Source organism: Rhipicephalus microplus, chromosome 6 (genome assembly GCF_043290135.1).
Source record: "Rhipicephalus microplus isolate Deutch F79 chromosome 6, USDA_Rmic, whole genome shotgun sequence".
Classification (NCBI taxonomy): domain Eukaryota; kingdom Metazoa; phylum Arthropoda; class Arachnida; order Ixodida; family Ixodidae; genus Rhipicephalus; species Rhipicephalus microplus.
The window spans coordinates 100,354,310-100,469,079 of record NC_134705.1 but is presented as its reverse complement, the minus strand read 5'-3'; the positions used below and the strand labels follow the sequence as shown (position 1 = coordinate 100,469,079).

Genomic DNA, 114,770 nt, shown 5'->3' with positions numbered 1-114,770 from the left:
GAAAGAAGAGAAACATTTCAGAAGAATTACGCGACTTTCAAAATTACAATGGAGGCCCCTAGAAAAACGTCCTAGACAGCCCATCCAAATAGTTGCCTAAATGTGAATCTGTATGTATGCAGCGCTGCGAGAATGCCAAGTACAGCGACAAATCTGGGTGTTTGCTATGATAGTAATTGGCCGAACACCAGTTAAACACAGCCTTTCTAGTTAAGCTGCTGAAAAGCTGTAAGTGGGCTGAGTGGAGCAAATTGTAAGAGGTAACAATATTCCATGATTCTCCTCGCGGAACCTATTCATATTATCGGTAATAACACTTTCTTGTAGAAATGAGCCGCATTGCCGTGGACATCTTAATTAAAACTCTGAAATCGGGCAGGCGGCCGTGGCTACTAGATACGGTGTCCAACTGCTGACCTCAAATACACGAGTGCAATTCAGGCCAGTTTAGTAATTAATATTTAGGTGGACATGGAGTGCTAGTTGCCCGTGTAATTAGATTTAAACGAAGGTTAATCAACACTATTATGCAGGAAGTTTGATAGCCCTCTACTACGATATGCCTCATACTCACATCGTGAATTGGCCCGTCGAAACCGTGACATAAAAGACTAGAGCAAGCAGCCTGAAGAAAGTTTTTCGCTGAAATAGTTACGTGTGCAAAAGCACCATCGCACTGTACTACGCGTCTCTAACGATGCCGCAAGGATGACGGCTTATCTGTGCGAACTCCACATAGGAAGTTTCAGTAAGCAGTGCCGCTACACTACAACCACATTCTTCACATCGTTTTTACGAATAACTAGAGCCTTTACGTTCGGACTTCACATGAATAAATTATGGTTAAACCTTGCATTTGCAAACCAGAAGTTTTAAGCCGAAGACAATACACAATAAACATTGGGGTACCTCACCTCCACATACGAATGACGCATTGCATGGTTGTATATTTCAGGCATATCATTGCTATTTAATGTTGGCTACAATATATGCTATCTAGATGTGATGAACTCGGCAAGCAGTGGTAGAGTGCGCTCCCAACAGCTGAAGGGCATACTCCTGCAGCGCCACGGATGGTGGGTTACCTTTATGTCATGATGCCTTGATTCGTAGAAGCGGAATAATTCGTGGTAATTTCTATCGCTTGAGCAGTGATCTCGGCTTGTATTCTAATGAATCGGGCAAAAGCGTTATTATCAAGAAGTATCGACTGTAACCTTATTCTTCGTTACGCCTTTTCGCTACCGGTAAAAGGGAATAGTGTTTCACTTGCGAAAATGCAATTTTAAGGCACACCATTGTGGGGAACACTTGATTGATTTTGATTGCCTAGGGTCATTTAAAATGCCCCTAGCAAAGTACACGAATGGTCTTTGCATATCGCCCCTTCTAATATGTCTACCACGACCGGAAATCAAATTCACTTGTTGAAGCATAGAAGTGCGACTTCATAAGTATCACGTGAACGCGACTGATGCGACTGTGCACAATTCTTTATGCTTTATTATTAACTTTGAAAGCAACCACAGCCATATGGTAACCACGAACTGCACTGCTTACTACGGATATTATATATTTATGCAATCGTGTTTTCTGGCAGAGACACCATCAGTTCACAAGAAAAGTTCTCTGTGCTGATCTGTATGACCATTAGCATCATTGATGTCATCAGACGACACACTTCTACAGAAATTATCGCCATGATAATTTTACAGTTGTTTCAGTTTATGTTGTGTCAAAGATCTGTCAAATATCTACAAGAAAAATGGGAATTTTATTATTTATTTTGAATGCCTTAATTACTACTTGTATTGCAGATTTATAAGTAAAAGCCTTAAGGAGACTGGTCAACTTCCTACTTAAGTAGCTGTGTGGGAACTGTATCTAATGTTTAAGCGTACACAAGCGCCGGTGGTTTCACGTTGGTCTGCATTTGCAAAACTTTGCTGCAACTTTTCTAGTGCTCCCCAACAGCTACATGCGCGACATGTTCGGCGAATTTCTCTTGTTTCCCTATTTTGACAAGACATAGTGGTCTTGCGTGCTGCATACGTTGAGGCAACCTCTTTCGCTCAATCCTTCAAGAGACCTCCATGCAGCAACGGAACAACGTCAACTGATTTTTATCTGGTATGGGTATGTCGGCCTCGTTTCAGTGCCACCTGGTAAGGACAGGAAGGACTTCTACCTCTTGTAATTTCTACACTTTGCAATTTGGATTAGGCATTGAGGGAGCTTAAATATTGCCAGTTCGGGTTTTGCTGCCCACACAGCATCAACATGGACACAAATACGGAGGTTTCAGCCACGGAGAGGGCACAGCAGGGTGTAGGTGTATTCTTCCTCCACCCCTTTCCCACTGAAAACCACAGTTGTACGCAATGTTTTTATTGCGATAGCAATTACATGGACACTCTCGCCTGTATTTCACCGCCGGCATCGGCGTGGGCGCAAGCATTGATGTCATGCACCGTATATCTATATATATCTATATATTTGAAAACGCAACAAAGAAAACAATTCCCGAAAAAAACACTTCTGCACACGGAATCGAACGGGGGACCCCCGCATCGCGAATGCGAAGCGTTAACGTTTACACAGCAAGCTCTTTATATCTACCGTTTACCGCTGTTGACCGGCATCTCGGGGAATGGGGGAACTATCGTGTTTTCAGCCTTATCAGCAAGATGGCGCAGTGAGCACATGGCGGCTATCATCTGTCACGCGTACTTTGACCCGCGTAGAGAATAAGGAGGGGGGGGGGGGGACGCTTGCTCTCGCTTCCTTATCTTGCGATGGGAAGGATTGTACGTCCTGGCCAGACTTTGGGTTTCGCCGGAACGATTCTGTTGTAGTTGCCGGGCGCACAAAGGTCACTGCAATCGTTGCACAGCCTTCGTTTGCGAAAAGGGCGCACTTTTCAGACACAGCGAAGTTTTTTTTTTTTTCAGGCAGGGTTCCTACTTGATCTAAAGAGGAGGCCGGGAAGACGAACAGTTATTTTAGGCAAATGAAGAAGCAAATGGTCATGTATGGCGAAAAAAAAAAATTCGGAGGGGCTTAAGCCCAGAGTGCCACCCCCTGGCTACGCCACTGCCCAAGACCAAGCCCTGATTAGCAGTTGCACTTTACTCGAGCCACGCTGCATAATGCTCTAATAACACTCGAGTTCCAAATTTCGATCTCAACAACGTCACATTACTTTTGTGTGCCGCACTCTTGAAGCACAGTTAGTCCCACCTGATTCCCCCACCCTCCTTCTTTACACAGCAGGTGCCGGTTGTGTGGTTCGGCTTATCCTTACGCGAAAAATGCGACAAAGATATGCAAAAATTGGGGGAGCCTTAAGCTTCGCCTTTAAGAATTGAACGGGGTAGCGAAATCCGGCCCCTAGTACGCCCTTCAACAGCTATGTGCATACTTATTTATATGTTTTATTATACACACACACACACACATACACGTGCGCACACACACACGTGCACACGCACGCACACGTTAGATAGCACTAGCGCGCGCTAGTAGTACATACAAGTTTTTGATCTAAAGCAAGAGTCGCAAGACTTTCCAAGATACGCGCCGCGCGCTTGCCAAGTCGTAGGCCATAAAGAGTCTCACAATGCCTCAAATATGGCAGCACATTATCTAGCGTTTGCTGTTTGCTTGATCAACGGCTCCTGAAAGGCATGATATGTTTTTTGCTAGATGGACATAATTGTCAATTTTTGCTTCAAAGTTTCTGTGTGTTTTTAGCGGCGATGGCTGCACTATCCCGGCCTTTTTCGTCGTTGTTTGATGGCCTCCCAAATGCGCCTACATATCGCCGAATGGGCTCTTTTTCATCGTTACACCTGTGGAAAAAATGCGTTCAGGTGACTGCTTCCACAACATGGCATTTAGGCAGTGTGTTTTTTTTCTTTTTTTGTTCTCGAAGAAGCTGCAAGTGACTTAGTGTCTTTGTGGTTGGACACCTGCTTGCCCCGCGAACGGCCCGGCTTCGATGCTCAATGAGAACCGAAAATTTTATTCTTCATTTTATTTGCTTCTTTCTCGATTTCTTGCTCACAACCAATGGTCCCGACGCCGACGGCAAATTTTGTGCGACACGAGCTCTCTAACGCTATCGCGTTAAAACAGTAGCAGCAGGAAACAGTGCTTCATTAGAAACAATAGAAAACACGGCTAAACACGCACCTACAGATACAGGGATAAACAAACGCGCGCCTAAAAGGTATAAGGAAAGCAGCGCCATCTATTTCCAATGTAGTTAAAGGGGGTCAATGTACTTGCATCACCGCCGCTAGATGGCCACTCCGACGAACACTCTACGGCAAGTCTTGTTGCGGCCAGTCTCCATTGTGGGTGCCACTTGTACGTATGCACTGGCGGGCTCGCGAAATTCCTGCCGGTATTTCCTCGAGCAACGCGCATTCTCATTGTGCAACCGTGGCGAAATCACTTTTGCGAGGCGGCCGTGCGATGCACGGCGTAGAATGGGTGGCAAGAGCTCGAGGCGGCTGAGCAGTGGTACCGAACAGTCCGTGGAATTGAACATTTTAGAGGTCGTATTTCCACGTATTGTCGCCGTTGATAATCCGCGGCCCAGTCATTACAGAGTTCAAAATTAGAGAACGTGACAGGCTTCAGCTCGGCGGTCACGCACACGCAAGGTGCTTATGCTGCAACAGAGGTTTTGCAGACATCCGGTTCTTTTGTATTCTGGCTTCCTATAATGACATAACCTACAATTATCTGTTGGTAGAATGAATAATAATAATAATAATAATAATAATAATAATAATAATAATAATAATAATAATAATAATAAGTTACCGTACCTGGAACAACCATCAGGTGTTAGTGCAGGCGCACGCAAATATAAAACAATAAAGATGAACAAAGCAATACAGTCTACAGAAAAAGTCAAAGAATAATAGCCAGAGCGCACAAACAAACAAAAAAAAAACAGTGCGAAATGGGAAGAATAAAAGGCAAGCCGAAAATCATAAATTGGCAGTGAAAAATGAATGGCAATATGCAAAACAATGTGGAAAGTTTCTTGAAAAACGGAAAAGATAAGAATCTGTACATCATGAAAGACAATCATAAGATGGTAGAAAGCTGAGATAAAAACAATGACAGTGGACTGTAAAAAAAAAGATTGGTAGCATATCCACGGGGTGAATGATGGAGAGTTGGGCGAAACTTCCGTCCGTCCATTCGTTCTTGCTTCCGTCCGTCCATGCATCCGTCTGTGTGACCTTCCGTGCGTCCATCCACCCGGCCTTGCGTGCGTCTGTTCGTGCGTCCGCAAGTGCGTCCATGCGTTCGTCCCAGCGTACGTTCATGAGTCCATCCGTCCGTGCAGCCATGCGTGCGTCCATCCATGCATCTGTCTGTGTGTCCGTTCATTCATCTATTCAACACTCCAAGTACCACCATCTCGCATCTTTTCATCATATATTCCACATATAGAAGCACCACCATCCAGCGGACATTCCAAGGAATAAACGAGAGGTGGCACACGCACACCATCTTACGGCTTGCGCTTCGTGTCTACTATCCCTCTTCAACCACCTCGAGTTTATGGTATATGCTAGTTCACTGTATTCATGGCACTGCGTCCCAACGCTCGCTAAACCTTTCTAAAACGAAGGAGGTTACTCCCAGCGAGTATAACGTAGCAACCCTTTCTTGTCAGATAGTGCTCAATGTACATGTCAAAGGCTGCTAAGGGGGAATGAGGGACAGGAGAATTCGGCTTTTAGTTAACGCGCACGCTGCGAATATTATTGTTCAACAACGCCAGGAGAAATCTCCCACCAGCCCCACCTTGCAGGTCAAAACGTAAGGCTGGTTACGCACTACGACTACGACGAGGGATGAACGGGGGCCGCTTTGAGAAGCTTCGACCCTAAAAAAGATCATGAAAGAGACCGTTATGTAGACCTTGTATTCTATTGAGCAGTAGAACGCTGAGAGAAGTTGGCAGCTACATTAAACTGTCGATTCTCTTTGGTTAACTTACGCAGATTCCGAAAATTTACACAACTGAGAAGCAAGGAGCAGGATATAGCGTGGACTAGTTTGTAAATAGATAAGAGGTCTGCGTGATTTCGTCGGCAGTGAACTGATGAATGTTATACTAGTTTGGTAGTGTTAGAACAAGATCAGAGCAATTTCTACAAAACGATTGTTTTAACTACGTATGAACTTTTTTCTCAACTACCTTATTGACGTCACTATTAGATTTCGTGATGCCATTCTTGATCTCAGAAGCATATTCAAGTTGAAGAAGATATATGGTGGTGTACAATTTCTGGAAGGCTCTAGGAGAACAGAATTCTCGAGTGATCCCGCAAATAGAGCCCGAAAAAGGAAAGCCTCGCATGGTGTTACGTTTACTGTGAGAAGAAAAATTGAGCATGCTATCAAAAAGAACACCAAGATTACTGAACTCGTAAACCTTACATAACGACACAATATTGGCAGAGTATGGAAATGATGCGATAGATGCTTTGGGAGATATACTCATGAATTTGGTCTTTCAGGTATTCCGGGCACAGTTAATGTTGTCACACCACTCGAAGAAAGAACAGAAATGTGACTGCAACAGAGACAGTTCTTCAGTGAATGAATTGCCTTAAATATCTTCGAGTCCCTGGCATACGAGAGAAAAGAAGAAGAATGAATTGAAAAAGAAACGTCGTTAACGTACATTAAGAATAAGAGTGGGCTTAATACCGACCGTTGAGGGACTCACTAGTAACTATGTACAAGACGTTTAGTCACTTAGCAACAAAACATGGTCTGTTAAGCAGATAGATTAACAGATCAAGTCACAGAGTAGAGGTGGCTGCATACTACATACGGGGGAGAGAATAACCGACGGCGTCAGGAGCTTCGCCCCTAAAACAAGCCTATACATACAGCGCAAGCTGAACAACCTGAAGCTCCGACTCGAAACTACCGGTTTTCTAGAGTATACGACGTTGTCCGTACAATTCGCTGCCCTCCAAAGGAAACTGCTGGGTGCTCGTTTCTCTTTCATGGATTACTGTGCCGAACCCAGAGCTGTCTGAAATGCGGAGTGTGCCTGTCGACATGTCATTCGAAGCAGCTATATACTGCACCGCGTCGCCGCTGGTACGCGCGCACAAATATTGGGCCACGCGCAACGCCTGTCACATAAGGCACCGCGAATCTGGTTGACCGAGAAGTACCGGCATATTCTCGCCAGTTACAAGGCTCAGAGGACAGCTAGTGGCAGAATGAAAGCGCCTCAACGGTGCGAGTGACAAGGTGCTGTATTTGCCGGCCCTTAACGGGTGCGCAACATTTAAGGGTCCTCTGTTACAAGCATACGTACGAGTTTTAAAGAGTTTTTCGGAAACATCACAGCAGCCCAGTATGCAGCACATCGTCAAAATACGAACTATGCATCTTTAATAGTTCCTTCCAATTGTGGTCGTTTATTTTATTATTTCTTCAGAATACCTTTCTAGCCCAAGGCTCTGCGCTGAGAAGTAATTACCCATGTCCCGTCTCCCCCATTCAATTTACAGCGAAAGCTGTCATGAGATCACAACACTAGTCACGTGTGGTGCCATAGTTGTCCGCCGCCGCCACTGGTGTCCTCAACCAGTTTGGCATGAAATAAAAAAAAACTTACTAAATAAAGAACATTAGGGACACAATGGCATTTGAACCAGGATCTCTTGCGTACCAGCCCAATACTCTACCACTGAACCACGCCGGTGCTTGGCAATCGTTTTCAAACTGGCCTTAGGCAGGCTTAATGTCGGGAAAGGAATCGTTTTAATATGAGTTAAAATTGTTTACAATATCAAAGGAATAACCAGGCGTCACACAATACTGAGTAAGTAATGAGTGGGTCATCCAATGCTCCAACCCGTTACGTAATCTTGTTGTTAATCATTTATTAACTATGGCTTATACCAACTTCAGGCAGAAGTCTTCAGCGTCGCCAGCCACTGCATAAAAAATTGCACAAAATTCCTAGCAAGTATGTAGCAGATACCACGCATCTCCAAAATACGATGAAGGATAGCATAGTGAGTGCTGGTTTAGTATACAAAAGTTATGTATATTTATGGCGTAGTGGGTACCCAGCAACTGTCCTTGTAGCAGTTACTCTACGAGCGCTTAGAAATTTTTCTGAAAACCGTTTTCCCAGCTTTAAGAGTGACTGTGCTGCGCGTTCCGGGCGGGTTTTATGCCAATAACAAGTTTTATGCTGTTTTACATTGTACACTACAACAGGCCATGCGAAGGCGCAGCATTCATTCCAGCAATACTCATTGCTGACACCTCAACATATAAATGATTCATCCCGTCGTCAGAAAAGGGGAGCGCACATCAAGAACATAAATTTTTGTACACAGTCGGACAACTTTACAGTGGTGATTGCACGCGTGGAATTCACTTAGGTAGGATTTCAACACCCGGAGCCCAGTGCAACTAAGCTCAGAGAACAAGCATACGAAGATAAAAAAAAGAACATTACAGGGCTCTTTACTTTTGGATTTGGTTATTTGTTGCAATCACACAAGTTTGGTGGTGCTGCGCATGACCTGTTTTATAGGCTCAGTCGCGCGAATCCTCGGGATTCCAAGGGAGTAAGCAGTGCATCTTCAAGTGTAAGTGGTTCATGGCTATTACTTTACGCGCTCAATCATACGGGTACGCAGAGTTCGCTGTAAGGAGTCCAAAGTTACACCAAGCGCTCCGTGATGCACTACTTCCCCCCTTCCCGTCCTTGCTGATCGGGTCCAAGAAACAAACACGCATGCGAACGCACACATAAACCACGCACGGGCACATACACGTACAAAATGAGAGTTGTTCTTAACTAAACTCACTCATCGCATACTTTCCTAAAATTAACTAGAGGGGACTCTGGCGGTGTGATCGCTCGGCGACCGCGAGAATGCTGGGTAGTGCACGGATTTGCCTGGTCATCGTACTTGCGGGCCTCAAATCACACTTATGGCTTGGTTTATAGCTGTGTTTCGGTCTTGTTTTGAAAGAAAAAAAATGAACCCTTGTGAGCTTTGTGACCCGATTTGAAATGATAAGTCTAAAAGGTTAAGGTACAGAAGTGCAACTGCTGAACATCTGCTGATTTCCGTTTCGCAACAAAGCAGCTCCAAGCCACGCGAATTTAATCCGATACAAAAGTACAAAAATTGAAAAATTCGTGTAATTATCATCCTCATTGAAGCGCCGCGCGTTGCAGCTGCCATAGTCGCGAGCGCCAGAGTTTCATAGTGAGTGTATTCCAAACTCTATGGCTGATCGTACACTGCAACGAATGTTCCAGGTATATGCGTGAGTTGTACATCTGAGATTGCGTACATCATAAGAAAGAAATAGAGGTCCACTATGAAAGCTAAAGTCCAGCGACGTGCCATCGGTTTTCTTCTTTCCGCAGCTATAGTTGCGATGTAAACAGTTATGATTGTAACATTGGGTGCCCCTGGTCACCATCATCGTAGGAATACATGCGTAGCCGTAACTCTTCACATTGACAAAAAAATACGCAAAATGCACAACTACGTAAAAGTAGTGCGGAGAATCGGCTCCCTCATTTAGATGGCTAAAGACGTGGGGGAGGCATCCTCTGCACCCCCCTCCTCCCATGCAACGCTCAACAGTCGCAGCGCGAATAAAATGTCGTTATCTGAAACGCGTGAATTGTTTCTCATGGCTGCTGTGCAAAAAAAAATGTTTCTTTTTATTTTTCTGGTGAGCCAATATACAACTCTTTTCAATGGGCCTGAGAACACACAGACTAGGACGAAGGAGACGATTGAGAGGAAAAGACAAAGATTCCAAAGAAAGTATATATAGGGGGTAGTATTAGGAGTAATACTAAAGTACGTGTGCGGAATTAATTTTACAAAAGATAAGTTGCCGTTTAGGAACCTAACCGGCGACCTTCAAGTAACGCGTCCGATGCTCTACCACTGAGCTATAGGGCGGCGGTAATGCCCCGGTATACTGTATACGCATGCATTAAAACGTGGGAGCCTGGGAAGGTCGCACGTTCGATTCCCGCAAGGGGCAACGTTTCTTGCCCGCTTTTCTTCACATTTACAGTACTGTTACTGCGGATTATGTACCTTACACCTTCATTAGCATCATTGTCCGTTAGTTCTCAGAAATACCGTGTGTCTAACAAAGGAAGTGACCCCATAACTCTCAGACACTTATTTCCTTTTTTTTTTTCAATTGCACATATTTAATTTCTTCCGAAGAGCCGCACCAGCCAACACTCTTTGAAGAGAGTATAATAGTTTCTAATTTGAAGAGAGTATAATAGTTTCTAAAGAAAGTTGCCACGCCTCTTGACAGAAGGTTATACGAGACAATTCAGCACTCACCAAAACAAGCAAAACAAGCAAAACAACGCTTAATGTCAGGATGTCTTCGACTTGCACGCTTATCCTGAGGCCGAAGCCGCGTTCGGTAACCCCATGACTGGCGGTACGAGGCAGTGCTATCAAGTCATCGCTAGTTAAACTCGCTATCATTTTGTAACTCTTGTTCACGCTTTCATGTACCTCCTACTTGGCCTTGTCGCCTGCGTTGTAGGGAGGGATTCACCTCAAGGGTAACGAGTGGAGTCATCAGCAGTGGCTGGCTGGTACAGTGTCTATGTATACGGTATAGAATACGGTATACGTATGCGCAACAAGAAATAATCCAACAAGGAAATGCAGAATGACTATATATGTTTCCGCACGGGCAGGTGCGGGCTACCGGAAAGCGAAGCGCAAGCGATTGAGAACGCGCTTCTCTTGGCAGCCGGTATGGTCACTGCGGGCGTCGAAAGTGAATGCGGGATTCAGCCCTGTGAGAACCACCGTCAAAGGCTTCGCGTGCTGGAGACGCGGTGATGGCGTCGTGCTCTGTGAAGCGCGTCCGAGTCGCTTTACGCCACGTTATGCGGCGCGCCGTCTTGTCTATGCTCCAGCACTGTTTTCTCTTGCTGCGGCTGCCCGCCGTTGTGCAGCGTCCCGTCACGTCCTTTCTTGTGCAGCGGGCCGACGCGTTTGGATTGGGCGTCGGAGTCTTCCTACAGAGGTGATGGTCATTTTTAGAAGCATTTTTCCCGCTCGACGCTAGCGACAGACGAGCCTCGCAACGTGGAATTTCCGACCACCACGTGTCAGAGGCGCAGGCAAACGTGGGATAAAGCGTGTTCTTGAATAATGTATCGTAAAAGGGAAAAGACGAACCACTCCTTGCGTATTCATTTGAAATAACGCACGATGGCAGATGAAAAAAAAAAGCACCCTAGCCCCCATTTTCATCCTTCCGTATAGAGAGAGAGAGAAAAAGAGAAGCATGGAGAGGCAGGAGAGTTAACCAGCCACTCGTTAGGTTCACTACCCTTCACTGGATAAATTGATAAAGAGGCACAAAAAACACAGAAGCAAATATAGGGATAGACATAATAACAAGCGCATCCAATCGCATTTAATTCAGAGGCACTCACACGCATCTGTCGATTTTCGGTGTATTTCTGTGATATTTTAACAACCTGATCTTTCGAGCTCGTGGCTGCTTCGCACTCAAAACATTAGGTGCGATAAAATGCAAGCAGATGGCAATGAAGACGAAGGATCTCTATCGTTAACATAACCATTTTTTATAGCGCGCTCATCTGGTGGCCTTCATCGGCCGTATTTGTTACCGCCTCTTGTATGAAATGTTTCTTATTTTAGCTCAGTGTTGACTTTAATATTTCTCTTCTTATTGCGCGAAGAGACCATGAGAATGCAGGCTGCCAAAGAGACAGCTTCTAAGATAATGCACGATGAGCATCAGTAAATGTAATGCGTCAAAAAGAAATGAAACAGTCAGACCAAAAAGCAAACTGGTACAGAGACCAGATGCAATGACGCTGTTTAACTATTTGCAATTAGGTCCATATATTCCATACAAAGAGATATAGCACTTCGGGGCAGTGTTACGTGTCATCCTTACTTATAGATCATTTAGGTTTCCGTCGCTTTGAGGAATTTGAAACTCACTCGTTCACCCTTCAGCGTTTCACTTCGTGGCCATGAGCAACGAGTCCATAACCACTTCACAACAAGCTGGCAAATGAAGAACTCAAAATACTTCCGTACGGCAGACATCGGTCGTTAGATCGAAAAGCTATTTTCCTTCACTCTGTCGAACTGTCCTGTCAAATTGTTGTTTCTTCCGTCTTCATTTTACGTGCGCTTAAAAAGCATTCGCCTTGAACGTGAACTGTATGACACGGCTCTTACTCCATCTCTTCACCGTGTCAAACCTATAGCTTACCTTTTTCGAATAAACCCAATCGTCGCGTGCATGCTTCGTCCTTACGCGTAAAATTCAATCTGACAGGCAACGCGCATTTCGGTGATGCACGAAAGACAGCATGAAGCTATAAAATTTTCTCAGGGCGTGGTGGGAAAGGTCGAACAGTGCAACTTAACTGCAGGCTACTGATAACACAGACAAAATAGCAGGACTATTTACTATAGTGTATATTTACACACTATTAGAGTATAGTGTACAGCATGTAGACACGCAATACACGGTACCAATGCACGTAGCTTAGCATACTATACGTCACACTAGTATACCAAGGAAAGAAGATGTATAGTGCGCTTGTGGATACTATACTTTACTACTTCGCGGCATGTAAATATTCTCGTGGACTAGTATACAGCATGTGCGCATGGCCAATGTACTTCAATGATGTGTTGAAATAGGAAAGTTCAGGGCTAAGTAACGCGCATACGTTCGCTTCCACTCTATTTAGTACGTATCGAGGCAATCACTAAATTAACGCGTATATGAAAGCCAACAATATCTCCAGAGACCTTATTTGTCACGACGTGGAATCATTTTCTCGAGCAATTGCGCATATTAGTCGTTTAACTAAGAAAATTGATGTCACATTTGAATGATTAAGTATGGAACCTGTGCCGTCTTGCATAGTGCACAAGAATGCGCTTGACAGCGCCAGTACGTAGCACGTGCAGTGCACTATCTCACGCTAGTGATTAATTTGATTGATTGATATGTTGGGTTTAACGTCCCAAAACCACCATATGGTTAGTAAGACTCCGGAAATTTTGACCTTCTGGGGTTTATTAACGTGCCCCTGAGTCTAGGCACAAGGTCCTACAAAATTTCCTCCATCAAAAATGCAGCCGCCGAAGCCTTGATTTGATCCCTCTACCTGTGGGTCCGCAGCTGCGTACATTAGCCACTAGACCTCCAGTGTGCAGTACGTATGTAAATCTTTACCTTATGAGAACTCCTTCTGAATTTCTGTATTGATTCGAGCTACAAAGTGATGGCTGCCAGTTACCCGCTTGAAAGACGAAAACCGAAACGTGCTTCGTATGCTCAGTACAAGCACACACTGACGCCATGAAGTTGATGCTAAGCAGCCGGTACACTCGTCTACAATAGGTTTGGTGCACTGCATACTTGCAAGGTGTGTATTGACATGCCGACGTTTATTATCAGGGTTGCCTTTGGGTGGACTTGAAAAGGCGCTAGAACTCAAGCAAGTATAGGCAAAATGGCAATGTCATTTAATATTATTGCCAAATTCATAGACCAACAGAACAGGAATGGTTTAATGAACGCAAATAATATTGATGAATAAAAAAAAAATCTTGAACAAGTAAAACGAGAACCCTTGAATAAGACGAAAAATAGGCTTGGCGCCAACAGAAAATTATCGCTGTGAAACGAATAGAAAATAGAAAACCAGCCTAAAATTAGGCGCACAATAGCCACCAAAAAAGAACGCTGCATACTATGAACATTTATATGAGCGTGCTAGTGTACGTGATCGAAAGGAGAATGTACCGGTCTACATAACTCACAAAAGCCGGCAACCAATTGGTGTCAAGTGACTTGTTATGCACTGTAAACACCGTCACGTTCGTGCGTTGGCAACGAGGTCAGGTAAACTCGAGTGAGTAAGGATGTGCTGCAGCTTGATTGCGCTGAGGCATGCTCCAGGAAACAGGAAGGATAGAAGTAAACAACCACGTAAACAAGTAGCACTCACCTGAGCGAAGCGTCCTCATGGACACGGAAGGATGAATGTACTAGAAGAGGATGCACTGTTTTGAGGAGACAATAGAAAATCAGAGCAGTAAAATATGAAAAGAGGCGTGCACAGCGGGCGTACCGTTATTTCCGTGCTCCTGTTCGACTAAAGTTCGACCGAGGGCTAAAAAAATCCGTACTTTCTAATGTGATATGCTTCACAGAAGTAAATGATACCCGCAAAGATGGTCCAGTAACCGGTTGCGGGGCTCCACGGCTGATGTGACGATTGCGGTATTGAATTCCATTCGCGGCGGCTGTATTTTCATACAGATAAAGTACTGGAGGACTGTGTGCTTAGTTTGGGGACCCAGTCAAAGAGTCCGCAGGTAGTTGCAGTTTACGTATGGCATGCTTTACGTGTGTATGGAAACATTTATTTACAAAACTCCACAGGCTCCACACTTTCCGTGTCGTTATTTTTAATTTTTAGCATTCGATATTGCGTGGCTAAAGGGAGGAGTACATAGCCAGTGCCGACGTAAAGGTAGCAACCTTCTCGATTCCTTACTTTTGTTTACATATATTAAGATGCAAATGACTTCTGCGAAATTCTACAAGGTGGCCGAAGTGTTATGAAAGTATAATGCTCCATGTCCATGTACTTTCAATTGTTGGGTAACTAGGCCTTGCACTGCCAAGCTATTCTTCTTTCCGGAGTTCGTAGAGGGACGCTTTGGCGAAGCATTGGTCTCGAGCTTGATCCCGGACTGGGATGAATTTTGTTTTAAGAATCTCAATTTTATGAGAACTCCTTCAAGATTCTTCTGATGACTCGTTCTGCGAAAGGGTGGTTATAAGTCACTCACTTGAGAAGTAAAACGCAAGCATGCTTCATTTTGTGCACAGAATAATTCATCACACTTTTGGTATGTGAGAGAGACAGAGGCTCAAGGACTGATCGCTGCGTTTACTTTCAAGACTTCTTCAGCTCGGAACCGCGTGCTCTCTTCGTTTGCACGTGCACCTCGTCCGGATGGAAGGCCCTTAAATTACGGAGAGAGGCATCAGAGAGTGGGGTGCTCCGCTTTCCCTTACCTGGGGCGACTTTCACCGACGGCTACAACGGCGCGGCCAATGGCGGGTCCCTCACTGCCGTTACTCTCTCGATTTGCCGGCAGTGAGGTAGTGGCGAGTGAGAGGGCAAATGAGAGAGAGCGAGAGAGAGCAACCGGCGACTGATCTCGGTGCATGACCGGTGACCCGCGGAGAAGTGCACATCGCCGACGCAACGACGGTTGTTTTGTCAGGCTGTGGGGTGCTTTTTCGACACTCGAAATACCGTGCAGTCAACCACGCTTATTAGAAGGTGCCTCTGTTGGCTATACACAGTGCGAGTGAGGTTAGATTAGGATAAATTAGCAGCGAAAGAAGATGGAACTGGCAAGACGGAAAGGAAGTGGTTCTTGTTTCTCGGATGGTGTGCCACGCCGGTCATGACGACATCGAGCCAAGTCGCTCGGAGTGCACCATCATCGGCAGTGGCGTTGCAACCCTGCAGCGAAACACACTCGTCTTTCAAAGAGGAGTTCGTGTTTTAGTGGCCCTCGTACGCAATTCTCGCTTCCTCGTCACTCTCGCGTATTGACTCGGGAAAAAAAAATAGAAGGCATGGTTTATACGCTACTACGTGCGCGAATGGGATTGTGGCTCCTGCTGATGCTGGAAGGTAAGCAAATTTTGTACACGTGCAGTTTCATTCTTTTGCCGTGCTCAATAATTGTTTCTCCGTCAGAGGATAAGCTCGCAACTCTTGTGGTTGTCTGCATGGGACAGAGTTTATGATGTCCGAAACTAACTGTACCGGCCAAAGATAAGATGCGCCTGCCAAGGGGGTGCATAGGCTATAGAAAGCTCGGCTGTTGTTTCGAAGGTTGCGAGTGCGTTGCCCGCCACGCTAGTCACATTTCCATGGCGTCGAAATGGTAGAGGTCCATGTATCGTGCGATCCCAGTGGACCTTTAGGAACATAAACTTGTCAAACTTAGAGAGACCTCTTCTACGCCTTGCCACATAATCACATCACGCTTTTAGCACGCAAAATACAAGATATTAATATTGTTAATACCACTTGAAAGAACAAGTTTCTACGGTATTCTTGCAGCCATTGAATCTTCTGCGCACAACAAACGTGCCTTTGCAAGCGTGGGGGCATTGTATTTCAGAACACCCCTTTTTTTGCGATGGTGGGGGGGGGGGGGGGGTCGTTTCTGAGTGATAACAATCCCAATGGCAGGAATTCATTTGCCTTTGATATTGTTTTCAATGAAGGCTATATACATTTTGGCTAACGATTTACATCAACTTCGTTGAAGGAACCATGCTAAAATTCCCGCAAATAATGGGATGGGCCTGGACTTCATCTGAATTTGGCCAAATGTCAGCTGCTTCCTCGACTTGCTGAAAGGCCCAAGGTTTACGCTCCCGGTCCGAACTAAGCGACGCAGGTACCTAGCGTGCGCATAGGCTATTCGTGTATGAGGGCGCATCAATGTTATTCAGTATTTTAGTTTGACTTTTTGATATCGCATACTTTAGTAGGGCCTCTCGATTCACAATATCGGCCCTTGCATGACCTGTATAAATATGGACGCTAGTTTCCTTTGTCACAACCACACGCGGCTGCCAATGCTACTATATTTGTGACCAAACATTCTCGTTCCCTTTCCTCTTCCTTCGTTGGGACAACCTTGTTGTCTTCAGCATCACGTCCAGAGAACACCGCGATAGTAGCACACATGAATGCACGATGATTTCGCTGATAAGTAGACTGATATAAGAGAGACCAACATCTCCGAGGTAACTGACGTTTGCCAGAATAACCTTGCGGAAGGTTAATATTAAAATATCGGCAATTTACCGGACGTTACTTAGTATTTCGCAGATATTAAACTTTACCGCCTATAATTAGGCCCAAAGATTTATAGCCACCCTTGTATTTTCCCGTGTTATTCTTTCGTTGACGAGTGCGGGGAAAGTTTCAGACGCAAGGTCGGAATGTCCGCAACCTTTCCGAAAGTTCAAGTTCTCACTCAAGCACGCAAACTTGTTTTCTAGGGCTCAGTTGCCTTAGATCTGATTGCGCGTGTGCGCAGGCATCTTGTACGTGAGGCAAATTGTAAGACCACTTTTCACCTTAACTGGACAGATAGCAATAAATAACTGATTGAAATGAACACCACGTTTAAAACTTATAACCCTTTGTGGCAACAATACTTAAACTGTCATTGCAAATTTAGACTAACGATTGGCGGCACTGCTACGCTTCTCTTGTGTTCGTAGCGCGTCGCGAAAACTCCCTTCATGCCATCAGCACGTGCATTACGTGCGTATGCAAATAGTTTCCCATTACCGGACGTAGAACTGCGGGCACATCTGCGTACGTACATTTATTCGGGAATATATGCATTGAGAAATCCGCAAGAGCTCACTACTTATTGCATAAAAACAGTTTTTTTTTTTTGGCATGTTGCAAGCTGGCTTTCATAGCTGTTTTCGTTTATGGATGAATTTTATTTTTGCCCGCAGTCATGTCCTCAGGACTATGATATTTTTCTGCTTTTTAGAAGGTCGCCGCTTCGATTCCCGGTAGCGACGTCCACTGTTCAACTGGGGCGAAGGGCAAGACACCCGTGTGCTTTTATTTAAGTGCCTGGTTTAAGTTTTGAGGGATTTAAATACTCCGGAGCTCCAAGCTACACTCAAAACCACATTGCGCCCTTAAGTGTGTTTTCTGGTCTATAATTAACACCCTACAATAAAAGTGTTCTGGTTAGACAAAACAAACTTGACCTGAATGTTTCCAAGGTCTAAAACACCCGTGACGTGGGTGTTTCGCTTTGTTAGAACAACCTTGTCGTGTTTACATATACCCCATTAGGCGGGAAGTGGGATAGTCGCCCTGGTAGCTCAGTTGTTTCACCAGACCATCCGACGCGATATTCGAAATGTCACAGGCTTGTCTCAGCCCGCGGCAAGTTATCTTTTTTGTCAACTTTTCTTTATTAACATATCCATTACAATTACTTCCAATAACATTTCTTATAATGTCCATGGCATGACTGTCTGTTATATCTTACTAATATTTTTTTTCAAATAAATGTAACAAACGTTGGAATGTACACTTTCTCCAAGTCGTATGGTCTTATAGGCTCGGCAGCGCACCCTTAAGGGTGCAAACTTGTTTACAATGCAGCCAGATATTGTTCTCGACTGGGGAGAGTTCGATCACTCATGATGTGTGCTCTTGGGTGTGCGTGTATGCGAATATTCAAAAGCAACATTCGAGAATTGGAGATAGTGTTGAGTGTAACTCCCAGCCTTCCGTCGCAAATCTGGCTACGCAACACTTGTCTCATAATTTTATACTGATTGGCATATTTCTTTGTGATTCCCGCGTGTACTTTTGTATGTTATTTGACAGTAATTGTTAACAATTCACAAGGTGCACCTTTGTAATCACACAACTGCATTCCTGCTAATTTTTTCTGTTTTGTTTTCATTTTGTTTTTTACCATGCTTGTCAAACTTCCATGCCCACCTGCTATTGTCTTAGAAGAATACTGTCATATATATATATATATATATATATATATATATATATATCGAAGTTGAGGAGTCAATTTCACAAGATCGTTTCTGTCGAATAAACCCGAAAATATTCATTTTTATATAACTGCGCAATAACCTGAATGTGAACCTCTATTTTATCATGGTCATTTTCATCCCTCTAAATGCAAAGAAGACGGGTGCATTAGAAAACAGAAGCAAACGAGAACGATGACGCAGACTCACACTCACAACTGGAAGCTCAATGAAGAGGTCTTACATAGCTTACTCAATAAGCACATGGTACTTATGGCGTGTGTCGGCTGAAAAAAACTACGTATACAAATTGGCTTTCCACATTTCTCTTGCGGGGACGCTTATGTAACAGTGAAGCAGAAAGAAAATGATATCCGAAGGTGGGGAGGGGTGTGTGAAAAGATCAACACAAACGAGTTTGCGCAGCGGGATGATGAATTAAGAGTACTGTTTCTCTGATAGGGCGGTCGTTCGTTCTTTTGTCGCTGTTTTGTACGCTGCCTCCCGTAATTGCATTTATGATAAGTTGTTGTCAACTACACCAAAGAAATGTCTTGTGCTTCATTACACTCATGCACACGCGCACTTGCACCTTTTCTTTCTTTTTTTTTTTTTTTTTTGCTTTGCAGTTAACAAAACAAGCACCTCACCGTCATCCATGGGTAGAGAAAGCGGCTGCTCTATGACAGCAATCGAGAGCGATGACCTCTTTTTTTTCTTTCCGCCGAAAACGTGTTTGAATGACATTTCCTTTTTGAAAAAATGCTTGCGCACCTGGAATTCTTGTTAAACAATCACAGTCCAAGTGAAACCTGTTTTCATTGACGGCAAGTGTGTGTGTGCGTTTCGCATCAACAGGTTTTCACAATGGAAAGTACTACTGCTCTGTAGCAGTGTGTATCTCTTTATTGTTTGGGCAACAGAGATCGAAAACTGAGAGAGTTAAATTACTCGCCATAGTGTCGAAGCTGTTGCCTACACGGCACGAAGCATGCTGAACAGTGTAAACATGTAAACTTAAAGAGATATGCAAAATATAAAGGGTACTCTCGCCTCAATTTTGAACGAGATCTTGCAACTTCTACGCAACGCGCAATGGTACCCCAACCAAATGTGCGTTTCAGTTCGTAATGCGTGATATAATAGGTTTCATGTAAACATCTGTCGTCCTGATGCTTCCTTTTGTTTACAATGTGAATGGCGCGCATAGGTGCAGCGACTTGTGTAAAGCCAGATAAGTTAGCCTCTGCGACCAGTGTTCAGATCTGTGTAACAAAATTTAGAGCAAAGTATTGTCTGGTTAAACCGGAATGGAGGTAATCGAACTAGCAAATCCACTTCGCAGCCACTGAACTCCGAAGGTGTTAAGTCTCCCAAGACTCGGGGGACTTATGCAGTTATCAGGCCTAAAAAGGAAGTCTTTTTCTGTTCACAGAAACGAAAATCAGTATTCGAATGACTTGCTACACTGGTGTGTACGCAGAATATTTTTCAAGGGAATGTGGGGAGGCACCTTCTTGATTTTTGGGTAGGAACCCTCTTGAAATAGTCATTTTACAGCGAAAACTATTCTGACATCACAGCAGGGGTAGCGTGCACCGTAGATGTCCGCCTCCACCGCCGCCGCCACCGCTTGTGTCCGTAACTATTATCGCGCATAATAAGAAATAAAAAAAACATAACTAAGTAAAGACACCAACGACGCAATAGGATTCCGACTCGGATTCTCTGCGTGCAAGCTTAGTGTTCTAACACAGAGCCACGCCGGTGCTTGCAGCTCTGTTGCGAACAGGCCTTAGGCAGGCTTGATATCGGGGAATGATTCGCGTTGTTGTGGGAAGTAAATCATTTTAGAGACGTAGACTAACAACCAGCTGTCACAGAGTGCGAAGTGTTTAACAAGCAGTGGGTCGTACAATGCTCCAACTTATTACAAAAGTTTCAGGCATGATTCTTCATTGTCGTCAGCCACAGCATAAATAAACAGGACAAACTTCCTTACAAGTGTGTAGAGGTTACTACACTTTCATCAAGAATGACGAAGGATGGCAAAGCGAATGCCTCACATACTACGCAAAAAATATGATGAATAATGATGTAGTGGGCACCTTGCAAGTGGGCTCGTATCAGTTACCAAAGAGGGTTAAAAAAAGGTTCTGAAGAACCACTCTTCAAGCTTTCACTGTGACTGTGCTACACGTTCCGCGCCGGCCTGGCAGTTTATTTTTCTCTCTGTGCCATGGTGAAAAAAAATTTCGGGGAAAACCTGAGATTGATGATGCGACTATATCCATCGTTGCGATGCGGCCAAGTGCATGTTTTGTGAGAAGCCTGTTATAGAAGATGGCATTATTCGAACTAAGTCAGGACGACTGACTGCACTTTCACCCCAGTACATGTACCCTGAAAGAGAAATTTAAGTTGCGCAGTTGCACACGATGATGTGCAAGCGAAGTGACACTTGTCGGTTCAGTAGATGCATTTGTGTTGTTTATTGCGCAAAAGAAAACAGAATGACGTGCACTCCTAGCGTACACTACATAAGTGGAAGCATTTTCAAATACTATATCAGACATAAGCTAGTTTATACGATTTTCTCTAGATGACACCACTGAACAGAAAAGTAAAAAGCATTAACTTCGTGCTGGCTCAGCAAAAGTGCACCATTTAAGTCGTCGCATAAATACACCCGAAGGCCTTTGAGATGTACAGCTCACTCACGCAATTACCAAACGGTGCTAATAACTTGAACGAGGCAGTACTGCGTATGCGCTGCAATAGCCAAGCACTCAGGTCCGGAAACTCACGCAAAAGCAGGTACACGAACGCCGATTCACGAAACGCTTATGAATTCCTGTCCAATGAGTCTAGCGAGTCACCCGAACTGCGAGGGTGGTACTTCCTGTAATACTTCAGAAGGACAGGCATTTGGGTGAGCGATAAAATAGGCTGTCAAAATAACGTTTAACATTGTATACATATCCGCAAAGTGTGTCAAGTCGAGCGTCAACTGAAGTTCACTTAGTGGGCAGTGCAAACGTTTAGACGCGCGATTTGCACGCGTGTCAGGCGTGGCAAGTGGATTCGTCATCCTGCGCCTTCAGATCTCAGACTTTCCTTCAGTTGGCTCCTCTTACATAGGAGAAGAGCGCAAACGAAAGCTTAACGCACCCTGCGTTTCGTGCACATCGAATCGGACTCACACAAGGTATATGTTGTTAAAGGCGGAGGTGGCAAAGCATTCGCATCCTCCCTTCGTCTTCGTGCATGTCGATAATGAGGGGGGAAGGGTCGGTGGAACAGGATGGTCCGAGTACGGGTCATGCAGGAAGGGTGATGGGACGCGTTTAGGCAGCCTTTTCGGCGGCGACGGCACAGGTGTTTCGAATGCACGCAGCTGGCACCTAAAGAAGAAACTCGGGGTATTATACAGACGTCGATGATTCGTAGTCCCGAGCTTTATTTTTGGCAGCTGCCCCATTTACAGGACGGTGTTTCTACTCACGGTACTCGCAGTTACGAACGGAGATTGCGAGCACACGTGGCGCAAATTTCGCATAGCTTCGCTTTCTAGTTTTGTAGATTCTGACAAGTTGCTACAGGACGTTTTTGAGCGGTGACTCACATCTATACATAACTATCGCAAGCCTCGAATTGCTGAAGAGTCTACCGCAATAGCGGTACGAAAGCATGAGCGACGTGAATACGCTCGCATACGACAGTTCGTCATTATCGCGGCAGCTCATATGCGCCTTTGTTCTGACACACGCCTCTTGTTATTCGATATGAAAAGTTTTTCACTTAACGTAGACACGTTTATGAAGCCAGTTGTTCTGTTGCTGTATGAAGTGGCGTGTTGTTTTTGATATATTTTGATCTTTTGAAGGATTTCTGCTCTGAAACCGTATACAAGTCACCACTGTAATGTTTTTTAGGGTATAGAGTAGATGTTTTCAGTCCGTCACGTATGTGCAAATCTCCGAAGAGTGCGGTTGCCTGCTGCTGTAGAAAGCAGGTCTACACGCAAGAGTAGTTCCATCTCAAATCCCGGAGGTCAATAAAAAAGTCGCCTACGCGAATGCGCTAAAAGTGAAGGTGAAGTAGTCTTCATTGATCCACATAACTTGCCACGCTGATACAGATAAAACAAAAACAAGTTTCATCAAACTTATTGACAGCAAACAACCAGACGTGCCATTGCAACGTGAATCTGGTCCAAATACACAAAGATTTCATTTATATGCAGGCATTTTCATTCTTGAGCAGGCTTAAATGATTATATGTCCCCTATCTTGAGTGGCTGAAAATATATCCGACGAGAATTGTCAGGCTAAGTCGTTTTCCCGAGTACGGGCCATGATCAAGTTTAGGGCTTGCCATGAGTATTCGTAGTTCATTTTGAATTAGGAGCTACCCCCTGTTGTGAGTGAGTGAGTGAGAGAACAACCTTATTATGCATAATGAAATAATTGGAAGCGCGAACCAACGGGACACAAGAGAAGAGACAAACAGCGTTGTTTGTCTCTTGTGTCCCGTTGGCTTGCGCTTCTAATTATTTCATTATGAATTTGTACCAACTAGCCCACCTGTCAACCTTTCTGCAACATTATTATGGTCCAGTATAGACGCTGAGGTTGCCATGCCATCCGGCTACTTCCTCGTGGGGACCGGCATGTCTAGCCTGACAACCTTGTCGCACGCACACTGGACGGCCAGGGCTCGGTCCTGAAGTTCTGGGCTGCGCAGAAGCGCATCTTACTCGACTTTGCTATGAGTCAGTCCAAGCGACCCGCACTCTCAGAACATGTGTGCCAATGTAACGGTCTGCCCGCAAGCGGTGCAGGTGGCATCGGGAATTTATGGTTACTTTAGACGTTCAAAAATTTCATTAATACAACTCTCTTTGCGCAGCTCCGGCTTAAATCTAATAGCGATTTCTTTAAAGTTAAGTGAATAAAAGCCTTGAGAGGTTTTAACAGCCGGACAAGTCCTACTTCTCCGCTTGTGACATTCCCCGTAGTGCTATGTACAGTTCTTTTTATGACATGTCATATTTACAGATGCCGAGGCTTATCCTGCCTTTAGCATTCGCCGAACAGCTCACACTTGACGAACGATGTCATGCAGTAGTCCGTTCAGGAAGTCCGAGGAATCAGGAAATTTCCGGTTCCGGAAGCATAATTACCTTCGCGAAAAACCCAGGCGCAACTTCCGTGCCTGTGGTGCATGACTATTTGTGCCAACTCGGGCATATCGCGAATGGAAACTGCTTATATGATTCGAGTTACACGGGTAGTTAGCGCGTCACAGCTCGTGAGATCGTCGCGGTTCACAGTGGAGGCGTAACGAAATGCGCATGTTGTATGGAAACCTGCTCAGCGTGCCGTATGGCCTGAAATTTTACTTACGCGGAAAGCCACGGTTTACACGGTAAGCAATGGATGGAGATGGAAAACAAGTCAAAGGAGCATACTGCTGGAACATTGCCAGGATGTGCCTACATTTCGCTGATAAACTTAGCATATGTGCTGCTAATGTCACTATTTTTAATCGCGAGGCAACACTTAGTGATAATGGAATTAAGGTATGCGTGTTGGACTAGTTGATAGCTCTTCATCGTGAAATACCAGCTGTTCAACAGAGTTTGAATGCACACAGTAAAAGCACAGGAGATAGCGATGTGTTCTTTTGCAATATATCCCTTGCTCTGACTGTCCATGCTATAACTCTGTTCGTTTTCACTTATTTAACGGTGATAATGCTGTCACTTCTTTTAAGGGTGACAATCCATATATTGTAGCAACACTTTTATGGCTATCCCAGCGATCTGATACGAACGTCTTGCGCGTTGATGGTGCTATGAAAGAACATACATGGACAATATTCAAACAGGGTTTATTACTGAATCTATCCTATTGTTATTTGGAGTCTTGACCTGTTATGAGTTGTAATGCCCAGCTCTTGGCTACATAAATAGCAGTCAAGTATGTTAAGGGAGAAAGACGCCTAATATTATGACTGCTGATTTAAATAACTATGTTGATTTCATGACCTTTCCTAATTACATGCGTTAAATACTCTCACATAAGCACAATTACATTCATTTTATCGCAATTTGATCTTATTTGCTATATTATCTACTGGAAATGAGCGATTTGCAAGCTACTAGCCCTTGGCTAATGACTTCAGATGCACCGGTCCACACAACAATTTGTCGTCACAACTCACACCAGCCGCCATGTGGCATTCAGTATAATGTTATCTTCAAGCGCGTACGTGTGATCTCTTGCATCTTTATTATTTTCCTCTGAGCACAAGTGGTATGATGTACGCACATATCCACAAGTATAATTAACACTATTGATTTTTGTGCTTTGTTTGTACTAAGTTCATGCTTCGCACAAAAAATGTGATATTATTGTCGTGATAACTGGTGCCGACAAACAGGAGTCAATGTTAACCACGTGTAAAGTGTAATTACTGCATGTATGCCTATAGCAGTATTAAAATTGTCCCCTTTTAAATGCACCCATTTCAATCCGCCTACTTATATAAGAAAGTAAGCCACTATAACGCCAATAATAGAGGCACTTCACGGTGGACATTCAAACTGAACTGGTGATATAGAGGAAAAAAACGATAATTAGCTGAACGTTCAAAAGTTGAAATGAATGCACGTTGCATCTGCCTATTTAGCGCCACGACTACGTCTTAAGAAGAAAAAACGGAGTTCTCTTGAAACAATGAAGGGAGAAATAACTACACAGGGCGACAGGAACCTGCCTCGAAGCGATTCTTCAGATAGCACCGCTGAGCGAAAACAGTTTCAAACGCACGGACAGAAGCACGGACGCACGGATGGACGATCAGAAGCATGGACGGATTGACGTACGGAAGGGTTGAAACACTGACGGACGCTTCGCCCAACTCATCATCATTCACTCTGTGGATATGCTGTAAAAAGCACTAGCGTCATCGAGATATATTATTCCCTTGAATATATACACACAACGCCATCTAGTGCGCATTTCGTAAACGAGAGGTGGCTACATACACGTACACTATTGAGGAGGGAACGAGCCACACCCTAAGGAGCTTCGTCTCTAAAAAATTATTAGCAGCGAGTCTCTCTATGGCATACTTTATACTACACCGTTAGAAGGGAGGCCTTTCATAACTACGTAAGTCGATGTGTATAGAACTCGCATGCGTTCAGAACCCCGAAAGATGTACGCCAACGTTCCTAAAGAGAACCACAGATGTATTCATTTCCATACAACCATTCGACCGGCTTACGTAAAAAAGTGACTAGACAAGAGGGGAACGGAGGTGTCATTTATTCATTCAAGAAAAACGCGTGCGGAATCAAACTGGCATATGGCTGACTTGCTAAATACGTGTTATAACACCCTACACCAACAAAGCTGTCGTTTTATGAATACATGCATTATTTTTCCACGCGGGTGAGCATTCTGCAGTACACGTGGTTACGTGCCGGCAAGAGCAGGAACAAGAGCTGACTATGTTTGACGTCACACGAGGCAATTGTCTCGTAAGACGTCAAAAATGTCTGGGAAGACGTCAGAAATAGTCTCGTAAGACGTCGAAAAGAAGCCTAACGTAGACGACAATAATGTCGTCTACGTTGGGCTTCCTTTTGGCCTCGCTCGTAAAGTTAGCGACTGGAAAACCGGCGTGGAATGCTTCCGTAAAAAAAAAAAAATGAAACCGGCTTGGTGGTGAGGAAAAAGAGAGAGGCTTTTGACCTCCGGGTCATGAAGCCCAGCTGCTTATCTACCACGTGTCTTTTGACGGTTCCGCGCAGCGACGAAAACTTTTCACGGACACTCCATTTATTCTCAACACTGACCTCTGTATGTTGCCTTCGAACAAATCGACTCGCAGCGAGATCATAAAGAGCATGACCAGTCATCAGTTATCTGGTGGGGTGTCGACTGACGCGGGTAATTTAACCAGACTAAAGTGTTTTTCTTCGTGACTGTGTGCGTATGAGTTTCAAAACGCCCATATGTGTGTCGGGCCTTATAACTTATTCCCTTTTTTCCTCTTGCTTTGTCTATTCTTTCCTTTCCCTCAACTTTGCCCTCCCTTGCGTTTGGTAGCAAACCCAGTACAACCTTGTTAAAGTCCTGACTACAGGTACCCGTCGGAGCGCGTCAGCGCGCTGCTTTCTGATGCGGCGTCGCACCCTCTAGCTAAAGAGAGAGAGGGCATGTGGCTGCGTGAAGCAACGGGCCCATTCTCTCCATGGGAAGAGGGCGTGGCGCTGCGTCAAAATTTCACGCGATGACGCCCTTCATCGAGTACGTGTGGTCCGGCCTTAACCCCCCTTGCTTTTCCGGTCCCATTTTTTTCTCTTTTAATTTCTTCGGCATTTTACTTGGAATAATTCGTCGCTGTTAAAAACATGTCGATGTAAGCGTCTGTTTTGCAAGGCTCGTTTCATGTGATAAAATACAGGTGCGCACGAACGAAATGTTCTTCCGAAGAGTTTGCGTTGGAAAAATTGTCTGCTAAAGAAACGTCGCTCAAAATGGTTATGACAAACGTATTAACAGCGACTGCGGAAAAGCAATAGCACACGTGGAGGCGCTGAAGTAGGTGTTATAGCCAGTCTTAATTTTAATTAGTTGGTCGCGTTCTCATGTATCGGCTTACTTTCCTTATTATTTATGCATTTTTCTTTGGGGCCAGTTCACTGAGACATCTTTCTTCATTTAGATTTTTCCTCTATGTTTATATTTTTGGCTGTACTGTTCCTTCAAAACAGGGCTAAAAGGAATTTAATATTCAGGGGTAAGGCCAAGGGTTCGTGGTTAATCTCAGGTATACCTGTAGGTGCAAGTATACCTAAAGATGAAACAGAGGTTCAGGCGAGTATGGTAGCTTGCTGGCATCAAACAAACCCTGAACCAGGATTGTCGCACGAGACAAACCATCTAGAGTGGCATTCTCTGTTCAAGCATTTTTTATAGATACTATCGTGAACAATATCAGCTCGAACACACAAGCGCGTGACGAATAGCCAGCTCAATAGTAGTGGCAGCTACCGGTAACAAACTGAAAAGTGCGCTTCCACTAGTTGTTGACACTCCCGCCTTAATATTGTCACGACGTCAAAACAGAGGTCTTGCCGTAGAGACTGAGACACCAGAAGCACGTAGATCTTTTTAATTAGAACGCGCAAGCGAGTTCTTCTTCTTCGTCCATTTCGTAGTCCTGCGTGGCACATGGACAACTGTCATCGTCTTTCTTGGGCAAGCACTTGACATTTGCCTCCCTCCGAAAGAAGCATCGTCCCGATGCGCAACTTAGGTGCTCTACCAGGCGTATGAAGTGGTCGTACGAAAACGGTAACCGGGAGCTAATTAACTCGATAAATATGGTTTCATACGCACGACGTGCACGACTTCGGGCAAACGCTTTTGGGGCTTAGAACTACAATTAGTGTCGGGAACAACTTCGTAGTTCACGTCGTTTAAGCGTCGCGTGACGCTGTATGGACCAAAGTACCGTCTTAGCAGTTTCTCAGACAGTCCACGTCGACGTATCGGAATCCAGACCCACACTTTGTCGCCTGGTGAGTAGCTAACAAACTTGTGTCGGTTGTCGTAGCGTTGTGCATCTTGATGCTGCTGATGACAGATGCGCACGCGCGCGAGCTGTCTGGCTTCTTCGGCACGCTGAGTGAATTCTTCGGCGTCTACATGGATGTCGTCACACTCATGTGGCAACATGGCGTCCAATGTTGTCGTGACTTCGCGACCATAGATCAGACTGAACGGTGTCATTCCAGTGGTTTCTTGTCGAGCGGTGTTATAAGCAAAGGTCACGTACGGCAATATCTGATCCCAGTTTTTATGTTCTGTGTCAACGTACATACTGATCATGTCTGTGAGGGTCCTATTGAGGCGCTCCGTCAGTCCGTTTGTCTGCGGATGGTATGCAGTTGTTCTCCGGTGAGCTGTACCGCTGAGTCTGAGAACCCACTCCAAAAGCTCTGCGGTGAAGGCAGGTCCTCTATCTGTGATCACTGTTGTCGGAGCGCCATGCCGAAGGACGATGTTTTCGATGAAAAACTGAGCGGCTTCTGCTGCTGTGCCACGCTGCATAGCTTTAGTCTCTGCATAACGGGACAGGTAATCAGTGACCACAATAATCCATCTGTTCCCTGTTGTGGAAGTTGGAAAGGGACCCAGGAAATCGATTCCAATCTGGGTGAACGGCTTTTCTGGTGCTTCGACTGGATGTAAAAGACCGGCTGGCTTGCTGGGAGGTGCTTTGCGTCTTTGGCAGTCGGTGCACGTTCGCACGTGATGGTTAGCCGCCGCAGGTAACTTTGGCCAGTAGTACTCGCATCGTAGTCGGCACAATGTTCGGGTGTAGCCTAGATGACCAGAAGTTGCTTCATCATGGCACGCTTCCATAATTTCTTTTCGAACAGAGGCAGGCACGACGAGCAAGTGCGGGTTACCAGTTGGTGAGAAGTTTTTCTTATAGAGAACATCGTTTCGCAAGCAAAAAGATGGCAGTCCTCTAGCAAATAACCGCGGCACGTCTTTACGTCGTCCTTCTAAATATTCAATGAGTGGTAACAGCTGAGGGTCACTGCGCTGCTCTCGTGCAATAGTGGCTGTGTTGACAACTCCCAAGAATGCCGCGTCGATGTTTTCGTCATCAGGAGCGACAGTTTCCACTGGCGACCGTGAGAGACAGTCGGCGTCGGTGTGCCTCTTCCCAGATTTGTAGACGATGGTCATTTCAAACTCTTGAAGTCTTAGGCTCCAGCGCGCCAAACGACCAGATGGATCTTTAAGGTTGGTGAGCCAGCACAAAGAGTGATGGTCGCTAACAACCTTGAAGGAGCGGCCGTACAAATACGGACGAAATTTGATGACTGCCCACACCACGGCGAGACACTCCTTCTCGGTGGTCGAGTAGTTCTCCGTGCGAGAGAGAGTTCTGCTGGCGTAGGCTATTACTCTTTCACAGCCGTCTTGCCACTGCACCAGAACGTCACCTAGACCTACATTGCTGGCGTCAGTGTGAAGTACTGTAGGGGCGTCCTGGTCGAAGTGCGCAAGGACTGGAGGTGTTTGCAAGCGTTGTCGCAGCTCATTGAATGCCATTTGCTCCTGTTCACCCCAAAAGAAGGGGACGTCCTCACGTGTGAGTCGTGTCAATGGCGCCGCAATAGACGAAAAGTCCTCGATAAATCGCTGGTAATAGGCGCACAACCCCAAGAAGCGTCTCACAGCCTTTTTGTCACGGGGTGCAGGAAATTGCGCAACGGCGTCTATTTTGGCCGGGTCAGGTCGAACACCCTCGTGACTGACGACGAGGCCTAGGAAGCTGAGTTCGTTGAAACCAAAATGACATTTTTCTGGTTTTAAAGTCAGGCCGGCCGAGCGTATGGCTTGGAGTACGGTGGATAGACGGCTGAGATGTTCCTCGAATGATGCTGAGAATACAACAACATCGTCCAGATAGACCAAGCATGTTTGCCACTTCAGGCCCGATAGTACGGTGTCCATGAGACGCTGAAAAGTGGCTGGCGCCGAGCACAACCCAAAAGGAAGCACCTTAAATTCATAAAGGCCATCAGGCGTCACAAAGGCCGTTTTTTCACGATCTCTCTCGTCGACTTCTATCTGCCAGTAGCCGCTTCGGAGGTCCATTGAAGAGAAATAGCGCGCATGATGCAGCCGATCGAGTGAATCGTCTATGCGAGGCAATGGATAGACGTCTTTCTTCGTGACTTGGTTCAACTTGCGATAATCAATACAGAAACGCAAGCTGCCGTCTTTTTTCTTGACCAAAACCACGGGGGACGCCCAAGGACTTTTCGAAGGTTGTATGACGTCATCCACGAGCATCTTTTGTACTTGCTTCTGAATCTCCTCGCGTTCTTTCGGAGCCACACGGTAGGGGTTCTGCCGAATCGGTCGCGCGTTGTCTTCGGTGATGATGCGGTGCTTGGTCAATAGTGTCCGCTGGACCTTTGACGTACGCGAAAAGCAGTCTTCGAATTGGCGTATAAGTGCAAGCAGACGCTTCCTATCAGAGGACGGTAGCGTGGAGCAGATGTCCACCGACAAAGTTGTCGAGGCAGGGACTTTCGCGTCATCTGGTTGCAAAGCACAGCAATCCGCGGCTTGGTCTATATCGTCGAAGTAGGCAATTGCGGTACCCTTCTGGATTTGACGGCGCTCGTTGCTGAAGTTTGTAAGGAGCACTTCTGCCTGTCCACCAGTAAGCGTTAGGATGCCTCTCGCGATGGAAATGCCTTGAGTGAGCAAAAGAGCGACTATGTGCTCCACTATCATATCCTTATAGGAAGGCCACCCACTGGACACAGACACAAGGCAGCAGGATCTCGGTGGGAGCGTCACATCGTCGGCTATTCGCAAACTGCCGCGTAGTTCGTCGCTGCTGTCGTCGACATACGGATGTGTGCAAAACGTGACTATACGTTGAGGGATGTTGATAATAGCGCCATGATCTCGAAGAAAATCCATGCCCAAAATTAGCTCTTTACAGCAGTCTGGCAACAGGACGAAAGTGGCCACGAAGCTAGAATCCCCAATGCGTAGTCGAGCGGTGCATTTACCCGTGGGAATCATCAGCTGACCACCAGCACTCCTTATGTGTGGCCCTGTCCACGGTGTCTTTACCTTTCTAAGGCGGTCGGCGAGTTCTTGTCGCATGATTGAGAAGTCGGCGCCAGTGTCGACCAGTGCTGTAACGTAATGTCCGTCAATGAAAACGCCAAGATCAGCACGTACAACTTCACCGGCATTAGTATTCGTCGTCGTATTCGTCGTGGTTGTCGTCATACCTTCTTGCGATGATAGGGGGAACTTTTCAGTGTCTCGACGATTGGCAACCTTGCCCCCGGAGGTCGCAGCAGTTAGTTTCCCCGGCGCGGGCTAGGCGAACGGCCTCTGGTGACGTCCGCGTAGCTCTCAGGGAAGTCACGGTGACGCGCAGGAGATGGAGATCGCCAGCGACGCGGTGTAGTTGCTTGGCCAGTCGACAGTTGATCGGCATCGTGGGCACGACGGTCTTCAGAGCGGAAAGAAGCGGGACGAGAAAAGTTCCCGAAGCCAGAATCGCTATGACGGCAATAGCGAGCAATGTGACCTGGTTCTCCGCAGCGGAAGCAAATAGGTCGACGGTCGGCCATGCGCCACAAGTCAGTTCGGTGAACTGGTGGTCGTCTCATGGAATCCCGCTGCCACCAAGGTACGGCCGTGGGTCGTGGCTGGAAGGATGTCGCCACAAATGACGGTGGAGGACGACGGACCACATCAGCGTAGCTCACTGGATGTGGCTCAGGACTTGGCGCCGGTGGTGTAACGGCTTGCCTCAACTCCTGGCGGACGATTTCGGCAACAGATGCGACGGGCGGTTGGGTAGGAGGGACGCAGAGGGCCCGAAGTTCCTCACGCAGTATTTTCCTAATCATTTGTCGCAGGGAACTTTCACACACGGCAGTGTTCTGAGCTGCAGCACTTACTGCCGTGTGGTTCGGCAGGCGGTCAAAGTGTCGGTATCGTTGTCGCAGTGCGCGCTCGATGACAGTCGCCTCTCTTATGAATTCATCTACTGTTGTAGGTGGATTTCGTACGAGGCCCGCAAACACTGGTTCTTTGACACCCTGCATTAGGTGTCGCACTTTCTTCACCTCGGGCATGTCAGGGTCAGCTCGTCGAAACAGACGGATCATACCCTTTGCGTACATAACGGCTGTTTCGTTGGGTTTTTGTGCGCGAGCCTCAATCAGTTGCTGTGCGCGATCCCGTCGGTCCGTGTTCAAAAATGTGGCGAGGAGCTTTCGGCGGAAATCTTCCCAAGATTGGAAAGTAGCCTCGTGGTTCTCGTACCACGTGCGAGCGCTGTCTTCCAGGGCGAAATATGCACGGCCAAGTTTGTGCTGTTCGTTCCAGTGGTTAGATACAGCGACCCGTTCGAACTGTTCGAGCCAGTCCTCGACATCCTCGTACTCTTCTCCATGAAAAACTTCAGGAACGCGAGGATGTTCAAGAGTCACCTGGAAGGGAAGTGTGGTCTGTGATGGAAGGGTAGCCGTGGATGTGGTAGGAGCTGCCATGCTGGTTAGAGGCGGAACAGGTACGGACTCCGGACTTAGGCCTAGTAGGCGCCGACTGAATCGGTGCACCGGAGTCGTGACGAGGGGCTGGGTCTCTGGACTAGATGAACGGCTCCGAGCAAGACTGTCCTGCATCCGGTTGTACCCAGCACGTCCACCAGTGTCACGACGTCAAAACAGAGGTATTGCCGTAGAGACTGAGACACCAGAAGCAGGTAGATCTTTTTAATTAGAACGCGCAAGCGAGTTCTTCTTCTTCGTCCATTCGTAGTCCTTCGTGGCACATGCACAACTGTCATCGTCTTTCTTGGGCAAGCACTTGACAATATTGTTACTGCAAAACGGCACCTAATGCGTGTTAGTGACCGCTTCATGTGATATCAATTCACATCTATGCACACAGTCACACCCAATGACCCATCAGGCTTACTCAGGTTCTGATATATCGGCTATGACGAAGCCTGCGGTGAGGCAAAGGCCATTTTTGTATTATATTGATTTTGGCTGAAAATTCTGATAAGCCTTTTTATCTGCTTTATCTTTTATGTTTTAGCGTTTTATTTTAGAGCCGCCGGTGGCCCACAGTCAACTGCGCTGTCGCAGCAATGGTAGCGAAGCGGGATCGGCAACAGTCAGCTAATGACCACCAATACTTTCGTTTAGGTTTTTCGCATCACGCTACGTGTGCCCTGCAATCTCGGTTTTGAATCTATTTGCCACACACTTGTGCATTCGAAATTATATTGCTCATGATAAAACATATATGTTACTTAGCTTCTCAGGTGCACATGCGCTTACAGAAGACTCCGACCTTAAAATCTTTGGCAAGAGGCGGCGTCCGCCTATCCTGACGCTAGATATATAACTAGTCAATGTGGCTTGCCGTACGAAAAGGTACTAGCGAAATATAAGTGTTACAAGTTTCTGCTCCGACAACTCTATGGGTAGCTTGTACAGGTAAAAAGCAGTTCATTTGTGATGGTCTACATGCATCGATAAGGCGCCTATCACGTCTGGTTTCTCTCCCCCCCCCCCAAAAAAAAAACAAAACAAAATGCGACACATTTTGAGAAGGTCGACGGTTCCGGGACAGCTCAAATCTCTCCCATACAGTACATCGTACTCTATGGTATGATGTACGCTCTTCAGAGTACGTCGTACTCCTAATCGTAGAACATTTGTTTTAAACATACCTAACCTCTCTTACAGTGTGGGTGGAACCCGCAAAAAAGGTTGAGAGGGCCTTCCTAATGGGCTTCTTTGGTGCCACCATGCATCCATGTACACTGAGCAGCTTGCTGCGGCTCGTTTTGGTCCACATTACCTCGAGGCAACATTAGCGCGAGCGCGCGTGGAGGAAAAAACGTGATGTTCGTTGCGACGAGCACTCACGAGGCGGCCGCAGGTTTCTCTCTCTCGAATTGTGTACCACGTACTCTGACTTTTCTCTTTTCCAGGAGTGGTCTTTACACCACGTGGATGCAGTGAAAAAAAAAACCACATCGTCCGTTGTGCGTTTGTTTAAGTTGATTCGAAGGCTAAAGTGATCGTCGTCTTCTTTTTCAGCTCAGCCGATTGCATTGGTGTGAGTTTACTATATAGACGTTTTCAAGGTTGCAAGCGTTGTACCCCAAAAAAAACTTCCGATCACTTCAATTACCAACTCCTAGCTTCGATACCGGAAGCAATTCCTCAAGTATTTTTCAAGGGCAAGGAAAGTCTCTCTTTAGTTTTTCAGATAAAAGGAACATGCGTGAACTTCAAAGGATTCTTTTATCATTTTTATGTAGCTCAAAAGAACTTGCGTTTGAATGTATTTTGCCGAATAAGGGAAGTGAAGTGTAGAAATTGAGCGGGTTTTTTTTTTTTTAAAGCTCTTCTGGCTCACCGATGCTATTAGGGCACATCAGTGGACGAAACGGGATGTCATCAAGGGTCGGTGTTTGTAAAGAATGAAAGGGCCTATAAAAAGCACAGCCATTTTGTGCGAACTGATAATGAAAAAGAGTACAAGGAGAGCACTTCCCTTACTTGTTCGAGCTAAGCGACTCTATTTTAAATGACCTGTATGCCCGCGTGCTCATATTTTGGTACATGTTAAAGAACCCCAGCTGGTCGGAATTTCCGGAGCCCTCCACCACGGCGTCCCTCATAATCATAAGGTGCTTTTGAGGCGTTAAACCCCACCAATCAATCAATCAATCAATCAAACCAATTTATTTTAAGGACCTGATACATAAAATGACAGGCTGAGCAACCTGTTCTTTTCAATTGCATTCATATTCCTGAAAAACTGCCCTTTCCTACGTGACTTCGGGGGCCTCAAGGCTTCATATGATGACCTGATCACAAGGTGATAATTTTTCGCATCAATCTTTGTTGACGCCATCAGAAAACGCTCTTCATGTTCGGTGAAGTATCTAATTATTTCGCCTTATTATGAACAAATTCGCATTTCTAATCAGCATGTTTCATTCATTTTTGTTAGTTCTACTTACATGCGCTCATTGTTTGAGAAGAAATAAAATGTTAGTCCCTTATTTTCTGCTATTGTAAAAGACTGTTTTAGTAATTCTTCTGATTTTAGTGGTGCTCTCGTGCAACACCAAGCCTATGTTATCCTTGCGTTTTTTTAAAGCAAGAACCATTCACTGTTTTACAACAAACAAAATGGGCCATTATTTTTTACTCAGCTTAAACGTAACGTGATATGTTTTATCTATGGCCACTACACCATTAAACATTTGTTCCTTGCTTCACAGTATGTGTAATTATTAAAATGATGTTTCTAATGATTCTTTTCTTTAAATATATGCATTACGATTATATACTTCTTCTGAAGTCCTATTCTTTAAAATGATGTTTCTAATGATTCTTTTCTTTAAATATATGCATTACGATTATATACTTCTTCTGAAGTCCTATTCTTTTTTGCCTACAGCTCTCCTTAGGGTACGAGAGCGAAATAGTTTATACACCACTGTCCGCCTCAGTTTCAAAAAAATACATAAGGAAAACAGTCGAAAAAACGAATGTGGGTGAAGTTATACAGCAAGAAATTACATGTCATGCTGATTGTTCCTTTTTAACAACGTGCTCTTTTTACACATTATCATCACCATATTTTATGTGCTGTTATTTTCAATTGCGCAGCGTTTTAGGACATGCCGAGGGTCAGTATAGCATCAGCCAGTTCTCCTCTGCGATGGCACGAGTCTGCATAGATTCATAGATTGATAGATAATGGGGGTTGAAGGTCCCAAAACCACCATGATTATGAGAGACGCCATAGTGAAGGGTTCCGGAAATTTCGACCACCTGAGGTTCGTTAACGTGCACCCAAATCTGAGCACACGGGCCTACAACATCTTCGCCTCCATCGGAAATGCAGCCGCCGCAGCCAGTATTCGAACCCACGACCTGCGGGTCAGCAGCCGAGTACCTTAGCCACTAGGCCACCGCGGCGGGGCTGAGTCTGCAGAGAGTGGCCATCACGATAAACAGAACGATTAGATCAAGTACGCTGATGACCAAGTGCTCCAAAGCCCATTCACGTCGAGTGGTACTTCAATGCTTCATTAGAAATGCAGCATCATTCCAAAACACATGAGACACATAAGCAAAAAGGTACACGAAAATAGATAAACAAGAGCTTGTATGCAGTACTGCAAAAAGAACGAGTTTGAAATGAACGCATGTTGCTAGCCATTGCTCATCAGCAATTCTAATGGTCCGTTGTTACAGCCAAGGTAAATACTGTCAATGTAGTATAGCCTGATTGTAGGTACTAACCATGCACGCGCTTGTGCGGGTTGCTATATATCATTCGATGCCAGCCGGACGACCTCGTTCCCTTTACATACCTATAGGTTCGAATATTCCGGCACCGATTCATTTGTGTAGCACGAGCAATGCCTTGCCGTTAAGGCGTCTGAAAGGAGAAGCAAGACTCCCATCTTGAGCTAGCGGGCGTAATGAGCAGCTATTAGGAGAAAGTCCTGCGCCACATGTTCACGAAGGCATATCGAAGGTTCAGTGTGTATGCTCGGAAGAGGGAGTTCAGCGTCGCCGCTGAGGCCGCAAACATTTGCCAAGACGTATGTGTGCAAAGACTACCTTCAACCGGCCGCGGGAGAATACTTTTCCCCGTTGCGAAGTGCGGCGTCCGGTGCGCTAGCAGTATATTATGCCATGCCTTGAAAGTAACGTCTGTAGACTCTAGTGCAAATATTAAGAAATGTGTGTGTCGAACAAACGATCGTTTTCTCGAGGAATGCACGGCCGATGCGAAGTGCTTTGTGGCGGTGTTTGCTAAAGAAACTTGTTGCCGGCTGGGCAGCGTTTCTGAAGAACGTTTGCTGCATCGCTCTGTGGCGTACGTAATTCTCTCTTTTGCCTCAGCCTGCGTGTCCTTCGATGTACCTCGCTGGAAACACACAAAGTGTCCCACCGAAGCATACGCTATCTATCAGGCCTCGTAAATGCGTTTCGTTCGCTGTTTGCTGCACTAGCTTTAGGAAATGCATGTTTTATATAAGGCTCTATTTGGCCATTGGATATCGTTACGGAGAATATCCGTTTAGTGGTAACGGTAGTGGCTCAGCGGCACGGCTTATGAAACATTGTAGCCGCTATATAGTATTTGCAGTTATGTTGGGAAACTTTTATTCAGCTCAAGGTTGAGGTAATATATAAACAGTGTAGTGGTAGACGTAATAGGTGATGACAAAAGTATTTTTGTTCATGATTTTCTTTCGTTCAACCACGTTTTAAGTCTCTCCCTCCTTGTTCGCATTGGCAATTGACTTCCTCTCTGAAAATGTGAGCGACGACGACTCTAGCTATAGAACTTCATTCTGACACGTTTCTCGACGAAGTAGAAGGAAAACTTCTTGCCGGGCACTTGAGCTTCGCCTTCAAGAGTAGAAAGCGACAGCATGATCGGCTCCTGTTCACACCACCCACTCCATCGCGAGCCGAGCTTTGCTTTCCTGTGGACAACTAAATTATGCCACATAAAAACGAACGTCTGCCCGCGTTTAAAGCAGCTGTTTCAAACAATCCCTAAATGTCTAATGCAACTACAACTGCTAAGTGCCATGAATACATACTTATTCAGTTTGCAATTTTAACAGGCACGCGTAATGCGTCAATGAGGTAACACGCGCACCGGCGCTGCTTTACACTTTGTTGATGCTGTTGTGCATATAGATTATTATTTATGCATGTTTGCTTTGTACTTGTTGAATCATTAAACGAACCACCTGCGGCGCAGTTCGGATCTTTTGACGCCCAGCGTGTTCGCTTCTGACGCGCAATATGACATGCGTTAAGTACACTTCGCACTCAACGTTCACAGGGTAGTATTTTTCAACAATTTTTGAGCATGGTCGTGGCTTTGTGATAAAGCACCTGCTTGAAGTGGAGGTGTCCTGGCTTCGTTTCCCATTCGGACCGATGTTTTGTTTTTTATTTCTTCATTTGTATCTCTCTGCAATTGTCACTCATGGACAACGCTGATTTTTCACTCAATATCCGACCCGAACAGCGATGAAGACACCAGAGTTTCTGCGTAAAGAGCTCTTGAAGGTTATTGCGCTAAGAATATGGACAGTCTAACCTGAAGGTGAAACACCCTAACGATATCTGTGCTCAACTTATGTCATGACTCTTAGCAACGCATTTCTTTATGTCTGCACCTACGGCACTTGTATCGATTCAGTGGAGTGTAAGAACCTGCACTGAAGAACGAAAGAGAATGAACTAGCCACGTGTTCTGCGCAGTTGCACTATTACCCAGTTCTGCCACCACAAAGCCGTATCAGACTGTCGCATTATCACGTCATTAGACACGCCGTAACTGAGAATAGTGAATAGCAGATGGAGGCCTGTGCTGGCGTACAATAATCTCATCTCGCTCGTTAATTTCGGTGCGTTTTATTCGGGAATAAAGTTTCTAGTCCACAAGTGTTGAAGATTGGGTGAGTTGCTTGGTCGTACTTTGGCCTCTTGTGCGGTCTGTTCTTCTTAATTGCCGTAATGTGCTATACCGGTTCAAGTTTCCACTCATCGTGCTCGCCTACACGTCTTGGTATTAAGATCATTCCTTCAGGACAATGAATCAACTCTGCCGAAAAGTTGAGTCAACGGCAGGAGCGCTCCATTAATCAAGAACAAGCCTTCTTAGGAGAGACTGTGGAATGGCGGGAAACTCTGGCATTCAACTGGGTCATCTTGAATAGTCTTGTCACGTAGGCCGCGGGGTGCACACGCAAACATGACGTGGCAGGAGACGGTAGCGGTAAACAACGTGGGCGACCCACGAGGCTAATGACTCTGGCGTGATTCTTTCTGGCAAAGCGACGCATGCTTATAAGTGGCAGTTTAATTCAATACGACGCACGCGCATACACGCGGATAGAAAAAAATGCTCTATGAATCTGCCTTGAGGCTTTGAAAGTGAGGGCATAAAGCTTACACATCATATTGCAAATTGGTGCCGTAGGATACCAGAAAGGGGAGCAGAGATCGTGAAAGGCAATGTTGTCATGCGCTATTTTGTAGCGCCATATATAAAAAAGTAATGGATGCATATTTGTTTGGAAGGAAGTTTTGAGTTTCACTGAAAAAATTCTTTTCTTCCGGCGTTAAAACCTTGGTTCTGAGCCTTTCAGAGATGTGCATGCTCCTGTGTTCACTCTTTGTTACTGAAATTGTTTTACATGATACTGCGAATAAGTGAACGGACGGTTACTTTTCGGGATAATATGCACATGATGCATATCCTGATACAGGAAACATAATGCCTCAAGAGTGAACTATGGTCTCGCCGGAGAATGTGGTACTGATTTTGGTGGCGAAACCATTTAAGCCAGCAGCAATTTTCGCGGTTTGCCCTGTGTAGCCTATCAGGTACGTGCAACACGAATTGAATAAAATGAACTACTCATCAACGGTTTACTAAGAAGGAAGAATGTAACTGTAAGCCCATTGACAAGGAACAGGAGGAGGAAGAGGAGGGGAAGGCAGGGAGGTCAACCAGACGCACGTCTGATTTGGTACCTTGCACTGGGCGAAGAGGTGACGGGATTAAGAAAGAAGAAAGACAAGGAACAGGAAAGGCAACAGCAGATGCGGCAAGCGATAGAAAGTTGGCCCCTACAGCTTGATGTAAGAGGGGTGGGAACACTTGGTTTCAGCAACCTAAAAGCAACCATCATCACACATCTAAGACTTAGAAGCAACTGTCAGAAGTAGTCACACTAGACTCCAAAATCGTCCGAATACACTGTGTGAAGTGCCACACATTTTAAAGCGAGTTTCGTTTTTTTATTTTTACAACTGCGCTTTAGTTCTATACACACAGTGTGCGGAATATGGCTGTCTACGATTCAAGGTACATCGTAATCTAATCACCACTGTGGTCACCTAAATCAACCACGTTATACTAAGCAGCGCAATGCTGTATCAGTTGATGAACAGCGCTATAACCGGCAATAATGACAGCACGAGCATCACGGATTACAATTTCTTGCCACCACATGTTAAGGCTAGGCTAGGCTATCCCAGCACACCTTGCATCACTCGACGGCATTCCTATGAATCCAAATGAATCAGCCAACAGCATAGCCTGCGAACTTACGGACTGGGATGCTTTTGCACATGGCTTTGATTCTGCTGGATTCGAAAATGTACAACGAGATACGCCCAATACATATATTGAAATGACTAAACATTACTACCTGGAGAGGAATGACTTCGCACCCCCTCACAGTAAACTAAACATAGCACAAGCGGTCACACTTAGACAATTACAGACACAGTCTTATTACTCACCAGCACAGGTAGAAGAATGGTACGATATAAAAGATATAGGTGTTGTTTGCAAGGCATGTAGGAAAGAAGTATGCACGCTTGAGCATATGCTCCGGGAATGTGGGTCGCTTGGCCGTGGCATTTCCCGGGAATGGTTTACACTGATGATAGTCTCACGACCATATCCCCCAAGTCCTGGCTGTCCAGTACGCCAATGAAAGGGCTAGGAGGCTTGACCTCCCAGTCCCAACGTGGGATTAGCCAGGCAGGTGGCTACACCCTGTACAGGACGTATAAATAAAGTTATTTCCATCCATCCATCTATCCTATTGAGGTGCGAACAACATAGCCGACACTTCTCAACAGCAGTTGCGAGCTTCAAGCTGTGCATCTGGTGAATTGAAACAAGGTCATCCCAATGGCACTCCATTACAGAAACGTTATATAAGTGATCACTTCTTGCTTTTAGAGTTTGATTTACCTGAACTGATTACCCTCTGCTGCGGCTCCTCTGCTGCACAAATTGATATGACCGAATACACGCAGCTGGGCACGTTGCGTCCTGAGAGCAGGGTTCCCTTCCTGCGAACTACTAGACATCGGATGCTGATAATGCGTTCGTATGCACAATATGGGGCACTCAATATGTGAAAAATAGACATTTGGAGAGTACAGAGTATGCCACTATCAGTTATAAATGCCTGGAGATCAGTAGTTCATAATACTTAGGTACTGGAGCAGGTGACAAAAGCAATAAATGGTTAACAATATTCCCCCATTTGCGTAAAGTAGTTCTCAAGAGAATATGATGGGACCACAACACAACCTGCTCAGAGGGGTCACTGCCTGCAGTGCTACAGCGAACGATTTGGCTGTGTAGAAACAAGTGATCGGAAACAGAAGGGGGTTGTATTTGGAAAAGAAATAAAGGTTTTAGATTGTTTTTTTTATATAATAATCGACGTTCAGTGGCAGAACAGTGTAAATCAAACACATCATGAGCAAAGACACCATGTCAGGCACAGCATGAAATCACGTACGAGTAAAATTCAAAGTTGTTTTGTTTTACCGAACTGGTTTTATGTCTCCTGGCTCATTCTTGTTTACTTCGTGCACAAAATAAACGCGTCATTGCTTCACGCACAACAAGGAATCAGACAAAAAGCCCATATAGGCTCGAAACCTGTATTTATTTAAGCACTGATGGTCAAAGGGTTCCGAAACTTGCTGCCCGCAGAACAGTACAATGCGATTCCCGCCAATACGGCAGACAACTATTCCCCCCCCCCCCCCCCTTCTAAACTCCCTGAGGAGCACCTCAACGATTTCCTCCGTCTGTCGTTGAGCAGAATTGATATAGATATTTGCGAGTTTGCAAAGAACATTCAGCACCAGAACTCACACCTAAAGATTTTTTTTGCTCATAGCCTATGTTGATAAATTGCAACCGTGTGGCAAACTTCTCTTATTAATTATAATTTTGTTATATTTTTGATAATATTATTGTCAATTTGTGAAATTGTTCTTTCTCGCAAAAACCCCTACACTAACCCCTCCCCCAGCCTACCTCTTTGTGAAGTGGCCCCTGCTATACCGCCTTCTTGCAGCTTGCCCTTCCTTTCAAAAGGCTGCCTACCCCTGCGTTAATAAAAGGCTGGTCTAGCAATATCGATAGACGTGGCATTGCGCAAAATACGTCGTAAATATCCACATTTTTGATGCGTGTTCTACTCCCGGTCAAATGAAACACGCTATTAGGAAAAACAAGACGTACAATTTTTCCCTCTGGTCATCGAACAACGATCCATATTTTGTGTGGACTAAGCCTGTGGCTCTGAGAAGTAAAGGGGTCAGTCCTGAGAAGAAAACAGGAGGTTGCTCGGTGGATATCGAGAGCAGTCGGAAGACAATGTTCAGCTGAAAAACGATCCGGGCAAAGCTTTCGACATGTAGACCAATAAGACGAAGAATGGGGAACAGGAAGTCGAATGGTCGCGTACGTTTATTTCTTCTCATTTTACTTTTTTTTCTGACAGAGGCGTGGCGCACATTCGCGCATCTCTCTATTATTGCTCGTTTTCAGGCCTCGCTCTTCCTCGTTCTTCGTGCTTCGACCTGGTCCTTGCTTAAAAAATACGAGAAAGACAAGTCGTTGACAAGATTCGTGCTCACCTCTCTGTCTCCTGCCATTGTGCTGCCTTTCAATCTGAATGTAGATCTGGCTCTCAACTGCGGGAAAAGAAAGAAAGAAAGAAAAAAACGCAAGAAGCCGTGGTCGCCAGTGGCTCCGCTAGTCGTCTCACGGACACAAATACGTGGGCGATGATTATGTGTAGATATCCGGTCATCGTAGAAGCAGGTGAAGCGGATATTTTTTGTTATTCAGCTTCCAGCAATTTATTATGCTTTTTTTTAATTGAAATCAGCACCAGTATTCCGTGAATGCTGATGTTTGTCACGTTGATATAACAATTGCACAACTGTAAAATTAGCGACAGTCAAAGAAACGAACCGAGAAATTGTGGCTACGACATCACTGCGGTCCGCAGAAGCGCATGCCTAGTTTAATTACAGAAACGCAACAGCGTTCACAACCATCGTTGCTATCAGCTGGTACCAATTTTCCGGCTGTCGGAATGTACACTTCTAGCGTGCAAACAATTTTACGTCCACCTATAATTAATGAGCACATAGCGACGTTATTTCAAGTTTTCTGCAGTCAACAGTTGCTGCTGGCGTGGAACGCGAATTCGCAATGGGAAGTAGCTGTATTGTTTTAAGTGGATGTAGTTTGATTGTATCATCCTTTAATATTGAGAAGAAATGTTACCGAAACTTAAGACGCCATTCATGGTTTATTATAAAACGTACAAAAAATTGGCTTACTATCAACAAAATATATTCTGGAAGTTTACTGTAAAACGCTTTCGTCGCTTTCACAGTCAAAATAGATGTGCGGCGTAATGGCGCACTCAGCAGCAACGTCTAAACAAGCAAATCCAGGTTGCATTTCTCTGTGTCAGGTGTCACGTGCGCATACTGAACGAATGAAATTAATGGCTTTGGACTTTTACCCGAAGTTAAGACGCACGAAAAAGGATACCACCATGCTGCGAGCCTAAACGCTAGCGCATCGTTAACTGATTGTGGCACACGGCGACGCGCACGACGAACAGCCCGAGTCGGACAGCGTGTTGCAGAAAACATGGGCGCGGCCGCCGGCAGGCATGGCTTCCATGTAACGGCTCTTTCAAGGTCTCACTGCTGATTAATGAGCCAAGCCGTGGAGCCGAAGGCGTGCCGTGTTTATGTATACCTTGACACGGGCAGCTCGTGACGCGACGTAACAGCGTATGTAAACGGCCTTGATCGGGATAAATAATTAGCAGGCAAAGGAGAAAAAAAAACAATAGAAGCCTTGGGGAGGATTTAGTGCTGTACGTAGGTAACGAAAAGAAAAAAAAAGTAGAGGAAGTTTTGCAAGCGTACGCGAGCATTCGGTGAAAGTTCGATAAACCGAGGCGGAAGATCGCTTGCATGGTCGTAGCTGGGAAACACAGAATAGTCATACGATCGACCTTTTAGTGTTGTTTGCCTTTGCCACTCCCATTCCTTGCGCAGACATTCAACGAAAGTCTGCAAGAGCGCTTGCTTTCCTTCTTGCATTGATTGTTCATCTTTCGTGGAATGGCTTGTTATAAGAATTATATCTGAACATTTCTGTCTTACAGTCTGGGTTGCAAGACTCGGCTCCTCCACAGATAAAGAAGTGAATAACTACAAATATTTAGGCGGCAGCAAACTAACTTTTGCAGATACTCTTTTTTTTCGCGTTCTAATAATGATTGAAACAATATACCTATGTAAGCACTGTTTCACCTAACTTTTTCCCGCTTTCTTGTTTAAAGTCATCTACCTGAAAACGTGTTTCGCTGCTTTTCCAGTTGCATCGTTCAACTTACAAGAGTGTTTTAATTTTGTTAACCTATTGTGTTCTACCAACCCAGCATGCACTTCGCGTCAGCAGCATGTATTTATATATAAATGAAATAAACAATTAATTTCGCCATGCTGTGTTCGTAAAATATACTAAATGTCTAGGAATATTTTCTTCTATTGCTATCAACTTAACGTTTCCAGGTCTGTGGCAAATTCTACACAAGATAATTGCTTCAGAATTTCTGTCAAAATAGCACTGGCATTCTGTGAATGCCATTACGGTTGTTCTTGCATGTACTACGGAGACTTGATCTTTCACTTTTGAACCCTGTCATATGTAGTATTCTTGTTCTTGTACAACATCTAAGCTACATAATATCATTGCAAGTTTCCAGAATATCGCAGTTTTCTTTTTGTTGTACACAAAACTGTGCCACCTTAACTTTTACGTACAATGAATGTACGCCCCGAGTTTCTGGAACACCATTAATTTCAGTTGGCTTTAGGAAACGCCCTCGTGTACAGCGATACCTTAACCAGTTTCCTTAACCACAAGGTCGCATCGTTAACCCAGTAACTACTTCCGTGAGACTTTTTTTGTTTGCAATCATTGTGGCGCATCGCCCCAGCATCGCCCCAGCACGCACTTTTTCAATTTCAGCGTGGCCGTCGCTGCGAGCGATTCGTGTTTCAGCGACTTGGACCCATTTGCCCTTGCGGAGGCGCTCATCTACGCAGACTCGGGCTGTTCCACTTTCACTTTATGTATTAGCCACGCGCAGCGCTGCGGGATCTCGTTAATTCTCATTCTCACATTATCTACGCTGCCTTCAGGTACTCTAACATTTCGCCTAACTCCCGCGTGCATTCTCGCATCTCATTTAAATTCGCTCGCTCCATACGGCCATCCCTCTACATCCGCTCCACGTATTCGGTACAGAGATTTACATTCATTGTGCAGTAATGAAACCCAGTCCTTTCCTTTTGTTCTTCTACTTATCGCTGAAAAATGGGCGGAAAGTCAGGGGGATTCATTCTGTGCTGACTTGGGTGATCAGTTGTCGTGCACGAGCGAGACAAATTTCGTATTAGAGAAGATCAAATATGTATTCGTTCCGCTTGAAGACTTCTGCAGCCATCCCCCCGTCTCCGTGGATATGGTAATTGCTTCCACTTGATGACTTAGCTATGGCTTTACACAATACAGTGAGTGAGTACATGAACTTTGTTACAGCATCCGGCTTGCTTGTTGTGTGACCCAGGCTGCACAGGTAGAAGCCAAGGGACTCTGTCTCCATCACCTATCTGTCATCCGGTCTATAGCGCAATATTGGTCGTTGACCTCTGAGCTCAGAAGCGCGCGACCACTTCCCGCGGGCTTCATACGAACTTGTTGAGAAGATGAGACATTATGGGAGTGTCTGCTTTTATTAAGCCTTTTTATGTGTCGCGTGACTTACGTTTGTTGCCTTGGGTGTAAATGTGGGTACCCAAGGTGCACAAGGTTTGGATAAATGTTTGTTTGTAACTGTCGGTATTCATACAAGTCTTTCAGACAAACAAGTCTTTGTCCGAATTCTGTGTCCGACAATTACCGAAGAACTTCTACCCACACCCCCGAACCCTAATTCGAAGCAGAAAACACGAGCCTTGCACCTCTGTGGCGTTGTGTGTATTCTAAATAATTCCCAGTAATTTGGCAGGATTTGGTGTCTCTTACAATCATATGGTGGTTTTGGCACGTTAAACCCCACATATAAATCAATGTGGTCGTATTTACATCCCAAAACTACGATATAATTGCAAAAGATGCCGTAGCTGATGCCGGAATTTGCCACCATCTGGTGTTCTTTGACATGCACCTAAATGATAAGTACGCGAACCACCCTAATACTCAGCTCTTAAAAATATTAAAAAAACATTTTGGGGGGTTTTGGGTAGAAGAACGAAGATATCATTTTGTGGCACACAATAAGTTGAGACTGTATTAGTTTTCACCATGAAATGTACTTTTCATGCACCAAAATTCAAAGGCACCGGTATACCTCATGGTTGCGAGTTCAATCCTCGTCGCGGCGGTCACATTTCCACGCTTGTAAAATGATAAAGGATTCGCTACTGCACCATGTCAGTGCATGTTAAACAACACCCGATGGTACAAACTTCCGAAACCCTCCAGTACGGCATGCCTTTTATTCATAGCGTGAGTTTGGTACCTAAAACTACCGGTAATGATAAAAAGTCATCGTTAGATTGTAGCATTAAGCCCACATGCAAAAGCATGTGTCGTTAGATTCGAATTCGTATCTGCAAAATTTGCAGGTGAACTCCTTCGCCACTACTCTAACACAGCGGATCAAGCGTTCAATACGCCCGCTTATGTAGGGCGCTGAGTAATCCGATTCTTGGCGCTCACAGCAAGTTGTACCATTCAGTCGTTACGTAATATCATAATTACGTTTCGTTATCGTAAAGGTTCGTGCTGGCACGTTTGCGCCGATGGTTGAATGCAGATAGAAAATAAGAAAATGTAACCTCGCAAGAACGCGGTCAATGCATTCGCTCACATGCCCTCCTTCGGCGACAGTATTTTCGACGGCACGCGCCGATAATATAAGCTGACCATAATTGTCGTTCTTGGCCTACACAAGTTTCACGCGAAATCGCCCAAGCAAGTAGCCTGAATGCGGCTTCCGCGATTGTGCCTGCTGCAGCCCGTCTTGCGTGCCGGTCACTGATTGAATAACAAGACACAGCTAATCGTCCCATTAGGGTACCAATTGTTGCGTTTGCCGCAGCTCATGTCTAAAGAGGAGTGCAAGTGGCATACAAAAAACACCCACTTCCCTTTCTATATGTGTTCGGAGGAAACTGGTTTCGCAGTATACTGGATAGGTTGGCCTTGACTGCTCCTCTTCTCTATAGCGGAATCTGCGGCTGCATGTACCATCCCAGCCCAAATTGTTTGGGTTAGTCTCTTTGCACCTGAATTGCAACGGGTCATATGACCTGTGTAGAACTGCCCGTATGAGGTGTCTCGTTGACTGGTAGGTCACCGTCAAGCACATATGGTGGGGAAATACTGAGAAACTTAAAGCGGCACGGCATAATTTACTGGCCCAAAAAATGAAACGGCCAAACCAGTGACACTCACAACAGAGCGCTATTTTTACAACGGCAGACAGAGAGTTGCATTTTATCCAAGTGCTATGCTGGTGATATAACATCATACGGGATGCTTTTTGCACGGTTTCTGTGTACTAGAGCTGTTGAGGTGTGCATAGGTTCTTCCAGCTTATTATTAACAGACTGCTGTGCTCCTTCGCGCAATCGAATGTTGTGGGGCGTTGAATAGAGGCGGGTTACTCTCGAACATCCTTTGCTGACATTTGCTAAGTGGTTCCTACTGTCGGCTCATACTGCTATTGTCAGCTTAGTATGCAAGTCACGACATTGTACGCAAGTCACGACTTGAGTACTTTGGCAAGCGTTAGCCCACTTCACAGCAGGGTTATTCACAGTCACAGTAGCACAAGTGCGCCCACACCGTCAGGGTACAGTGATGCTCGTCCATACACGTATGGACAATAACTAAAGCCATGAAAGTCACCATTTTATTTTTGTTTTGTTCAGGGCTTCCACACAGCAGCTCTGTATATACAGTCAGTGCTGTCGCCGCGTTGCACGCAACTGAGAAGTTCAGCGCAGTCAAGTAACACTGCTCTTGCAGCGTCTGCTCCGGCCTCGTTTAATGTTACATAGGCCATGTACTACATTGGTTATGCCGATAGGCTCGCTTGTTTTCCTAGGCGGCATAGCAAAAGCGGCGCAAGGTCATATGATTACAGGGGAAACAACCGATGGACGTTCTGCTGCATAGTACCGTTATTGAGCGCGGTAATGAAACGGGGCGCCGCGCTTAATTACAACTCGCCAAAGCGTTTCTCTATTGAACGTGCGTATCCAGAGCATTACCCGTGCCGTCGGTATTATTCATGGGGTGATCTATAATTCGCACGCGACCGCATACCGGAACGAGTTGAACGCACTAAAAAGAAATGAAGGAACGTGACTGCAAGATGGACTTTTGCGATTAGCCAGCTTTAGATTCTGCACATGAGCATACAAAGGCGCACCCATAACATATTAATACATGAGATGTAAAATTACAAAAAGGAGCGCGAGGAGAAAGTTGGTCGTTTCATGTGGATCTAGCTTAGGAGGATATGCAGGCCACTGAATAAGACTTGATTGTGAACTAGTTTGCGTTGAGCCACACTAGGCAATTTTTTGTGAAAGAAGGAAACTAATCGAATGTTAAGAACGTGAAGAAAAAAAACAGTCCCCATGGTGAGTGCTTGCCACGTGCATGCTTTCTTACTTGCTTTCGAAAAAATTTCTTTAGGTGCTCATTTGTCGCTACAATAAATGTATACGTCTAACCTTGAATAGTAAAAACGTACAGGGTCCCTAAGCTTCATGCTCAGATGACTCAAAGGCGAAAGTTTTCTTCTTGTTGTGCGTCTTAGTCAACCTATTAATCTTAAATTGCCACCAGTCCAAATTCCTATGCACTTAGCGTGGCAACGCACTGCCTCAAAGATCGGAAGCAGGTCACGATAATTTTGCATGACATCCGCAGTTGAACCACCTTTTACTGATCAACAATGCCACGTGATGAGGTCATCGCATGACACCACGTGACGAGATGTCCAAATGACACCACTAATTTTGGTGATCTGTAACGTTCTGCTAACGAATTATTGTGCAGCCATCGTGTGGTGATCATCTTTTTCATGAGTCTTCCGCAATGCCACAAGACATGTACACTGTCGGTCAAACTTTGCGTTTCATGATGCATTTGGGGCTTCCGCCTTAGCAATGTATGTGTCTTAAGCTCCCGACACCACGATATGATTATGATGAATGCTCTTGTGGAGGTATCCGGAAAATTCTACCATCTGGTGTTCTTTAACAAGCACTGAAATAGCATACAGTACATGGGCCTTTAGAATTTCACCTTTATTAAAATACAAGCGACGCAGCTGGGTTGGAACTCATGACTTCAGGGTCAACATATGTGCAAGCCTTTGGCCAGCACCCTTTGAGATAAGAGAGACGGCTTTCATTGATGTCACCGAAACCAGCGTGTTAGAGCACCAGCATAGCACGAGGTGAAGCTTGTGACGGTACGTTAATGATGTCAAAACAGCACATGTCGGTTCTCACACTAATTGTGCAGGCAGCCCTCTGACAGGTGGCGTAGGAATCACCCCGAATGAAGGTTTGTCGCAGTTAATATGCTACCTTCACACTACCGTAGCCACCTAGTAAGCAGTGGGCATATGTCACGTGAGAGCTGTTAATAGGAAACACGTGCATCCCCTAAACGTGAATGGGGAGGTGGGAAAGCAAGATGGCACCCGCAGTTATGCTGAACAGTTGAAATGCCGGAGGCCACCACGCTCGCGAGCTAAACGAGACAGAACAATCTGAGTTGAGTTACTCGATATGAATTACAGGCTATAGGTCTTTGTCATTCAAAATCTTCAGGAGAAATCCGGACATCTTCTTAAGTTGTCATATGTGCACGTGGAAACACCATATCCTTCACTTTGGCGTGCGCAAAACCTATAACGCTGGACAATTTGAAAGAGCACCTACAATTTGCAACAAGTACAGTACATAACAAGTAATGTACAATATTTATCATCGCAAGGTAAATACATCCAAATAAAACTTACAAGAGCGTTTAATGCACTCGCCAAAGAAGACTACAAAGCGTGATGTTTCTTCTTTTTAATGCGATAGCAACGAGTTGACTTCCAGCCTCACTTCGCTATAACGTTCATTGCTCCACCTTTTCGGTGAAACCCGATTTGTGCTATAATCCCTGTCACAGTTGCAAGCTGCACTTGACAACGTGTGCACGAGTATACACAGCCACCAAGAAAGCTTCTTGAGACACAGCTAGGTATCCAGCGGCTATGCACGTTTTGCAGGCTCTGTACTCTTTGTCATAAGTTATTCGCGTTCATCTGTACCAGCGATTACATTACGTGCGTCATTTGTGCGTGATAAACGCGTGGCACGTTTCGATCTGCTTGCCATTCCACGCATGACATTCCAATTTGTTGCTATTGCTTTCATTGCTTTGCCTTTGCGGCGAAGCCGTTACTTGTTTTTCTTTGCGGTCGACCTGGTCTCTCTGTTCGAAAAACATTCGAGAGCACCTTCTGACAGCGATGAATCATCATTTCATATTGCTTTCGTTAACTCATCGTAATCATAAAAAGAGGAACAAATAACAATGTTTCATTTCAACAGAATAAATTTGGAGGCAGGTAGAGGCAATTGCGGTTATTTGCATTAGTGCGCAGCCTGATAACCCCAGAATCGAGCATTATACTCTACAGTACAGCACGTGCGCGAGGCCTCTCATTTTACTTCGTACACATTACCGGCGCAATGAATATTTACTTTAATGTTGAACGTTCTTCTCGTTGGCTGGATTGCAAAAGGACGATCTAAGGGCGCAACGCAAATTTACCAGTCCCGCCATAATGATGACGAATGCACCTATGCAAATTTACTCGATTTTGTTTTCGTAGAATTCACCTTGATTGCCCATAATAGCCCCCCCCCCCTCCCCTTACTAGTCACTCCGTGGGCTGAATCGTGCCAACGCACCCCTAGCCAGCGAACAACTTCTATGACTGATCGGCCGCGTTGCCCCTAGCTTTCGGCCTCCCGGTGTTTCTCTCTCTGGTTTGCGTGGTCCTTCCGTGGCCTTCAAGCTTCGACGTAGCGGCCACTTCAGCAGAGGCGGCATGTGCTGGAAACCTGAATATGCGTCGATGACCCGCGGCGATGCCCTCTCGTGGCCGGCCGCGCGCGCGTGCATCGGAGCGTGCGCATGCGACTGCAGTGCGACGTGCAGCCTCCAGCCACACTGAGACTTTCAGCGGCTGCTTCACAGGGAGTGGAGGATAATGTTTATCGGTTCTGCAAAAAAGTCTCCTTAAGATTGTTTCCTAAGAAGATTGGAATGCGTAAGCAATGTGGTGCCGTAAGGGATAAGTGCTACTTGTGAGTCCTGAAGCGGAATATTCCTGTAGTAGTAGCATCTTTATTTCATTTTTTGCACGTCTGCGCAGAAAAAGGGAAGAAAAACAACAGGCGTTTTACACCCTTACAAAGAAGGGCGTTTTCACCGACTCATATCTTCAAGAAAAGGATCCACCGTTCCGCAAGGAGCATTAACAATTCAATATTGCTCCTTTTGAGAAGCAATGAAACAAGGAAAGAAGAGAGAAATTAACGGCTAGTTCTCCTTCGTCAGGCACAATTTTAATTTTAACTAAAACAGTATGAGGCCAAGGAATGTACAGGAATTAATCGTCAGTTAGTTCTCTATAACATTGTGCCTAACAGAGAAAAACTACTCCTTGGTTTTCTACTGTTTTTTTTTTCATTCATAGCGAGGATCTCGTTTTGACACACTTGACGCCTTCAGGCAGTATCCGAGGGGTAAGCTGTCAGCTTGTTATAAGTTCGCGTGCTGCATGACGCTAACAAGCAGACAAGGAGTGTTCCGTCCTCGCCGCCATGGCAACTAGAAGCGCCGATTGACGCCCCCGCGTTTAAATGCACATATATACCGCATAATGTAGACCGGAGCATGAGCACCCCCATGGCTCGGTTGGTAATGCATCGGAGGCTTTACTCGAAGGTCGCTAGTTCGCATCCTGCCAGTGGCAAGTTGTCTTTCCGTCCACTATTTCTGCTTCAAATATACAATGCAATGACTACTGATAACATCCCTTGTATTTTCCTCAGTGTCAGTGCCTGTTAATCCTCACTATTATTGTGGGAAATAATAAAAAAAACACTTTCCATGCTGTACATATGCACGCCTTATAAAATCAAACATTGCGTACGCTACGACGGCGTCAACTGTAACAAGTCATGTTTCTCAGCTACAAAACATTCTTTTAAAGTGTTCTAGTTTGGGAGACCGCTGAGTTATACAAAGCACAAATAAACTTTCTTGAATATTTACAGAATAGCAGTACCCTATACTGTCATACTATCCGCGTTACTCTAGTTAACCTCACTACCTTTCTGATATTTTTTTCTTCTCTCTCTTTTTAATGATGGCGACAAGCGAATGTTCCATTCGAGCTTGCAGTTCAGCTAAAGTATTTAATAGGAGTGTCACCGCTTGATTGTCGTTTGTAGCGTCAGTAACCGTTCGAGCACGCATAGCCTCTTCAACCAACGTGATTGTCATCCAGAACAAATGTTACACCTCCACGAAGGCCTTCCCGTCATGATGGCATACATCCAAGGCACTGCAGTTCTTGTAAGATCATGATGCATCGTTATATATTCAAGGAGTAAACTATAATAAACAACGTATAATGACTTCAAACACCTACCTGTGACCATCGCTCTTATATGGTTTTCAAAGAACTTCCAAGGAGCTGCCGATTTGGCAAACTTCGCATGCCGTTCCTTCGTGTATCGCTTTCAAAATATTGAGAGTTATCAATAAAATATGCATTCAAATTGAACTCGAGCACGTATCGAGAATAATGTGTTTGATTCCTAGTGCCGTTACTCACGTATAGGTTCTTATTTTTTTTTCTTAATACAATAGACTAACCTGGCCTGGTGTGGTTGTGAGCCCATTTATGCTAGAATATGGCCTCTACTTTCTGGCGTCTCTTTTCCTTTTTGCATTTTTGCTTCCTTTCATTTCATGAACAAACCTTCACCCCAATTTGCTTAAACCACCTTTTTTTTTTGTGAAGCCACTGGTGCAGGGGGCAGTTTAACCACCGTCTCAAAACCTGTTGAGACAAGACGTGGATACACTTCTTTGATCAGAGTGACCTCTCTTACAGTAGACGCATCAGTTATCAGGTGCTACACAATTCGCACGGCAGAGTGGCACAACTGTGGTCTTTACAAGTAACTAAAAGATGTAGTTAAAAGAGAAAAACAACCATAAACAGCGTGTTAGTTCAGGAATTTCAATATGTCCAACGCTATTTAGCATTATGCGCGCGAGGCATTCGCGCCGTTTCGTAACTGCTTTTCAGTCGCACACAGCACGTTTCTCACGCTAGTCGTCCTGCGTTAATGGCATTGTTCGAGTTCCTAGCATCCACTCTCTCATCGCGTTGCGTCATCTCGGTGTACTTGTTCGCACGCAAAACAATACAAGCTACGCCGGTGGTCTCAACCTTGAACAAAGGCTGGTGAATGAAACAAGTCTCTACGGGATGAAGGAAACTGAAGTGCGAAACAAATAGCTGAACAAACATTTTCTTTTATCTTTTATTCCTGGACGGGTAGTCTCAGTGAAGCTAAATAAATTAGCGTGACAGCCAGATATCATGTAGAAGCCCCGCCGCGGTGGTCTAGTGGCTAAGGCACTCAGCTGCTGACCCGCAGGTCGCGGGTTCGATTCCCGGCTGCGGCGGCTGCATTTCCGATGGAGGCGGATATGTTGTAGGCCCGTGTGCTCAGATTTGGGCGCACGTTAAAGAACCCCAGGGGGTCGAAATTTCCGGAGCCCTCCACTACGGCGTCTCTCGTAATCATATAGTGGTTTTGGGACGTTAAACCCCACAAATCAATTAATCAGATGTCATGTAGTAGGAGGAGCGAGTTGTTCGCTATTCGCGCTTGCCACTTGAAGATCTTATGTAATATTACTTTTCACGTTTTTGTCACAAAGGTTTCGCATAGGCACAGTTCACAAAGGTACTTGAAAAGCGTTTAGTGTCTCAACTAAGTATTTTTTGAGGCTTAAAACTTTATACTATTTTTTTCCTTGGCGTACGATTCTACGAGTTCACTTTAAGTTTCTCACGCCGAGACCGCAAACAACAACCCCACCAACAACAAAAGGAAGTGGGGGAACACCCAATTGCAGAACATTGTGAAAACGTACAGATAAGACGTACAGATAAGCATCCCTCTTATATCTATTTCACTTTAAACCTACGACAGTTGTTCGCACACAGAATACAAACTATTTCTCTAGCTGAATCACGCCTCAAAGAGGGGCACACGCGTGCGGATGCATGAAACCTTATCGGGTGAATCTTGTCGGACCCTTTTGAATTGGGAGCGTTGTACATGGTTGTTTCGTAATCATGTAGGCTTGAGATTTTGCGTTAGGCTGGGAACAACCGGAAAGAAAAAACAAACAGTTATCACATGCACCTTACGATTTGTAGCTAAGAAGCAGTTTTCGTGGGAAAAACTGGCGAGTGCGATGTAGGCGTGTGGTTTCGCGCTCACCATCACTGCCATATCAACAAGCACCACCACTGACACAGCACAAACAAAATTATCGCTGATTTCTGGCAGCCTGTGTGCAAGTAAAAAAAAAACAATAGGCAGACGGTATAATAAAGCTGCTGTTCTTAGTATTATTACCTACAATAGCGCTAAACATTAACTGCAGCATGGCTGTCATGTTCAAACTGCTCCCGACATTGTCGGCAATGACCACGCGGATGAAGCTGCTCGATCGGCTCATGACCAAGACCTGCGCACGCCCATATCACTCTTGAGAACGGATGCTGTGCAGAGCCTACAATCACTTGATCACCGTATAACTCTCATACAATGGTGTACGCAGGGTTTATTTAACGCGTGCCTGTATTTGATCGACCCAAACTTGAACTATGTTTGCCTCCAGGCTCCCACGACGCACTGAATTCAATTTTGCTGTGTCGCATGAGGTTGGGCGCGGCATCTCCGAATGCGTATTCTTGTTTCCTTAGAATGGCAAGCAGTTCGGCATGCAACATTTGCTCCTGCGAGGATACGCTTGAGCACATTCTATGCCACTGCCCGGCATACCACTCTGAACGAGGTGTTATGAAAGCCAAACTCCGTCATCTGGATTGAAGATGACCCAGAAAAGACAACCCAGAAAAGGTCATGAGACCTTGGCCGACAGTTTTGCATAAGCGCAAAGCCACGAAAGCTCCCTTGTGCTTCTTAAGGACCACCGGACTGCAAAAGTGCTTGTGTAAGAACAGTGTGAGACCGTGCTGGGTAGTCTAAGGCTGAGTAGTCTTCGAACTCTTTCTTACTCTTCTTTTGTGTCTATCTTTAAGTTACTACCTCACCCCTTCAAGTGTAGGGTAGCCAACCGAGCCAAGATTGGTTAACCTCTCTGCCTTTCCTCTCTATTTCGCTATCTCTTTCTATGCCTGACAATACTAGGTACATGGCGGCGACAACAACTACAAAAAGAAAAAAAGTGAGCGAGACACTTTCTCCGGTTACCCGTATTTTTAAAACCGTACGCATCGGTAGTACAAAAGTTGTAGTGCTCTGCTGCTGTTAGAATAGTAGAGGTAGAGGGTTCGATCCCGGTGGTGCTGGTCATATTTCATCGGAGGCGAAATGCAACAGGTCCTGGCACTGTGCGAACGCCAACGCCCAGTAAAAAACATTAGTAACAACATCGTAGTTTTCGCATGCGTGTCAAATTCTTAAGTACCAGTTTCCTGAACACGATGAAATAGTTTTTGGTTTCGTCCAGCTTCGGAACAGTTTCAACAGCAGGTGCATTGTTGCGAACGAGATTGGGCGTGACTGTATGTGGGCGCAAGGACCGACATTTCATGTAATCAAGGTACATTAGCTCCAAACTTCTGAAATTAAGCGCTCAAAAATCATCGTACCTATTGAAACTAATAATTCAGCATTCCTTGAACACAGGTTGCGTCCCAGATGATTAGAAGTCAGCATTAGTGGTACCTATATTCAAATCTAGGTTAAAATCATGTGCGAATAATTACCGGTCAATCTCTCTTACTTCTATTTCGTGCAAAATACTCGAGCATATTCTGTTTACGCACATCGTATCTCACCTCAATAAAAATAACTTGCTAATAGATAACCAACATGGCTTCCGCAATAACCGCTCGTGCGAAACTAAGCTGTTCGAATTGGTAACTGACCTTAATGATTCTCTGAATAACTTCCGCTAAACTGACGCAATTTTTATAGATTTTCCTAAAGCGTTTGACAGCGTGCAACACAAAAGGTTGATGACTAAAATCTGTAATCTACGGCTAGACGATAAAAAACCCAGTGGGTAAGCGGTTTTCTTACTAACGGGGTGCAGACACTTAAACTTAACAACGTTATCTCTACTCCCAGACCCGTCAAATCCGGGGCACTCCAGGGATCCGTACTAGGCCCTCTGTTGTTTATAGTCTATATTAATGATATCAGATCCAATATTAGCTCTTCACTGCGCCTCTTTGCAGACGATTGCGTAATTTATAGGGAAATCACCGAACCAAACGACGTGAACATCTTGCAGTCTGACTTGACAAAATTATCAGAATGGTGCCATTTACGGCAAATGGAAATAAATGTAAACAAAACAAACACGTACGCTTTTCATCCATTGCACATCCTTCGCCCAATGAGTATGTCATAAACAACTTGGTAATTCAGACAGTTCCATCGATAAAATATCAAGGTATTTTATTCCACTTTGATATAACCTGGACTAGCCACGTAGAATACATTACCGTGAAAGCACTACGGAAACTTGGTCTTCTTAAGCGCCGCCTGAAACTCGCAAACAAAGACACCAAACTTCACGCATACAATACTGTTATCCGGCCAACCCTAAAATATGCTTCCATTGTATGGCACCCCCACACAGCAACCCTTACTGATATGCTAGAAACTGTCCAAAACAAAGCCGCGCGATTTATTTTGTCATGTTATTCCCGCTATGAAAGTGTGTCATTCATTAGGAAAAAATTTAATCTCCCCCCTCTTGCCATGCGCAGGAAATATTTCCGCTTATCTTTCTTCCACAAATTATAACCACCGGGATTCGCCGTTCCGCCATACGTTCATTCACCCTGCTTTGTACATTTTCTCACGCGTTGACCATGATCATAAAATTGAACCTATACTTTCTCGCACAAAAAACACCAATACTTATCCCTTGTCTTAGCGATAACCGAGTGGAACGCTCTGCCTGCCAGCATTGTAACGCATACACAGCAATCATCTTTCCAGTCTGCATTATTTGCGTTCCTTGAATGTGACAATCTTAGGCATTGCTGTATAACGTGTCGAGCAGCTTTTTCAATGTGTTCACTTGAGGAAACCTTGCTGTGTTATTTCTTGCTTATCTTGGTTGACAGACTCTGTATCCTGCGCATGTTTTCTTGTCTTCTTTTCTTGTTAAAAATTGCTGTTGTCACTGATTACTGCATGAAACCCCCTTATGTAATGCCCTAGAGGCCCTTAAGGTATATAAATAAATAAATAAAACTGTGAAATGTCAACCTCATACAACTGCCCCACAGACGTGTTCATCAATCTTCTGAAGAACGTCGATGAGACCACATTTTTATTATCCGACATATTTTAATCCGCGGTTAAGCAGTTGATGTTTCGAAAGTTTTTCCATAAGTCAAAAATATATTTATAGGGGTGAGCAGAAAAACATCCATAGAACTACATTGCGGAAAAACATGTATGACGTGTCATATAGTAGAGAGAAAATTTTTGTTAGCATGCTAATGCACATCTGTCGTGTATGAAAAGCTGTGAAAAAATCATAACCTTATCCCATACTTGTTTCGAAATGTTGACCATAAATACACGTTTTCAACATCACAAAAATAACTATAACACGCAATCAATGGTAGCACTGTTGAATATCATGTGCGAGTTTGATTTGAGGCTCTCGCTTTCACAGAAACTACCATGCGCATAATCTATGAAGAGTTGGTCGGGAAGCTTCGAAATATTCATTTTGAGACATGGCACGGTGCCATTCTTGGCGCTCCTCTTCAGAAATTATTCACAAAACTGACATTGGGGCAGACAACGCCACGTACCCAATCGTCGCTTTAGTTCACTCATACACTTACTTCGTTTTTGAGTGATTAATCACAGGTAGAAAAGAATTTCAAACAAACTGAAGCTATCTCCAGCATTTTGACTTCGTCTTAGATTTGCTTTGAATGCAAAGGCCACGTGTAAGAGCAAATAAATCATTCTTTTTTCCTTCAACCACTTTTTGTTTCGTGATACAGTGGCGATTCGAAGCGTAGGTTTGATTCAGCCGAAGTGTGATAATGGGTGGCCAATGCGTTGTTGTAATATAGAGGTATTGATGACGCGAAAAGCGATGATATTGAATGTGACATTCACACCACAGCAACAATAATGTACAACTGCTCAATTCTCTTTTAAATAGCTTGGGTGTACGGCTGTACACCTTGGTAACTGCCGAGGCGGCTGGTAAAAGTTAGGAAAAAAGAGTTTAAAAAGTATCGATATGAAAAAAGTAGCAATGTCTGTAGGAGCGTGCTTTTTCGTTATTTTTTTTTCTAATTCGCAATGTTCCAGAAACAGCCAACAATACACGTGCGCGACTGTTGAGTGCAGGTCAGTGTTCCGCAGAATTTTGTTTTTGAAGAATGAGAATATTGTACGATGGAGATATATTATCACAATACAAAACACCAGACTATTGCATATTTAGGTATTCGTTGGCTACCAGCATTTTACACACAAGGGTATATCGAAAAAGTTGGGTACATCTGCATTTCAGAAGTGTTGGGTACAAACGGCCATATTTAATGCGCGGAGGAGAAACTTGTCTGTCGTCCTCTCAAAATATGTGCGCAAAGTACTACAAGGCGTACCCTAAGAAGTTTCGAAAGTTGTACTTGTTGAATAGTGCCAATTAAAGGGGACTACAATATTACACTATTTTTTCGCATACGTGTGGCATTATTATTTACACTAGTGTGTTTAAAACGTTCTGTAATGGGATGGGAGCGTACAGCAAAAAAAAAAAAAAGTTGTAGCACATCACTGAAGTGAGCAAGAAGCGCGTTTTAAAAGAACGGAGCAGTCCCGTTATAACCTATCTAATTTGCTCGTGTAGTCTGTCTGAGAGCTGTGTTCCTTGTTCTTCAAATACTTTAGTGAAGTTCACATGTTAGCAGTGGCTTTTTCGCAGGCCACTTCCGTGTTGAAGGGGCGCAATTAACAGTGGACACGGAGATTCATCTCTTTTAAAGTTCTAGCCACGAACGGCCATATCTGAAACCATTGTATTCCTTGTGAGAGCTCCGCTACAGTATAATTACTGGTCATACATGGCCCAGCACCGTCTCCCATTCAGAATTTCAATCTCCGCTGCGTAGCCTGGCTTCGCAGTGAGCAAGCAATACACTCGGAGGCACAAAGGGCTGGAGCAGCTTTCTAAACCAAGGGTCAATACAACATTGTGTTTACTTTTGGCTGCATTGAGCTCACAGGTCGAAGTCATTTGAAATAGGTAGGTGGTGACGTATGTGCTGAAAGTGCAGGAAAGCGGTGTTCTTACAGAGGTACCCAGGGGCATTAGCGTTGGCGCATAAAAATCAATTCAGTCATCTTGTTTTTTATTGCTTTAGTTGCTCGATTTTTTTCTTTTTCCCTCATACAAAAACATGCCATATATATATATATATATATATATATATATATATATATATATATATATATATATATATATATATATATATATATATATATATATATATATATCATAACTTCAAGGATCTTTCCATTACTTGTTTGTGAGCCGTAAGGGCGTTGCGTTATTGCTGTTATTGGGGGTATGAGTATACGTCGTAGAAAGGTAATAGTGATTTACAACACTAAGACAAAATTTTGTAATTTATTCAATTTTTTGATGTACTGATATCAGGTCTTCGCACAAGAGACTCTGAAACACGCGGCCCGCAGACGCTCGATTCCATTCAGATGACACACGTATGAAATATAATAAAATACTTCATATAAATGGTAACGTTAGCTTGTATAGGACAGTGTGCATGAAGTCCGCGTATGAGACGTAAAGACAGAGAATCTTGAATTGGAACAATTATACCTACTTCTTAAAACTTTCTTGTCTTAACATATTCAGGTGGTAAAATAAACTTATCTCAAGAATATGATACCACCTGTTTCATGGAGCATTCGTCGTGGTGGGTTGAGCCAGGGTACTAAGGAACAACCGACCGACCGACATCGTCGCCCTGTCATGAGCCTAATTACGCACATAATAAATGTCTGTTCATTTCGGGCCTTTTATTCTCACAACTTGGTGTCCTTGGGTGCTTCCCGCGTGGCGACGACACGTCGCGCCACGCTTCTCTACGGCGCCATGAAACCAAAGTTCCAGGAAAATGCAGAAGCTTCTTGAGGTCTTGCCCGCCCCGCCCCGGTGGTGTCATGGCTAAGGTACTCAGTTGCTGTCCCGCAGGTCACGGGATGGAATCCCGGCTGTGGCGGCTGCGTTTTCGATGGAGGCAAAGAAGCTGCAGGTCCATGTGCTCAGATTTGGGGGCACGTAAAGAACCATAAGTGGTCAAAATTTACAAAGCCCTTCACTACGAGGTTTCTTATAATCATATGGTGGTTTTGGGACGTTAAACCTCACATATCAATCAATGAGTTTTTGCCCGCATATTGTGAGCTCTGGTTTCTTCACCTCGGAACGCAGTTCCGCCGGTACCACATCACATAGTTGACGGTCAAGTACGACCTTGTCGTCTGTACGCTCAGCCCGACTACCACAGCTTTTGTCCATGATAACTGCGCGGATTATTTGAACATGTGGCAATCTCCGAATGGCCTCCAAATATCTCAAATTTTGTTCGATATATCCGCCTTACTTCTCGCTGCAACCTTATTTACTCTCCCGGCCTTTACGGGAACAAAGTTCGGGACTGCGGCCTCAGGTTTGTCGAAGACTCGTTGCTTGGTTAAGCGTTTTATTGGGCTAATCGATTAATTTCTATGAATTAAATTGTAGTTCTGAACGCCAAGAACTTGAGGCTGGCGCTAACTTCTAAAGCAAGGTATGGGAGCACACGCTAGCTGGTATTTCGTGTCTTAAATAGCTGAAGCGCCAAGAGGTAACAACGGACTAAAGGTAATTTTGGGAAATTGTCGAAAAAATATTTCAACTATGACGCACAATTGGAAGTGAGCTCCTGCCACCTCTTTTTTTTGTCATTTATGTTGGTTTTCTGCTACGTTTTTTTTTCAATTGGTATAGAAGGGGTTAGTTATATGTAAGAACACGTCATAATGTGAATGGAAATTTTGATCAGGGGGAACTGCTGGAGTTGACGTTTAGACACCTGGTCTTGTCTTTTTAAACGCAGCAACTGCTAGTGCAGTGAAAAAAACAAGGCCATTGTCGAAATTTCGCCACCAGAGGCACCTCTTGTACAAAGTTTCTCATCTTTTGAAGCCTCTATTGATCCCTGAACTTCTGTTTTCTATACGAACTAGAAATTACGCATCAAAATAAAAATAAGATAACACGCGTCATACGAAATATTTGTCTTCAGCACTCTTGATTGTCAAAGCATATAGGAGATGAAATACAAGAAGGAACACGAGGCAAGCGCTGTCTAACAACTGAAAGTTTAATCGAAAAAATGGGGCATACATGCACTGGAAGGAAAGCACTAACAAAACCTTAGTTACCCCAACCACGCTTCTACTTACGTATGCTCTAGACATGAAACTTCAGCATCTGTGAGAGCAATTGAAAGCTGGCACACGCACCTGACTTTTGTAACTCTTCAGCGATTTCACGCGTGCGTTGGCTCTTGTGCCTCGCCACTACAGCTGTGTTCTTTAGCTCAGCTGCGGACTCATCTATGCGGACTGGCATGAGTATGTCCTGACTAGTCCAGTTTGCTACAATACATTGGGATCAACGTACACGATGAATATATCAAATGTCAAGGCAATTTGTTGCAACTTCGAGTGCAGCGTAGCCTCCCGTGTTCCGGTTTTTGCTAAATATACCTTTTATGGAACATTCTTTGCCAATTTAAAGATCGAGTCGGTATTCTGGCACCGTAAGCCACGAGCTGCATGTCCAGCTAAAGATGAGGTTACGTTCATGGCTATTGTGAAACTGTATGCTTACGTTGCTTTTCACAGCTCATTGCTGCACAATGTATACTCGCGCTACTGCGTTGATCAAAACGAAATAGTATCGAACAGCAACCATAATACCAACGTGAGCAACCGAAAAAAGCGCTAGTTGCACAGCAACGTTGCACTTTTGCGAGCTACTAGACCACGGCAGTACGTCATTCGGCGCCAGTGGTGGTCGCCTCAGACACAATAGGGGAGCCTTGCAACGTGAAGGCACTGTTCGCACCACCACGAGCTGGGCGAGCGTGATCGTTGACCCCCGCAGTCTGCTGCATGCCGGACAACGGCGGTGTGTTCGCCATTAACGATCTTAGGTCTTCGCAGGCGTGTCGTGCCTCATTGTTTCCGGAGTGGTGGTGGCGAAACGACACAAGATGACGCTGTTCATGACTTTCTTGTGACACTGTACCCGCAGAAGCGATAGTGACGTGCAGCCACGCACCGCGATGCTCTACCTTGGAACTTTGAAAGGAAGCAGCGAGAAGCGGCGTTGACGGCTAAAAATTTTACTACATTTTACTGACTTTTCAACCCTCAGCACTACTGTTGTTCAAACAGTAAACACATTTTGAAGATATGGATGCTGTTATGTTTGAGAGGTACCTAATACTTTAATGTATTGCATACTCTTGTCAAGGATTTCCACTTTCTTTCCCAAGAACAGTAATTGCTGTGGCGTCATGACATTTAAAGTTACACAGTGGAGGTGAGTTTTTCACCAAAATGTTCTTTTTTTCTATTAAACTGAGCAAGCATTTTCTTTCTTGAAATATGGATATATGTTCCAGGATGGTTTTTTGCCGTTTTATTCTTTTTTTGCATTTTCGTCATGTTCTGGTTAGCTTGTCATTGTATTGCACTTCCCGCATGATTCAGCATATTGGCCTGGAATATAAATATAGAAAATAATAAAGAAAAATAAATAGTCTATTTGAACTAGTGCACGGAAAGGTCTGACACTTGTTTTAATCTTTGTGCAATGTCGTAACATTCACAGCCCTGTATTTCGACATGAGAATCCATGGTGCGCGCAAACTGAATCATCGTGTAATTTTGTGTACTCACTGCTGTTGAAGAAAAAAACGAGAGTATGTTCTCTACCTGGTACTCTAACACTAAACCAACCACTCTATAGCATTCCATAAACTCTAATACGCTATGAAACGGGACAAGCCACTCTGAGTTTCGTGGATTAGTTGTTTGCACTTATGATAAAACACCAGACGACGTTTGCTCGTGAATGCATATACCATTGCTGCAGTTACTGAAATGACTGAAGCAAAATAAAGAAAGCATGAACTCCTCTCCTGAACGAAACAGTTCAGCTGTAGAGGTGGACTTCTGAGCGCATAAATTCTTGGTGTTTGCCTAGATTTTGAGTGCGTGGCACCCGTTAAGCTTGCTACCTGTCAAAAAATAAAGAAAAACAGCAGACATATAAAGCATGTCAGCCGCAGTGACGTAGCATTTGCAACGCGTGGCTGCTGGCCCGAAGTTTGCGGGTTCGATCCCGGCTGTGGTGGTAGCACTTCGAAGGAGGTAGAATTGCAGAGGCCTGTGTGCTGTGCAATGCGCGAAAGAATGCACGCTAAAGAAAATAAGAGGACCTGATATTTTTTAGCTCCCTCGACTACGGCTTGTCTCAAATCGTATGTGCTGTATGGTCTTTAGATATTACGAAGAATATTATTATTATTAAAAGCTAAATAATGAACATATTGACGCAAGGTATAGGCTGGCAACTATGATAGCCAGCCTCTGAGGAGGACAACGAAGTAGTTCTTTGTGCACGTGCTCTGGTGTTCGCGTTTTTGGCCCTTGGGTTACGAAAGTAAACGCCCTATTTTGTACCTGCGTACCTGTGTTCTTGTGAAGTTTTCTGGTGGAAGTGCGGGGTACGGTAGATGATGCGGTCCCCTGAGAGCACCCCTGACGCAAGTCCAACGAGTAGCTCAGCCGAGCTTACCCCTGTGCACGTACGTTCCAGCCGTCGTCTCCAGGGACTCGAGCCACAGCACGGTTTGCTGCCTGAACGTCAAAGGACTAGGAATCAAACACCGCCTAACGTCACCGCACCAGCACCAGCCCACCTGGTTGTCAACCAGCCCAAGACGCCGAAGACATTTCACGGAGCTGCTTTTGAAGATGCCGACTGGCTCGAGCATTTCGACCGGGTCGCCGTCATCAACGATTGGAACCCTGAGCGTAAGCTACGCTAGGTGTACTGCTTCCTGGAGGACTCCGCGAAAACGTGGTTTGAGAACCATGAAGCAGCGCTTACGTCATGAGATGAGTTTCACCGGCAGTTCCTCAAGGCATTTGCCCGAGAGGACAGGAAAGAGACAGCGGAGCGTGCTATAGAGGCAAGGGTTCAAGGCCCTAACGAAAGGGTGACGACTTACGTAGAGGACATGGATCGGCTTTTCAGGCGTGCGGAGGCCTCTATGTCCAAATCCAAGAAAGTTCGCCACCTAATGCGTGGTGTCAAAGAAGAGATTTTTGCCGGCCTGATTCGAAACCCGCCTGCGACACTTGCGGAGTGCCATGAGGAAGCCACTGCCATGGAGAGGGCCCTTCAACAGCGTGCCAGGCATTGTAATCGTGGTGTACACCCAAGGGAGGTCAGTTCTGTCACTCTCGGCAATGACATCAGCGCATTGCGAGAGCTTATCAGAGCTCTCATTAAGGAAGAGCTACAAAAGATGCAGGTGACTGCTTCACCTGTAGATCAGCTCTCCATTGCGGAGATGGTACGCGCCGAGCTACGGCAAGCCGTTCACGCTCCCCAACCGTCAGAGGCGCCACAACAGAGGCACAGCGTCGAGATGAGCTACGCGGAAGCAGTGTGACGTCCTCCATTGTGCAGTTCAACCAGCGTATTTCACCCCAATGAGCGACACGCTCAGCAAATGGAGGTAGACTTCCGTCCTCGCAGCTCACCGTTGATCGCCGAAGCAAGACAGAGAAAGAGTGACATCTGGCGTACACCCGACCACAGGCCCCTTTGTTTCCACTGCGGGGAAGCCAGACACGTCTACAGAACATGTCCATACCGTCGTGTGGGTCTCCGTGGATTTTCGCCTAATGCCCCTCGTCCATGACCTGGCGAGCGACCACAGGAAATAAAGAGTTTCATCTCGAATCGTCGCACTATCGAACATCGGTCGAAAGAGCCTCGCTCGTCGTTGCCTGCTCGCTACAGGTCACCGAGCCCAGCCTATTCACGCGGCACTCCGAGACGCCGTTCACCCAGTCCTGCAAATCGGGAAAACTGAGTTCAGCGACCTCCGGAGGTGAGGCCGCTGACGCTGACTCTACGGTAGATCATCCACTACGATGACAGCGACGGCAGAAAAAAGATGTACAGACGCAGTCAAACGTGGTACGAAGAGTGGTGACATCGACCATTGCGGTAACTGTGGACGACAAAGAAGTAATGGCGCTAAGTGACACCGGAGCAGACACTTCCGTTATGACCATGGGTATTGCCTGCAGGCTGAAGAAGGTTTCTACCCAGTGGGCTGGATTGCAGATACGTACGGCAGGAGGCCATCTTCTCACTCCGGGGGGGGGGGGGGGGGAGGTGCACAGCGCGAGTCAGTATTCACGGATTTACGTATCTCGGAGATTTTGTAATACTGCCGAGTTGCTCGAGGGACCTAATTCTCGGACTGGACTTTCTGCGTGATAATGGAGCCGTGATTGATTTGCAAGAGTCGCAGGTGACGTTTTCTACGGCACACGCTTTAGCGCGCAACCCTAACGGCAGTTACGTCAATGCTTTGAGAATTGTTGACAATGACGTCAAGTTACCACCGAAGAGTAGCGTGTTGACCTTGGTAGCCTGCGACGTTTTGATGGATTCAACGACTATGAAGGTATTGCAGAGGCAAATATCCCCCTTGTGCTCAAACGAAACATATGCATAGCCTGATGCCTTGTTCGGTTGGAGAATAAACGCTCTCGAGTTCTGCTGACCAACTTCAGCATTGAGTTTCAACACGTCCCTAGAGGGACTACTGTCGCTTTCCTCAGTGAAATCGCCGACTTTTCGATATCGGCACATTGAATATGACTTCACCGCATGCAAAATCTTGTACTGACCTGGAAAGCCTCATTCACGTTAATCCAGACTTGCCAGATTCAGGAAAAGAGCGTCTGCTAAACCTTGTGAGGGAATTCTCGGACTGCTTCTCCACAGCATCAAAAGTTCAGCGTACCACCGTTACAAAACACCCCATTGTTACCGAGGAGTCGGCGTGGCCTTTTTGCCAACATCCATACCGTGTGTCCCCGAAGGAAAGAGAGGTGATTAAGCATCAAGTTCAAGAAATGCTGAATGATGACGTCATTCAGCCCTCGACAAGTCCGTGGGCGTCACCTGTTGTCTTAGTAAAGAAAAAAAGACAACACACTACGCTTCTGCGTCGACTATCGACGGCTTAACAAAGTCACAAAACGCGACGTTTACCCCCTGCCACGGATTGATGACGCCTTAGACCGTCTACGCCACGCCCAGTTCTTTACATCATTAGATCTCAAGTCAGGGTACTGGCAAATTGAAGTTGTCGAGGGCGACCGTGAGAAAACCGCGTTCGTGACGCCTGACGGGCTCTACGAATTTAAAGTGCTGCCTTTCGGTCTCTGTTCCGCTCCCGTCACGTTTCAACGCATGATGGACACTGTACTTGCTGGACTAAAGGGGCAGACGTGTCTTGTATACTCGGATGATGTCGTTGTGTTTTCAAGCACGTTTGACGAGCATCTTTCAAAGCTAAAAAGTGTCCTCACTGCAATAAGGAGAGCAAACCTTACTATCAAGCCTGAAAAGTGCTACTTCGGCTGTCAGGAACTCAAGTTTCTCGGCCACGTGGTGAGCCCGGGGGGGTGTTCGACCAGATCCGGAGAAGTTGGCTGCCGTTGCCGATTTCCCTCGTTCTGGAGACAAAAAGGCTGTTCAGCGATTTCTCGGACTCTGTGCGTACTACCGCCGTTTTGTCAAACGATTTTCGAAAATTGCGGAACCTCTTACAAGACTGACACGGCCATACGTACCTTTCGTATGGACGGAAGAGCAACAACAAGCCTTCGTAGAGCTGCGCAATCGACTGCAGACCGCTCCAGTGCTGGCACATTTCGACGACACTGCCGACACCGAGATCCACACAGATGCCAGCAACGTAGGAATCGGAGCCATTCTAGTTCAATGGCAAAACGGCGCAGAGCGTGTGATCGCTTACGCAAGCCACAGTCTCACAAAAGCAGAGGCTAATTACTCTACCACCGAAAAAGAGTGCCTAGCAGTCGTTTGGCCCATTAGCATGTTTCGACCCTACCTATACGGCCGGCCATTTCGAGTGGTCAGTGACCGCCATTCGCTCTGTTGGCTTGCCAATCTACGGGATCCATCAGGCCGACTCGCCCGCTGGAGCCTCCGCCTTCAAGAGTACGACATAGCGGTGGTCTACCGATCAGGACATAAGCATACATATGCTGACTGCCTGTCTCGTTCTCGTGCTCTAATTTTCCCGACGACATCTGACACTGAACAATATTTACCGTTTCTTGGCATCGTCGATGTGGTGCGGATGGCTGAGCTTCAACGTGAAGACACTGAGCTACTTCCTGTCATCCAGCATCTTCAAGGAGAAGACGTTATCGTCCCACGCCGGCTTTCGCATGGTTTAACAACGTATTGCCTGCGGAACAATGTTCTTCTCTACAAGAGAAATCTTGAGAGCAGCCAGGAAACTTTCCTCCTCGCCGTTCCAACGGCACTGCGTGAGGAAGGTTTGCAGGCATGCCACGACGATCCTTCGGCCGGTCACTTAGGCATTGCTAGAACATTAGCGCGCATCCGACAGAAGTACTACTGGCCACAGCTGTAGTCGTCCGTTCAGCGCTATGTCCACACCTGCCGTGACTTTCAGAGGCGTAAAGTTCCATCCGCAAAGCCCACCGGTTTCCTCCAACGTTTACATCCACCTCGAGCACCATTTCAGCAAGCGGGAATGGATCTTCTTGGTCCCTTTCCTACGGCATCTTCAGAAAATAAGTGGATACCTGTCGCAACCGACTATCTGACTCGCTATGCAGAAAACAAAGCTGTGCCTAAGGGAACTGCAGTTGAAGTCGCCAGATTCTTTGTCCACGACATTGTTTTGCGTCATGGTGCACCTGCTGTTCGCATAACCGATCGCGGAGCAGCATTTACGGCAGAGTTATTGCAAGAAGTAACCAAGCTGACGCACACAAACCACCGGAAAACAACAGCTTATCATCCCCAAACCAACGGCTTGACGAAGAGGTTAAACAAAACACTGGCCGACATGCTATCGATGTATGTTGATGTAGAGCACAAAACGTGGGATGAAATTTTGCCGTACGTCATGTTTGCTTATAACACCGCTGTGCAAGAGACAACAGATCTAACACCATTCGAGCTTGTTTATGGCCGTCGCGTCACAACACCGTTAAACGCTATGCTCCCCGTAGACCAGGACACCAGCGGAAATGACAGCGTTGACGAATTTGTCGAGAAAGCCGAGGGAGCCCGCCAGCTTGCACGGAACCGCATTCGCGCGCAGCCTGATATCGATGCTCGCCGTTACAACCAAGGCCGAAGGAACGTCCACTCTCAACCAGGTGACTATGTATGGGTGTGGGCACCAGTTCGACAATGTGGGCTTTCGGAGAAGCTATTGCGATGCTACTTTGGCCCTTACGAAGTTGTGCGCTGCCTCAGTGACGTGTATTACGAGGTGGTTCCCCAAAGCTCCGACACCAGTTTAAACCGAAGACGTCCACGTCCAGAAGTAATCCATGTGGTACGGATGAAACCATACCACGCGTGCGAGTTATGAACACTTCAAACTTTTTCCTTATTCACACCAGCGTGGGCTTTTTTTTCGTTGACGTGATATTTTTTTTTCATGGCTACCAGTTAATTTTCCTCCTCCTCGACTAGCTTCAACACTAGCTAAGGAGGGAAGATGTTTGAGGTTCGGAATGGGTCCCATTGATGACTCGAGTGCATGGTGGCAGTGCGAAGGAAGAGCTGTAGTCGGGTGAAGAGACGCTTTATTGCAGCCTCAGGTTACTGCCCGAGTCCAAGCCCGAACATCCACTCTCATTTTAAATTCAAACATCCTCTTTTCAACCATTGGTCGAACAAAGAGTCTTCACAAAAACCAATCAAATGTTGGGACTCGCATTATCACAACCAATCACAAAAGCACTTTCATAAAAGGCACTACATTTGTAAAAACCTCGTCACCAAAGAAAACACGCAAAGGCATAAGTTCTCCGCATGTGACAATCTCTCGCATGCCAGGTCGTGCTGCCCAACATTACTAGTGCTGCCTCCATCGGCCGACTTCCGTCGGCGGCCGTTCTCACGCACGAGCCCCGTCAGTTCTCCCATTATTTGTTGCTTCTTAGAAGCCTCCTTAAGAGCGGTGGATACACCATTGGGCTCCGTGCGCTTACCAGGTGTGCATGCGACCGCGAGGCGTCCCAACATCCTAACAACAGCGGGGGAGATTATGGTCGTTTCCCTGCCGCCACTATGTCTCAGTCAGCCGAGTGGTCGCTTCCCCGTGTCATTCTCAATGACACGCGTGCCTGCCAACAATGGCTTAAATTCAGACGGTGGCGCTTGACTTTCGCTCGCCAGACGCTCATCCCAGACGCTCTTCCGAGTAAGCTTTCCCATTCTAATCCCGTATGGGGGCGACCTTGACTGCTCCGCTTGTGAACCGTGAGAACGAAGAAGTCTCCTTTCTTTCCCGCGCTCGGGTCTTCCACGTTCGCCTTCGCGGAACCGATCAACTTCGTTAGTTGACGGGTCGGAAACGGGCTACGCGCTCTACATCAGCCGCATTGATTGCGCTACACCCAACATGCTCGTAAATGGTACCTCATACTAACTTTTCTCCCCTCAAGAGTGTTACTGTATACTCTATGTCCAGTAACTCGTTACAAAAACAAACAAAAAATCGCTCAAAATAAACTTATTCTCGGTGCACGCACATGCGTGAACCAATTTTGGTGCCTCATACTAACGCCACCTCTATATCATCTCAGTCAATCGACCGGGACGGTCGCTCTTGAAAGGGGGGAATTGACGCAAGGTAGGCTGGCAACTATAGTAGCCAGCCTCTGAGGAGGACAACGAAGTAGTTCTTTGTACGCGTGCTCTGGTGTTCGCGTTTTTGGCCCTTGGGTTACGAAAGTAAACGCCCTATTTTGTACCTGCGTACCTGTGTCCTTGCGACAATATTGCCTTCCACTGAATGTTGAAGAAGTATACATACGCAAGACGTACACATTTACTGCGTCGTTTTGTGACTGTAACAATGCGCGAAAGAGCGTGGCTTTCACGACTCACTGCCGCCCGCTGTCGGGCCTGTCGCAGAGAACAAAAAAGTCGCCATCTTCTGTGCGTATTGAAATTTTGACCACCTGGGGTTCTTTAACGTGCACGCAAATCTGAGTACACGGGCCTACAACATTTCCGCCTCCATCGGAAAAAGAAAAGAAAAGTGAGCCCCGTAACTTCGCTTTAGGGAGCGACACCTCAACAGTAGCTCACAAGGGATGGGGGTGAGGAGGGATTGAAACGATATAAATAAAGGTGTAGAGAGAAAGAGAGATGAAGTAAGTGTGAAAGCGTGAGAGCGACGACATATCAAGGAGATAGGAGAGATAGCAAAGATAGCAACACGGTCACAGGAGTTCGAGGACGGGGCACGACTTGCGAGAGCTCTTGTCGGCGTCGGGAGATGGCCCGGGGCAAGTCCAGTCGGTCAGAGCTACACTGTCGTCGGATGTCGGCGTCAGGAGATGACGTAGGGCGAGCCCAGTCGGCCAGAGCTACGCTGACGTCGGAGATCGCGAGCGCACAACTGGTCGGCACGGAATCCAGCGAGCCAGACTCAGACGCTAACCGTGCGCAATTCACTGCACTCCAATGTTGCAGGTTTCCTCCGCGCGATCGCAACAAGAATATCCAAACGAATGCATGGGCATGCTTTTTTCAACGTCTAAAGAAGAAAAATTTGTAGAACAACAGCATCGTTCAGATGGTACCAGTGAAGTACAGTAGAAGTTAGCAGAGAAGCGTAGACTGTATTCGTAACTCCGCGTTTCATTGTTCTAACCATTTTGCTTCGTTGGTCGAACTCGAGCTTGTTGGCCACATGCGGCACTCCGTAATATTCACTGTAATTCGGTGTCATGGAATGCACAAGAAAAACTACGATTTGATTTCGACCTCGCTGAAAGACATTACGCCATAAATACAGTCAAAGTGACTTAGGAGCGCGAAAAATAAAACTCCAGAGGACGTGAAGTGCAACTCGCAATTCGCTAGTTAGTAGCTTATCGTTCATCGTTGCTGCCATTCTCGCTCTGTTGACAACCTTCCACGTTAAGTGAAGAACCCTCAACGTCAAGATGGTTTCTTCGAACATCACTGTTTAAAGTAATCTGAGAAATTATTTCCGCCGAACGACTATTGCAACACTAACACGTCACTAAACACGCACAACTCCAACACGACGTAACTAACCACGTTTATCTGGGCGTCGAGAACATTTCGCTCTCACAACAGCCAACAAGCGAATTACTCGCAGTGTGCTGCCATCTATCAAGAAACGTCCAAGCCTGCGCCCAAGCCTGCGCTACTTTCCACGTACAGTAAATATTAAAGAATTCGTCAACTACAAAAGCACTAACGAATGCTATGCGCACGTAAAACAAGCATAATACCCATCGCCTATAAGTATTATGCTAATAATACTTATCCACTGTCTCACTTTTTTTCTGGTACACATATGGAATAGTTTTCGGCGCGTGCTCGTAGTTCGTGAAATAAACGGATAAGCATCGCTCATCACATGTAATGAATAAGCTTTTACTTGTGTATTTCATACTCCTAGCCTATATCGTAGACAATACTCTTCTTCGACAAACCATGATTCAAATTTCGTTTCTTGGCCACGTTTACTTTCGTTCAGACGTAACAAAGGGACCACGAGGCTTGCGTGCCGGACGCCATTAGTTTTGATATCGCCCGGAAAATTTGATAATACATTTTCACAAATACGCGTAACTTTTGTGATTTTTAGGAAATGTATATTCTACAAACTGACACATGCTACAACTTCCTAACATAAATGACTGTTCGAGTGAGTAACTAAAGGTGTCATTTCCAAGCTCTTGTTATTTAGTTACTTCAATGTTGTTTTAGTTGCATCAAGGTATTTTGCCTCGACATAGAGTTTGTGGGGAAAAAATGACACGATCTTTATTACCATAGTAAACATTTTAAAAACTTCTTTATAACAAAAAACTTCGTATATACCGAATAAGACTAAGAAGCGCGTGAAGAAATGGGGTGTCATTATAAGCGGTTTGGGGCCACACGCTAGAAAGGAGGTTATCAAATTGAATAGAACAAAGAAGGCATGTTGGCGTGAATACGCTGAATTATGACAGCGCAAATTCTTTTTATATTTTTCGCACGCAATGAAATTGCGATAATGGTGCTTCTACACATGAGAATGTTACTCTCGCCCCATCGACAACCTTCTACGTCGAGGGAAGAAGCCTCGACGTCAAGATGGTTTTTTCGAAGATCACTGCAGAAAGTAAGCTGTGGAATTCTTTCTGCCGAACGACTTTTGCAACACCAACACGTTGCTAATCACGCACAACACCAACACGACGTAATTAACCACGTTTATCCGGGCGCCGAGTACTTTTCGCTCTCCCAACAGTCACCAGGTGAATCACTTGTAGTGTGCTGCCATCTATCAACAAACGTAAAAAGAAGCGGCGCAGTGATGCTCTTCCAGCCCAGGGTTGGAAGAGGAAATCGCGAGCCTGTGCTACTTGCCCCGCTGAGTAAATGTTTAGGAATTCATCAACTACAAAAGCACTAACGAGTGCCCGCGGGTGGTTATGTGCCACTAGTATGCGGTTATATGCCTCAGGTGATTGAAACTTAGTTTCTACTTAGGAACGACGAGAACGCACATAGGTAATTTTAACGCACAAGGGTAAAAAAAAACAACAACAAGAACATCGGCTGCATGAGCCGACGAATGCAAAGAATAGATGTTAGGGCCCTAGCAACAATCGCTTCCCGGTATTCTGCGTGACAATTCCAAGCATCCTACCACAGAGCCACGCTAGTGCTCAGAACTACTCTTCAAGTTGACTCAAATGTTCGTGAAACGTCAGTCGTGGTTGCAGTGCTGACTATACATTTTTATAAACGTTACATGTACTCCTGTAATACAGCCGTCACATAAGGTTAACATATATTGTAGTAAGGTGCCATGCACTGAATTTGATTTAGCAGCAGAGTCCAGGGCTACCATTCTCGCGAGTAGCAGCACTTCATATTAGCTTATCGATTCTGGTGATGCAAATGCTCATGTTTCTGTTGGCATCGTTGCGCAAGTGGTAACGACTAGTTATATAAACATCTGTAACTGTTCATTACTTGTCCGTGCCTGCAACGTTTGTACTTATATTCAGCGTCATTTCGTTAAGCGTCGCTCAATAATGAAGAAAAAAAAAACATGGTCACCTTCCCTCCGCATGCTTCGCATAACGCCGATTCCCAAGGTACGTCGATACTGCTGATTTAGGAACCAAAGGCACTTTGACTGTATCCATCCGTCCACCCATCACAAAGCCTATCTATCTATCTATCTATCTATCTATCTATCTATCTATCTATCTATCTATCTATCTATCTATCTATCTATCTATCTATCTATCTATCTATCTATCTATCTATCTATCTATCTATCTATCTATCTATCTATCTATCTATCTATCTATCTATCTATCTATCTATCTATCTATCTCTCACGGTAGCCAGGTTTGAATAGATGGATGTATTCAAAAACTGTAGTGGGCCTTTTGCTCCCACATCGGGACAGACGGTATGCGGCACAGACGATTTGGCCTACACCAAATAAGACCTGCCTAAAAAAAAAGACATTGAAAACTTCAGAAGCCCTTTGTGTAAATCAAACAGAGAAAAACGTACTATTTGACATAGCTGGGGATTGAAATGGTTTGAAGAAATGCAAACATATGTACTCTTCTGACTTGACGAACCATAGTCTGCCGTTTGTCATTTGCGCCTCAATAGGCCAACAATTGATGCTTATAATAGATTTCAATGAAACTGACCTTGCTGCTATAACCTATAGATAGCAGCATTACACGAAGCCGGTAATTATACTCTTTTTTTTCAATGTAATGAACATGACAGGTGAGACTACGATTTGCCTAGAACTACTAAAAATACACAAGGACGTCAAACCAAGCCGTGAAATTTGGCATGTACGGTGACATGCGCAGCTATTCACTGATTAGTGAACATGAAATCGAGTCCCCCCAGTGCATGATATCTACCCGATTTTTTTGTGCCTATGAGTTCATTCATGTTCATTCAATATGCAAGTTGTGAAACTATGCGAGTATGTAAATCTCGGTCAAATTTACGACATCGCTTATTTCTGGTACGCAAAAAAAGTTTTTTAAACAGCTCCTTGACAAGAAAAAAACATAAATACATGAATTGATTTCGTTGAAATGCCTCATATGTCTTGTCCTTGTATGTCTCCTTATGTTGACACTTGCTTAGACAATTCTAACAAAGGCTTGTTTGAGCGTGTTACTAATTGCGCGCTGCTTTCTCGCAGAGCCCAAGATAATGTGTCCGGACTTCGAGTGCCCGTCGGAGCTCGGATGTCGCGTTGTGCGTGAACGCTACACGGGTTGTCTTCACTGCGACTGCAGCCATGTGAATAGCGCTACGGCTGACAGCGATCAGCAAAATAGGAAACCATGTAAGTACTAAGACTTAATATGAAAGATGCGAATGTCGGAACATGTCTACAGAAAGGTATCAAAATGAACGGTCGATAGGAATGAGCCGACGATACTTTACAGTTTCGTTTATTGCTTATATCCGATGTTGTGATGTGTCCGTATCCCAGCATTCCTTTATTCCGTTTTTGTTTGTATTCCACATAATTTTTATCGCGTATTTATCAGAAGAACTTCACGCTACTTGAACTTTACTTGTGTCAAGAAGTGTTTTTGGATAAACGCAAAACATCAAATTTGCTTGAATTGTAGCGGCGGTTTACCGTATTCGAGTTGTGATCGATGCAAACAAAAAATCGATGTGCTATAATGCAAAAGCATAGCCTATGGTTAAAAGGCAACGTCACACCGCAGCGCTAGCATAGATGCATTCCACTGTTTAAAAACGCCGGCAACTTTACACAGTGCTCATTAGTTTGTTCACTGTCGTCACATAATGTTTTTTACATAATTTGTTGAATTATATGTCGTTTTAATAATAGTTTATGACAGTTTATGGTATTGCTAGAGCACGATACGAATAACCGCAGCACATAATCAGAAGCGTTGAAATAGTGGCCTATAGAAGCCGCGCCTAAAGTGTTCAAAGCATTCTTTTTTTTTTTGCTTTGTTTCTGGTACGACATCTTGACCATGGAAACGCTTACATTTTGCACTGATCATTTATTGTTCAGTACCTACAAACCGTGCATTTGATGGAGCTTTGCGCACACGTGTGAAATGACACGTCGTCATTGATTGGTAACAGTTGCTCTTTTTTTTGCCGGCAGTAATTGTAGACGAGCTCCTAGAATGTCCTCGGTTACGCTGCCCCACGGAGCACGGCTGCTACGTTCTCCAAAGGAGAGGGAAGTGCCCCTACTGCAAGTGCGGTGAGCATATTTCACATCCGGAACACATTGGGATCATTATTGGTAGCTGTCATATCCACGAACGATGAAGTCGACTGTCGATGTGCCTGGTATATATTGGCGGCTACTTTGCGAATCGGCTCACCATGAGAGCCTGAAACTACGCGATGCTTTACTCGCACACGACCTTTTTCTTTAGCTGATAAAATCCAATCAACAGTTATGGGCTTCATAATCTTCCTTACTTCAATTGCTCTTGAGAAGACAGCTGTGTTATTGACCGAGTTGGCAGTGCTTCTTATGTGGCATTCGGCCGCTAGTGAAAATCACGCACGTATGTATGTCGCTGTGTTCGTGTTTCTCCAGTGTATGTGGTTTTTTTTTACTAACGGCAAAATGTCATACAGTTCAAGCGCTCTGGCATGTCGGAAACAAGCGCACAAGGAACGAGAATTTCGGACAATACCTTTTGTCACGAAGTCACGTCTAATGCTCCAAAATGAAGATTTATTAGCATTCCGATCTGAGTAGCTATATAGCTTACACATGGCTATAAACAAGCTCATGTAAGACATGTGAGAGCTTGGCTACGACCCTGAACATAGTGCGCTGTCTTTAAGTTTCACCGCATGTATAAAGTGTCAGGGTGACATAGACATATCCAGGCACCTTCTGAGGCTTTTGCTACATCTCCCATGACAATTAATGAATAGTCATTGAAGAGGTTAGCATAAATGAACTGATGCCTTTGTTGATGGTTTATGTCCCCATAAGGTGAGATCAAAAAAGAGTTTGGCGTATATTTTAAGCAACTGAGACTGCAAATTTTTTGGTTTAGTTTGATGCATTTCATGGTAAGCAATACAAACGTATCTGTAAAAAAGACATACAAACTGCAAACACGAGTGTTTCTGTCACGAGAATATTTGTTTGTCTGTGTTTGCTTTTCGTTTTTAACGTTATTCTCTAATTACAAAGAGGGGCTACAGCTTCCATGCCCTGACCTATTCGATGCTTGTACTGCTCCATTTCACTATTCGCAGCGCTGGTAGGAAGCCTTTCGTGTCCTCCGATCGGGAACTGCCCAGAGGAGTACGGGTGTCTGGTCAGGCAGAGGAGAGGAAAGTGCCCCTACTGCAAATGTGGTATGGTGTGCTGAATCGTGAATACACTTTTCGAAAGGCTGCAATTTGTAACGGCTGACTAACGCAAGTGTAAGACATGAAAATGGTAAAATCGAGGCGACTTCGAAGATTGTTAACTGTAGATACGCCCCCTATCAAGTATTTCTTATCTTATGTCGCATCCTTGAACTCGTGTTTTGTTTGGAAAGCTACCATGTGAATGTTTTGGCCCATGTGCTCAGATTTAGGGGCAAGTTAAGCAAGCCCAAGTTGCAGAAATTTCCTGAGCCCTCTGCTACGACGTCTCTAATAATCATGTGGTGGTTTTGGGACGTTAAATCCCAAGAATTATTATTATGAGTGAATGTCAGTCACTATTGTGCAGTGCCAACGCAATATAAGTGTCACTGCATTTGGTCATGTTTTTCTTTTTCCTGTCTGTTTTTTTTTCTTTGTTTGCCTCTCTAATTTATTTATCTCGTTTTTTTGTCCTGGCCTGGGGTAGCCAAATTAATCCAGTTATTCTCCCTGGCTTCTCCCTTTTTTATTCCTCGCTTCTTACTTATCGAATAACACATGAGTAGCTCGCACTTGCTCAGAGTAAATTTTCTTTGGGTATAGATCTGCTATAGTAAGTAGGAACTTCAGGGTTATTATGTGTCCGGCGATTTTGTACGCTTGGAAGAGAAACAGAGGATCACCCTTGATTCAGAAGTGTTGCAGATGCACTCGCCTCTGTTCGTGAACACTAGATGTGAATGCATGCTGTTTTTGTTTTGTTTTGTTTTTTTCGTGCAAACTGTGTTGATTCCCATATGTTATTGTAACTTGGCAAAGTAGCATTGCGTATTTCGATAAATTACGCGCAAATAGGACGCTGCATGAAAAGAGAGGCACACACACAGGAGGCCACCTTCAACAAAGTTTATTAGAAAAAACGGGTGCAATTTACGGAAACACTGTTGGTCCATTTCATTGCTGCACCTTCATGTGATGCCATTTCATTTAGTTGTCTGTACCTTCTGAAGAACAGCTCAGGCCGGGCAATCGTATGTCAGACCGCTGTCAGTGCTTAATCGATCATTATTTTCAGCTACACTCTGAGGGAGCCTAAACAATTCTTCATGAACTTTATGAACACAGAGGCTACTTGAAAGAAAAAAAAACCTAAACACTTTGACAGGTGTTCCCTTTTGGTCATTTACATATCTATAAAGATAACATCCACCTAAGGTAGTGACAATTATTTGTGAAGTAAATATGGTCTTATAAACTACCTGCAGTTCTTCTGGGGTAACCAAAATGTTATGATGTGTGAACGCTCAATAATGTCTGCACAAAGCCATTTCTTACTTACATGTTACACGGATTGGAATCACAGCAGCATCCCGCAAAACCTTAAAAGAATACAAACGTAAGGCATTGAATTTGTCCAGGTTCATGAACTGCACGCGGCAAGCTTTAGCAATACTAGTTTCACCATTGTCGGCTTAAAAATACTAAAATGGAGGATAAAACTTCATTTCTAACATGGAGCTGAAAATTTTATGCCCGTTTGCCATAAATTTCAATATGTACTTTTCATAATATGACACCATTGGCTAAACCAAATTTTTTGCAACTCCCTGTGTTAAACCGCTGACAGCCTCACAGGGCAATTACCTTCATTTTCGTCGATGAAGAACTACGTAGTCCTACGTAGACACCGTAAAAACCTATGGCATCGTGGAAATTGGTGTGGGAACTTCAAGGCGACGTCACCACCCACATGCTCTCTTTGCGCTTTTTCTCGCCTACCAAGCATGTGATTCCAGCAAGCCGAGTGCTTTTGGTATGGAGAAAGACTTTGAAAAACTTATGCAGCAAACTTTGCTTCTGTCATTAGTATCATTTTCAGTTTCGCGACGCATTGAGAAACTCACTTCACGTTTGTTCACCCCGAAATTGTTTCGTCAACAGGCAATCACCTTGAAAGGCAGCTTCGATACTTGAGCAACCAACAGAGGTAGAGAGAGAGAGAGAAAGAAAGAAATCGGATGACCCACGATGCTTAAAACCAGAGGTACATTCCTGTGGCGGGACGTCACACGTCAGCCCCTCGTGGCACCCTCTAAGCATCGTGCACGGCGCGATAGAGGCAACGCTCACGTCGCGAATGGCATTAACACTAGCGCCGTAGGCAAGCTTTCGCAAAGAAGAAAGCTACGCTGATGAGCCGGAGCCACCTGGCCGAACAACTTTCCGAAATTGCGCCCGGAAGCTAGACGGCTCATGCGAAACGGAGTAAGTGACCCCTAATCGGTCACTTCCAGGTAGGTGTACGCACATACCCTCCTTGACTCCCAGCGGTGACGGGTGCAATCTCCGCGCTCTATTACGGGTCCACTCGCTCAGTCTTCTATATAGAAGCAGAACGCCCCATTACTTTGCCTACGCGGAACGAAACGCGTGCGACACCACTTTTTAATCCCCCCCCCCCCTCTTGGCATGGCACGGTTGTCCTTTCACGCCTGAGGAGAATAAGAAAAATTACTATGCCGGAAAAGGGTCTTTATCGGTCCCCGCAGACCTAACATGCAATTTATTCAGCAGTTCACTGAAATAGCGAGAGCTTTCATATTAGCAAATTGCTTCTTCAACTTATGTCGTCTTTCGCATATGCTTAGGCGGCGTAAAAAGTGCTGTAGTTGGGTAAGCGGGCACATATTTTGTTGAAATAGCCCAAAGAAAGTCAGAATGGACCACAGGAGACTTCTTGAAAGAAGGCTGTACCAACTTGCCGAAATCGGTTTACTACTCTATTGTACTGCATAAAGTAATGCTGCGTGCGAAGATAAGTAAACTATATCAACTACATCTTTAAACTTCCATAAATTGATGAATCAAGATACCATTTCAACTTGTACGCCACACATTTTTTTTATTTTAAAAAATTTTGACTTCCTCTGGTAAGGCTGCTTTCTAACGAGTAAACGTTAGCTGAGACAAATTATTTAACGTTGAATTTAGCATTACAAGCACGGTCCCTAAATATTTGCTGTCGGAACTGAATCGTTTGCAAATACTACGTGGGGGCTTCAGTGATGCATCACTCCATGTTCACAAATGCACACATAAGTTATCTGAGCTTAGAAAATCACAGTTTCAGAACCTTGATAAGGCGATCGACCAATGAGGCACAGTTGTAGGAGCTGTATGATGTATTGCGTAGCGGAACCCAAATGCAAATTGATATGTTCTGTCTTGTGCGTCTGCAGTAACAAAATCGGAAAGAGTGCTCCATGTTCGCGAACTTCATTTTTATTTAAGCTCTAAGGGTGGTTTTTTGTTGCTTATTTTTTCGGAGTTTTTATTTTCGCAGAAGTTAGGTCTTTGTTTAGGTTGTAGAAAATCCTCGTTTTCTTCCCTTTAGAATTCAATACCTCGAAACCTTCGATGTAATTTTATCTGAACACAAAAACCATGGCATCCTAATATGTTAGGAATGTTAGGATGGTCAGAATGCCCGAACACATATGCGCGCACAAACACGAATGTTTGAATACAAAACACATGTTCTTTTGTGTATTAAAACCGTTAAAGGGGCCCTGCAACTGTTTTTGAGCATTGCCAGAAAACGCTGCCGATTGGCAGTACAGGCTCCCGACAACACGCGAACCAACTATTATAGCACAACACGCGGCTTGGAATTCACAAGAAATGATCAAAATAAGCTAAAAATTGCTTTCTCTTCTCTCGACAAATCGCGTTACATGCCCAAGAATCACACGTCAACGACCCATCTATCAGCCACTGGCTGATTTGAACATGGCGCGCTCGCGCGTTGCAGAGATCGGCGCGGAAGGCCGCTGCTTGTCCATGCTTGCGCGTGCGATCGCACTGAAAAATCCGCATTTTCGAAGAAAAAATTAATAAAAATAAAGTGCTCAAGGTCACGAAGCTCGCGCGACATTTTTCTGTAGCCCTGCCGTCTCTTCCTGCTTAGCACACGCGCTTTCACCGGGGCGAGAGAAGAGAGAATGCAATTGCAGCATGCGAGAAACCTTTGCAAATTCACTCGTACTGGACGGATTCTTAAATTTTTGCGGCGTTTCATTCGTGAGGAAATACGCCCTTCTAGTGAACTTTTTCCTTGGTTACTTGAAAAAAAATATTTCAGGGCCCCTTTAAACATGTGTTAAGAGGCGCAAGCAAGGCTCACAAGGTCTGTCTATTAGATGTTTTTTGGTACACCCAATGGCGCCAGAGGACGGAAATATTTGCAGATCACGAAATAAACGGTGACAGGTGTGACCACACAGCACAGACACCGTCTTCACGCCACCTTTTATCAGCGAAAACACTCTAAATATATTCACGAGATATCAACATAACTACAGTCTGCATCAGCCCATATGTTCGTCTCACACTCCAGGGGGGGCCCTGCATACGTTGATACCTCCCTCTGTGTGCGACAAGCTCTTTGTTAATTGTGCAGTGGGGGTGGTCTACAAAGTATTGTTGACTTGATGCAAAGTTTGCACTAGCCAAAGCAGCTGATGCATCGTTGGCGATGCTGTATAGGCCGTCAAAAAAGTATTACAAGTTATCAAACAGGTATGCCCTTTTCTAATTTCTTCGAGTTTGTCGACCAAAAACGAATGAAGCGTAAGAGTGGTATGATTTCTTACTCCAATGCCTAAAGAAAAATATGGCACTAGAGTCTGTGCGGGCTACTTTAGCGACACCTGTAGCACCTTGAGAATGACGGGAAGCACATGCTTCAAATATGCTTCAGCTGGATGATGCCCTCGAGATTGGCGTCACTTGTTTGCAGAGTGCAAAGCAAAGTGACGTAAATTGTTTCTTCAGTTGTTACTTGCTTCGTTTTTTTTCTATGTTAAACTTACTACCAAATGTCTTGCATGACCGCCAGATGGAAGTGAAACTTGGACAAACTCCGTCACCAAGCTACACATTGATCTGCAATCGCGTTATATATTGTGCATCACAATATAGTCAATCATTTAGTTTTCAACACCAAAAACAAACACCTTGTTTTCCCCAGGAAGTTGAGCAGTATCTAATTATAGACATGACAATACTGTAACGAGTGAGAAACACTTGACGTGCCGTCAGTTGCGATACCTGGTGCGTCTGTGCAAGTGACCTGCCCTCGAACGCATCTCTCGTCTTGCTGCGAAGACAGGAAGCCGGAGGAGAAGTGACGCTGCGTGACGCTTCACTGTCGTTTTTCAATAGATTGAGCGAGTTTCGCAAGACGAAAGCGTTTACTCTATACAATATCTGGCACTGGCATTGGGCGACACATATATGAACGGTGGTAAGTGCAGGACACTTCGCTAAAGCCGTCGTGAAATATAACTTTTATCACTTGTAAAGTTGCAACATCATAGCAAACCTAAAGAACTAGTGGTCTTCAGCCTCTTTGAACACTAAAGTCACTGCTTGAGTGCCTTCCGCCGCAGCACCTATCCACGCTGCGCGAAGTATGAAACTAAAGCTGCAGAAAATAAATCGTAAAAACTCGCCAAAGTCTGTACTTCCCATCATTGCCACGGTGACGCAACGACTATAGCGCCAATTTTTTTTCTTGGTTATTGTATGAAACTCAGTTAACTAGCATCGACGAATCCCCTCATCATCGGCAAATCTTTCACAAAGTGCCTATGTTCATAAAAAATACGCTGGCACAATTTAGCATCAGGATGGCAAGCTTAAACTGCCTGGGTGAAGAATGTGATGATTGCGCATTACTGGCTCCCACCGCTTCCACCCCGAGGGATTCATGACTGTTGCAAAACCAATACGCACTGTACGGTAGCCTCGCTGAAGGCATACCTTTCATGAACCTCGCCATTCGCTCTTCTATACTTTCTTCGTTTGGACTTTTCTCCGCAAACTCTCTTTCTCCTTATCTCTTTTTTACGGGCACGCGCCGTCTCTTGACTACTCAGACAGTCGGTTAAGCCCATAGTCTCTCGCAATGCACGTAGATGTCGCCTTGTGTCATGTAATAATTCATGTCCTCGCTTTCACAATTATATCCAGAGCTTGCCCGCGTCTACAACTTTGGAAAGGCTCACAATAGTACAAGTGCTTAAATTCTTTCCCAATAATCTTCATAATAGTTATAATCATCAGCCTGATTGGACCTGCAGCAGGCCAAAGGCCTGTCCTATATTCCACCAGTGCGCCTGGTTCTGTTATTTCAGCGGCGTCGCTATTTCTCCAAGGTTCTTCATACTGCCCACCTCTTTTGACTATCTTGCGCGAAAGAAAGAAGGGCGAAGGAAAGAGCACACACGAACAAGCACAATCTAACAACTGAGTAGTTAAAAAGTGGCTAAAAGATGAGTTCGTTCCATCTAGGCCAGCTAGCACTTTTGCTGCACACCTTACCTTCTGTGTCGGCCTCACGTGTCTCCCCTCCCCAACACTGCTTGACTTTTAACCCACGTGCATGACTGCCTTAGATGGATAGATGGCTGAATGAATGAACTTCATTTGGTCCCTCGGAAGAAGCTTTAGCACGTTGCGCAGTGCTCCCACGTCTGTTGGAGGCATTGGATCACTCATTAACAACCTAAAATTATCCACATCAGTCGGTATTGACAACATTAACTCCAAGATACCCTCCCCATATCAAGCAAAATAATATGCCAAATTTTTGACCAATCTCTTACATCTGGCATGCTACCGGACGACTGGTTAATAGGAAAGATAAAACCAATTCACAAAACTGGAGATGTTCACTCGCCTGACAACTATCGACCCATATCTTTAACTTGCTTATGCAGCAAAATGCTTGAGCACATAATCAGTTCACACGTGTACAATCACCTCGAGACGAACAATTTTTTCTTTCCTAATCAGCATGGTTTTAGCAAGGGATTTTCGTGTGACACACAACTGTTTGAATTCACCACCGATTTACACTCAAACATGAACAGCAACCTTCAAACGGACTGTATCTTTCTTGACTTTTCTAAAGCCTTTGATCGTGTGCCCCATTGCCGACTAATCTCTAAGCTATCTGCTCTACGACTTGATTCTTTAACATTAACCTGGATTCGAAACTTCATTTCTTTTCGACAGCAGTGTACTGTTGTTAACAATCTTGCGTCCCCTTTTTCTTCTGTTAGTTCGGGCGTACCGCAAGGCAGCGTCCTTGGGCCCTTACTATTTTTAATCTACATTAATGACTTACCTTCCGAGATTACTTCTTGCATGCGTCTATTTGCCGATGATTGTATAATATACCGTTCTATAAACTCCAGTAATGACCACTTAACCATTCAAGCAGATCTCAACCATATTTGTAACTGGTGCGACAAGTGGCTTATGAAACTGAACTTAACAAAATGCGAGGTAATGTCTTTCACCCGTAAACACGTAAACTCTGAATTCTCCTATTATTTGAACAATACCATGCTTTCCCACACTTCTTCCTACAAATACCTAGGTGTTTTTCTCACAGAGAATCTTTCATGGGCCTGACATATCGAGTCTACCTGTGCCAAAGCATCACGTTCACTGGGCTACCTACGCCGCAACTTGAGAAATTCCCCTACTAATATTCGAAAACTAGCCTTTCTTACCTTTATTCTGCCAATATTAGAATTCGCCTCAGCAATTTGGTCTCCTCATCAAAACTACTTGATTATTATGGTAGAAAAGATTCAAAATAGAGGTGCCCGCTTCATATCACGAAACTACGACATCACGTCAAACATAACGCAAATTAAATCAGACCTTCAGCTGCCGTCATTGGATAGCCGTCGCAGTATTGCTCTTCTCTGTCTGTTCCAGAAATATATTACCTCTAATAAACGAACGCGGCTTCAGCTTCAAACACCTCACTCTTTTTCACGCAGATTGCATAATCAGTTCAGCTTCATGCGCATATACGGTTCAACTAATGCATTCAATTCATCACCACTGCCTCGGGCCGTTCGTCTTTGGAATGACCTCCCTGATTGCATAGCCTCCATATCTAATTCCGATACATTTCGCCGTCAGCTACTCACTCTGTTCACCATGTGACCCTGTTTTTGTATTCTGAGTGCATTGCGTAACGGTGCTTTACATTCCCCTTGTCTTTTATTTTAAAATGTATCCCCCTATCGCCATGTTCATATCAACAAGTGCTGTATTCCCTCAAATTTACCTCGCCCTGTATAGCCTAAAATGTGATCACGTTAACATATATATATATATATATATATATATATATATATATATATATATATATATATATATATATATATATATATATATATATATATATATATATATATATATATATATATATATATATATTTTTTCGTTGTTTTTGCACTGATTCTGCCCGTAAACGTTACCTGTCTGTACCATTCCGATTCCTCCCCCCCTTACCCAATGCCCTGTTCTGGGGCCTGTAAGGTTTTTTTTAATAAAGAATGAATAAAGAATAAAGACCTAGTCTCTGCTGCGTCGCGGACCGTCAGACTGCCCATAACTGTTTCTCCACTCCGGAGCTTGTAATAGCACCCACATGACTTCACCACAGCATAATGCGGGGCATTCGCAGAGGGTATGTTCCAAGTTAGCTATATCATCGTAGAAGGAACCTCTATTAGTTGGCTGTAATTCGAGATAAATCTTGTTCAATAGCGCAGAGTTTCAGTACGGCTTTACGTGAAGAAGGTGGAGTGTCGTGTCGATTTATTATTCATCAATATAGCTGCTTACATGATGTGAAAGAAGTGATTTTACCTTTTCGCTATAACATCGTCAGTCACCGGTGACATGCTTCAGAGTAGTGATCGGCAACCTTTTCGGTGTAGGGCTGAGTTTCATGAAGCCGACACGGCGGTGCCCGGATGGCAAACCGAGGTAGCTTGGGAGCTTGGGGTGAGGGAAGGGGGGGAGGAGTTGCCGGCAAAGAAAAAAGGTTTTGGGAATTGATAATGGTTCAAACGCGTGCAATACAAACGGTGTTCATTTCAGTATGCACGCGTCACAACGTTTCAACTTACAAACACGGGTTACAAATCAAAGCGTGAAAAGACTTTTCGATCTGACTTCTCTTGAACATTTAGAGCCAGCTCGGAAATGTCCGCATCGAGGTTGTTCACCGTCTAATGAAACAGGTCGTGGAGTTGTTCATCGGTCAGTAGGGACCACAAATTCAGTCAGTGTTTGTTTGTCTCTTACGTAGTTAGAATTAAAAACTGCCAAGTCACCTTCCCCGTTGGTTGTGATATGGTTGTGGGTGGGGCGGATGTTTCGACGTCGTGCCATGGGCTATAATAATTACCCGCAGGCAGCAATTTTTCGACCCAATTTTAAAGGAACGCGACCTGCAGATACCCTTTCCAGTGGGACTGTATAGGATACATTTTACTCGACCCAGAACGATAAATTAAATCATCTTCCTGCTTCTGATCTGTCGTAAATTCAACATTATTACATTCCAAAATCAACTTTTTACTACGCCTATCTAAACGTTGGAAGCCATGCATGTTTTCTTTTTTAACTCTTCTACGTAAGCCTAACCAAAGGCGTCAGTGCTCTACTATGCAAATGTGCTGCCAGGTATACTCTCTCGACCAGTCTATTACGCAAGTCAGCCGGTGTGTGTGCGCTCAACTGGGAATCTTCTCATTGGTATCTGTGTGCACTGAACACGAAGTCTCCATTGAAATCTGCCTGCGCTCAACACGGAATCTTCTCATTGTCCAATTAAGCCGCTATGGCACACAAAAGATACAATTTCAATCAATAGTGCATGGGTCTGCAGTGATCTGCTGGAGGATTTGTTCGCATCATGCAGGAACCTGTCGAGGAGGTGGAGAAACTGTACCAGTACTTTCCCATGCATTCAGAAACAGGCTGTAGTTCAAAAATTATCTAGACTGGAAATTCCTGTTTTATTATAGCTTGAGAAGTACGAGTTCAATTGAACAATCGCATACTGCATTGATGATTCCGCTTTGAGTTCCTTACTTCTCCATTTGCACTACATTGCGTGGTACGAGGTCCCTCCTAAACATTTCCCAGAAAAACAAAACAGGCACTTGACAATGTCTGACAAACGCTTCTGGCTTTGGCACGGTTTGTGTAGTCAAGTGTTGCGAAACAAAAACAAAAGATGCTTCAATCACGTGCATTCATCATGTTTTTAATTGCTTATATTTGATGCTTTTTCGCAGGTTATATGAAGCAAGGCCCACGAAGCGGGAGCTAGGACCTGTTCAAGACTCCATCTTTACTGCCATAGACAGAAGCATTTGCACAGAAAGCAGATTATAGAGGACTATTTCTTCCTCCAACTGTGGGGTCTTAAGTAACATTGGCTCATATACAAGGACTTACCGTTTCGAACAAATTTATCCTCAGGTTTTCTTGAGGAATTTGCGTAATTAAACACATTATTTTAAATTACTACTACTACTACCACGCAAGAAATACTCACAGAATAAAAATGATGTGACTCAACAGTAGACACGGTTTTATTACACGTTGTTCAACCAGTAGAAATTTTAAGCAGCGTATATTCACCCGTGCTCTAATTAACAATATGGCTCCAATGTGTATGATGAAACATGATCGCTTCTCTGTGGTGTGCGTGTGTGTGACTTGCTTGTAGCGAATGCAGTTTCTTTGTATTTCTTATTTTCATGTCGATGAAAATGTGTACGTTTTCATTTTAGCGACAGCTTCGCACAAAATGCAATTTCAAAAGCTCATGCTGGTGCTTGCTGTGCACATTAGCTGGTTTGTGTGTGTGTGTGTGTGTGTGTGTGTGTGTGTGTGTGTGTGTGTGTTCACAGGCAAGTAATTGCGCCAGTGCAAATTAATGGTGGTTTCCGAAAAATCTCTTAGTACCATCACCAGTGCAGTACAGGGTCGTTCTTTATTGCAGCTCGGACGTGGCACTTGAAAACCTTGAAAACAGAATGCCTAGAGTCACAATTTGTAGTACTGAATAATTTATCAATGTAGAATGTTCTGTAAGAGCTCCCTACTAACACAAATTAAATAGGAGAAAAATAGTTTGGCTGGGCGAATTTTTATTACGAAACGCTTGAATTGGCATGGAATCATAAAACAGTCAGCAATACAAAAACAGCACCTTGCATATGACTCGTCGGCAAGCCACGGTGAAAGAACTCGTGCAATCTTCTAATACCTTCATGCTGAACCTCCTTTACTAGCGATATCTTAGGGTAAATATTTATGGCCATACACCGAAGAAAAAATGAGACCCGTCCCCTTTTATTAGCGTTTCGTGAAATAATGCATATAGCAACACACTAAGGATGAAAGCCAAAAGTTTGCATATATTTTATTTAGCCACCTTATTATGACAAGTGTCAAAGAAAACCTGCAAGTCAATCCAAACGTCAACCTTTATTTTTGCAGATTCCAGAAAGTATAGGAAAAGCTTCAGAAGGGTGGTCAGTTGGGCTTGTTAGTACGTACACAGAGTTATTCGAAACATTGCCTAAATTGGAACACATCGTAGATACGTGATGTGTGTTCTCTTTTCTGTCGCTGTGTATGCGCTGTTTGGAAAACTATATGAATACCATTTGATGGCTGTATTTGCCTCGGTTTCATGAAATATCACTCACTCTTAGTTTTGGTGAACGGTACACCCAGACGCAAATCCATAATTAGGAATTTGGTGCTCCTTAGGGCCGAGTGAAGGTGCTTTGGTGTCGAAGAATCTATTGAGCACATCTAGCACCTCTAGTGTGACTGCCCGATTTACCCGCACCATGGGCGATACCTCGGTCTTTTTACAACTCACCTAGGTAAAAGCCCTTTCAATGACAAGAAGCTATAGATAGTACGGAAGTGCACATTACAGTTTCTAAGAGCAACACAAGTGCTTTCTTAAAGATACCGGACAAAATACAGAGCTTTTAGGCCGAGTGAAACGCTCATTTTACTTTTTTTCCTACAGTTACAACTACTGTTACCTTTTACTAGTGCAGATCAGCTCATCAGGCTCAGCCCTTTAGATTCCTTGCTTTTGTTTATCCTTAACCTCTCTTTTTTTTTCGCGTAACACTAAAGCTCTTCTGCTTCACTTGTGCGTTATGGTGGACTCTTATTGAAACAAAAAGTTGTAATGAATCAAAATGCTTTGCATCTTAAAGGTAGTATTGGCAGCCTTCGCACTTGTAAATGAGACTGTTCCTTATATGATGAATGGATTTCAAGTGACCCTCAGTTTTGTTCGCCTACTCTTTTTTCGCAAGGCTTTTCTATACGCACATTAAAAAAAAACACAATTGTTTTTTTTTCCCTGGAAACCCAGCGCGAATCGCAAATAATGACACAATAAAAAGCTGCAAGATTTGTAGCATTGCCAAGCCATTTTTTACTTTACGAAACTGGTAAAGTTACACATATGAGCCAAACCGGCATGAGTTAATCATTACAGTTGCCCGTCCTTCCCAGCAGGAAGAAAATGTTTGGGAAGGCAGGCTGCGCTTTGATAACACGTGTTCACGTATATGGGGTCAAGATTCTACATTATACAAGGGGCAGAGTTTTACCAGAGTGGTGCCGCCTCGCCCATCCCCGCCTGTCCATATCTGCCTAGTCCGAAGAAAAACAAGCTGGATAATAGATGCTAAAATGACAAGGAAGCAATGATGTACAGACGGGTCCACTGTTAAAGGAAACACTTGTGTGCACGGCATGTTTACTTTTCACTCTCCTGCAATAGAACAGTGCCTTAGATTTGCACAAGACTGCTGGTGATTCACAGTTATTACTCATTTTGAGAGACTATGCTGTGCATGAAAATTGTTACTTTATCAACTTGCTGTTAGAGAGCCGGCAGTACGAACGGCGCTCATCGTGGTGTTCCTTTTAACAGTGGACCGTACTGTACATCTCATATCGACTGGCCTTTGTTCACCAGCTCAGCGCGAGCAATAGTGGAAAGCAAACACTTCATGAAATGCAAAACCGGTGGCCCTCTGCCCCCATTTTCCTCAAAGCATTCACGGTCATAACTCTGCACTTCAAAAATGACGTGACAGGTTCGCTTTAGTAAAGTGTGGGGCTCACTTGGCACTTCCTTTGCATGATAACGGAGTGTGGGAACGCCGCCTATAACTGCACGTATAACAATGTGCTGACTTTTTTTTTTCACTCGCGTTCACATCTGTTTGGAAATCGCTTCCACGGGTGTCGGAAACAGCCCCGTATTATTGACGTAAACCTATCAGCAAAATTGCTTCTCTTGCTGGAACACATTGACATCGCTCATTTATACTTTACCACCTTATACCGTTATTGAGACGCTAATCTGCAACGGCTGCTGACATGGCACTTGTTATCAGAGTATATATGATAACTTTAGTAAGCTCCTTTATTAAACGCTTCCATAACGAATTACAAGGTTATTGTTCAAGTGACACTTGGCAATTTATTCAAGCAAAGCAGAAATGTTACCTGTACAGAACAGTTATTTAAGTAGCAACAAGTGTGACCGACTCAGCGTGTAAAATCATCGGGTAAAGTGTAACACACAGCGAATCATCTTAACATATGAAAGTGGACAGCCATCACCACAGCAGAGTAGCAGCCCTATGGTTTCTTTCCGAGTACGTAGACCTGTTTGCCTCGTCGGCAGTCGCAGTAGGGGCAAGCCCCTGGTCTCAACACGCGCCGGCAGCGTAGGCCACAGTAAATGGACGGGCATGCGCGTGGACAGTGGCAACGCCGGCAGCCATCCGCCTCAACGACCATCTGGCAGTCGCTTTCCTGGCTAAATCCCTGGCAAGTGGTCACTTCTTTCTCCTCGTCGTAGTCTTCATGCTCACCCGGGCTGCATTGCTCTGCGTAAGGATTACATAGCGTTGGGTCGGAAGGGAACACACACGGGCTGTTGTCGCTCTGTTGCAATGCATTGCATTGTCACGCGTACGTTGTTCACGAAAGGAAGCCACATTTGCTTCCCAGTGGCACACTATTACCGTTGTCTCATTTTATTAGGTCGACAGATTTGTACGCCTCTTGAGCGGAAACGATCAGCATCGTCAAAGCTGTCCTCATCACGAATGCCCTAAATGATCATTACGGTAGTGATGACGATAAGCGATTCAATTCAATTCAATTCAATTTTATTTACCAGAAAACAATCTGAAGGGACACCTGAGCAAAAAGCTGTCGTAGCAGCTTGACGAAGGACCAGGGTACTTTACATGGCAATAGCACATATATGACACATCTCAACAAGTGTTTTTACATGGTATTCACATCAAAAGCCTTATACATACAGATCAGCATATATCACACGCACACATAAAATGTCACAATGACACTTCGTACAACAATGAAGGGTAATGCGTTATTATAAGGATAAAAAGTGGTCGCGCAGATGTTTTTTTGTTTAATGCGGTTGTGTGTTTGCACCGATTGAGTATGGTTGGAATATTATATTTGTTATTTCAAACATGATAACCTAATGAGATGTTTTTAGTGTGTATGATGACCATGTTATGACGATGGTGGAGTTTATAGTGATTACCCGACAACCACGCCGGGTATCTTTCGCATTCGAGTCGTGTTGAGCGAATGCCTGAAAGACTTCGTAGGTATTGAAATGGACCTGCAGTGTGTCAAATGTGGCTGATTCCTAATGCTCTAAGTTTAAAGCAAGACAACAACGAGAGGGCGCAATCATCGTAATAATAATTTAATGTGGGTATTTTGTTAGTATATACTGGGTGTTTCTTCTTAGAAATACAGTTTTTCTTCTTAGAAATACAGTAAGGGTATTGTGACATGTTTTCGGGCGCTTAAACCCACCCTATTGAAAATCCTGGGTTGGTGGATGCTAGAATCGTTGGTGGATATGGTGGAATAGTGCATATGGTGGAAATATTAGTGGATATGGTGGAAACTGTAGTGGGCATAATGGCTGATGGTGGCGAGAGTGGAAAAAATTGTGGCAGGTGGTGGTGGTGTGGGCGAGCCAATGATGGTGACGGTGGAAAATGCTGGTTGATGACGGCTAGAGTGAAAAAAATGGTGGCAGATGGTGGTAGTGGTGGTGGTGAGCCAATGGTGGAGACGGTGGAAAATGCCGGCTCATGGTGGCGAGGCAAAACGTGTTTTGTGAAAGACTTGGTGAGCAAGGTGGATGACGGTGGCATGATGAAAAGCACATGACAGTATGTGAAATCACTTATTTGTAGTGTTTCATTCTTGAATGCGCAGAGATATATGTTTTCGGTCAAAAGAAACCACCGCTGCTCATTATGCTTTTTAGTACGTTTTTTTTTATTTCTGTGGTGTCAACAACGCTTCAATTTTCGTGGAGCATCGTATATGCGGCTGGGAATATGTTTACATTTCGCGCACGTACTTACATCAGTTTGACATCCGCGATGTGTTTCTTTGTTGTGATGTTTAGAATACTAGAGTTGCCACTGTGATCAGGACAATAAATGTTTTCTATCGGCGAGCAGTTGTCGACAAATAAATGGGCTCCAGTTCGCAATTGCCCCTTTCAATGTTAGACCAGCACACAGCGGTCACTTGATGTCGCCACGCAAGAAACGCAACTCTGGTAATTCTTCCACACACTATTGTTTGAGCCATCCCTTTAAGTTAACAAACTGCGTGCGAATATGCATATCTTTCACTTTCGGCATGCATCGAGAGGAAACCCAGCGAATTTGACTTTCCGCCCTTCTGTTCTATCACCATGATTTCCACCAAAGGTAGTCATACCGATCGAGCCCGTACAAGTGTTATCGGCACTTCTGTCTTTCAGAATACACAATTTTGACAAGTAAAAATGTAAATACAGCACAGCTGTAGCATCATTTACCCTAAATGAAGCCTTTTTTATTGTGTACGGTGTCCGCGCACGAAGCGACAAACATCGTTGCGACGCGCATGCAGCACTTTCACCAAAGGTACTCCTCGCCTCACTGACAGCCACCGGTCGCACTCGCCGACGCTTCGCTAGCTCTTATGCGAGAACATAGACACGCCAATTCGTATGCTTACTGAACCAATATGATAGCATGATGTTTCTGGCACACTGAATTCGTTTTCGACTAGCCGTTATGTAGCTGTTCCTAGCGACAAAGCAACAGCAGTGCGCTGGCACGACTACGGTGTGCGTTGCGCGAAAAAACATCAAAATCAATTGTGTTGGCTTATCTATCGAATGAGCATAGAAGCGTCATAAAGCCTGAACTGATATAGCCCTTTGGAAGTAGCAAGAAACGGATAATGAACTTGGCAGTAACCGCCGATAAACTCTACCTGCTCCACAGTCCACCGAGTTGTTTTTTTTTTCATTGCGGTTGTAAATTATAACAAAAACATAGCGCTGTTGCCATTATCGCAGTGGCAATCGTTGCAGGCAGCAGTTGTTCGTGTTTATGAAATGTGAAAATCTTAGTAGCAGGTGCAGATCTCGTCCCACCCAAGTAAACGACAAACAGAACTGAAGTTAAACAGTGATTCTGTGGGTTGAATACTTCTTTAACACTCACACCACCGTCTGTCGGCGTGGCGCAGTGGTCAGTGTACTCATTTCATAATTCGGAGGTGCCAGGTTTGATCCCACGCTAGCGCTCCTTTTATTTCTATGGGTGCTTGATACAGTTCTCTATAAAATTATTTTTATTATTTATTAGCGGCAGCTCGTCACGGTGGTTCTGACGCTGGTTCGCGCTCCAGCATTGCCGGCTGGAGCGCACCATCCGCCATCCGCTCCACCATACGCCACCATACACCATCTGCCACCATTTCCACCGCCATAATCTACCAAAATAGTGGATGGTAGAATCCACCATCCCTATGGTGGACGTTTTTTAAATAGGCAGGTATCAATCAATCTATCAATAAATCAATCAGGGTATTCTCGGTTGCTCCGACGCACTCTATGTCGAAGCGCAAATACTTTGCTGTTTCAAATGTCACGTTAATGCAAATAATAAAGAAGTATTACTGAAACGCCTTTTAAATTATTCACTTCAGCGTAGTTGTTCAGGTTATAATGTTGTAGGGCATTAAATGAATCACAAATGTTGACCGCAATTCCCATGTTTATCAGTGAATTACAAATGGACACCTAAACTAATCACCCCCGTTGTGCACTAAAGCGACGACTCCGTTTCGTCAAACCTGAACTACTGGTGACGAGGCAGTGACATAGTTATAATGAAGGCGCGTCACGGCGATACCTTATGAGAAAAGTGGCAAGTCATAACACTTGCGAAAGCACATCACCTAACGTTCTTGAGTTTCGTATTCGTACTCATCTAATTCATTGTATTTGCATGCAGGAAAACCGCAATATCAACTTTTTCTTTGTTCATGAAGCATAATGCTCAAGGCCAGCCACTGTGGCACTTTTTTGTACACATGCAAAATAGTTTTTGGTGAGTACTTATAGTATGAAAAATAAGTAAGTAAGCGTCGCACATCGCATGCAGTAAAGTAAATAAGCCGTCCACTTCAGTATTTCATACTCCTTGCCTATGTCGCAGAGAATACTCTTCTTCGCCAAACCTAGGTTCGTGTTTATTTCTTTACCATGTGTACTTTTGTTCTGACGTGAAAAGGAGCCACGTGTTCTGCGTGCCGGCAACCATCAGTTCTGATATCGCTCAGAAAATTTGACGATAAACCTCAAGAAATGCGTGCAACTTTCGCGATTTTCAAGATGGTTGTATTCTCTAAACTGGCACGTGCTACAACTTATTAACATATTTTACTGTTTTTTGAGTGAGTAACTAAAAATATAATGTCCAAGTTCTTGTTATTTAGTTAGTTCAGTGTCGTTTTAGTTGCGGGAAAGTAGTTCGCCTTGACATACAATTTGTGGGGGAAAATTATATAATTGAGATTGCCACAATAATTTTGTTAAAAGTCTGTTTGTATCAAAAACATCTTGTAGACACCAGAGAACCCCAAGAAAGACGCAAACATATGTGGTGTCACCATAAACAGTTTTGTGCCACCTTTTGGAAAGGACTATGTTTCGTTTGTGTATAGCGGAGAAGGCATGCTGGCATGCTGGCGTGAATACGCAAAACTATGGCAGTGCGAATATTTTTAACTTTTCCCAGGTAACGAAATTGTGATAACGGTGTTTCCACACCTGAGAATGTTTTCAAAGCAACACGTACTGTCAGGAGTAGGAGACAGATGCCGCTCAGGAATGGGGCTTTGTAGTGGCATGTGCTTTGAAGAATGGCTTTGTACAAAGGCTTCCACTGTTAAACAGAATGCCTGATCAACAAGTAAAGCAATCTTGCCTGTATGTATAAAACTATCCTGCATACGGCGTACTAAATTAGATTCTCAAATATCAAACAATAATCTACACTTCAACCGGATCTTCTTAAAGGTTGTTGAGATATGTTTTAATGATTTTTTTAAATTCAGGTCTTGGAAGGACACAAAAACCACTTTTGCTTATAACTTATGTGTCCAGGGGGACCCAAGTTGAACCAATAATTGTCTCTGTCACATGCCTGATTAAGGAAGATTTATTATTTATTTTTGGAGATTGGAGCGAGCACGCAAGTTTGCGTAGAAGTCTTCGAAGCAGTCGCATATATACACATTTCCACTAGGAAAATTCAAACATGCCAATCCACCGAGGTATGCCGCTGGAAATAATTATTGCGTATTACGTGTTTACGCGTGGAACAGTCAGTAGTGCCGCAAAGCTCCTCCACGATGTGCTGTGGCAGTGGTGTGCGTCATCTCATCTGACAACGGTATAAAGGCCCAGGCAGAGATAATAAAGGTTGACCTTTTACTACCGGCTGGGGTTAGCAAGCAATGACTGTTCCTCACATCGCGGAAGAACACTGCGCCGATCCTCACCGCCTGGCATGCGTAGGCAAGAATACCGGAACTTAACGGTGGAGCGGGATATCTCGAAGAACAGATATGTTAGAACTCTTCCAAGTGGAACGTGACTGCATCTAAGAAAATTTACTTGCGTCAATAACTAAAAATAATCAGTAAATCTTAGTTAACAGGGTGGATGAGATCAATAGCTGTCTCACGTCGTGCATCCCTGGATGCCTCAGTTCTATTCAAGAATAATTTTCCTATTCTCATTGGAAAATATTAAGGTACGTAAAGCATAATTTTTAACAGCCTGTATATTGCATGTAAAATTTTAAGGCAGGGGTTGGCGAACTTCGTCTCATGGGGGAGTACTATGCGCCTAAATTAACATCGTCAGAGCGCCCTTCTTTTCTAAATTTATATCTAGAGGCTGACATGGTAGTGGGAACTTAAAATGGGGTTAAATTAGAAGGAAAGAGGATTGCCTTCGTTTGACAATGTTACCCATTTTAGCCTTATAACGACTGCAGCTTCTTTCTTAACACCCTGCCCCACTCTCCCAATTTGCCGTCCGACACCCATACACTGTCGACTTCATTCAACTCAGTGTACCGCTTCGAAATCCTGCCAACCCCTGCTTTAAAGCTATTCAGTTTCGTAAGAGTAACTTTTCTAAGTACATGCATTCGCATTTACAGAAGCATCAGTCATTAGAGCTGGAAATAAAAAAGACCATCGGGTGATGGAACTTGAAGTTTGAAAGAAAAGAGAAATTCATCACTCACTTGGTGGAGCAGCCAAGCTGCACTTGGCGACCAGAATTAATAAGATAAAAGAAGTTGCAAACTTCGCGGCCATGTCCAATCTTACACGTGCTCTTGGGGCAGGTGCTACAGTAGGAGAAAGAAAAAGTATGCAATCAAAACAGTTATATTCTAATAGGGCTGCGTTCTGACGCTTTTAAGCTTCATTTTATTGAAGGTCAATGTCTCCACCCTATTTCTCCTCCTCCCGAAAAAAGAAGAACCGAGAAAAATTCAATCCCTGGAAAGGTCCCGTTGGCCCGCTAAATACGCTGAATGGAGTTTCAAGGGAAATGGATAAACGTAAGTTTTATAGCTCACATTTGTTGCTTTCCCAACAATAATCAAAGATTTTTTACTTTAAACTGCGAAAACTTCCACGGGCTTCGTATAAGAAAAATTTTGAATAACGTACGTTGTATTGTTCATGATTTGCGCAGGGCTCAGAAGAGAAGTGCTTGTCAGACGAAAGTGGTCTAAGTAAAAAAAAAGAAAAAAAAGTATTAGACGGCTCTGTGCCTGCATGCAGCGGCATTGGTGCCTTCAGTGCCGCAAAAAAATAAGTAACAGCTTTGCAGGTAGAAAATCTGCTACATTTTACCAGCCTTTACTCTCGAATATTGTTTAACTACAATTTACCACCTGTTCAATATTCTTTCTTCAGTGAGTGTTTTGATAAAGGTGCCACGTGAGGTGGTCTAGTGGTTAAGGCACTCGGCTGCTGACCCGCAAGTCCCCGATTGACTCCCAGCTACGGCGGCTGCATTTTCGATGGAGGCAAAAAATGCCTTAGGCCCGTGTTCTCAGATTTGGGTGCAAGTGAAAGAACCCCAAATGGTTGAAATTTCCGGAGCACTCAACTACGGCATCTCTCATAATCATATGGTGCTTTTGAGAAGTTAAACCCCACATATCAATAATGTTTCTGCAGAGGTGTTCAGAAAAGAGAGACGTCATAAAGTGTACTGTAAACCCAATCACCTTGTGCTGCCATGAAAAATAAATACCCCAGAGTCATAAGCAGGCCTTGCCCAAGAGAAAGAGAGACAGCAATAATCTTCGGTCCAGTGGTTTTCAGCCTCTAGTACCTCCTGGGCTCTGGCGGTGTTATTGAGGCAGCTGGACGGCCCAGAGTAGCATCTTTTGGACCCCATCTAAGCGTTACGGCCTAGCACGGCTCATCAATACCTGTTTTGTGAACTCCTGGAGACACTTCACGGACAGCCCGTACTGTGTGTATCAGATCAGACCCTTCTACACATAAGTGACCCTTCTCATCGTATCTGTCTCTAGGTCACTGAATTCTTGTCTAGTCCTGTTACCTAAATTATCTTGACTCATACCCGCAAGGGTATGAATACACTTGTGGTTGTGAAAATCCAAACTAATGGGTATGCCCAATGGGTATGAATACCAATGGGTATAAATACTCAAACCACAGTAAGTGGCTTACTTTCTAGGGTGGGAATTAGGATACCAAACACCCACCAATATATGAGCTGGGGGGAGAGGGGGGAGGGAGCAGTCTTGTTTTTAGGGTGCGAGGCATGAGTACATGTTCATGCTTCTTGTATATGCCCGTTGTTTTTGACAATATTTAAAATTTCAAGCACCTCCGAAGGTCTACTGGACACCACAATCATGTCCCCGACCAAAGTATAAATTAATACGAAATGATATGCAGTGCATTTTCATTTCTATCAATCTGTCGGTGTCCTTACTGATAGACAATTAACATAACGGAAAGGTTTTATGAACAGACAGCAACCTAAAGAAGACGAAGGGCGTGTCCGATACTTACGCTTTTCGTTATAAGTTTGCTTATGCCTCCTCCGTTTCTCCAACTTCCATAGCTGATTGGGAAACTTTCATGCCGTTAGCATCTTTTCGAGCAAGTGCCTAGACATTCTGGTTTTTTTTCAGTAATTGGGACCTCATTAGAACAAAAAAGTGATACCAGAAGCCAAATCTCATAGAAAGAGATTAGCCGGTCTTGAATTTGTGCTCTTTGAGGCTTTCCCATTGGGTAGTCTGCATTAATGGGACACTGCTAAATCCAGAAATTATTCATTGCGAATACGGCATTTGCAACATATCCTAACTTTTCAGGTGAAGCGTAAACGAAAATTTGGTTGTTTCATTCTTGTGACAGCACATAGGTTGTTTCACAGCTTGACTCAAGCTTTTACTCGGCGAAATCTAATATGTACAACAACTATTTCCACTCTGTTTTTACAAAAGATGACGGGAAAATTCCACAGCTTGCACACATGAATAATATTGGAATCATCCCTATAGATGTAGTTGATGAAGGAATATTTTCTCTTTTGCTCGACCTAGACGCCAAAAAATCTTCGGGACCAGATGACATCCCCAATCCCTTTCTTGAGCGATAGGCCGAATGGTGCAGCAAATACCTTGTTATGGTTTTCCGCAAATCTCTCGCCGTAGCAAAACTTCCAGACGACTGGAAAAAAGATGAAATAGCACCGATTCCCAAAGCAGGAAATAGCGATAATTCTTCAAACTTTAGGCCAATATCTTTAACTAGCACGTCATGCAAAATATTAGAACATAAAATTTTGAAACACTTAACCGTTTTTTTAGAAGATAAAGGCGATTTGTCATTTTGCCAGCACGGGTTTCGCAGCAGATTATCGACTGCCACGCAACTAACAGAAGTTGTTCATGATTTAGCATTATCTATTAACAACTGCACGCAAACGGATATCATACTATTAGACTTTGCTAAAGCGTTTGATTCCGTATTTCACAACAAATTAATTGCAAGACTTCGATGTATTATTGGAGGTGGAATATTGTTACGTGGAAAATAACAGTTGTCGGTCCGCAGCCACAACGCAGCTCACTCACAACGTCCACTTCTTTACTCTCAGTGCGAGGCACCTTACTTGGGTATGCCCCACTATGCCCTCTTTCAGTCAGACGAAATCACGTAACAATATTAACAAATTGGGTTAAGGACTTCTTAACTAATCGTTCACAATATGTCCTGTATGTCCAAGTACCATCAGAAAACTTGCCTGTTACGTCCGGAGTACCACAAGGCTCCGTTTTGGGGCCTTTGTTATTTCTTGTTTTAATTAACAATATCACAGACAGTATCTCTTGCACCATTAGGCTTTTTGCCGACGACTGCAATAATTACAAAGAAATTAACAGTCATTCAGATCACCTTGCACTAAGCGATTCTTTACACCATCTTTCCAACTGGTGCGACATGTGGCAAATGTCGATTAACCCCCAAAAAACAGTATGCATGACGATAACCCGAAAAAAAGAAGCTATCCAGTATGACTACTGCATTAAAGGCACCAGGCTTGAAAAAGTGAATGCGCACAAATATTTAGGCGTCACGATAACGTCAAGCTTCAGATGGGATGCGAACATTTCTAGCATTACTTCGGTTGCTCTGCGCAAGATTTTTGATCTTCGCAGATGCCTTCGGTTGACCCCTCACTCAACCAAGCTTTTAGCCTACACTACTTACGTAAGACCGGTATTAGAATATACTAACACAGTATGGTTTTCTTATACAGTCACTAACATTCAAAAGCTAGAAAATATACAGAGGAAGGCAGCAAGATTCATCTGCAACAAATATAAGCGCACTGATTCTCCTACAAATATGTTAGCAAGCTCTGGCCTCCAAACACTTGCGATTCGAGCAAAACAAGCGCGCCTTAAATTTCTTTTTCAGCTACTTCACAACCATTATAAAATTGACCCATTATTGTACATCCGTACGTCAGACTTCCGCGTTATTAGGCACAAACATTCACACACACTGAAAGAGTACTCTTACCGCAATGACACGTTCAAGCACTCTTTTTTTCCACTTGCCATAAGGGAATGGAACTGTTTGGATTCCTCCATAACTAGTGCGAAGTCGGTATCCGACTTTGCACTAAAATTAGAAAATATGTTCTCTTAATGCGGCAATACTCGCATTACCAGAAGCATTGCGCCACCAGTGAAAGCGTATTTGTGGAGTGTACAAGTGTTAACTGGAGTGTTTAGAAGTTTGCTATTTGTTTGCCTTTGTACCACTGCACTTCACGCAAAATTTCTCTTTTTTTTGGTGATGGTTTCTTTGTCTTCGCAGATGTAAACAATTTGTATATTTTTCGCTCGTATACTTTGTGATGACTGTCATTTTACTACATTCCTGTTTCTGTTTTCTGCGCTGGTAATGTACCACCTGCATGTACAATCTGTACGCCCACCTGCTATGGTGTCGGAATGAGACTGGCAGTATTGAAAATAAATAAATAAATAAATAAAATAAATTATGGAAAACATATAGGTAAATCTGACTGAAAATTTGAAGCGTCTAACAAACGTAACATTTCTCTAACAAGCGAGCTCATTTACTATTTTTAGATTTGTTTCTACCTAAAATTGTTAATACCTTTTTCTCGCTCGGCATATGTGAAGAGTCATCTGATAGCAATTATTGAAGATTTACGTTCCGAAACCAAGATATGTTTATAGGGCAAGCCGTAGGATCCGGAAAATATTTAACACCTGCGAATCTTTAGGGTTCACCTAAATTTAAGTACATGCGCCTGTTAAATTTTAGCTCTACCAAAATCTGGCCACAATGACCTGGATTTCATCCTGCGACCTTCGAGACAGCAATTGAGTGCCGTGACCACTAGACCACCATGGCGGCTGAGCTTTGCGTGCTCATACAAGAGTCAAAGAGCTTTGAAATTCTGTTTAGTTTTGGGCAAAATTTTGTCTAAAATTAGACTCTGTCCAATTCTAGGCAAATTCTGTCTAATATTTCATGAGTTGAATTTTTCGAACATCAAGAAAACTAAGAATTTTAGTTGGTTTACCTGTATGGTGTACTGACGCAAAAAAAAGCTACTCATTTTTGTTAGAGCGTGTGTGGCCCAGCCAAGAAAATTTTGAAAGTTATGTACTAAAGTAACAATAAAAATACTCGCAGTGAAACAAGAACAAAACAAATAAAGAGACATTTTGTGAGCTTACCCTTTGTGTCTGCTGGTGCCTCTTCGGAAGAATAATTCCTGCAGATGATTAGGCAGATATATATTCAATTCTACGGCGACTCCTACTCGCCACTTATATAAGTGTCCACGCGCAGTCCAGCTGCAATTTTTTTACTGTAGTGCTTACAAGGCAAGAACACCACTTGTGTGCTTTACAGTCGTGACAATGCAGAAGGTGCGCAGCAGACTGCTGACCGTCGCCGCCTTCACCTGATGCGAAGCACCTTCAAGGTACCCGCCTACGACGAAAACGCCGAGGCCACGAAGGGCAGTTTCGAACGCTAGCTGGCAGCACTCTAGCAAATACTACGCTGCTGGTGCCGACAGCTTGCCAGAAGCTACGGCATAAAACGGCTGTTCGACGAAACGTTCCCTGAATTCTGAGCAGTCTCCGTCTGAAAGCCCGAAGGGAAGCGTTCGTATGTTTTTTGACCGCAGGCGATTTCGTCACTTTCGCAGATGCCCTTTCGGGCAGAGTTCTGTGCAGCAGAGCAAACGCCTCATAAGTAGCTGCGCAATATTGGCATGGCATATGCAGGTGGAACACGTTGACCACTCAATCTTTTAATGCACTTTGTTGCTATAAAACGTTCAGGGATCAAGGCTTATGCACTGAAAGATGTCCACGTTAATTCTACAGTGGGCCACGCTGTTGCTGCAGGATGTCGACTATGGTTATGAGCCTGGTTTATTAGCTCTAACGTGTCGTTCGAACGTCCGCAATGCTGAATGGAAGTATTGGTCTTCTGTGCGATGCTTATGCTTTCTTTCTTTACCTGCAAATGCTGCCTGCGGCTCCACGCACGCACATGCTTGCTGAGAACGTAACTTGAGGCGGCTGTAGAGTTCGAGTACAATGAAGTCCCTTGACAGCGTTAATGTAGTGGTAGAACTTTTTATTTTATTTCTTTTCTGTGTGTGGGTGATGAATAGTGTCTGAGTCATCGGTATGTACGCCACCGAAGAGGCGAACGTGCTAGCAAGGGCAGCAGACAGACTCCATTTGTTTTCTTTCATACTATTCTAGACAGAGCCAATATCCTCCCGGAGCTACACCATTGGCTAGCACCCGAAGCGAGGAGTTACACATGAGTATGTTTGCCCGTGGATGTTTAGGAGAGTAGGCAAGAGGAGGATGTGCCACAATAATTCGATTAATAGACCTGCGCAGGAGGTGTGATCTCCACGTCGTTGGAAGTTGTGCTTCGCTGGTAGTTCCAGTTGCACGTGTAGCTTGAGACGCTACTGAATCTGTAGACTTTCGAGGTTTTTCGTAGGGCTCTTGCTCTTCTCGTCTCTAAGTTTTGACGTTTCTTGTTCTTTTTCTGAACTTTTTTATGTGATGTGGCACTTCACGAGATATGATGTGGAATGCCGGCTACACATTCTACATATCGTTCTTTTTATACTCGCAATTTGACTGTCCAACATTGAAATCCGGCACTACTGTTCGTTTAGCCAATGAGTATACAAAGGTCTCAAAAAGTATCATTGCTTGTTAACGCCGCCTGTAGACGATGTGTAGGACGCATCACAATCATGGAGTAACCTGTAAATTTCGCCACAGTACTCATCGAAGCTATACTTATACTGTGTGAGGTAGTACTGAATGATCAAGCGCGAATTAATTGGTCTAATTGTTCGCACGTAAGCACGGAAAGATTATGCTCCTATTATCAAAAAATTGGGAGGACACTCGACTCAGCCTTCAAAAGCATAACGTGACAGCGTAATCAGAGCCTATTCGCATCGCCTTATTAATGTATAGCCTGAACACCGCAACACCATGATACGATGCAAGGAACGTGTTAGGGCTGATAAATTGACCCTTTAACTGTTCTAGAATGTCTACTGCAACTACAGTGTGGAATTTCACACTGCGACATGTTTCTTTTTTTGCAAAAAAAAACCGTGAAGTGCCCACGAAGTATCAGTAATAAAGAAGCGCACCGGCGCAGCTGGCGCGTGTTATTGCTGTTGTGAATAACAAAAATTAGGTACAGCTCCTGCGTGTTTTGTGTGATGTTTTGCCCTTTAGACTAATAATTCGTTGTAGAATTCATGTATTTTGACAGCTCTTGTAAGTATTCACATCCGTGGCGTCACACTACGCCTTTTAATCACACTCCGCACTCCTCTTATATTCACGTCTCTTTTTATCTCATTGATTACGAGAACCAGCCAGGCTCAGCTGTTGAACATCTGCTTGCCATGCAGAAGTGCTGGTTTGCTTCCCCCTTGCGTGAAACATTTATTGCTTTAGTGGCACATATCTCAAGTTTCTGGTTATGAGCAAGTTTGGCGTTTCGCATACAACCAACAATGCGGACAATAAAATTTCAGCGAAACAGCCTCTTTAACATGCTAGCGTAGTATTTTTCTATTCGGTTCTTGCCTAAGAAGCCACTGTTTGGCTCATACTACAGACTCACGTTCATATCCTAATTATCTCTCCGCAACCCGGTAGCGAAGCATACCCAACCAGAACAAGAACGAGCTATGCTATCGCATAAAAGCATGGTATAGATGAGGCACCCCTCTTCGATGCGAAAAAGAGACACCAAATGAACTGTCAATAGATAAAAAACTGGTCTATTTTTAAAAATTTGTTCTGGCAGAATTATAAAGTGCCCCATTAGCCTCAGGTAACTCCCTACGTTTCCCCTAATCTCCAAGCAAGCGTTTTCTATAGCTTTATAAATAGTTCTTTTAGGGGCGAAGCTTCTTATGGCGTGGCTTGTGCGTCCCTCGTAGAACGTAACCACCAGTAGCACATACCCGAAATAGGTATAACATTTGATCTCCAAGGTGGTGCCGGTGAGAGAATTCTTCTGTGCGTTGTTTAACAATAAAAAATAGTGCTCAATGTACATGCCAATGACTGCAAATGGGGAATGAGAGACAGGAGCATTCGGCTTTTAGTCAACGCGCACGCTGCAATCCCCATTAGCAGCCATTGGCATGTACACTGAGCACTATCGGACAAGAAAGGGTTGCTACATTATACTCACTGGGTGTAACCTCCTTAGTTTTAGAAAGGTTTAGCGAGCGTTGAGCCGCAGGGCCATGAATACAATGAACTAGTATATACCATGAATGAATTCGAGGTGGTTAAAGGGGGGAAGCAGATACGAAGCGCAAACCGTAAGAAATTAAAAGCTGAATCCTCCTGTCTCCCATTTCACATTAGCAGCCACTGGCATGTACATTGAGCACTATCTGACAGGAAAAGGTTGCTACGTTATACTCGCTGGGCGTAACCTCCTTGGTTTTAGAAAGGTTTAGCGAGCATTGGGCCGCAGTGCCATGAACACAGTGAACTAGTATAAACCATGAACTCAAGGTGGTTGAATGTGGGAAGTAGACCCGCAGCACAAGCCGTACGAAAGTGTGCGTGTGCCACCTCTCGTTTAGTCCTTGGAGTGTCCACTGAATGGCGGTGATTCTATATGGGGAATATATGATAAAAAGATGCGAGATGGTGGGGCATGGAATGTTGAATAGATGGACGAACGGACACACAGACAGATGCATGGATGGACGCATGAACGGACGCAGGGGCGGATGCATGAACGAACGCAGGGACGGGCGCACGAACAGACGCATGTACGGTCACACGGACGGACGCATAGACGGACGAATGCTTCTCCCCACTTTCCATCCTTCACTCCGTGAATATGCTGCCATTTTTTTCTGTTTGAAGCATTTTCGAATAAAATGATGTCTTTCGTAAGAAATCGTACACCACTCTAGCAGTTTCAGTTCACCTACGTGCTACTCAGCCAGTTTTGAGTATTACATGACACCAAACACGAAGAAATGAAGCAGCTTGTGATGATCAAACGTACACGAAGGTTTCGCATTGTGAGGAATTGTTACTTTACCGTGCTGCAGTTATAATGATTGCAAAGTAAGCCAACTACCTAACATCATTGTGAGCAATAGTGACTTTACCGTGCTGTAGTTATAATGATCGCAAAGTAAGCCAAGTACCGAAGATATAAAAGAACCGTTTATTGCTTATTGTCCGTGAAATGTATCATGTAATTTGTTCTAATCATTTACATATTTTTGCGACCAGTGTGTTTGAAATTTTCTATTCAACGAGGAGGTGCTGCTTCATAGTGGTTGTACCATACTTTTTGTACCAACTGAATTTCACCTGGTTGGCATCTCACCAAATTGGCTTAATGAAAGAGTTTTAAATGCTCACTGCAAAAAGTGAATAAAGGGACGTCTGTAGAACTTACACGGATGATTATTTTCTTGAGTAAGGCTTTTAGCGTAACTTTATGGACTTTTTTCTTAGCACTTACAGACAACGTTACACGTTGGCTAAAAAATACACGCACAGCAACCCTGCATCTTGGACAGAGTACTGAAGTAATGAAGGCATGGAAACGTTGTAATAATTGATGTTAGACTGTCCGGAAAAAGAGATATATGAAGCAGGAATAAGCGCCAGGAGGCCAAAATATCTATCACTTCATTTTGGATCACGTTTTCTTTCAGCTACATTTGCAAAGCATTCAGAAGTGCCAACTTTATTTTAAGGATTTCTGTTTTCATCAGAGGGAGCTGATCGCCGAAGCGTTTAATTTCAACATTGGAGTTGCAAGACTGTGTTATCACGTCTTTCTGCCATAATTAAGTTTCGACAGCCCAGTCGTATTGTACAACTCTCCTGTAAATAACAATGCTACGTTCAAAGTGTTGAAAAGCATACGTATTCGTTTCGAACTTTATATGGCGGTTTTTCTTTTATAATTGTCACAAGACATGTGCAGCAACGCATTTATTAAGATGTTCCTCAAATGATGAAGGGTGATTTGTTCTTGGCCGTGAGATAACTTGCCATGGGAAAAAAATTGCTCATTATGGCTCAATTTCGAGAACGTGAAACTGGCAATCCTGAAAAAAAAGGTTCGCAATTATTAAAACGCAATCAATGTTCTCCTAAGGTATTAGTATTGTACAGCACACAATTTGTTGGAAGCCACCGATGCAAGTACTTCATGGTTGTTCTACAAAGCTTTGGAGGCAGTTTGAGAAGTTCACATGACATAACCCAAAATAAAACCATATTCCAACTAACTGACATCGTTCACGTACATATCGATATATTTGAAAGTGGTGGAAACTCACCAGTGATTTCTTGAATACAGCCAAGTCATGATTGTCAACGCCCGCTGAATTCTGTAAGATTAAAAGTTGAATAAATAGTATGTGTCCTATAATGTAGTGACCGGCCGTTTAGTCACGATGGTCTTATTAAGCAATATCACGCATCATAAACATAACTGAAATCATGGGGGTCCGCAGGTGCCTTCATGAGGGAAGGTAATGTCTTGCAGCACTTGGTCATAGCATAGAGGATATTTCGGCAGTTTACTTTGATAATAAACAAAATTTTAAACTACTCTTCCTCCCAGGTAGCAAGAAATAAAATAATTGCTTCACCTTCAGAGGATTAGCAACTGTACACAACAGCACTGAATCATTCTGCGCCATTCTTTACCGAATATTTCTTTCACTGTAACGGCATTTTTGGTAACACTTTACCGTTTGAATCTACAAAGCTGCTTGGAACAATTTATGCATTATGACATCCGGTAAATCATGTTGCTTTCTGGTTCCATTTCCATTTACGAACTAGATGTCACGTTTAATAAAAATTGTCTTAAACTGAAACATTTTGCAATGCGCCAAAAACACTGACACTTGTTAGTGCACATAGTCTGGGTCAGATCCTTAACGGAAATGTACAAGCATGAAAATCATTCAACTGGATTCCTTCTAAAAAAACACCAGGTTTTTTTTGTCTTTTACTCTGCACAAGACATTTAATTTTTAAATATGACGTTTGAAGTGAAGCACTTACCAATGAATAGTCTGAACTTAACATATCCGCCCAGCATCTGTAAAACTGCCACAGAAAATACATTATCACACAAATAGAACTTTTGGAGGTTGAAACCGTTTTTCTATTGAGCTTAGCCTAGGAAGTAGTATTCATAACTAGTTTTTTTCTTGTTTTTTTATGGGGGGGGGGGTAGGAGTACTTACCAATCTGTTAAACTGCTTGTCCGCGCATCTGTGCACGTGCAGTTCGGAGACGGACATCTGGGGTGCTATCTTACGTGCGCAATACTCCTCGTACCTCTTGCTGAATTCCGAAAGCTGAAAAATTAAAATTTGCCCGAGTTAAAAGAAAAGTCTTTGGAAGAAATTTCCTAAAATTTATCATTCGCTCACAGACGCCTGAAGTGGTATGACAGCAAGCTTTCTTTAAGGGAACACCGAAGAGTAAAACAATTTTTTTCTACTTTTAAATGACTACTTTACATTTACAAAATCACTGCTTGCCTCGGGAAGACGCACGGTAAGTGCGAAAATGGGCCGAAATAAATTACCGGTGTTGGCACCACCTCAAAATTTCTGTCAGCAAAAATAAAATATATGCATTGACCTTCGGCGGAGGGGGTGGGGGTTCTATAGAGTTAACAGTTCACGCAATCTCATCAAAGCACGAGAACTAAGCTATTAAATCTGCGATCGCACATGTAGAAATTTCGACGAGGAAATAAAATATAGATTGTTCGCTTTGATTTTTTCCTGTACTTCTCTTGTAACCTCTGGTGGTGAAAATAATGACATTAGAGTTCCAATAGTGCAATTTAACAATCTAGCCTGATTCATTGTTCCACTATAGCTACCTTTAACCAAAGCCAGGTTAGCAAATATACCGTTACGATTATTCATTGAACCAAGAGAAACGTGACGAATATAATTCTAGACAGTGTGAAAATATTACTGCAAATTAAAACAGCCACAGCTTTACTAACTTCTCTTAAAATTCGACTAACAACAGTGGATGAATTTTTTGTCAGGCAACTCGTATTTAGTATGCTTACCTGTGAAATTCATGGAAGAATGTCGTTGACCAACTTAAAACTTTGTCCTAATCAATGGCATCAGAATGTATTTAGTAGGAGTATTTAGTGTCAATCAATGCAGTACAACGTTTCAAGTGAACTGTCATACACTTTTTTGTACAGTGTACTTGCCAAAAGCGCAAATATTGTTGGTGTTGCAAGAGCCAGCCAAATATATAAAAGGAGGTTTTCAATACTGGAGCATAAAAGAACCTGTGCTTGCGCTCATTAACCTGGCTGAGAAGTAATGAACCAACACTCTGTAACAGTTGAGATCTTCATTGCCTTCACAGAGCAAAAACGTTAAACTCTAGCACATACATGCGTATTACCCATCAACCCAGGCTGTGTAGATACCAAGTTTGCTTATTATAAAAATTGAAAAAAAAATGTGGTATGAAGACAGTGATATGCGGACCGCAAGCAAGATGTTCGCGTCCCGCATCTGGCTCGTGGGCCGCTTCTTTGAGACACCTGCCTTATCTGAAGAGAGTAACTCGAAGTAAACTGCCATATTGAAAAATCATAGAATCTATACGAAGTTAATGATGATGAATGAGCGAAGCAGTGTGATCAATTGGAGTTACCGTAAATAAACCGTGACATGGACCACTCATGCAGGTTATTGAGTGAAGCTGTGGTGCTGAGTTACTACCGTGTCTATTGGTCATAAATGAAGTGTAGTGTTGTGGACTGTTTTGTGGTTCGTGAAATGTAAAGCCAATGATTCTTTTATTGAATCTACTCTGAAGTTGGCAAAGAGAAAGTTTATGCATGGTTTCCTGGTGGTTGTCGGTCGTTTCCAGACAAACAAAATGCAACATGGAGAGCATCACCCCTTACCGTGTTTAACGTTCACTCTCATTCATGGCAGAAGGAAAATGTTCCTTGGTCATCATCGTCATCGGGTACCTTCAACGTGCTAACGTTCTTATTCATCATCGTGAACAGGGTCCTCGTCATGGCGTATAGTGGGTACCTTGTATGTGCTGTGCATGTGCTAATGAGCTTATTGTTCATCGTAATCAGCCTCATCGTCATAGCGTATAATTGTATACATTGTACAATGCATAACAGACAAGCCTATACCCTAAGGTGCTTCACCCCTTAAGCAATCCTCCTTCCCTCTCCCAACACAACTTACAAGTCAATAAACCCTATATTCTTACTAACAGACTGGCGATCATCTTTCAGTTAAGTCACGTTCTTCGTGAGATTCTTGTCTGCTCACCCGAAGGTCGTGAATTTCATCCCCGCCACCACATTTAGGTGCAGATGAAAATCTTGACGACCATGTACTGCGTGTTGTCAGTGCACGTTAAAGTATGCCAGATGGTCGAAATTTCTTGAGCCCTTCAATACGGTGTCTCTCATATTCTTATCATCGTTTATAGGCGTCAGAATACGAATTTAATTATTATTTTCTTATTATCATTATATATATTGTCCTTCATACCGTGTTGAACGCTTCATTGCTACTGAGCTCCGGGCCGTGACAATTCCGAAGTTCCTCTGTAAGGTGCGCTGCAAGAGGTAGTATAGATGCATCAGTTGATCAGCCACCAACAATTGTTTTAACTTTCTCAATCAGCAACAAGTTTTATTCCACTTTTACGGGAAGTCGATCCGTGAATGATTAAGCGATCTTGTATAAAACGTATACTGATGGTTGTTGTTCACTTCAAGAATATTGCGAACACACCTAGAAAATACACTACAATATCAACTAGGGTTGGCAATCACAACACACGAAATCAGAAGCGCCAAAAGGCAGGCATGGAACAGTCCACTTCAGCAAAATCATAGTTTCGTAGGCAACATGTCTTAACGGCTGATTTATGGGGATTATTTTACTTTTGCTCCGCTTTTCTCAGACAGTAAAGTCAGATACTAGGGCACTTACTAAGTGCATTAAATAAAATTGCATGTAAGCTGATCATAGTCTTATATTCATTACACACATAAATAACTAATGTATGCATTGAGTAATGCCAGCACACATAAAATTCGCTTTAGCTTCCAAATGCACGGATCGATTGTAAAATTTCTAAACACAATGTATGTTTGGGAGGGACACCAAACTAGTTTAGAAGAACCGATATACCCGGCTAAGGACGATATATTATTTTGATACAATTGGCGCAATGCAAACGACATGGAAACACGTCATACCAAGTAAATTATTTCAGCTGCGAAAACTCACCGTGATAAGGACACAGCGGTATTTGTGCTGTCGCAACGAGGGCGACGGCGCTCAGGATTGCCTGGGGCAGTAACAACTGCATCACTGAAGCAAGCGACGGAAGTTTAGAGGTGCAGTTAAAGAAGCCGTCCGCCGCAGTTGTGGGAGGCGTAGAAGTAGTTGTCTTTCACTGAGTTAACGTTTGCAGAGTGGTGGCGCCGGCTGAGTGCTCGCATCTGCGTGGTTCATCGAGCAGGGGGGCGTTTCATAGGTAACCCGATGCTTTCCCCGCTAAATGAGACCGCAGAGAGGCGGTGTGGGGGCACGTTGAATGTGCATTGAATGTTTTTGCAGGTTGGTCAAATGCTGACGGATAATAATTGGTCTTCTGTATATGTGAAGACGATAATTTGCGGCCACTAGAAGTACGGAACGTGAACATCAATCTAGAGAGGTGTGAGATCAGGAGGTTGATAAGCAAAAGATCAATTCAGTATGAAACAAAGAGAAACAAATTAGTAGATCCAACGTTCAGTGGGAATCGATGACAGGCGAAGCACGGATAAGGAATTTTGATAGATAACATTAAAATCTGCACAACGTCACGGGGCGGGTAAACGTAGTACAACATTAACACAACTAGAAATGTTACGCACACTCACGTATCTAGATAAGGCGCTAGTATGTTGTTACAGTCATGTCACGACAGCCGTACTAATGTTGCTTGTCTTGATTCGCATTTTAAGACCTGTAATACATGTTCGCAATACAGTGATGTCACTCGATGCCAATTAAGGTGTATATCAAGCTAGCTAACCGGCTGCAAAGGCACCATGAGCGAATCTTGTAAATTATCCCGTACATGACTACCAAGTCATGATCATCTGTTTGCGCTTGGCATTTGTGTTCGTCGTTCATTGCCACCACGTCATGCAAAATTTGCTAAACGCGAAGCTGGCAAAACGGCCACGAGCGCGCTATGAGCGTAGCATGAAGTGATGTTTTACATGACACGCATGTCAAGATGATTATCATGGTTTTACGTGTCATTTACCTTCGTCGTCTATTTACGTCACGTAATACCAAATTTGGTGTATGTAAAGCTAGCAAAACGGCCACAAGTGCACTATGAACTTGGCATGCTGTTATGTTTCAGTATCATGTTTGGGTTCATATGGTGTTTTTGGGACGTTAAAGCCGACATATCAATCAAGTACCATGTTGGGTCGTGTTTCACCAATGATCTCGCACATTAAATACGGGGATAAGCCTTGTTGCGCATCATTTTCTTTTTCTGCAGCATAATTTTAGGGCCTACCGTTCTGCTCTCCTTGTCTATTTTAGTAATCTTGAATTGCAATTCAACCCCGATTCACTCAGCAATGCAATGCCGTCGGTGAAGCGCAGCTTGGTAAGGGACCCTCTATCAACTTGTATTTTTAACTCTTCCAATTTTAGGCCTCTAAAAACGACCACGTGGTAAGAAATTCGGAAGACCTTACGTACCTTGCGAATCGCTGTTCTGCGAAGCAACCGCGTGTTAGGTGAGTGTGGTGTAATTTTTTTATCGGGCGAAACGACACAAAGTGGCGCTTAAGATACGTACAAATTCACGCATAGGCTTACGTTAAAAAGCCACATATGATTTTACAAACAGTTGTTTACAGTTGCGTAATGATGCCAACAGCAACATGTATACTACCTTCACCAGAATTGGTAAGCTAATATCAAACGCTGCAGTGCTAGTGAGCCCAGTAGCCCTGAATGATGCTACATAAATCCACTTCAGCGAATGGTACCTGACTAGGATTGACGCTAACCCGATGTTACGGTGGCATCGTAGCAATAGGTGTTGCCACGCGCGTTTGTTTCAGTTTCGTGGTATTTGGTTTACGCCCACAAATGCTGTCTGCAATGCTCGGCACAGACCAAGCTTCAGTGTTCCAGAACCTTCACGATCGTGGTGGATTGTTTTTTGAAGGTTGCGCGCGAGACAAGATTACTGAAGCTTGTTCCAGAGAAAGCGTGACCACCATTGATGAGTCAGGAATGTTGGACGTGTAATGTATAAAATAAGGCACATCCCAACGGTGATAAGTTGGTCGACGGCCGACGCTCCTTTTGCTGCTAGTAGTGCCAGTTTGTATTGTTGTATTCTGACTTTCCATTTATTGGCCGTGACTTCGGCCTAATGAAGTCTCGTCTTAAATATACAGCTTACTGCTATTGTAAAGTCATAACCTTGGGACAATGTGTAGTGTTTAGAAAATTTGATAGACCCCTCTCCCTCTCCCAGTCCTCAAACCACACTTGAAAATTCGTGAACATTGTGGTCTTGCGCAAAATAGTTCTAGGACCTGGCATGGCTCTGAAATACTTGATTTCCAAATTCCGGCTGAGACCTTGAAATTTATTTTTTACATTCATCTGGTCAACGCTGCCGATGTTAGATTTTATTTTTTTTCTTAACACTCGAGCACTAAAAAAAAGAAACGACAGGCCTTCGCGGTAGGCGCAGCACAGTCGTAGTGGAAGCTAGAAGAGTGGCCTTTCAGATCCTTTTTAACACACTCATTGGGTAACTACTGCAAGCACACTTGCTTGGTACCCACTAGGGAATCAATAATAAACTTTTGGGTAGTAGGCCGGCATTCGCTATGCTACTTTTCATCATTCTTCTGAGAAGCGTGGTATCCTCTAAACACTTGCAAGGAATTTTTTCCCATTATTCATGCAGTGGCTGACGATGAGGAAATATGGCTGTAGTGGGTATGCGCCACGGTTACTAGGGAAACGAGAACAAGCTTTTGTAAAGGGTTGGAGGATTGGACGGCCCACTAGTTATACTAATTGCATTGTGTGATGAGTGGTTGTTCTTTCACTCTTTTAAAACGATTTATAAGTCGTATTAACGTGATTGCTTTCCCTACATCAAGCCTGGCCATGGCAAGTTTGACAAGTCACAAGCAGCGATGTAGCTGAGTGGTAGAATACTGGGCTGGAATCCAGCGGACCTGGGTTCGAGCCACACTGTGTCATTGGTGCTAGGTCATGCCTGCCTAAGGCAAATTTGACAACAAGATACAAGCACCGGTGTAACTCAGTGGGAGAATATTTGGCTGGCACTCAGCGGACCCGGGTTCAAACCTCACTGTGTCATTGGTACTATTATTTTTCTAATTTCGCGCGATGTGGTTACGAACACCGGCGGCGGCGGCGGACAAATTGCAACTGCGCGTGACCCGAAAAGTGATCTCATAAGAGCCTTCAATGTAATACCCATGTGCATTCTCGCCGTACCTAGGTAGATATTAAGTGTCAATCAGCTGTGGCACATACCCGCGTACCAGTTGAACACACCCACTCGCGGGTATAGCGTGAACTGTCTGGCGGGTAGTGTTTGATGAAGTGCGACACGATATTGTGACATTATTTAT

General features: G+C 44.2%; 3 protein-coding genes across 5 annotated transcripts; 1 reads left to right on the top strand and 2 right to left on the bottom strand.

Moving 5' to 3' along the window:
- The first annotated feature begins 15,313 nt into the window (after positions 1-15,313).
- Positions 15,314-88,018, top strand: LOC119167440 (uncharacterized). Of its 2 annotated transcripts, XM_037418909.2 has the most exons (5): positions 15,315-15,805; positions 75,370-75,516; positions 76,327-76,428; positions 77,451-77,552; positions 87,728-88,018. In XM_037418909.2, exons 1-5 carry the CDS (start codon positions 15,748-15,750, stop codon positions 87,760-87,762), a joined length of 444 nt encoding a protein of 147 aa, XP_037274806.2. In that variant the 5' UTR covers positions 15,315-15,747; the 3' UTR covers positions 87,763-88,018. The 2 variants fall into 2 exon arrangements, with proteins under 2 accessions (XP_075722396.1, XP_037274806.2); XM_075866281.1 differs by lacking the exon at positions 77,451-77,552 and having other exon boundaries at positions 15,314-15,805.
- Positions 88,019-88,568: 550 nt separating this feature from the next.
- Positions 88,569-102,917, bottom strand: LOC142765389 (uncharacterized). 2 transcript variants are annotated; one of them, XM_075866283.1, is made up of 5 exons: positions 102,197-102,917; positions 97,590-97,650; positions 97,157-97,261; positions 95,696-95,782; positions 88,569-91,378 (listed from the first exon to the last, which is right to left on the bottom strand). In XM_075866283.1, exons 3-5 carry the CDS (start codon positions 97,227-97,229, stop codon positions 91,128-91,130), a joined length of 411 nt encoding a protein of 136 aa, XP_075722398.1. In that variant the 5' UTR covers positions 97,230-97,261; positions 97,590-97,650; positions 102,197-102,917; the 3' UTR covers positions 88,569-91,127. The 2 variants fall into 2 exon arrangements, with proteins under 2 accessions (XP_075722398.1, XP_075722397.1); XM_075866282.1 differs by lacking the exon at positions 97,590-97,650 and having other exon boundaries at positions 102,197-102,891.
- A 4,079-nt stretch (positions 102,918-106,996) lies between these two features.
- On the bottom strand, positions 106,997-111,564 carry LOC119167441 (uncharacterized). Its single transcript, XM_075865376.1, has 6 exons — positions 111,355-111,564; positions 110,608-110,675; positions 108,283-108,396; positions 108,098-108,142; positions 107,362-107,412; positions 106,997-107,127 (listed from the first exon to the last, which is right to left on the bottom strand). Exons 1-6 carry the CDS (start codon positions 111,434-111,436, stop codon positions 107,092-107,094), a joined length of 396 nt encoding a protein of 131 aa, XP_075721491.1. The 5' UTR covers positions 111,437-111,564; the 3' UTR covers positions 106,997-107,091.
- Between the last annotated feature and the right edge of the window lie 3,206 nt (positions 111,565-114,770).

Bases quoted from the DNA above. Each gene is read 5' to 3' on its own strand.
- LOC119167440 (XM_037418909.2), top strand. From the start codon at position 15,748: ATGGTTTATACGCTACTACGTGCGCGAATGGGATTGTGGCTCCTGCTG. The intron at 76,429-77,450 runs GTGAGCATATTT...CACTATTCGCAG, and splicing joins GTGCCCCTACTGCAAGTGCG to CGCTGGTAGGAAGCCTTTCG. The intron at 77,553-87,727 runs GTATGGTGTGCT...GCTTTTTCGCAG, and splicing joins GTGCCCCTACTGCAAATGTG to GTTATATGAAGCAAGGCCCA.
- LOC142765389 (XM_075866283.1), bottom strand. From the start codon at position 97,229: ATGGCCGCGAAGTTTGCAACTTCTTTTATCTTATTAATTCTGGTCGCC. The intron at 95,783-97,156 runs GTGAGTGATGAA...TCTGTTTAACAG, and splicing joins CAGCTTGGCTGCTCCACCAA to TGGAAGCCTTTGTACAAAGC. The intron at 91,379-95,695 runs GTACGTGTTGCT...ATCCTTACGCAG, and splicing joins TCTGTCTCCTACTCCTGACA to AGCAATGCAGCCCGGGTGAG.
- LOC119167441 (XM_075865376.1), bottom strand. From the start codon at position 111,436: ATGCAGTTGTTACTGCCCCAGGCAATCCTGAGCGCCGTCGCCCTCGTT. The intron at 108,397-110,607 runs GTATGAAGGACA...TTAATTTTTCAG, and splicing joins GCAATGAAGCGTTCAACACG to CTTTCGGAATTCAGCAAGAG. The intron at 107,413-108,097 runs GTAAGTGCTTCA...TTAATCTTACAG, and splicing joins TAAGTTCAGACTATTCATTG to AATTCAGCGGGCGTTGACAA.